General features: G+C 47.4%; 1 protein-coding gene across 1 annotated transcript; it reads right to left on the bottom strand.

The window, feature by feature from the left end:
* Positions 1-29,352: 29,352 nt before the first annotated feature.
* Positions 29,353-111,255, bottom strand: LOC146820986 (E3 SUMO-protein ligase KIAA1586-like). Its single transcript, XM_085609776.1, is given in 6 exon segments — positions 29,353-30,243; positions 35,737-35,742; positions 38,081-39,049; positions 39,052-39,261; positions 107,408-108,323; positions 110,473-111,255. Coding segments are annotated over 6 exon segments (3,726 nt in total). The 3' UTR covers positions 29,353-29,401.
* Between the last annotated feature and the right edge of the window lie 32,924 nt (positions 111,256-144,179).

The following is a 144,179-nucleotide window of genomic DNA, read 5'->3' as shown; positions in this document are numbered from 1 at the left end:
TTGAAAGACATGGGAGAAGTTGCATTGAGAAAAGAGTCACCTCCACTGCAAGGATTATTCTTATCAGTAAACGCCTGATGAAAGCAGTGTGATGGCTAGACCTGGATGCCTGCATGTCTATTCACTTATTTAGGGAACATTTATCGCTTACTCAACACACAACGTCATCCCAAAGAATGTCTATGGTCTTGCGGGGTATACTATTGAAGCATTTCTAGGGATCTCAGCACGCCCCTTGGGCTACAGAAGTGGGGGCTGACATGTAAGGTGTAAGTGTAAGTGGTTGTAGCGTTGTGTGCAACGAACGGTGCAAGGGTGGGCACCACAGCACATGGACACTGGAGTCTTGCATCCACTGGCAAAACTATTCTTGCTTGCTACTGGGCACCATCTACTGCTGATTCCATAAGGCAATTGTCTCATCTAGCCTTATGGGAACATAATCCCGGCGTGCATTTTTACTTGGCTGTGTAGAGTGGTATGACATAGAACTCTTGGATGGAGTCAGTGACGTGGAACAGACACACACACAGGCACACACACAAGCACACACATACATACAAACAGGTGCACACGCACAAGCACACACAGGCACACACACAAGCACACACTGAGATACACACACAAGCACACACAAGCAGACACAGGAACACACACAAGCACACACATGGATACACATACAAGCACATACACAAACACAGGCACACACAAGCGTAGGTACAGACACACACACAGGCGCACACACACACTGGGGTGGGGTAGTGAGCAAAAAAACGATGGGTTTAACCCATGTCTCTTGACTAAGGTGATTCTTTGATTCATTCAGCATTCTGTCCATCATTTGTTACCGCAGCACGTTCCTACACATGGCATAGCAGTGTGCTCTCAGGTTGGCGTATTTGCAGGTGGTGGTGGTGTACAGGATCCGAACAGCAACAGGACTACTGCTAAACCCATCCCTAAGCAGTGCCTTTTGGACATAGTGTCTCGTCCCAAAACAAGAATGATGCAGTATACGTTCCCCCAGTTAGCACTACTTCTGGCGATGCAACAAATTGCAATGGGGAGGGCTGGGTTTAAGGGGCCAGTATTGTATACCGCAGACTGGGCGTTGGCCGAGGAGACCCATATTAGGCTCTCACGTAAAAATGACGAAGGTGCCTGAAGACTTAGAGTAGACTCAAATTGGAAAGCAGGGGCTGTAGGGGAGAAAGGGGGGGACAAATAGTAGATCTACTGACTAAGGGGCATGTGATTTGAACTGAACTATGGCTATGATGTAGTGGGGTGAGCAATGGCAGGGATTAGATGGAATGGAGGAACGTGCTGGGAAGACTAACCAAGATAAAGCAAGCAAGCTGAAGCGGTTTGAAAAGAAATGTTGCAGATGCTTTATTGTTCCGTGTACATGCATGTATGTTACTATGCAAAATCTGAAATAAATAATTTTTTGTTATTGATGTTATCACAGCTGACTGACATAAGTGTTGGTTGCATAAAAATGATACACTCTAGTGGGCCTGCTTCAGGACCCGTGACCACTGAATGTTACCACAGATGACTGTAATCAGTGCAGCCCACATAACCATACAGCTCATCGGGCCTGATATAGCGCCCATACCAGACCAGAACCTCTGTGCTATAGTCTTAGTAAATCTAACATCAATCCACCTTAGCTAGCCTTTCAATACTTGCAGAGCAGGGGATCTAAATGCCACCGTCAGCAGAGAAAGTGGATTCAAAAATGTAAAGAATCTATAAGCATAATAATACGCAACTTACAGAGTAATTATGTCTGCCAGATAACTACAATCATAATTTGTGGTCCATCTCTCATACTTCCTCCCCCTACAACACCCCGCTAAATGCTGAATAGAGTCACTTCCCACATAGGATCACAACACTCTTCAAACCAAAGCAGAGCAGCTTGCCACGCATCCAAGAGGGTTTACAACGCGCAACATGTCCCAGGAGACTAAACTAAACAGTGGCAAACGCATTGTTTTATTTCCAGAGAAATACCAATGTTATCACTCTAAAAAGGCATACAACGTGTGATTCTGTTAAATCAGTAAAGACTTTTAGAGAGAAATGCATACCAAAACAAAGCAAGCCTGTGGTCTCTTTGTTCACGGAATATTGCAGCCTATTAGCAAGCGTAGGCCAATGCGAATGAGGGAGCACAAAGTTTAATGTAGCTCATCCCTGCCCACCAGTTCACCATGACAGGCTATAAAAATAAAACCAGAGGCATAGCTCCCATTGGTTCCGCAGGTTCTGTGGCCCTGGGGGCCGGAGGCCTGAGGGGCCCACTGATCCCTGATTATTGCTGTATTTCAGGGGGGCATGTCCTTCCTTGTGCTATAGTCCATGAACACTGGATACACCACTGTGTAAAACACCCAACTCCGGACAGGAAGGAAGAGCTGGGATTTTAAGCACTGAAAGTGAAGCGCTATTTTGCTGTAAGCCTCGCATGGTAATTGCACCATATCAGATGCTTGGGCATGTAAGAATGTCTTATATTGAAACCGTCTCTGTTTGCCAGCAGGTTCAGAGGGGTACGCAGGGCTCCTGCTCGGCAACAGAACGTCAGAGGAAAGCTAGGTCGAGACATTTCCAACTGCTTTACCAACATTCTCGCAGTAGCCTTGGTTTACGCACTCTACTATAAGAGGGAAAACCAGCGCGTGCCTCACTCCTCAGTTACTGAAAACCGTGACTTGAAGAAACGGTTCACAACATCTCTTTCCTTTTTTCATTTAGTTGCTTCCCTGTGAAATGGATCCAAAAAAGAACCTGCGCTGAAAGTAAAAAAAAAATAATAATAAACGAGATGGGAGAGAAGGAGGCAGCAGGGGGAGGGGAGAGAGGAGGGGGCCTGCATCTGTTTCCCTTGCGGGAGCGAGCAAGAACCATATGTTAAAGCTTGCTCCCGCAAGGGAATAGCCAAACATGCACGCGTTGCATTCAAAACAATGCAATGCGTGCACGTTTTTGAGTGAAAAATTGAATCGATTGCAAAAGGTCTTTTTGCCTAAACAGCACATGCACGCTGCGTAGGCGAGACCTAAAAAGGTGTCCTGAAAATAAACAGCAAGCAAAGGAACAGTTAGCACACATAAGACATGGCAACAGAGAGGGAACCAGAAACAAAAATGAAGTGCACTTACACGGAGGAAGAAGTCGCAGTAAATATTGAGACTTAGGTTGTTGGTGTAATTGAGGAACCTGAGATGGGAAACAGAATTTATAATGCTGGCTTAACCATGCATGCCACTTCCACGCAAACGGAACAACACTTGCCTCAATCACGCATATGCATGATTAAGACAGTCATCGCTCTAGGTGCAGAGTGGATTGGCGGGGAGAGGAACAGGAAGGATTGGGACAGGAAGGACTGGGACACGGGTTGTTCAGGAGGGCTGTGGCCGGGGGGATTTGGGGGCAGGTTTCAATTTTCAGGGCTGTGGGCAAGTTTTAGGGCTTAAGGCGGGGGGGCTGGGGTCGTTTTTTGGGGCTGGGACTTGGTTTTAGGACACAGGGTAGGGAGTTGGGAAGTTATTATAGCTGGGGTGGGTAAATTACAGGGCTGGGTTTTAGGGCTCAGGGCGGTGGCTGGGGTGTGATCTTTACCACACATATACCTTTACCAATCATGCCTTTACAATGTAATTCGCTCTAAATGCATGTGTTGTCACGTGCCAAAGTACATGAACAAATACACATATCTACAATGACAGTGCAACAGCATTTTTTATACTGTTTTTGCATTTTTATAATATGACCTCAGGTTGAAACATGTCACTGTGTTAAAAATGATAACAAGATCAGTGATAATGTCTTAGTAGTCTGTAAAAAACAGCACAAAGCATACTTGTGTACTTATTTCCTTGTTCTGTACAGATACAATTTACTTTTATACTTTTATAGACACAGTTGCACCTGTTCTTTTAACTTTTACACTCATGATTTCTTCATGTTAAGGAAGGTATGTGTTAATAAATGTCAGCCTCTGGTTATCGGTCAGGGCTGCGTTCCATACTATTGTTCTTCACCAACTACGCCACTAGACAGGCCAGATGCATGCAAATCAGTTACAAATCAGTCATTGTCCTGCTTCAATAGGAGCAGTAAAGTCTGGATTGCCAGGCCAGGTCCCCTCTACATTAAAACAAAAGCAACCCTAAAGTGATTTCAGATTTGTTAGGTCTCATCAGTGAGGTATCCCTTAAATCCTATGGAAATATGTCTAGGCATACATACAGCCCCTAGGGCAAAAACAAACCAACAAAGTGATCAAAATAATGCTTGAATTAAATTATTCTCAGTCATTTTGAATTGCTCAGACCACATTCCTGACCATAGTTTTTCAGCCACTGTGCAACTCTTCACTGACATTGGCCTTGCTCCAATAGTAACATTCCAGCATGAATTGCTAGGACTTTTGCCATCCATAGGGGATCACTTTCAACCTAAAATTGATTCCAGCCAACTTATGCCTTGTCAATAAGGTAAATCTTGAGTCCTCTGGCACAGCGAGCACAGGATCCATATCTGGACATCTTCTCATTTGTTGCATTTTTAAAACGGGCAAGCATAAATCCTACAACACTAAATAGGAAGTGTTGCCCTGATTATTTAGACTTTGGTAATAGCAAGCATATGTGTATTTTCCTAGAAAATGTTGTCTGCATAATCAATTACATAATATTAGTGTAGATCACTTAATTGTGAAAGACTCGCTGTTTACAGTGCAGTTTACAATTGTATATATTTGCTAGTTTTGCATGCCCTACGGAATCTATTTATACAAAAATGCTGTTTCTTGCCCTGATTGGCTGGCCACTATCATGACTTTTGTCAGATTTTCAACAAAGCATGGTGATTGTTTTCATTCTTCCTTATGCCGAGGCTCAAAAAACATCTATATTATCCAGGTTTCCTGATAGTGGAAGTACCAAACATGCATGTGTTTTGGATGGCTTTCAGCTGGGATCTACACGCTATACCACAGAAAATGTTTTGATGGTAGCACTTTATAGGGGGTTTCAGCACTGTTTCAGACCATGGACAGCTGGCACCCAGGGAACCTCCAAGTTCAGACATTTCCGAGAATTAGAAACCATGCAGAATTCAGGGTGAAGGGGCTAGTATGTTTCACAGCCTAGTTGATTACTCAGAATGCAAAATATGGTGATAAATATTACTATTTCTTCAGATACCTGCTTCTACTACACCTCCATCAATAATAACATTAGCACCCACAACAACGTTGTTTACTGGTTCCAGAGCAGACAGAGATCCATTCGTCTCTGGTGTGGATATTTTTGCTTTTGAGAGACATACCTACAACATTCAAGAGTGAATTCTTGAAGTTATGAAAGAGGGATTACTCACATTACATGGTGACACGAAGGAAGGAATTGAGTGTCTCAGTTTGACGAAAGCTGTTCCTGATGGTCTTTATTTATTCCTTCATTGCATGTTTCACTTATGGACATGCCTGAGGCTTTGGAGAAAATGGACACAAATTATAACCTAGTGAAACAAATACAATATTTATGTATTCAACTGAATACCACATCCAAGAATCAGTTCAGGCACTCAATGTTCAAAATATCACTATCTTTCTGAAATTGCTTGTCTGTGAATGACTTTAGGAAGGATGTAGAAGACCTGGTTAGATCAAATGCATAATTCTTTCAATACGCACCCTCAATGCCAGTGTAATGGAGGCAAGGCACCCTACACTCTCAGCCGCAGGTCTGTTTTTCATAAAGTCACCTCAACCTGTGCCGACCACATTATCAACAAGGGATTCAAACCAGTAGTAAATTACACCAGCTCAGAGCTGGAGTATTTCCAACACCACTCATAGCCAACCACTGGTACTACAACATTCTCCCATAGAAATAAATGGAAGTAGGTACTGCAACACTCTCCCATGAAAATCACTGAAGGTAATGACTGCAAGTAGAAATCAATAGGAAATAATGTTAAAATAATTTCAATTATTTCAAATATTAACAAATATAAATAAGTATAATTTAATGTAAAAAATATAAAAAATAATACAGATTTGTAATTTAATTATACTTTATTTTAACAACGTTTTTACATAAAAAATTAACATAACATACATTTTTAATAATTTATAATTAAGCCACTTTCAATTATTTCTATGTGCCACTTTTAATAAGTATTAATGCACAATATTAAATATTTTCTTACTTTTGGTGGGAATTTATTAAATATTTTTTTGTATGTCATTGTTAAGTTAATAGTTCCATAGGATTTGTTGTTCTTTTCTGCCATATATTAAAAAATATTAAATAATTTACATGAATGTTTCAATTATTTTTTAACATTTTTCATGTTTCCTTTATTGTATTCTTTTATCAATGTATATATATTAAATTACATTACATGTATTTTAAATGTATTTTCTTAAGTTTAAATTTAAGTAAATACCTACCTAAAGTAAAAATATTATGCATAGTTATTAAAAATATTATACAGACTTATGTAAGAGTAATTTGATTATATTTGTATTAAATATTAAAAAGGTTCTGAAAATATTATATAATTAAATAATAAATATGTACAATCTTTCTTTTTATATTTAATTATAATTATGTATATGTTTAATTCTGGTGTCTCCAACCAGTCGATCACAAGCTACCAGTAGCTCCCAGACAACTTCAAAGTAGCTTGCAGCCTTGAGTTCCTTTTTAAATGAGCACAAAGTCACATGTGTCTTTTAACCCCTTCAGCGCGGCGCAGATTTCCGCGCCACGCTGAAGGTTCTGAGCGCGGGCGAGGCCATGACGGAACGGTTCCGTCATAAGCACAGCCCAACCGACGTGCATGACGGAACCGTTCCGTCATGCGCGTCGAAGGGGTTAATGTTAAGGGAAGGCTGAGTTTCATTTACATTATTATCATCAGATTTCAGATAGCAAAGCATGATAATGAGCAGGACTCAGTCAGATTTATGGACCAGGCTGGGTCAGAGAGGTGAAGAACGGAAGCACTGAAGTATTTAACTCTTAAATATAAGTACTTGTCGACTCAAAACTGGAGGTGAGAACAAAATGATGTTTCTGAATGCTTTTAAATGGGAGAAATTTCAAATGAAAAGATACCTAAATGATTAACTCTTCATTTTAATATTCTCCCATTTCTAAGTGTCTCATTTACAAGCAGCAGGCCTTTTGGTCCCAGTGGTCAGTAGGCACTGTGCAATATTTATAACTGAAAAATAGTTATGTTTTTATAAATTTAAAGTGAAGAAAACTTTTTCAATTAAACATTATAGGCCTGATTACGATGTCAGGCAGACTTGCGTCCACCCAACACCGTCTCTGTCCTGGGACAGACCAACTTCCGGTTGGCGGTCCAGACCGACTAACTACAATACGACGGAACACTTTTCAATCACATACTTCCATTTCTTAATGAGAGCTTGTGTTACGGCCGTAAACCGGCCGTAACACAAGCTCACATTGAGAAATGGGAGGTGTTGTGCACCCTGTGGCAGGCACCTCAAGGCTGCACGCACAAGGGTGCCCTGCTGGGGACCTCCAAACATGCTTTGCGACATGGTTTCCATGTCGGAGAGGCGGGCATGGAAACCATGTCGGTAACCATGCATTGTAATCCCAAGGGCGGAAAGGCCCCCCTTTGGGATTACGAGCCGGCTCCGACTGGCCGACGGGCTCCATGAGCCCGTCAGAAGCCAGCCAGAATGACCAGCCGGTTTACTTTCAGACCACCAGCATTATAATGTGGTGGTCGGATAGTAAACCGAGCGGGTGGTTACGGTGCAGCCCGGAAGGCTCTGACTGTCGTTCAGAGCCTTTACGGGCCTTATCGTAATCAGCCCCTATGTATTAATGTCTTTCTGCACTTTCAATTAAGCTACATACCTCTTAATGTTTAATGAAGTATGTTTATTCACTTTAAAGTCCTTCCATTTAAACAAATGTCTTTTTCAATTTTAAATATGACACCATGTCCACAGGCCACTGGGAGCTAGATGCTTGGAGTTTTTAAATGTGACACTTGGAAATTAGAGAATATTTGAATGAGGAGTTTTATGGAATCCACATTAATAAAAATAACTCTTTAGTTTAAATTTTCAATACAGCACCATATGTATAAGTGCAAAATACACCCATTATTTTAAGATGGAGAAATTTAAAGTGCAGAAAAATGTTCCATTCTCTTAACATGTTTGCAGAACATTTTTCTGCACTTTGAATTTCTACCATTTGTGTCATACTTGTGACGGTGCCACATATGGTGAAAGGTATGTCCTGTGCCACAAGTACATATGGTACCGTCACTCAGTCACCCATACACATATCTCTCAATTATATGCACATATGTTCATACATCCCCAAAGACAATGCTCTCACAGACACACACGGCAGTCCTGTCATAGTGCCCCTAATCAAAGTATTTTGTTCAAACCATAACATCTGGCTCAATGCACATTAGTCATAATGCCAATTAAGCTGGGCGTGGGGGCATCTATTAGCAATGTGCAAGTTCACAATGATTTTACCAATCAGAAGTAGCTCTCAGTATAGAATCGGTTGGAGACCCCTGGAAATTATTTTGAAAAAATGTATTTAAATCCATTTTACCTTTGCAAGTTTTTTGCTAGGCATTTAGGATATTGATTGGCAATGCTCACAGCCGTCTCCCAATTGTATTCTGGCTGTATCAAGATCTAATCTTAACACTATTCAGGATATTACCCCTTGCTCTGGTCCTTTAAGAACAGAGAGTCGGAATATAACAGGTTATGCTGATAGGGCCACAAAGAATCATTGGTTATCTTTTATTGAATCATATGATATCATTGTATTCAGGATACTTGGGAGGTATCCAATATACCACATAACAGTTTTATTCCTATTCTAAGTCAACTCTACTGTCTAGATGTGGGAGAGCGGGGGGTCTTGAAATTTGTCTGAGGCCATCTTTATATGCTTGAGTCACCCTGTAAGTACCACTGGAAATGTGATACAGGCAATTACTGTTAAATGTTGCATCAATTTTAGCTTATGTTTCTTTAATTTTGACAATGAGGATTTTTCTTATTCAAATATTGGCAATGTTAAGAGATTGTTTGAGACAAATTATAGAGTCCCTCTCAGTTTAATGTTTTAATGATATGGGTTGTGGGGATTTTCATACTGTGTTAAATATCAATAGCTGTGATCTTTAATCTTTGATTGACAGTGTGCCATTATCTGTCTCCTCTCCTTCCAACCCTAGAGGTTATAAACTTGCAAGGTTTATTTAACATCTAATTAACATCCATAAATGGCATCAGAACAACTCTCCTGTCATACCCACATATTTCGGCAGAGGCTGTTGTAGCATTTCATTTCAAATCACTTTATTTCGGCTACCAGGGCCATAAAAGTACAATCCATATACAATAAAACCAATATGAAACACAATTAAAAATCCATCATAAAAGAGATCATATAAAATACATCAATTGATAGATAAACTATATATATAAAAATATATTCATGGTTGGTTATCAAATGAAAAGGTATCATTAGAACACAATTCTATTGGCGGCAGTAAAACAAACCAAATGAAATGCACTTAAATAATGGACAGGAAAGGGCTTTACTATGAATCACAAAGTAAAAAGATCCCTTTCCAGTGAAACAGAAAGCAAGCGAAGTCAAAGAATAAATACATTACAGTAATTTCTACAAAAAGGACAACAAAAGTAGATTAAAACAGAAACATTAAAAAAACTTTTTATTTACAGATTGCTGTATTGTGATGCAATGAAACTCAATAAATTCAATATCAAACATATAATCAAATACATCATATTTTATTAAAAACTATTCCTTGAAATACTTTTTTCATATATTGTTAAAGTGCAAATACATATAATAACCAACTTATGTCAAAACAATAGTTTCATTGATACATAAATATCATTCTCTTTGTACACATCATAGAAAAACAATATATATAAAAAATAGATTAAAAAATAAAATACACAGAAAACTGCTGACCCAGCGTTTTGGTGCATTTGATAGATCTTCACCTTCTTCAGGACAAAAATTGCAGTTTTATCTACTTGTATGGAGACCCAAAAGAAAGTTGTCTCATGCTTGGAATAGCGTAGCACTCAGAAGACAATAATTATAACGTTCTTCACAGTCGTAATGGAATTAAAATGAGGTTCTGTATGGTCTCTTATTGATCTAAGAAGACTCGAGCCATAGTTCATAAAGTTCAAATATTCATCATTGATATTTTGAGAAATATGGCCATTAAAAATCTATATTAGAAGGCCAGTGAAACAGCTTTATATATTAGTTTGCTCCACAAAAATGTAACAGTCACTTTCTTCAACTCCAGCATTCCCTAGCAATCCAATCGGTATTGCCGTATTGATATTTTTCTTTTGCATATTGCAATATCTTGGCGTTTAAGAGGGAGCCAGATCGAGTTAGATCAATAAGAGACCATATAGAACCTCATTTTAATTCCATCACATAATTATTGTCTACTTTTGTTGTTTTTTGTAGAAATTACGATTTTCACATGATTCTCATTTCTGACTGGCTTGCACAATTAATTTATTCTTTGACTTCGCTTGCTTTCAGGTTTACTGGAAAGGGATCTTTTACTTTGTGTTGCATATAACAGTCCCTTTTCTAAGTATCAGGGTACCTCCCTCACATTTTGGCGATTTACTATGAATTACCCACCTAGCACCTAGAAATTTTGCAACAGAGATGGCCATTACTGGGTAAGAATCTTATCTAAGGATGCGCTGGACTTCCTGTTAGTTTTATAAGCCTATTAGCCTACAGATGGATACAAGCCAGGTACGCCAAGAAGCTAAATAACCTGAACATGCAAACAAAACATGAGCAACACTTTCGCTTGGGTGGTCACAAATAGGACAAGAAGTGCCTCCTTTCCCAGCCCAACCTGTTGTAAACTCTCTAAGGGGTAAGGTGCCTATGGGAAACAAAAAATAAAGCTTTCTATGGAATGAAACAGACACAACATCCCAGAATAGCTCCAACCCTTGAATAAACTTAAAATCCATGAAATCACCAGTTAACTTAGCAGTGACAGCCTTCAGAGAATTCTCATCTATCACAAGTGACAGTATTTCTTTTTAATCACAGCCTTTGATGGAAAACCAGATGGATCTGGGTGTTCCCACAGATCATGGACCTCTAGCGAAGAACATGGCTGACTTCATGTTTTTAAGCCAAGAGATTTTATTAAATTGGTCAGTCTTCATACCATCCATTAGGCAACGGGCATAGTGGACAAGTTCAGGAATAGTCCACAAGCATCTCCAATACAGCACAGGCCGCAGATGAATTTTATCAGAGACCTTAAAGATGACTAGGTCACTAAACAAGGGATATAACGGGGTAATAACTGGAAGCGATACGAGATTCCTAAGGAATTTATTCTCAATTCTTGTGATATTGTCGTGTTTTGAGGATCACCACAATTCGGCAGATAAGGAATTATGGTCATTGTCAATTGTTTCTAACACTGTCATATCAATGACTATTGGCCAAGATATGGTCTATACAAATTGTATGGAAGTGCGTATTAAAGGTAGGCTTTCCTGTTTTCTGTTTTCATCTTTTGGTAAATTCTGGTATTTTTTTTTGAGTGTGTTCCAGTGTTTCAATACTTTAAAAAAAAATAGTTACACCTTTTCATGCCATTAAAAACAACAGAAAAGTGTTTTTCCAGCCAGTGTTTATGGAACGTTTTGCTTTTTTTATTGCTTTCTGCACTGATAGTGCATAGTATATGGACATTGTGCATACAGTGTATATGAGATCCAAATACATTTTTCCATAGTAAACTTATTGTAGTACACATACAAAACTTCTTCAATGAGTCTTTGGTCATGCATTCACACTCTTTCCTTCCCATGTAAACTTTTATCTGTGAAAAGTCCCTCTCAACATTGGCACTTCAGTCGGAAACACCAAAACAGTCAGTATGCAATTTGCTAACTCTGGCCTCTGACATAGCTTTCCGTGCCAATACTGGTGCACCTGAAGACTGCGATTTTCTGGGACAGGTTCTGCAACATATGCATTGAACTGGGTGCATATGCCCTCAGAGTGATTGAAGCAGTTAAAAATAAAGCAGAACCTTTCAAAGTCAGAGAATATTCCCCTTTATGGAAGGGATCTAAAACTTGTGCAAAGTATCAGAGTACAGTGAGGCTTCATTGACATCAAATGCCATAAACTGGTGAAGGGACATTCTATGCATCATTGCAAGTCATTTCTCATGCATTGTAAAATAAAATTTCCTGGAATGCTCCTCAACTTTGTTTTGGTTACCAAGTGGCAAGCATTCTAACATGGAGCATGTTGCAGTGCCAAAGTCACAAAAATGTCACCCAGCCTACTCTCAAGGAGATATTTCACATCTGCAACAATTACGTTGAGCATTTGGTAGATAAGGGTGTTTTCAAACTCTAGTTTCTTTTATTATGTTCAATACAGCAGTCATGTTTTCCTGCAGTAGAGTGTACTTTTTTCACATCACTATCAATATGCAACCGAAGATCCTCACATTTCTTGCCTTTGTCATCATCACGTAACAAAGATATTGTAAACCTGTCACCACATCGATAATATGGCACTCACAGCCTCCAGGACTGAGAACCACTGGCTAAATGACACAGCTGTGATGACTCCTTCTTTGAGGCCACACAAAGCACAAAATGAGAAATAATTGTGTTGTAGTTCTTGCGCATAACAAAACAGTGCACCAGAATGCACTACAAAGTCAAAAGCGTTGTTCATTAACTCTGAAGATTGTAAAGATGCTTTCTGCATACCATCTAGCAAGTGGCAAAGATTTCTTAAAGGAAAGCATTTCAGCTCAGGAATAACTTTTTCATAGGTCACCACACAACTTTTTCATCTACGTAGCTGAATCTTTGCAAATACAAACAAGATCACTCTTATCTTTGTTGACTTTGGCAAAACCTTTTTGCAGCAGCTTACAAGTGACACTCCATTCCATGTTTTCCAAAAATCTGGTATCATGTTTTCAACATAATCCCAGATGCTTGGTGACAGCACTCTTTTCACATATATCTGTCACTACACCTAGCAATGAATGTTTAAAGCCTGGGTTGTTTGTCAATTCACCTACTATCATTCTGACTCAATAGAAAATGGGGCTGATGTACCAAAGGGTTTCACCCATTCTCTGTCTGTGAGTAAATGTGACGGTACATATTGGGAAAGATTCCTATGAATCCAGCCATTTTCCCTATCGGTGAAAGAATCAAACATAGTCAAAATATAAAATAATGATTTTGATATTTCCTGATTCAATAACGTTTATACAATAATTCAAAAAGACCTAAAACATGCTTCTAAACCCTACGTCTTTAGACAAAAAACCACAAAACTGAAAGAAGCAAAGGGTAGAAGAAAAAATATTTTAAGGGTATCCCTAAACAACAAAACTCAAGTAGAATAATGTTAGTCTGGATTTTCTTGCTGCTACCTTGTATAATAAAGTTACATTATGTTGACCCCATCAGGAAGAAATAAAAATGACTCTTTCATGTTCCTTTTCATTTAGTTTGTGGATCTGCAGGTGTTTTTTCAGTGTTTATATGTTTACACTGGTGAGGGCTATGTCCCTTTTAGTGTGGTTTTATCAGTTATTATAGATTCAAACCTAAAGCAGGATAGCCTAATTATAGGTGTGGGCATCCATGATGTCCGATTTGGGCTGACCATTGAGGGCCCTCAGGCCATGCTCTATAGTAAGTGCCTTTAGATAGATTGCTGACCATAACCAGATGTTAATTGGTTGAATTTCTAAGAGAGGAACTGCCCAAGCAACGTCCTTATCTTCTGTTATGTGGACATCTTGATTATCCAGTGGCTTGAATGTAAGATTGAAATCACCCCCTAAAATAAGAAAGTATTGTTGTGAAAGTGAATCAAGAACATGCTCGAGAGCTTGTATTGTGCTTGAAACTGAGCCCTGTCTGCCACCCCCTTACATAGATATTAAGAATAATTATCTAAATGTGGTTACCGCTGTCCCGTTGGATGGCCAATATATCAGGGAAGTCAATTTTAAGTTGGTGAACAGTACAATTTAAAGAATTTCTAATCCAAATGACCAAACCCCCTGCAGTCCTATCCCTTGAGCTGGAAATGACAGCGACAAAATTATTAAGATACCCTGGGATATGGATAGAATACACAGTCCAGTTTTCTTGCAAAAGACAAATGTCCTAATTATTCATTAGGCCTCTCCAATCTGGGAGATTTTAGATTTAAGTCCCGCTACACTCCACGAAATAATATGCAATTCCGTGGCATCAGTATGTTCTTTAGCCTGATTAGAAATTATAGGTTCAGTCAAAGAAGACGTTAAACTACCTTGTAAGCCATAAAATGTGGTAATATTAAAATTGGATCTAGACTCGTTAGTGGGCAGGCGGTAAGAGGCAGGAATACACAAATTTGGGTCAGGGATGGCAGTGCTCACACTCGTAGACATAGAATGACTCACAAGAGACCTGGGATGGGTTGGATAATTGGACCCACTACTTTCGTCTGAGGAGCTCACTTCATTAGGGGTAGTTATTTGCAGACAAAGAAAAGAGGAGAGAGGGACATGCTCCCTTCTGACTCAATCTATGTCACTAAGCCTTCGACTAGAAGGAGCTGCCGTCCTGAAATGCATTGAATGTGGATATTTAAATTGAATATTTGAAGAACCAATAGGGATGGTTCTAACGTCCAAGGCCACTAGATTACCTACCAAAGCCATTGATGCAAGAATTACAGTATTCCAGCATATCAAATTTAGAAGTGGAAGAAGTGAGTCTATTTACTTTAATGATATCATCACGATTAAAAGAACAACACCCTCTGACGTACTGGACCCAGTGGGTCCGTTGTTCTTTAATGAGTCTTCCCCCTCATTCCACCCTGTTTTAGGTAACTTGGGAACATTGGTCATCAAAATGCAACTTCACCTAGAAGACCTACTTGCCTACCTAGAGTGTTTGGTGTTTTTAAAGGTACAGGTGTGCTCCTTATTAAACATGGGAGGGCTACGACTAAGCTGTGAATTACATAGGGTTTTACCTTGGATATCCCGCAGCTTACCACTCAAGAATGAGAGTTTATTGGGACGGTAAAGAAGTGTAGCGAGCGAGCATAGCGAGCGAGCCTGAACCACCTATGGGTGGTTTGAAAAAAAAGTGGGAAAAGGGTGCATTTTCAAGCAAATTTTATCCGATGCCAGGCAGTGGGTCCTGACCATGCCCCTCTCATGCTCGAATGTTGGCACATATTTGTGCCATCTTTCCGTTGGCATGCAGGGACACATATACATGCCCTGATGCTAGGTGGTGAACACTTTTTCTTTTTTTTTTTCAAAGATATGTTTATTTAGATCATAATCTTTAAACAATACAAAACAATTAGTATAATTTAAAATTAGTTCACATCAACAATCTCATAAACAATTTTAACAATTAAGTATTCAAACCAAATTAAAACCAGATTAAACTCCTCTCGACCTATATGCATGTCAGTTAATAGATAAAACTCACTTCTTTATTGGTGGGTCTACTCCCTACAAAATTATAAAACCGGTTCTAGACAAGATATAAAAATATTTCGTTATAAGATTCTAAAATATCAGTTCTAATTTATTATAAAACTCTGTACAGCCTTTATGAACTTCCCCAAAGCGATTGCAATTTCTATGTTGGGCATTTCTGGGATAATATCGATCGCTTGTGCCCGGTTTCTTATGCCATATTTTACAAATATTGGGCGTAACCAGAGTTTGCGTTGCTCTAGGATAGTTAAACAGTCCAGCAGAATATGCACTGAGTCTGCTTTTGTTCCCAGGTTACATTTACAGCACCCTCTGGGATCGAGCATTTTATTTTTAATTCCTTTATTTATTAGCCATGGGTTAATCCCAGTGCGGAACCTTAAGATCTCCTGTCTATACCATGGGTTTGGTAAGATATCCAAAATAGGGGAACCAATTTTCATTTGCCCAGGAGTTCATCATAAACTTTACTGATTTTTTCTTACTAAGGTATTCCTTGTCTGCCCTTTTTGAGACTTCTTGACCATTGTACTTTAACTCTTTTTTTGTGCATTCTATCTTGAGTGACGCTCGACATAAGACCACTTTTGTATTCTCAGCGGCCTGTACCACTTTCTTACTTCACCTTTTTGCCCAACTTAAATTACTTTGTTGAATCTCGTTACGACACCAATGTGCAATTTTTTGTCCATTATCATTCTCCAGGCGTTTCCAAAATCTAATCGCTGCTACTTGTACTCCCCACGCCATTGTTCCTATTTTTAATCTTAATGCTTGGATCATTGCTGATGGGGGCAGTGACAGAAGATTTTTCAGGCATTTTCCTTCCTCCAGGTCCCAGAAATCTTTACTGCTCAAATAAATGATTTCTGCTCCGTAGAGTACTTGTGATGGTATCATTGCATTGAAGGCCTTTAATAAAGGACGATGGGACATATCCCGATAGTCACGATTAAACATTTTTAGCCCGGCAATTGTTGTAAGTGCCTTCGCTTTTTGGGCTTCTAGGTGTGTGTGCTAGTTTAGTGTTTTATCGAACCACACACCTAGGTAACGGTATTCATTTACAGATTCTAATTTAAGGTCACCTAAAAACCAATTAAACTTAATCGCTTTTTTCCCGAAGCATAACATTTTCGTCTTATCTAGGTTTACCGTTAAAAACTTCTTTTCACAATATTCCTTAAAAAATTTCAGCTTCCTTTGAAGGCCTATTTCCGTCTGATCTACTATTACCAGGTCATCCGCATATAAGAGGCACGGTACCTTTTTGCCATTCATCCTGGGGCTTGCACTGCCCTCCACTTCTAAGCCCTCAGGTAGGTCAGATAGAAATATGGAAAATAGCTGGGGGGCGAGTACACAGCCCTGTCTTAGGCCATTTTCAATTGGTATTTTTGGTGTTAGTGACCCCTCCGTGTCCCTAATTACTTGGGCCCAGGTGCCACTATGTAGTTCTTTTAGTATGGTCAGCAGGTCTTTTGGGATATTTTTATTAATTAGTAGTTCCCAGAGACATTCCCGGTCCACAGAATCAAAGGCGGCGCGGAAGTCAACGAAGCAACTTTCACTTGCCTCTCTGTTCACAGCCAGTGGGTCCTTTTTGTTTTTTTTTTAAAGCTTTATTTAGTTTTGAAAAACAAAACATTACAATGACATCGGCTGTGTGCTCAGTAAATAACCATTGAAAAGACACACTACGACATTCTCGCCCCATATATAAGTAACAGCTCATAAGCAAGACATCAGATCGTAGACCCCCAGTCATCCACCCCACGCTCCCATCCGCCCAAACTCAAAAATGATAATCTCACTCCAAGGGCCCATCATTCAGCCACCACGGGCACCCCCATGTTCAACCCACTCACCCCAGCTGGGCCACGCTCGTAGGGAACCGCTTCTCAAGAGTGACAATAAGTAGGACCTTAACATCATATCCATGGCACAATCACCCCATAAACATAACTCTAGAGCCATACAGACTACCCCACTCCCATAGGCACTATCCCGGAACTGGAGTGTGGTGGGGAATCGTTCTGTAGAGTAGCGATATATGTCTTATACGGGCCCCAGATATCCTTGGGTCACGCAACTGTGGGGAGGAGGCTGGAATAGATTTTGCTATTTGTGCTGCAGAAAGCCATGGAAGTGAGCCACATCCCAGCTGTGGGGGCCGTCTTATCTCCCCAGCGCTTCGCAACCTCCTGTTTGGTGAGTAGTAGGCCTAGAGAGGCAAGCCTTCGAACCTTCTTAGGGAAATTGACCGTGTAGCCCAACAAGGCAACCTCAGGTGTGGGGACCAACGTGAGCCCCAACATAGCGCCCAGGATCTCGTGAACCTGCGTCCAGTATGATTGCAGTCTGGGGCATGTCCATGACATGTGTGCAAAATCAGCGTGTGGTGCAGAGCATTTCCAGCATGTGTGAGGCCACAAGGGATCGATGGAATGGAGTCTATCAGGGGTCATGTAGCAGCGGCGAAGGAATTTGTAATGTAGGAGCTTGTGTCGACTATTGAGTGATACCGTGTTTGTGACTTTGCAACAAACGGTCCATTGTTCGTCCGTAATAGGCCTACCCAAGTCCGTCTCCCAGGCCGCCCGCAATCGGTCATCCGCACATGGAACCAGAGCTGCGCATGACTTATAAAGGGTAGAAACCATATGCGCTCCTGTATCTTTATCAATGAGGAGGGTGAGGGGTTCAAAGGGCTCCGGCTCGAGGGGGAATCTTGCCATTTCCGACCGCGCCGCGCAATAAAGCCGGCGTAGGATAAACTTGTCCATGAAAGTGGCCTCGCTGAATCGCGTCTCCTCTGATAACGAGAATATGTGTCCTCCTGGGTATAAATCTCCGATCTTAGTAAGGTTGAACTTAGTTAAAGTACGCTGCACCAGTAGCTCTCCCGTGCCTGGCAACAGTCCTGGGTTAGGAAGTGGGAGAGAAGAGGAATACAGGAGAGGCCGGGCTAAATAGCGAGAAAGGCGACTCCAGGCCCAGCTGGTGGTGGACACCGTTTGGATGTCCACTGGGCTCCGGGGAACCCCCTTAGGTAACACCTCCGATAAGCGACCCGGAAGAACGAAATCCGCCTCCGGTCGAAAAACCGGGATCCGTGCGTCGGGATGGTACCAGGCGTAGGCGTGCGCACACTGAGCGACCAGGTAGTATAAATACATATCCGGTACGCCGAAGCCGCCTCTATCATGTGGGAGCGTAAGAGTCCTCCAGCGGATCCGGGGGTGTTTCCCGCCCCAAACCAGTCTAATCAAGTGGGACCGCAGGGTGGAGAAAAATGCCCGAGTGAGAGGAACAGGGATATTATTAAAAAGATACAAAAATTTGGGGAGAACGATCATTTTTATGATGGCAATTCTGGCCGACATGGAGAGCGGGAGCCGCAGCCATCCCTCCACCCGTGTCTCCAGCTCGGCAATCGCACGGCCATAATTAAGGCGGATAATTTTGTCCGTGCTCAGATGTATCTGTATGCCCAGGTAACGTACCGAGTCGGAGCACCACTCCAACGGGAACTCACACTGCCATGGGGAGGTGCTGCTAGTCAACGGGAAAATGATGGACTTGTGCCAGTTGATGCCCAATCCAGAATGGGCACCGAAGCGAAGGATTTCCCGTATCAGGGGAGCTAGGTTGACCTGAGGCTCCCTGACATACAGTATAGTGTCGTCCGCGTAGAGGGAAGCTAATAAGGGACCCGTCCGAAACTGGAGACCCCTGTGGAGATGCCGCTCCTGGAAATGCCAGATTAAGGGGTCCATGGCCAAGATGAACAGTAGCGGTGAAAGCGGACAGCCCTGCCGCGTACCTCGCGTTAAAGAGAAAGAGTGGGACAGCGTACCATTGATACGCAGACGGGCCGTGGGGCCGCTGTACAAGAGCCGCGTGGTGGCGATGAAGTTCTCCGGCATGCCCATGCGTTGCATGACCGAAAGAAAGAAAGGCCATTCTAGGGAGTCGAAGGCCTTCTCTGTGTCTAGGAGGATCGCCGTGGCAGGCGTGGCCGGATTAATTCTGTGGAGAACCGTGAACAGCGTCCGCAGATTCAAAGACGTAGAGCGCCGCGGGACGAAACCCGATTGTGCAGGCGAGATAATGAATTCCATCAATTGGGAAAGTCTGTTGGCCACTATTTTGGCCAGGATCTTGTAATCGATGTTCAAGAGGGAGAGAGGCCTATAGGACCCACACAACGTCGGGTCCTTGTTTGGTTTTGGGAGCAGAACTATTACCGCTTCTCGAAGGGTCGACGGAAGAGATCCACGCTCCAGCGCCTCCACATATACTTCGATAAGCTGTGGCGCCAGTAGATCAGCAAAGGCCTTGTAAAAATCCCCTGAGAAGCCATCGAGGCCTGGGGCGGAGGAGCCACGAAGCACCTTAATCGCCCCTCGTACCTCAGCCACCGTTATGGGCTCCGCCATGAACTCCTGCATACCCCTATCTAGGAATACGAGCGCGATTTCGGACAAGTAGGCATCACGAGAGGCCGAGGATTCACTTAGCTTGGTCGTGTATAAGTCTGAGAAGAAGGCCAGGAATTCGTCCCTGATCCCGACGGGTGTCGTGCGGAGCGAACCGTCTGCGCTCCTAACCTCGACTATCAAGGACTTACTATACGGCGGCCTCAGAGCCTGCGCCAGAGTGCGCCCCGGCCTATCCCCTTCCCCATATCTACGCGCCGTCTGGTACTTCCCCAAGTACAGAATCTCTCTGTCCGCCGCGTCCCGAAAATCGGTCAGGAGGCGGAGCCTCCTAGCGGACATGTCGCTAGTGGGCGCAGACTGTGCCTCAGCGTCAAGCGTAACTAGCTGTGCCTCCAATTGCTTAATCGTCGCACGCAGTGCCTTTAGGACCACAGCATGTTTAGCTATACAGATCCCTCTGATATATGCCTTAAACCCCTCCCAAAGCACGGCCCACGAGTCCACCGATCCGGTGTTAATCGTAAAATAGTCCTCGATCGCTTCTGAAATCTCGTGGACAAATAGGTCGTCCAGGAGCGCCCTCCCAGGGAATTGCCACTGCCGCTCAAAACCCTCGGCCCGCGGAACATCCAAGCACAATGACACCGGGGAGTGATCCGAGTAGGTTCTGGGGAAGGTCTGCAGCCCACGGAACCAGGGGGACAGGCCCGGTGACAGGAGCCAGTAGTCAATCCTGGACCAAGTATTATGTTGCCCCGAGAAGTGTGTGTAGTCAGTGTTGTGCGGGTTGTGCCTGCGCCAGATGTCAGTCAGCGAGAACTGGTGGCATAGGTCAAGTAGTGCGCGCCGCGCCCTAGGCTTAGCGTGAGCGGCCCCCGACTCACATCCATCAACAAGTTAAAATTGCCGCCCAGTATGAGGCCGGCCGGTTCAAGAGTTGCAAGCTGGGAAGCAAGCGCATGAAAAAATTCCGGGGAATCAGTGTTAGGCGCATACACACATACCAAAATGATCGCGTGACCCATCAACACCCCCCGCACTATGCAGTAGCGGCCCTCCCTATCCCCCATGAACGCCTTGCAGTGAAACGGGACTCTCCTGTGAATCAGCACCGTGGTGCCTCTGGCGTAATTGCTGAAATTGGAGAAGTATCTATGAGCGCCCCACGAGGCCGCAAAACGTGAGTCCACAGAGGCGTGCAAATGTGTCTCTTGGATAAAGGCAATGTCAACCCTGTGTCGATTTAAATAATGTAGTATCTGTTTACATTCGCGCTGATTGTTCAGACCCCTGACATTCCAAGACATTAGTGATAGGCCCAAGGGGGACTCATTCACGCCCATTTGAGCCATCGGCGCCATGCAACTAACAATGGGGGCAAGAAAGCATCCGTGTCACTGTGGAGCAGCTCAATTAACGCACTACCAGCCATGTCAATAAAATCAAAATAACCAACCCCATCCCCCCTCCCTCCACCCAGCCATACCACGCAAACGTGAGGCAATCCCCAACCTGTGGAAAAAAAACATAGCTCTAAAGAACAATTCCAAATATAAGCAAGTAGAAAAAAACAGAGCATCGGAACTAAGAGTGTTCCCAGCGGTATCAACCAGAGGGGGATGACAACGACCCGCCACCCACCCAGCACTGTTAAATCGTTATACAGCAAAGTGGTCCAAAGTCCCCTGTAGCAAACATTTCAAAAAAGACAAATCTAGGACACGGGCACCGACTCATCCGACCCCTGAGCCAGAAAATAGGTCCTGGCTAATCGCCGATCCACTACGCTGAGGAGAGCGACCATCCTCATCTCCCCCCGAAGGGCCCCTGCGTGGCTTGTATGTCCGGCAGAACTCCTGCACCTCAGTAGGATTGTCAAAGAGTCGAAAACGGCCCTCAATCTCAACCCGCAATCGGGCCGGGTAGAGCATGCCATATTTGAGTCCCAGGTTCCGGAGTGCCGCCTTTGCCCCCATGTATTTACGTCTGGCCTCCTGGACCGCGGCAGTAAAATCTGGGTAGAATGAGAGTCTCGAGCCCTGCCACGTGACCTCACCCTTCTCTCTAGCCAGCCGCAGGGCCGTGTCGCGGTCTCGGAAGTTCATGAGACGGGCAATCAGCGGGCGAGGTGGGCGCCCCGGTTGGGGTCGCGGTCCCAGGGAGCGGTGCGCCCTCTCGACCACAAAGCCCGGTGTGAAGGATTCCCTCCCAAAAATGTCCGACAGTAGCTTTTCCACAAAAACGTCCAGCCTGCCAGTAGCCGTGGATTCCGGAACCCCAGTGATTCGCACGTTGTTGCGCCGACTGCGCGATTCCAAGTCCTCATTCTTGATGGCCACCTCCTTTAATATGCGTTCCATTCTATCCATGCGCTTGGTTTCTTGCCCTGCTCTATCCTCTATGGCCGATATCCGGGCCTCAGCCTCCACCAAGCGCTTGTCATGGGCCTGGATCTTGGCCCCCATAGTTTCTAGCGTTCTGTCCAGGGCATCAAAGCGACCATCGAGGGCCCTAAACCCAGCACGCATCTCCTGAAGCCAGTCTGGGGATGGGGCACAGGTCGCTGGGTCACTGGACGGGCCCCCGGATGGGGTCGGCATGTCTGGGCGACGTTCCGCCGGTTGTTCAGGCAGCTTTTCAAAGGGCAACGTTTTCTGCTTGGGGTCCTTACGACCCATGCCCCCACATGGCTGGGCCGCCACCAGCTTGTCGCAGTCCTAAGGTGGTCACAAGATGGTGAAGATACTGCACAGGAGGACTGTTCAATCAGCGACTGATCGGGCCAGTGCCACGGGCGATGTAGTGTCCCACGTGGAATCCAGCCGGCCCCGGCCCCGTTGAATAGCAGTCCAGGGCACCGCAACGCGATGTATAGCAGTAGGGCGAGGCCTCCACCCTCAGAACCAGGGAGCGCCCTCGCGGGAGTATAGGACCCGAAACAATCAGCGGGGCAGGCCGGTGAGGCTGCAGCCGACGGGGCCAGAAGGTGCAGGGAGGGGGAGAAGGAGAGCCAGTCGCACCGGCCGCAGAACACAGGAACCACCGAAAGAGGGCCAAGGAAACGGGGCAGAGGAAGCCCGGGCGCTTGGCCCGGCGTCCCCCCCCGCCCACCCCCGCCGCCAACCAGCCGACCCGCCACCCCCCCCCAGGCCTCCCGACCGTATTAGCCTGGGGCCCCCCGGGAGGAGACCACGAGGAAGGCCGCGACCGCAGCACCGAGCAAAGTCACAGTGCCCGGCCAGGCCCTGGCCAGCAGCGGCGCGGGTAGCGGAGCAGACCCCCACCAGTCCGCACCACGGCGCTCAATACCCCCACCCCAGCTCCCCCCCGGGTACCTGCTACGCAGCCGGCCGCCACCTCCACACTCCGATTCAGACTGCCATCTTGGGCCTCAGGCCCGGGAGCCCTCGTCGTCCGTCGGTCTTCCTGGGTGAGTTCGGGGCCAGATTTTTAACCAGGAGCGCCCCGGGGCAGCAGGAGAGTCAGCGTCGGGGCCGGGCACCAAGCGCCCGCATCAGGATGTCGGGAACAGCGGCGTAAGTGCTGAGCCTGCGGCGGAGCTTCAACGCCGCGCGGCCATCTCAGCTCGCGGCTTGGCCACGCCCACCACAGCCAGTGGGTCCTTCACAGGCCACTCTTCCTAGTACTACACTGTGGGTCATATAGGTGCCATCTTCTATTCGCAGAAAGTGGTACATACGCATGCCCTTTTTCTTTTCGGAGGCCATGGGCACATATACATGCCATTTTCTGCTCCCCAGCGATGCCACATACACAGCGTGTTTTGCTCTTCTCGCTGATGGAGGCACATACATGCCTCTCTATCTCTGTACGGACTGTCACATTCACCCGCCCCTCTTTCTGCTGCTGGACAGTGCCACATACATGTGCGTGTTTGTCAGACCGCGCGCACGTGCACAAATCCCCTTCCGATCGTACGGCCTATCCTCTGGGTCTCCACAAGCCTTCTTGCCTGCGTGACGTCACAGGACTAAGCTCTGATCACATCTCATCACTGCTGCGATTGTCGCGTGAGGCGTGGTGACCTACACACTCCCTGCTCGCGTTCCTCGCGTGGGGCCTTACTGCTGCTGGGAGGGGGCCGGGAGGTGCCGTGGCTGTGGGACCAACAGAGAGAAACACTGTCACAGTCGGTAGGGGTAGGGGCAGCAGGCAGGACTGGGTGTGCTGCAGCCTGTGCACGCAGAGAACAGCCACCCAACAGGGAACAAATTCAATATTATTATTACCTCCTTTTTCAGCTAGATCTGAGCTTTTCTAGGTGCTGCAAAATAATACAGCCGGCTGAGTGCCAACACTGAGATCTCAGTGTGTAACCGACCGGCAGCGCAGACTCAGTATCTCCCGAGATCCATAAGAAAATGCATCTGTATAAAGCATTTTTTAAAGGCTTGTCGTACCAAAGAGGTAACCTTGGCTTAGGGTTAACTTGGCTAAGCCTCGAGCCTGCCTTCTGGCAGAGGCGGCGAGTGTTGTGCTTGTAACTCACGCTCGAGCAGCAGGCACACGCACAGCACACACAGTCATCGCGCGACACACCCACACATGGCAGGCGACACGGTACTGTGTCCCGACACAGAGTTTGTAAAGCTCTGCTGCAAAGGTTGCTGGTCCTTTACGATCTCAGCTGATATTAAACTATGGTTGCTTAAAGCCTCAGTTGATTCGGCTTGTGCAAGCTTATTATAATCTTTAAATAGACCCAGGATGTTAGTTTGTTTCAAAGAGTGGTCACTAGTTGTGGGTGCTATAGAAGTGGTGGAGGGGGAACGCGCTTCATCAGGAGTGGGTCTAAGAATCACTTGACATTCACCCACTTAATCCTCAATGCGATCTTCCACGCAGTTCTCTGCAGCATGGCTGGTGCTTTTTATGTGTTTTTTTTTTGCCAGACCAGCCCTCCAAACCTCCATGGCCTCACACTTCCCCATTCAGAAAGGAGGAGAGAAAGGGAAAGAAATAGTTACACTGTCAATATTACTTAGTAAAAACCAGAAATTCTGTGGTAAGAGCTTTAAAAGTAAAAAACACAGAACAAAACTCAGCAAGCCACTGGTAACACTGTTAACACTGTTCAATTCGCACGCACTAGCATACATGTGCAAGAGAAGTTTTGCCCTGTAATTTTGTACAGGCTCTTCTGGGCAATGATGGGTGTGGACGGGCCTGCCCATGGACCAGGCTTTGCCCGGGCATGTCCTGCACCATGGGGAAAATCCAGCGCTTTAGTGGTGCAGCAGGATGATGTAAGTGACCCCTCCTACAGGGTCATGGCAGGCAGGGACAGCAGGCGAATCCCCCAGTCCAACAGCGGCCAAAAACGCTAGCGCGTCCCGCGCTGCAGGGAAAGCCCAGAGCTTTGTAGCGCAGCAAGATGATGTAAGTGACCCCTCCTACTGGGTCATGGCGGTCAGGGACAGCAGGTGAATCCCACAGTCCCACAGCGGCCAAACACTTCAGCACGACCCGTGCTACGAGGAAAGTCCAGCACTTTAGTAGCGCAGCAGGATGATGTAAGTGACCTCCAGGCTCAGATGTTGGCCTTGCGCCTTCGATCTTGATTCTGCATAGCGCTTGTTACTGTAATTTCACAGCGCCTTGCATGGCAAGGTGTACTGTTACCCAATGTAATAGAAATCAATGTCTCGCAAGGAGAAACACACGAGAATGCTTCCAGACAGATCTTGTTGTGAGTAATCTGCAGACCACACCAGGCGCGCAACACCCATTGGGCTCACCGGTAGGGTGACCAGATGTCCCCGTTTTCCCAGGACGGTCCCTGTTTTTGGGGAAGTGTCCCCGTGTCCCGACACTTTTCTCCAAGTGACTCAAATGTCCCTGTTTTCAAACAGTGTCCCCGTTAAACACAGAAATGTCCCTGTTTTTCATTGTTCCGGTTGAGCATGCGCGCGCATGCTCTCTTTGCACTGTTTACGGCATGTGTCGTCACTGAGGTGAGCGCTGTAGCAAGAAGGGAAATCCTTTGAAGAGAGACATTTTACATGCATGCTTTGTGTTCTCCTTATCAAAGCTATGACTTGACCTTTTGACTGACCTTTCAGATCACGGCAAACTGTTTAGCTGGAAAGGACTTAAAAGAGCAGGGTTAACGCCTGTGGGAGAGGCGAGCAGCGCTGCTCGAGCTTTTTGCTCAGGTCTTCACACTATTGCACTATGAGATGATACCAATGGCTAGAGTGCACTATACATACCCCAGTAAGGTAACATGACATCTCAGCAGTAACTACGCAAATGTGGGAGGACCGTGTGGTCGGCCAACCTTTGCCACCCTTAAGACCCTAAGGCAGTAATACATGGAGAGAAGTTTTTTTTTGTACATTGGTCCATGGCTGCCATTTGGCAATTTAGCATTCCGCAGTTTACCTCCCATGCTTTTCTGTCATGAGCAACTAAGCAACATTGGTGAGTTGTACTTTATGTGGTGCTGACGTGCAGCTATAGAAACGAGCATTGATAAAGCTAGTAAATCTGGCGTTTGCTAGCCTGTGATGTTTTATTGATTTTTGGCAAATATATGCTATAGTCCTTAAAAGTGTAAATGTAATAAAAAGTACTAATGCTGCTGTGTGAAGGAGAGGGTCACCGGGCTTCAGCCCCCCCCCCCCGTCGTGTGTGACAGCCCGGCTGAGACAGCCTCGCGGGCTGGCGTCCGTCTAATTGCAGCCGCACCAGAGTACTTCATGGGTCTTTAAAAGACCGTTTACTCGTTAATGAGGCTTTTGTTGTGTTTTCACCCCTTCTTACAGCCATTCTGCCTATGGCTGGAAGACTTAGCCCCCCCGAAATCTTTTTCAGCCCCCCCCGAAATTTGGCTCTAGCTGCCTGCCTGGACCACACACAGATGCCGTCGACGAACAGCCTTCTGGGAGGGAAGCCTCTCTAATTAGTCGTGTGTCTGACGACGTGATACACACTCACTCGTGTCTTGTGGGTCTGACACCCTCAAGCTCAGTTTCACTCACATAATGTGGATTTTATACCTTGAAGCACATTCTCACTCGTGCGAGGTTGGTCGGACACCATGAGCGCAGTGTCACTCCTGGGATGTCGGTCACATTGAACGGCAAGCTCACTCATGTGATGTGGGTCTAGTACCCCCAGGGGCACCCCGCTGTCCCCCCTCCCCCATAGTAGGTTACCCAAATGACACACACAAGACAGTTGGTGTTGGGTAACAATGCTGCAGGTTTATTACATAATTCCAGAATATGTAATGGGTGGGTTATCTTACGGGCGATCCAAGGGCACGTAACCAACTGGGTCGCCTGCCCGCCTGATGAGCCGGGCAGTGCGGGAGCGATGCCCGCCGTTGCTGCCATCCAGGTGATTCTTTCTACGATCACGTGCCGTTGGTAACTTCTACTCACGCCCCCCCTCTCGGGGCGGAGCGTCGCTTAGCAAGCCCCCGGTTGTTCAGGCCCACAACCGCCCGCAGGACTAGCGGGGCACCGACACGGCTTCCGGGACTCTCCCCTGAGGCTCCTCGGTTTTGGCTCAGGCACCCCCTATGGTGCCGCGCAGAGGTTCCCTTTGTACCGGCCTGCTTCCAGATCGCCCTGTAACTCCGCCTGCAACGAAAAAAGAAAAATTACAACGCTCAGAACCCCCCCCCACCCAACGCCTACGCCGGGTAAACGGTAGGGAGGGTAATGGCGAGGTGGGTGACAAAGAGGTCGCCAGGAGGGTGGGGGAAGGCTAAATAGCCTCCCCCTCACACCAGGGCCAGGAAGTGACACGCATTGCGCGTCACTTCCGGCCAGCCCGAGGAGGGGGGCTCCGGTCGGCGTCCCCGCCCCCCCCCTGTGGGAGGGGGTGGGGCGGGGTGACCGGTGCCCTGGGGGCACTAAGGCACCGACCGCCAATTGGCCCCCTGTGGGGGCCGCGGTCAGCGGCATAGTACCCCCAGGGGCACCCCGCTGTCCCCCCTCCCCCAAGTAGGTTACCCAAATGACACACACAAGACAGTTGGTGTTGGGTAACAATGCTGCAGGTTTATTACATAATTCCAGAATATGTAATGGGTGGGTTATCTTAAGGGCGATCCAAGGGCAGGCAACCAACTGGGTCGCCTGCCCGCCTGATGAGCCGGGCAGCGCGGGAGCGATGCCCGCCGTTGCTGCCATCCAGGTGATTCTTTCTACGATCACGTGCCGTTGGTAACTTCTACTCACGCCCCCCCTCTCGGGGCGGAGCGTCGCTTAGCAAGCCCCCGGTTGTTCAGGCCCACAACCGCCCGCAGGACTAGCGGGGTGCCGACACGGCTTCCTGGACCCTCCCCTGAGGCTCCTCGGTTTTGGCTCAGGCACCCCCTATGGTGCCGCGCAGAGGTACCCTTTGTACCGGCCTGCTTCCAGATCACCCTGTAACTCCGCCATAGCCCTGGAGGCGGCTCACCGTCGCAGCCAGGGCCCCCCACCAACCCGCTATAGTCTTACCTGCAACCTCTCCTATCTAGGGCTTCCTGCAACTAGCTGGAAGGGAACCATCCTAGCAGAAAGAAGAGTTTGAAATTCTGCCACCTCATGACAGTGTGACAGCGCTAGCGGGACTCAAACCCTGTGATATCCCTTATATCCACAGGCCCAAGACTTACCAGTGAGCTGTAGCTCCTGGTGTTGTAGATGGCCCCATCTATGTCCCCAAAGCCCGAGACGCCATTCCAATCGGATAGGGTCTGCTGAAATAAAGGACCCGTTGGGCCTGCGAAGATGTGCCAAGAACTATTCACCCCCCTGCGGGAAGGTTACACCTCTTCACAATTCTGGGCCTGCCCCAGCGGTGCCAAATACCTGCTCCGTTGAAGTAGAGATTTAGTGCACTCTGGGCGTGACAAATGTTCTCTTGACATAATGTCCCCTTGTGTTTGCCCCGCTGACACCCCAGTTATTGGGACAGCAGCACCATATGTAGGCTGGCAGCACTCCCTGAGCGCGGTAAAAGTATCCGTAAACCAGGATCCCAGTCTCCTGCAGCTGCAGTACGCGACCAGTGATTCCGTTGGGCAGTGCTTTAAGTGGGAAAAAAAAACTGGGGGTGCTCTACAAGGGGCGTGGTTAATGTCTTGAAGGGGCATGGCCTATCCGAGTAGGGGCGTGGTCTAAATCAAAATAACTAGCACTGTGTGCTTAAGAAAATCATGAAGTCGCATCCAGCAAAGGATAATAAAATAGGCAAAAAGGTATATTTATTAAGTATAACCCATAAAAATACCAAACACTTTAAAAAACATGTAAAGAATATTTATATTACTTAGAAATCTATTGCAGGATTCCCCAAAACCCTCGAAGATATTCAGTGTGTTTGTTTTGCTGGGGTTTCTCACAACAATTTTCTTCAGCAGACCTTCTACCTTTTGCAAGCCAACTCTTTACATACAGCTTTGGGTCAAATGTTTCAAATGGAGGACCATTGAGTTTTATCCATAGGCATGAAGAAATGGTCGCTACAAGAAGAGAGGCCCTTGTTGGACAAGCAATTAAGTTCATTGCGCTGAAACCTCTCTCGCAATCCGCATTACTTGCTGGCAGGGTTTCCATGCAAACTACTAACTTTTTTAATGCTTCAGGGGTTTTCTTTCCACCAAAATTTTTGAAAAGTCTAAAAGCTTGTATAGTATCTCTTGCTGGCAGCTGAAATTCTGAACACAGTTTCTGGATATCTGTTTCCCCATAAAGAATGCATTCATCACCAGAAGGCAAGTTGCCTGCATCTAGCACACTGAAGCTGGCTATAAGTTCTTTCTCAGAATCAGGGGCACATCGTTTATTGATATTTACTGAAAGACTTTGGTAAAACTGATTTTGATTAAGGGCAACAGAGTTACTTCTACCATGGGAAAGAGGAACATCCTTGAATTTGCCCTCGTCCACCGCTTTCTGAGCCGCAGAAGCAAACTCCCCTGATGAGTCCTTCATTGCTAGAAATATGCGTACTTGACTAACCAAAAGTCTGTGGGCATTAACAATTGTAATATCCCTCCTCTGTAAGGAGAGTGATAAGTCTTTGAGCTCTTGAAGTGCATCACACATTACCCCCAAATCTCTGATAAAAGAATAGGATGTAAGCTTCTTCAAGAGACCTTCATACTTACTCCGGTCTCCTATGGGTCTGTGTGGAAATTTAGCTTGTAACTGAACATTATCTGCGCCATCTTGCCTCTCCCCAGCGCCACGCACAGCGAACGCACGGCCACCATTTCAGGCACCCCACTCTCTCTCCCCGCTCATTGTCGATCGCCAGCGCGTCCCCCTGGCGCTGCAAGCATCCCCCCGCGCGCCGACCACCCCCGCTCTCTCATACATGGGCCATAAACCCTCTCCTTCTGTGCGACCCTGCCATGGAATCACACCCCGTGCCTGACCAACACCTCCTTTTATCCCATACATGGTCATACATCCTTCCTGATAACCCCCATCCTCCGCGCCCGATTGTCCGAACCGATCCCAGGCCATCACCTAGCCCTACGGATGCAGTTTATCGCCCCTACTATAAGGAAAACACCCCACATCAAAGGGATTACAGCAGATCAAAGCCCCTACCCCCTGAGACCCGACCGGTTGCACACACCCACGGGAATTGGCAGAATGTCCAGCTGTGTGATAGCCATCTCCTACTGTAGGAGGGGTGGGGACTCCCACTGAAGATATGTGTGGGAACGAGCTCGAAGTGGGGATTCCGAGGAAGTTCTTTCTTGTATCAAGACAATCTCAAGAATGTGCCATGTGTGATAAACCTGCAATAAAGTCATAAACCTGTGTATAAGAGGCCAGGCCTCAGAGATGCAGTTAGAGCACCTCGTGACGATACCTTGCTGTCTGATCTGATGTGTTCTGCTCCGACGGAATAAAACTTTGTTTCCTGCCTTCCAGTCTCCGGCGCCTGCCTCTTTATTGGTTTAACATCGAATGGTATAAGAGGCGATTACCGCCGGGCAATACTTGAAAGGTTATCGACTGAAACTGCCGCTACCGTTTAACAATTGGCGTCCCAAGCGTGGGGCCCATCAGCGACACGTGGATCCAGTGGGAGAGGTCCCGACGACAGAGTGAACGACTGCAACGATCGGGAGAGCTCCTGCCCGATAGACCCTCGTCTGGCAGCCGATCATCCGAACTTCATTGGTTCCGAGCAGACCTCTCTCGAGTGATCTACGGTCCTGACTGGGAACCATCAGGAGTGCCGCGGCAAATACGGAGAGTAGAGGACGATCGGGCGCTGGAGGCGGAAGACGAGAAACTGTCCACGCGGTCCGGGTAAGGTCGTGAAACACGACAAATTGCGAAATAATTGATTGATTGACTGAAATACTAGTATTGCTCATTGATTGTTCTCTTTGAGATATTCACTGTCTACAAACGGGGAGGAGTAGAAATACTCTCTCTCTCTCCCTTTGCAGATAGTGAAGGGTAGGTAACGCAGACTTTTGTCCCCGTTGTAACCCGTCGTGCCTATCTTTATCTCCCCACTGATTGATTGTCCGAACATTGATTGTTTTGAAGAATAGTGCTCTTTGAGATATTCTCTGTTTGCAAATAACGTAGAATAGAAATATTCTGTCTAGTCTTTGCAAATAGTGAAGGGTAGGTAACGCAGACTTTTGTCCCCGTTGTAACCCGTCGTGCCTATCTTTATCTCCCCATTGATTGATTGATTGTCCGAACACTAGTTGTTCGATATTGGTTCTTTGGAGGTATTCTCTGCTTACAAATAACGAGGAATAGAGATATTCTGTCTAGTCTTTGCAAGCAGTGAAAAGATAGGTAGTGCTGACTTTTGTCCCCGTTGAAACCCGTCATGCCTATCTTCTCCCCACTGATTGGTAGTTGGTTTTGCCCGGACCGCTTATTAGAGGTGAACCATCCGGCTCCTCTGGAAGGCACCCCTAATAAGGACATGTTCACTAAAATACGAACTAATCGCCGTAGTTTATAGCAAGCTATGGCATAAAATATACAAAGGGGGACCCCGAGAGTCAGTGGCCACTGGTAGGATCCTTTTTGACCCTACAAAACTAAAGAAACGCTAGGAAATAGCCCTTTGTGGGATATATGGAACTAGGGGAAGGAACCAAGCTCACGGTCAAGACGGCCACGAGGTAGCCCGGCTCCATCGCTCTCGCTGCCTAAACATGTCTGCCCTACCACCCACCCCGCCCAGTAGACACGACCGAAAGCCTGTTGATACCCACCATCGACGTCACCGAACTTGACTAGGATCACGCACAATTGGACTATGCCATTTTCCGATTACACTGTAACTAGATTGCAAATATGTACAACACTCCAACAAAGTAGTATGATTAAACATTTTAATAACTTATAGGTATAACAACATTCCGACAAGATGAACAGGTTAAAACACGTTTTAAACAACTATTTACATGACAGTCTGCTGCGACCTGCATCCCAAAGCATTTACGTCCACGTGACACCGTCCTCGCCTCTCCTTCCTCGAAGTTGCAACATTGGCCTGTTTTGGGCGGTCCTTTTAGTCGGCCTTGGGCTATAAAAGCCATGCAAAAATCCATTGACATCAGTGGCGGACAACTGTGCGAATAGTCCGGAAGCCACACGCGGCGCCAAGACCCTGGCAACGCCAAGGTGGGTCTGCCACGTCGTGCGGATCTTCCCATTCTCTTCTTCCTTCAATAACGAAGGGTGCCCTGGCGGGGGGAAGCGACGCGGACGGGCCTCCCCCGCCTCCCCAGGTGGAGGCTCGCCAGCAGATGAGGGCACCCCAACCATTTTACTCGCCGGCCAGCTGAGTTGCACCCAGCCATTTCGCTCGCCGTCCAGCTGAGTTGGCGCCGCCGGACAACCACCCAAGCACGGGTTCACCAAGATTGCCACTAGCGCCCGACGCGAGGAGTGGGCCCCCGCAGCCGAGTGATCGGGGACCCACCCCGGTGGTGATACCATCTGAACTGCTGCTGTCGCTGCTACTGGACCCCCGGGGTGGCGGTTGATCTTTCAGATTCAGGCCCGGCCCGCTGGAACGACGGCTCTGGACTCAGAAGCTTGTCTGCTTGGGCGTGGGCCCCACCCTTGGAAAAACGCCACCACAGCTTTGCAGATTCTGCGGGGGTCATTGGCCCTCGACTCCCGCGGACTTCCGGTAAGGACAAACCGCCGCCATTGTTCTTTGCCCCGGGCGGCAGCCACCTTGCCTCCGCTTGGTGCAGTGAAAAAGACTGAGGCAGGACGTCGGCAGAAAGACCCGCCTACTGTCCCGCCCTAAGAACGGATCACGGCATCACCGTGAGACCGTGGTGACGCCATGCTGACGCAAGCTTCTGTTTGAATTATCAGAAGACACCGCGGCCTATCCGCTCGGATCGGGTCCGGTGGAATCTCAACATGACCCGGTAGGAACCAAAACTGTACCTCCCCATCCCCGAATCACGATTCATGCTGTCTGTTCTTTTCCATCGATGCCAACGAAAGTTCTCGAACTACCGAAAGGAATTCTGGTCCGACAGCTAATTCATGGAAAGACTTAGACTGTACACTGGCCCGACCTCGCCCCAAAATGGCGCCGATGTAGGAGAGGCCTACAACTCCTTGTGGCATTCCAGTCACGTGGCATTTGTGTTAAAAGGATATGTATGTGATGTTTCCAACCATGATGAGCAGAGGGACGGGAAGGGTACTGACCGAGCATACGTACAACCTTACTGATTGCTGACCTACCCATTTTTTATTTAGCGTTTTTATTCTTTTATGCTAAGATAGTGTTGCTCATGATACTCGACGCCTCTCACGCCGTGGCCGGCCTGAACGGTTGTAGGCCCGTATCTGTATACTGACATTGTTTTAAATAAAGGTCTTCTTAAAGGGATTACGGAATCAGTGTCATGACAAATCATCTAGGTTGGTAAAGGTTTTTCTTTTGAATAAACGATTGTTACTCCCAATCAATAGAAAACAGATAATGCAGACCCCATTTACATGAATCTTTTTGATTAACGGAATTTGTGCCCGTCACACCTGTCTTTTCCAAGAGTTGTTAGAAAATGGTCAACCATAGCTTAAGGTATATGCCGGATGCAAGGTATGGTATCTTGCACCATAATACACGACCGATTGAGAAATGCATGTACGACCAGGGAACCCGAATTTAGGAGATGAATGAAATAGAGCATCTTTGTCTCGGGAGAAAAGAATAATAGGTCTGTGGTATTACCCACTCCTGCGGCTAGCCTGGTACGTGGTAAGTAGAACTTTTTCGTGTCTACACGCGCTAAGGTACTTTGAATACTGCACATCCCCTCCCCTCTTTTCCCTCTCTATAGGTCACGACGAAGTTCCGACTGAAGAATGGAGTGGACATGGACCGCACCGTGTTCAATATCGGGAAAAACATAGACAAACGTTGTGGGATAGTGCGTAAAGTGCAGACCACCATTGGGAATATGAAAAACTGTATGGTATGATTGTGCGTGTGTGCTACGATTATACGGTATGAATGTGTATGCATTTCATGCTTGGGTCGCTTGAAGAGAGCGTCATCGTATGATTGAAGTGCTCGTCCATCGATCAAAGGGAGGAGAGTAAAAGGTCCGACACCCCCCCCCAAGATAAACTACAAAATACTGAAAATACGCAGCATGCATAGGAAAGAGGACAGGAAAGGAGAGGTCCCCATACTCAACGTAGCCCTGAGTCTCCGTCTTAAGTTTCTGCGCTTGATGCATGTACTGTCACACCCTATCCGGTATTCGTGTGTGCGTGATCACCAAATTTATGTCTTTCCCCCGCTTGTGTTTTCTTACATAGAACAGACCCATGCTACTCCATGTTGTGTGTGCACCAAGTGGCCTATTATCGTACACATGTCTCTCTCTCTCGTTTTGTGTCGTACATATGCCAAATAGCCTACTTGATGCACACGTCTCCGTCTCTCTCTCTCTCTCTCTCTCTCTCTCACTCTCACTCTCACTCTCTCTCTCTCTCTCTCCCTCTCTCTCTCTCTCTCTCACTCTCTCTCCCTCCCTCACTAAAGGCTTCCTTGCCCTCTTTCTTTTTGAATAAATTAACGACACATACCTCCTCAGTCTGTGTATAATTGGCCTCAAACACGGTGGTGTTCGAACAAATTGACAGAAACAAAAACGACCGTACTTTACCACGTTACTACCTCTCCCTTCTGCAAATGTTGAGCTTAATTGGCTGAGAAAGAAAGGACAGGTAAGACGACTGATGTCTCCCAATTTGGCCCTCATCACGGGGACTATATGTCAGTGGTTTTCGTTTTAGAGCTTTAACAACACCATCTCCACCGCCCAGAATTGCCTCCACCCAATTACCCCAAACTAGAATGTCTAAGCACCCCGTTCTCCCAAAATAACCCCAGCCCTGTACTAGCCGTCTCAGAGTATTTCGGACAAAACAGCTGATGACCTAATTCTCTAAAGGTACATTGACTAAGCTGATGGGGGTTACCTATTGTCTCCAGCAAGAAAAAATGTTTAGCTTATGTCCCTCCCCGAAATAGATACCTGTGAACCCATGGCAGTAGCACCTCGTACTTTTTCCATAAACTTAGCAGTCCTCGGAGGAAAATGTGTATTAACAGAACTTGTGTTAAAATGAACGAGTCTCTACCGGAGAAGCCGGTTCGAATTTTTGATAAACCAGAAAGTCAACAGATGTCAGGCCTCCTGCAACGATTATAGGGCGCAGGAATCGACACCTAGCAGGCCAGACGATGGACAGGGACACCCACAGAAACCTGCACCACAGCAATGATTAATAGATTAGTAACACGCACACTAACATCAGAGTTAATAGACATCAATCATACAGCAACCGATAAAAGCATTTCCCCAACTACTCGGTGGTTGGGAGAGAGGATGAAGTGTGTAAATGTCTTCCCTGCCAACTCTCTAAGATTTTGTTTCTTGTACTCATTTAAAGATAACGTGCAGCCACCGGAAGAGAGGGGTCGGACGTGACGCACAGCCTGGCTACGGACCATGGAACATCTATGACATCGACCAAGGGGGAAGCAACGAAGCAAAAAGGGCGTGAGACGAGGCACCATTATCAGAATGATAAGCGATGGAACGAAGGGCTATCTCGAGGCCCCCTACTCGCTGACCAGCGTGCCTGAAGTCCCAACCCGTCGAGCTCGATTGATGGGCTCAGTGCTGGAAGATTCTGCCCCCCCTTGGTCCGCTTTTTGATCCGACCCCACTCCACCCCCTCTTCCCTCGGCATCCCGAAGCACTTCACACCCTTCTCTCTCTCTCTCTCTCCCTCTTTTATATGGATTTTGAATTTGACTTAACTACCGAAGAACAAAAAGCGGGTACCCCGTCTCAAAGTACCTATGATGAACTGTGTTAGAGAACAGGACTGTGATCGGAGAACAACGAATGGTCACACCCTGCCACGTGAGAAATTGGATTTGAGCTGGACCTTAGCTCCACCGCCGGTGCTCAACAGTGCCAACAAAAGAAGAACAACAACAAGAGCTTACCAGTGATGGCTCTTTATAATGGGACACTGGAAAGAAGAACTCCCTCCCATGACTGTAACTAATGTTAAGTTGAATTCCTCTCCCAACCACCATTTTATATTAACTATCTTCCTATCAAGTTTTCATGATGTTGCGTCAGTCACTTCCGACTGTACACTGAGAAGTTAAGAAAATCTAACTTTGTATAATGACATTCATACAACACCAGCCATGCACACGACTATACTGACTATTTTTGATCAACACGAAGTCTGGGCCTTAAGTAATGTGCGAAATATCCCTTGTTTTGCCAGAAACGTTTCTCTCTTTTTTTTGCTTTACAGTATCATGTTTGTGCTCAAACAAGCTCCCCTCCTCCTATCCCTGGGCCTGACATGCGGCACAGCTGATGTAATTTTGTATGTACTACCTCCTCGCCTACTTTATCAACTGTATGTAACTATGTACAAATGTGTCAGATTACTCCTGCCTGCCCTAAAAACTCTGTATCTTTAAGGAATGCATGAAAAACATTAACGGTATTATAGCTGAAGGGTTAACGAAGGTGAATGTCGGCCAGGCAAGCTGGCGAGATATGTTAAAAGGGAGGACTGTGGAAATTTAGCTTGTAACTGAACATTATCTGCGCCATCTTGCCTCTCCCCAGCGCCACGCACAGCGAACGCACGGCCGCCATTTCAGGCACCCCACTCTCTCTCCCCGCTCATTGTCGATCGCCAGCGCGTCCCCCTGGCGCTGCAAGCATCCCCCCGCGCGCCGACCACCCCCGCTCTCTCATACATGGGCCATAAACCCTCTCCTTCTGCGCGACCCTGCCATGGAATCACACCCTGTGCCTGACCAACACCTCCTTTTATCCCATACATGGTCATACATCCTTCCTGATAACCCCCATCCTCCGCGCCCGATTGTCCGAACCGATCCCAGGCCATCACCTAGCCCTACGGATGCAGTTTATCGCCCCTACTATAAGGAAAACACCCCACATCAAAGGGATTACAGCAGATCAAAGCCCCTACCCCCTGAGACCCGACCGGTTGCACACACCCACGGGAATTGGCGGAATGTTCAGCTGTGTGATAGCCATCTCCTACTGTAGGAGGGGTGGGGACTCCTACTGAAGATATGTGTGGGAACGAGCTCGAAGTGGGGATTCCGAGGAAGTTCTTTCTTGTATCAAGACAATCTCAAGAATGTGCCATGTGTGATAAACCTGCAATAAAGTCATAAACCTGTGTATAAGAGGCCAGGCCTCAGAGATGCAGTTAGAGCACCTCGTGACGATACCTTGCTGTCTGATCTGATGTGTTCTGCTCCGACGGAATAAAACTTTGTTTCCTGCCTTCCAGTCTCCGGCGCCTGCCTCTTTATTGGTTTAACATCGAATGGTATAAGAGGCGATTACCGCCGGGCAATACTTGAAAGGTTATCGACTGAAACTGCCGCTACCGTTTAACATCTGGATGGGTCTTTAGAAGCATTCTCAAAATGTTTGCACAAGGCAGGGAAGCAGTTCCAAACAGCTTTCACAGATCTGTAACTGGATGCTACCCATCTAGTATCAAGCATTTTCCCTATCTTCTGAAGCTGTACACATACCTCGCTGGCGGCCAGATTTAGCTCTCTCTGGTTTTTTGGTGACATGCTGTATGTGGCATACAATGAGTCCATGAAAATCTTAAAGTGATTGACCCCTGCAACCTCATCAACTGTATCTGCCACAGCAAGTTCTAGTCTGTGAGCCAAACAGTGCCATGTCAGTACAAGATTTGGAAATTCTGATTTCAACAATGCTACTACTCCTCCTTTTTTACCAAACATTACTGCTGCTCCATCAGTACATACCGCAATCAAGATATCATGAAGAAGATTTTTTGTGAGTCCAACTTTTTCAAAGTAGCTTAGGAGAGCTGTCTTTACGCCAATAGCATTAGTTTCTGCCAGCTCCAGAAGGCCGAAATAGATGGTCACTGGGGTACTTTCATTTCCAAAAATGCCACGGAGGTAGATGATCAAGGTAGAAGCATTGCTAATAGAAGTGCTCTCATCAATTAATACTGTGATCTTTGGTTTGTGTTGTCTGATATAACAGACCAATCTTTGTTGCATTTCCAATGCAATGTGTTTTATTATTTCTGTTGCAGTCACATTGCTGTGCAAAACACGGCTCATTGCACTGCCACTCTTTGCCTGAAGGAGAATTAGATCAGGGTGGTCAGTGAAAGGGCGATCTTTTTTTGCCAAGTAGTAGGCAGTTTCAAATACCCTGCATGTGCTCTCCATATGTTTTGCATTACATTTGTGTACTGTCACCACAAATGTATTTTTCTGCTGAGCTGTAAGAATGTCCTCAGCTGCCAAGTGACCAGCGCTCACCTTATGCTCCATAATCTTCTTCCTGAGCTGTTTCTGCCTAAAAGCTTTTCCGTCACGGAAGGACCAACCTCGCCATCTGCCCACACTTTAGTTACGCGCATGCCTTGGGTGTTATTGTGCACTGAAAGACCTGTTGATTTAGGCCGTTTACAGGAAGAATATCCAATATTGCCTGACTTAAGGTACAACCATTTATATTCCTCCTGAAAATAATACCACTGTTTAGTGTTCCAGCAGTCAGGGAGTTCGACAGTTTTTTTCTCTGGCACACATTGAAGTCATGTAAAGGTGGACTGTCCCTGTCAGACTCTTGCTGAGTTTGACTAGCCTCATCAATAGTTGGTTGTACTGGACAAGACTCCCCTGTAACTCGCTGGCGCTTCAGTGCCGGTAGGAAGTCAATCATTGAAGACTGCATAGACTTGCGCTTCAGAGCAGAAGCAGATAAGCTACTAGTAGCCATGGTAAAATGTACAACTTCCTTCTTGAAGGCTGGACTGGTATATCTGAAAAAGAAAAGAAAATTTTGCTCTGCTGGTTTCCTCTGCCGATTTTGGTTTCCAGGTGATAAGGCCTTGCGTCACGAAAATAGAATATTGAGCCTCTTATCTGCAACAAAAATTGAATAGTTTACTCCAGTGATCAACAATGTTTAATTGGAGTGCTATTTGGCAGGCAGGTGTTACTCTTCATTTTGTGCTGCTCCTGAAAGGATCTCTCATTGTACAGTGAAGTTGTAAGGTTTTCCTGATCTGGAGATCCCAAAATACGTCTTCCCTGGGTCTCCAAAAGTCTTTAAAATGGCACTGGTACATCTGTATGTACTCTACTCCAGTCTACTTATGTAACACTTACTACCCTTGATGAGGGGTTGCATCGCTTGTTCGGCGAGTAGCATGCTACTATGAAATCCATAAAGGATTAGTGGCAAATTAGTATAGTGATATATGAAAGTAATTTGAGCGGTGGATGTGTTAGTCATTTGGATTGAGAAGGGTAGTGGAGGGATAGAATAGGGAAAAGGTATGCATTTATATAGCACTTGCTACCCCCGAGGTGTTGAATTGCTTTTTCGGCGAGTAGCACGCTACCCCAGAACCCATACAATACTAAACCCACAGAACAAACCCACAAAGCAAGAATAGACTACTGCAACACTGCATGGAATAAATAATATCCAGAGGCACTGCCATCATACTGCGTCACTGCATGGAATAAAGAGTACCCGTAGGCACTGCTCTCTTCCTACCTCACTGCACAGTATAAAGAACACTCCTAGGCATTGCCATCCTTCTACATTTTTATATCACAGCACAGTATAATGAATATCCTGAGGCACTGACATCCATCTGCCACATTGCATCCACCACAGCTCTCTGAATAGGATTAACTCTACCACCTCAGTCAGAACCTAAAGATGTGTCTCAGGTGGTCTGCAGCCAGAACACCTTGGAAGGAGGTGTCGCTTGAAGCAACATCAGCTAATCCATTCCTTTCTTCAGCTCTGATGGTGGAACGCAGCTGTGGGCAGGAGTCTGAACCAGAGCAAAATGCCAGGAATGGGCGCGAGGGAAGGTGCGCCATTAAGAAAACCTATCCAGCACAGATACAGGCCCTCACACAGGCCCTCGCCACCTCTACAGCACAGACACAGGCCCTCACCAACTCTCCAGTACAGAAGCAGGCCCTCACCACCCCCACCCCCCAGCACAGACACAGGCCCCCATCCCCTCTCCTGTACATATCCAGCCCCTCACCAATTCTCCAGCACATATACAGGACCCCATCCCCTCTCCCGCACATATCCAGGCCCCCACCACCTCTCCAGCACAGACGCAGGCCCCCACCACCTCTACAGAACAGATGCAGGCCCCCACCACCTCTCCAGCACAGATACAGCGGGTAATGGAGCTCAATGGTATATCTATTTTTTACTGCGCTACGCATGGAAAATCCTATATCCAGCTACTCTCTGTTCCCTTTCACATGAGTGATAGTCTAGTGATATGACGTCACTTCCCTTGGTATAAGAGCACAAATAACTGCTGGTTACCAAGCGTATTTGCTCCTGGCCTCACAGTATAGGTGGGACGGTCCCTAAAGGCCAATGCCTGGCGCTATTACTCCTTGCCTGACCAGGTCATCTCTGTTCCTGTTACTTATGAATATGATGCAGAGCTTTATTCCGCCCTACCATGCTACATTATTCAGAACTCCGAGTCAAGAATTCAACGTAAATCTTACTGCAATCTGATCTTGCTGACTCGGATGCAAACGTAATATCTAATCTTTCACATCCTTTACAAGGGGCCGGTCCGCTAATATGATGTGCCATCATGCTCACTCCTTTTGCAAACCTCGGTGCTGCTAATCTGTAGTACTTAGTATTCACATAATTAAATTCATTAAACAACGTGCAATCTGCTGTCCCTGACTTACCATGCACACGTTTTACCTTCACCGCCTTAGCAGCAAGACCCAGACCGTGTAATTGATGCACGAGTGCTCTCCCCTCTTACATCATATCACACACGCAGCTTTGAATCTGCTAAAAAACCACATTGCATACATGTCCCCACCGAACCCAGAGCGCTATAAAATTCACTCAATTTCTTCGAAGCGGTGATACAAAACCTCGGCTCCGCCGTGCTCTCTGTTGGGAAAGGCCTAACGCTGTATTTTCCTTTTGAGCATGCATTTTACTACCTGGAAGCTAGGATTACAGGCCTGTGCCTAGGCTCACCACGCGCTGCACTGCCTCGTTGATTGCCCACGTGCTGCCCAGCACAGCTTTAAATTTAAACAGCTGATGCGACAGAGACCAGACCTTCAACCTCGACATCTGATTTAAATCTAATTCAATCAGAGTGGCGACTGTACGTATATTACGAGTGGGATTTCACCTTTATCACCAAGGAGAGTGCATAGAAGCAGCCCAACCACGCTTTGTTAAAAATTGCGTACTCCCTCAGCTGCAGGACAAGCCAATCAATGCCAACAGCTTACACGCAGTTGTTAAAAAATTGCGCACTCCTTAAGCTGCAGGACAAGCCAATCAATGCCAACAGCTACGTAACGCAACACACAATTCTGCGGCGAGAGCGGGAATACTTACAACCGGTCCCGCTCTCCCAACGTTGATAGGGGTGCCCGCTACTCAGCGAAACCTCCGGCTGAAATCCTCCTCCGTTTGTCAGCTGATCCGGTGCTTTGCTCGACGTGCCCCTGCTGCTCCGCTGTCACTCCTCCTTCGCCGCGACCACGTTGCTCCTGGTCCTGGATTTGTCCCGCGCTGGCACCACCACGACGTTGCTCTCCCGCCGGAAAAAGAGATGAGAAGGGAAATCCCAAGAGAAAATGGCTCTCTTAAAGGATTTCCCTTCCTCCAACAAAGCTCACCTGGCATGACGTCATGCCGTCGTGCCGTGGAAGGGAGACGGGGTCAGGTTACCTAACAGTGCAGCAACAGTGGGCAGAGTCTGAGCACCGGCAGTTTTATTTTGGGCCCTCAAAACAGGTCCGAAAAAATAAAAAATAAAGAACGGACTACCTTTAGTAGCCACGAAAATAGAGCCCGATAGAGACCCGTTTCGAGGGCCCCAAAAAAAACCTGCCGGTGCTCAGACCCGGACAGACCCGGCCCACTTAAAGCCCTGCCGTTGGGGGATACCCCCAACCGCAATGGTCCTCTAGACATGAAGAAACCCTATTTTACCTGGGCCTATCTCCAAATGATGGTGGTTTCACCCAGCTATGGAACCTATTTACTTATTTTGCTACTCGGCCCCCCTATGGGTAGGCCTCAGAGTAAGGGCAACGCGCGTGCTCCCAGGGCACGGTGCTGCTGGAGAGCAGATGTCTGTTACCTACACGCTGATACTTTATCTGTTGCTAAATGCCCTACCGCTGGAAGTTTCCCAAGACCGTAGACTTCGTGTTCCCACTTAGATTGATCCCATCGCCTGGGGGGAACCCAGTGGTGGCAGGACCTGCATGGTAACTCCACCCCAGCGTAGCTGTCGCTTATTTGTGACGCCGAAGCAGGAGATGCCCCCTTAGTCTCGAGTTCTAACCCCTAGAGGATAACCTTGGGGTCAGACAAGTCTGTGGGAACCAACCGTAAACTTTGGTGCAACTACCGGCCCTATTCTGAATGTTGCGAATGCTGCATGGTCAATAATGCCCTAACGCCATGAGGCTCTACGTGGTGTTTACCACTACTTTCAGGCTTAGTGCTGGTACAGCATCGCCACGGTGCCAACCGGTGGCGTACCATTTGCAACATGGGCAATCCTGAAACTAGTGTCTGTCATGTGTACTAGGAGCGACACCTTCTAGATTCGACATTCAGTCCGCAAAGCATGCGGACTCGACCCAAAGGTATTGGAGAGCTGTACATGAGAACTGCCTTTACATTGCATACTCAGGCACAGGGGGAGATTAAGTGATTTGCCCAAAATCACAGGACACGACCTTGAGGCTCGAACCCTGGTTTCTTGCGCCAGAGTAGACGGCTGCACATGAGTACCGTATTTATAATACATATGCAGGCACAGGAAGATAAGAGATTTCCCCAGGATCACAGGACGCGACCTCGAGGCCCTAACCCTGGTTCCCTGCACTAAAGTCGGCGACTGCACATGGTCAGTATTTTCATTTCCTATCCAGGCAAGGGGAGATTGAGCGATTTTCTCAAAATCACAGGACGCAACCCCAAGGCTCTACCCTGGTTACCAGCACCAAAGCCGCGCTTGCTAGGCAAAGATGTGGCGGTGGCGCGAATATATAATGAATATATATTTGTTATTTGCTTGGCGCACAATCGGACGGGATATTCCGCATAAGCACCAGTTCAATTACTCCCACATAATTATCTCCCGGCCGCCAAGCATACTCGGGCTCTGCCTGCACATGCCACTCGAGGAGACATGCAGGTGCGCCGCCCCAGGCCTCGAGTCGGCTGAGCGAGGGGGGGGCGAGGGCAAAATAAATAAGCACGAGGCTTAACACATGTGCTTGCTTACTTAGTTTAGAGTGGTGGGCCTCCTGACCTGTATGTCGCTGTTCCTTCCGACCTCCGGATAGAACCAGTAACATGCCTACGCGCTTTTCCCACTACCCCATTAGGCCCCAAACCATAGGGAGCCGGCCGCCTTGCATAATGATGTTTCTGACATTGCATCCAGCCATATGAAAAACGTAACGTCGGACCTACATCAATTAGCACTCTTGGATTGTCAATGATTGTCAATGGTTGCATGAGCTGAAAAGGCAGAAACTATGCATGCACACACTCACCGCGTGCAGTTCCTGTGGTGGGGGGGATCAAGATGCAGGTTACAAAGCGTCACGTGTGGTCAGGATCGACTGCGCGACCATTGCTGTAAATAGCACTTTTATATCGCGCAAACTCGACCCGAAGGTATTGGCGCAAAATTCTTGTGAACAATGCAATCCCTGCATCAGCATCTGCCCATATAGGCAGTCAGCCAATGCATGTTGCATATTATATAGCGCGAAATCGACCCGAAGGTATTGGAGCGCTCTACATGAGCACCGTATATACATTACACATCCAGGCACGGGGAGCTTAGTACAATATTACATGCTAGACTGTCCCAGATCTTGAGCACCGTATTTACATTACACATCAGGCACGAGGAGCTTAAGTACAACATTACATGCTCGAATGTCCCAGATCCCGGGAGCTCTGCACCCGCGAATGCGGACGCGACCTCGCGGGCCGGCACCTGATTCCTCCAAACCCGCGTCCCGCTCGCAGGTTACACCGCCCCGCCCCGTTCCTCTCAGCACCCCCACGACAACGCACTCGCTGCCCCTGAGCACGCAGCCCAATGCATGCCCCCCCAACGCCCTCACTGCATCGAAGCCACCGGAGGGGGGGGGCGACTGATCCCAGGAGCGCCACGGGTTTGCACCGCCCGCGATCCACGGGAACCCAGGCAGCTCCCACCGGGCACCGGGTGTGCGGCTTATTGGCCGGCCGCTCCCATATACACTTACTTGCGCGAAGTAAGCCGCCAAATAAACCCCAGGGGACGAAAGGCCGACGGACACCTGATTGATTTAGTGTGTGCCCGACAGGACCTTAATGGAGCTTTACCCCACACTGAATCACGCTGCGGTGGGCAGGGGATAGCTTAGACCAAGCCCGCGAAACCCCCCGAAGCCCAGATCGATGTGGCAGGGGTGGGATGAAGGGATGGCCCCGGCTGGCAAGAGTTCCATTCCCATAACTTGCAAGCCACCGTAGCTTTGAAGACCCCACATTCAAAACACGCCACAAATTTCGCGCCCTTTCCCACGTGCCAAGGGCCCCCTTAATCGCGCCACGTCCCTACTCAACCGACACTAACGCTCATTACGACAGGACGCAGCGTCCTATCGAGCCACCATGGCCCAACTTACGCCCCCCCCGCCCGTGGCCATCCGAGCCACAGGGCCCTGTCGACCTGGTACTGCCCAGGGACAGGGGCGGGGTGGCTAGGGCAAGACTCACCGTTGTTCCTGAGAACCATAAGTTGACGGTGGGGCCGGGATCGCAGCGACGCGGCAAGGACGATGACCGATGATGCCGGAGCCTGCGACCGATCAAATGGCGAGGTGGTGAGGTGGGCGACAAAGAGTTCGCCAGGAGGGTGGGGGAAGGCTAAATAGCCTCCCCCTCACACCAGGGCCAGGAAGTGACACGCATTGCGCGTCACTTCCAGCCTGCCCGAGGAAGGGGGCTCCGGTCGGTGTCCCCGCCCCCTCCCTGTGGGAGGGGGTAGGGAGGGGGACCGGTGCCCCAGGGGCACTAAGGCGCCGACCGCCAATTGGCCCCCTGCGGGGGCAGCGGTCAGCGGCATTACACCTATACGTACAGCCTCACTGTGGGATGCGGATGCCACACCTTGAAGCGCAGTATCACTTGTGGGATGTGGGTGTCATACCTTGGAGCACAGTCTCACTCGTGGGCTGTGGGTGTGATACCATGAAGAGCAGTCTCACTCGTGGGATGTGGGTGTCACACCTTAAAGCACAGTCTCACTCGTCAGATTTGGATGTCACATCTTCGAACGTACAGTCTCACTCGTGGGATGTGGGTGTCATACCTTGGAGCACAGTCTCACTCGTGGGCTGTGGGTGTGATACCTTGAAGAGCAGTCTCACTTGTGGGATGTGGGTGTCACACACTGGACTGCAGTCTCACTCGTGGGATGTGGGTGTCACACCTTAAAGCACAGTCTCACTCGTCGGATTTGGATGTCACATCTTCGAACGTACAGTCTCACTCGTGGGATGTGGATGTCACACCTTAGAGCAAAGTCTCACTCGTGGGTGTCACACATTAGAGCACAGTCTCCACTCGTGGAATGTGGGTGTGACACCTTCTAACACAGTCTCACTCGTGGGCTGTGGGTATCACAACTTGGAGTGCAGTCTCCCTCGTGGGATGTGGATGTCACACCTGAAGAAAGTCTCACTCTATTCAGCCTCGATTAACTATTTTGCTTTATTTATGTGCCTCTCACCCCAAGCCTCGTCAGCAAGTAAATGGTTTTTTAAAGACCTGTGAAGTACTCGGTGTGTCTGCAGTAAGACGTACACCAGACCAACCAGCCAGCCTACAGCAGTTAAAAAACTGTCTGTATGTGTACCCGGGAAGCTTTCTCAGCCTGGGCTGACACACAAGACAGGGGGGCTTAAGCCATTTGAGCCCTATGGGCATTGCGCACCTGATTATAATGTAATGTTGGTACGCTTGGGGTGAGAGGCACATCCTCAGATCACACATGGGGTCCTTTTCTTCATGCACGATAATCTGAATGGAGTTACTCAATGTTATACAGTTTGCTCTACATTTCTCAAGATATTTATATGGATTAATATTGATGTTTGATGCTCTAGTTATTCACCTTGACAAATTGTTTTACAGTCTTTTTATGCAGATTTTGGGCCCGATGTACGACGGCCAAAATAGCGCTTCGCAAATTGTGGGTCATTTGCAACTCGCAATTTGCGAGGCGCTATTATGGATGTACAACAGTGTGTAACACACTGTTAGCGATTCCCAATGTGGTCGCAAATTGAGAGGCTCATGAATATTTATGAGCCTCTCGCAATTTGCGACTTCATTAGGAATGGCAGGCCCTCCCAGGTATCGTGGCCTGCTGGGCAAAGCAGACCACCATGTCTGGGACTGCTTTTAAATAAAGCATTTTTTTTAAATGCAGCCCGTTTTCCTTAAAGGAAAACAGAATGCATTTAAAAAGAAAAAAATGAAACGCATTTGTTTAATTTTTTAAGGGCAGGCAGTGGTTTAGGGCAGGCAGTGGTACCACTGCCTGCCCTTAAAAAATATTTTCTCCTGCATGTGCAAAGGAGAAGGGGTCTCCCTTTTGCGAGGGCATTACCACCCTCTTGAAGAGGGTGGTAATTTGCAAGTGTTTTGCGACCGCAATTGCGGTCGCAAATCATTTGTACATGGGGTTGCGCTCGCTATTAGGAAGGGAACGCCCCTTCCTAATAGCGACTCGCAGTTCCAAAATAGCGAGTCGCAATTAAATTGCGACTCGCTATTTTGGAATGGTACATACCCCTATAGGTTTTTGCATGGGACAACGGGTTCCCAAACCCGTTTGCGCCTGCAAAAACCGTTGTACATCTGGCCCATAGTGTCTGGTTATTCTTTTCTCATTTTTCTGTTTTCTCATCATCTTTGTTCTGTACCTATATCTGACAATTGATTGGTATTTTCTTCTGTTCCTTTGTGTATAAGCTGTGGTATCTATATGCAGTACATTGTATGCTATTTCCTTTTTTGTTTGCTGAAAATGTAATAAAGAATTTATATATAAAAAATTGACAACAGGGTACCAAACGTACCCAATAATAACAAAATAGAGTGTCAAATCCTTCAAAGTCTCAGCGCCCCTTCCATTAACTTCCCAAGTCCGGTTGTTAAGGCCTTCTGTAGCATACAAAGAACACCCATATAATGAAATATACCTTATATATCTTCCAAACTGAAAAGTCTAAAAAGGATAAGTACATCATCCAGTATACCTCTTAAATTAGTTTAAATACATCGGAATAACATTCTACGATTCCGGAATGTAAAAGCTGGTCACTTTTTTCCTTTCTACATTAGATTTTTAGGTCTTGCGCCTAGCGATGCAGTGCGCAACACTGCTTGCGTAAAGCGATTCCTTTTGTAGAGGGTTCCCAATCGGAGCCTGGAATCGCACACGCTCATGCGTGTGCGATTCCTTTTGGGCCATGCTATTGGCCTTTGCGTGTGTCTTTTAATGAAAGACTGCACGCAATTGGCCAAAGGCGGGCGCATAGCTCTGCCCACGGCCTATTGGTGTCTGTTACGAGCACCGGCCGTCATGTGGTTTCAATTATCGTGCCCAGACACAGGACGCTATGATTGAAAGCACATGTCTGCTGTGGCGCGCGTGCGCACCACTCGTTTTGAAATGTACGCTACACTGCTTGTTTACTTATATTTATTTCAGAAATTATGTTTTAGTTCATAAAAATGAGACTGTGAAACAAGATTAAATATAATAAATAACTTTAAAAGTAAATGACTAAAAAGAAGAAATACACATTTGAAATTGTAGAAAGAACATTTGCAATGCGGTGTTAAAAGTGCGTACTTGCCGAATGTGCACATTCAAAATAGTGAAGAAATTAGTGAGGGAGTTTTGATAGTGGAAATTGCTGTTTGCTGCTGGTGTCTCAGAGAAGTGCATGTCCAGCGCTAGCGCCTGCAGCAGGCAATAAAGCCTGTTTGCTTCTGAGAGGAGGATGGAGCAGTGATGTATGTTCACCTGATGAGCTCTGGCGGGGAGCCTCAGGGGAGTGAGGAAAGCGCAGCGGCGGTGTGAGCTTCTGCCAGGACCCGCAGATGGAGCCCCCCAAGCGGCGGCGGTCTCCGGCCCCCGGCTTCTGAGACGGTGAAAATCCCGCGGCCAGCGCCCCGCTCCTCCTCCCGGACTCACTATGGCCCTAGTGACGCTGCAGCGCTCGCCAACCCCGAGCTCCGCCTCCTTTGCACCAGCGAGGTAAGTCGCGTAGGCGGACAGGATGCTGGTAGGGGAGGCTGGGAAAAGACGAGGACAAGGCTGCCGGGTAGGCCGCGTGATGAATGATGTGGCCGCCAGCTGCAGGGGAGGGGAACTGAACGGCCGCTCCACACTGCCCGGGGATCTGATGCAGATCAAGCCACCTGGAGACACATATTTCACAATATTTATATACAAGTGTCAGGGTATAAAAAACGTATGCAGAAGTCAAATACAGCCCTACCGGGAATAAACAGGATGTTCATGTTTGATGTCTGACACGAAGGTGCATTTCACTGCCTTTAATGCACTTCTTCCCCTTATATTTACAAGGAAGTCCGCATATAGTACATGGTTTTAGTTTCCCGTTGCACCTAAAAATGAAGAGATGTTTGCATACCCTTCCTGCTTCTGTCAGTTGACATGCTTCTACTGTAAATGTAGAAAGAAATAAGTCCTTTCAGCCCTGGCGGAAGGTGAGAGTTGGACAGCCTCAAAAAGAAATTAGCCCCCTGGGCTGCTACCGGGTTGATGTGAGCTTGCCTTTGATGCTTACATCCTAGGCAAATTGTATTTGTCCACCTTTCACTATTGGGTTTTATTTTTTCCAGCATTGATTGTTGATTGCAGTGGAATGGGACCGCACATAAATGTTCTGCATTTAATATATGTATTGGTAAACATCCATCAAGCTCATGACACAACCCTCCTGGAGTTGATCACAAATCTGGTTTATATAACACGCCTTTTGAGATAAAAGCTAGCAGAATTTTCAAATTGCAGCAGTAGAAACAGACTTTGACTCTGCAGTGTGTGTGCACGCACGCACATACTCTCTCTCTTTTCAGTGGGATGAAAAAACTGGGGGTCTCTCAAAGGGGTGTGGCCAGTGTAATTAAGGGCGTGGGTAAAAAAAACGTACGCTAAAAATCTGTGCTTTGCATAGTGTGCCGTCTGACTTCTATTTTGCGGTTTCTGTCATTGCATCTAAATATATAATACAACAAGTAACATCATACCTACAACAAGTCTGGACTATTGACTTTGTCAATGGCTGTTGGTTGCATAAGATAAATAAACAGCAACTATGGCTTGTATGTAATATTGAAAAAGCTTCCACTTGAAGCCCTGGTGACCCCACGACAATGTTGCTGTTCCTGAGTTTCAAAAAGAGAAGGGAAATGACTCTCTTTAAAGGATTTCCCTTCCCCTACAACACTCACCTGGCATGACGTCATGCCGTAACTTCGCCACTAGTGAGAAGTGAGCAGTGTGAGCACGCGCACATCAATGTCATTCCAGTACGGTAAACAAGCATTGAAAATGCAATAGGTCTCGCCTTTTATTAAGTTAAAGCCATTTGCTTTGCTATACAATACCATTAGCAAAGCAAATGGCTTTAACTTAATCAAAGGCGAGACCTATTGCATTTTCAATGCTTGTTTTTTAGGCTGAGCATGAGCCACCGCGCAAGTGCTGTTTGGGGAAGATCTGTGTTAGTTCATTACGGAGCTTGTGTCTTTGTCCTTAGTAAATGCTGGCGTCGTCATTTGTATCCTCCCTTGGTTACTGGCTCCTTTACTTGGTTGTTATACAGAGCATGTACTATTTTCTGTAATGAGTTTCTCCTACTGCAGGCACGACAAAGTGCCCAGCTGGGACTATGGCAGCGCCGATTTTCGAAGCGCCCACTTGAATTTTATGTGCAGCTTCAAAGCTGCATCTGCTCCCCCTCCAGCAACCGACGCTCCTCCCACGTCTTCATCAACGGCAAAAGCCTCTTCCAGCCGTAGTGGTCAGCCGCTGAGATGGGCTCCGACCTGCTACAAAAACCAAAGGGGAAGGTTCATAAAACACCAGGCACGTTAGATCCAGGCGGGCAACTAGAGCCAAATTTCGGGGGGGGGCTAAAAAAGATTTCGGGGGGGGGCTGAAAAAGATTTCGCGGGGGGCTAAGTCTTCCAGCCATAGGCAGAGTGGCTGTAAGAAGGGGCGAAAACGCAACAAAAGCCTCATTAACGTGTAAATGGTCTTTTAAAGACCCGTGAAGTACTCTGGTGCGGCTGCAATTAGATGGACGCCAGCCCGCGAGGCTGTCTCAGCCGGGCTGACACATATGACGGGGGGGAGCTGAAGCCCGGTGAGCCCAATGGGTGTTGCGCGCCTGGTTAGATCCTTTGTACGAGGCATGCAGGCAGCAAGACACCGTGCTCCTGTTCGTGCCTTGAGGGATTCCACTCTGAAATCATTAAAGTTTGTGCTTGAGTGATGAGAACACGTGTAAACTCGGGCAGGATAGCTTCAAGCTGTCTACAAATAAACCACACTGCCCCGTTATCCTACGGTGTCCTACCCACCAACACTGCAGGGTATAAACCAATTTAAATAGGACCCACCCCTCCATGGAATAGCCGTAGCAAAAGGCAATAGGTTTGGCTTTCATTACTTTCAACATTTGGTTTGACTGCGACCGTCGAGTTTTGGGCACAAAAAGGTGAAGGCTTCCCTCAATGGCTTGCCACTTGACTCGGCTGTTTTAAAACATCCATCAGGCATTCAAATATTTGTAAACAACAGTTCATAAACTAACCAAACAACGAATACAAGGAGAAACATGAAAATGAGTCCGAGATCTGATATTTCGGGTAGTATGCATTATGCCACTTTCAGTGATGTCATTGAAATAAAAGGTTGTGTGATGTTAATCCTTGTGAGGCACCGAATTATGCAAATTCATAGTTCAAACTATTGTGAAAACTTGAACGCTCTGCCTAAACCTCAAAGTGAAAGGTACATGTAAACAGTTAATATTATACTGTTTTTCTAATAATTCTTGACCTTTTAGTTTTACTATCCAATGCATAAGGGCAGTAACCCATTTCAAACAATAAACCAGGACTGGAGTTTCCGCATTGCACCAGTTTCCTTAATCAACAGCTCATAATAAAGTGTCACTCACATAAGGGCACGTAGATACCACTCTGCAAACATAAATGTGTCACACTGATCCGTGACTGTTGTCTGTAATTAAACGTGGGAGAGAGAGAGATCTCCTTGGGCTTCGCCACCCTTTTACAGGCGGTGTGAGGATTTATAAGGCTTGAATTCAAACATTTAACTCTGCTTCCTGGCAATACTATAATAAAAATAAATAAAACAATAAATAAAATAAATAAATAAAAATAAAAAAATAAAAAATCGCTCTGCTTTGTAAATTTGTATTGTTTCCTGTACATTCCTCTCCCCTATGTGCTGTGTTGGATTTTGTGTTTGTGTACCCTTCATGTTCAGTCTGTGTAATGTTATATTCTGTACCACTTTTCTCTTGTAACGTAACTAGCTCTATTGTACAGCGCTCTGACACCTTTGGGTAATGTCCGCGCTTTATAAAAATGCACTAAATAAATAAAAAATAAAAAAATACTCCAGTGTTTGCTGTGGAGATGGTTTACGTTTCCAAACCAAGCTTCCTTGCTCACTTCTGGGCCTGTCCATATCACAGCGGGGAAGAAAGGCCTCACAGTTGAATTACCCATGATTCCATGCACCACCGAGCCTCTCACTCCACTCCCGGGCTTTCCTTGTTTTTGAAGGTTAATTGGTTCTGACTGCAGTGCGGAGCTCAAAGACTTCAACTCCCACAATGCCCGAAGTTAATAAAAGCCCAGGCAGATTGTTTCTATTTCGTTAGCGACCGGAGCTAGTTGGCATCTCTAGGCACCTGCATTAAGTGCTCAAAAACACCGTATCCCTAGTACAGCAGTCTGCAGTAAAAGGAGCATGAAGGGTTCCTTTCTGCAGTTTTGCATAACTCGAAAGATTGTTTTTCTAAAAGTGTAAATCTACTTAAACTGCAAGCACATTCTCTACAGACTTCAGTACGAGCAACACATGAACTGCAGGAGAATCCCAGTAAGTCCAAGAGCTGTTCCATTAATGTAACAAGATACTTTTTCTGTTTCTTAACCTCAGTGCTTTAAATGGGAAAAAATAAGTGCAGGTACTCATTAGAATAGAGGCGTGGCAAGTGGGCGGGGCGAAGAGCAATATATGATCGTACCTAATGACTTCTGTAGCAGTTGCAGCCCATGTCAAAACACACGAGAAATGCGTTTATGGCACTAAAACAGATTAACCCAATACACATAATTACATGCTCCTCGGAAGCAGAGTGGAATCTGCCTTGGAGGAGAAACCTAACCTGCGCCTGCCGTGCTATGGATCAGGGTACCGGTACTCTCCCTGGCTACAGAGAAGTGCCGGTACTGAGTGCAGAAAAAATCGGAAGTGCCGGTACTCAGTACCGGTGAGCTCCGGCCCATTTAAAGCACTGCTTAACCTTGAACAAATGCCCCACCCTACATATTGAGTGCAGGAAGCTTGCAACAACACATCTGTGTTACATGTCATCTGTACTAAAGGCACCTGACCTGTTGTTTTCAAAAGCGTGTTTTATTAACAACACCACCACCACCACCACCACCACCAATACCATCACCATCCATACCAACACCTCCAACAATACCACCACCACCACCAATAATACCACCACCGCCACCAATACCACCACCACCAATACCACCACCTCATCGCCTCTCGCTCACTAGTAATAGCAGGGGCGCTGTACGAGGTCAGAGCTGCACCTCTCCCTCCCTCCATGCCTGCCATAAAGCACAGCCCGCCCTGCACCAGGAGGTGAAGCCAGGGCCCTACTACAGCTGGAGTATTTTTATTAGGCCAAAGATATCAATGACATTACGCAGTACTACACTGCACACTCAAATCATGGAGAGGGCAGGAACTAGCTCCCCCTCCCGAACTTCCTCCTGAGCCGTGACAGTGTAATCACAAAGAGAAAGGTGTTGGAGCGGTTTGTTAGTGTTTATACCTCGGATCATTTGTATTGTATTGTATTGTATTTGCATTTATATAGCGCTTACTACCCCTGACGAGGCTTCGAAGCACTTTTTCAGCGAGTAGCACGATTATTAGTGTTGAATTAGTATAGGGAAATAGGAAAATAATTTAAGTGGTGGATAGGTTAGTCAATTATTTGGATTCGAAAGGATAGCAGAAGGATAGAAGAGGAAAAAAGGTTTGTATTTATATAGCGCTTGTTACCCCTGATGGGGTGTTGAAGCGCTTTTTATGGCAAGTAGCATGCTACTCCGGAAACCCATAAAGGATTAGTGGTGAATTAGTATGGTGAAATATGAAAGTGATTTGAGTGGTGGATATTAGTCAGTTATTTGGAGTGAGAAGAATAGGGGAGGGATAGAAGGGGAAGAAAGGTTTGCATTCATATAGCACCTGTTACCCCTGATGGGTGTTGAAGCGCTTTTCTGGCAAGTAGCACGCTACTTCGAAACCCATAAAGGATTAGTGTTGAAAATTAGCATAGTGAAATATGAAGTAATTTGAGTGGTGGATATGTTATTCAGTTATTTGGCTAGAGAGGGTAGGCGGCAAGATAAAAGAGGGAAAGAGGTTTGTATTTATATAGCGCTTGCTACCCCTGATGGGGTTTTGAAGCACTTGTGTGGCAAGTAGCACGCTACTCTGGAACCCATAAGGATTATATAAGGAGTATAGTGAAGTATGAAAGTAATTTGAATAGTGGATATGTTAGTCAGTTATTTGAATTGAGAAGGGTTGAGGAAGGGTAGAAAAGGGAAAAAGGTTTGCATTTATATAGCGCTTTATTGGCGAGTAGCACGCTACTCTGGAACCCATAAAGGATTAGTGGTGAATTAGTATAGTGGAATATGAAATTTGAGAAGTGAACTCTGTTATTTTGATTGAAAATGATAGTTGAGGGATAGAAGAGTAAAGGATTTAGTTTTTTTTTTGGGGAGGTCATAGCAGTAGAAGGCTTTTGGATGAGTAAAACGGGGTTGTGGAGGGGAAGAGTCAAAGGGAAGAGTTTAGAAAGGTTTGTTTTGGGGGATTGGTATAGTAAAATAGGTGTCAGATGATGCAAGGAGGGTTAGTGTAGGGGAGAGTCTAGAAAGGGTTATTTTGGGGATCATAGTAGTGGTATGGGGTTTGAGATGAATGAGAGATTGGATGTAGAGGATATATTGATAGATGTATAGGGTGAGAAATAGAGTAGTGCATTGGAAAGAGTAGTAGAAAGAATTTTGAGATGAGTCAGAAAGTTGGGCTACAAGATATATTGAGAGAAGTATAGGCTGAGAAATAGGAAAGTGCATTGGAAATGCTAAATTAGAAGAAAGTGATATATATATAGATCCATAAGTACATTGAAAGTATATAGATGCATAAAGGAGGTACGTATATGTAGATTAAAGATATTGATAGAGGTACGGGATGAGAAATAGGGTAGTGCATTGGATATGCTTTTTCAGGACAAAAGTAACAAACACACAGATCCAAGTACATGGAAGATACATAGATGCACAATGGAAGCAAGTACATGTAGACCAAAGATGCACCAGATAAACTCTGGTCTTCAAGTGTTATTGTACTTAATTAAAAGAAATGTTATTTTTACAACATAATTATTCTACATGTTTATACAAAGCAATACACAAAGATCGGTACAGATCTTTAGTGAAAATAAATGCTTATACACAGTGGGAATGGATATGCTGTTAATTTCTATTTGCGTATGGTGCTTATGTGGGGAAGCACCAATTCTTGAGTAGTTTTCTGAAGATAAGGTGGTTGTCCGTGGATCTTATGTTGGGGGGTAAAGATTTCCATAGTTTGGCTGCCTGAACAGAGAAGGATGTGCCACCCATGTTTTTGTCTTGTATCTTGGGATTTTGAGGCGAGGTGCCCCTTTAGAGCGGAGGTTCCTCTGTTGAATGTGTTTGTTGATTATATTCCTGATGAAGAGCGGTTCCATTCCATGTATTGCTTTGTCGGTGATACAAAGCAGCTTGAACGTGGATCTTCTGGCAACCGGTAACCAATGCAGGGCTTTCAAGGCAGGTGAGATGTGGTCTCGCGGTTTGATATGCAAGAGTAGTGTGGCAGCCGAGTTCTGAATCTGTTGCAGTCTTTTCATGGTTGTTATAGGTGATCCATATTAGAAGCTATTGGCGTAATCGAGTTTGGACAGAACAAGGGAGATGGTAGCTTGGACCTTGTGTGGAAATCCCAAATGAGGGAAAATTCATCTCAGTATTTTTATAGTGACAAAGCTTGATCTTACTAGTTTGTCCACTTGGGCATTCATCAATAGCTTGGAGTCCATCATCATTCTGAGGTTTCTTACTTCCTTCGATACTTTAGGCGGTGATCCCAGTTCATCAGTCCAGGCGGCAAGCGGGTCATAATGTTTCCTATCGCCACACATGAGTATTTCCGTTTCCAAGTCATCCACTGATCCAACTGAAAATTTGCGATTTTCCAATGTCTTTGGGGCATTCCAGGTGAAGGAGTATTTGCGTGTCATCTGCATAGTTAGAGCACGTGAGGTGAAATTGATTGATCAGTATCGGTAATGACTTCAAGTAGATGTTGAAATGCATGGGCGAGATGATAGAGCCTTGAGGGACCCCTGCTTTTGTGGAGTATGGTTTGGATGAGAAAGGTGGGGTATGAATGACATTAGTTCTGTTTCGAAGGTAGGACCCGATCCAGTCTAGAGCAGTCCCCTCTATGCGGGCTTCATTGAGTCTTTGTTTCAGAGTGTCATGGTCAACCATGTCAAAGGCAGCCGAGAGGTCCAAGAGGAATAGCACAGCAACCCAGTTGCGGTCTACTGTATTCTTTAGGCCATCCCAGATGGCAAGGAGGGCAGATTCAGTGCCTCTTCCCGGACAGAAATCCTGTTTGAAAGTCTGAAAGTATGTCATTCTCTACAATGAATTGTGACATCCGGGCAAACGCTGCTCTTTCTATCGGTTTGCCCAGGAAAGGTCCATTTGTAATGGGTCTGTAGTTGTCAGGGTTTAGCGGGTCCAAGTTTGTTTTCTTCAGTAAAGGGCGTATGTGTGACTTTTTGAGTTCTTTTAGAAATTTTCCGGTAGTTAAGGAATAGTTGATGATTCTTTTTACTGGAGTGGCAGCAGAGGTTGTTAAAAGAATTGTCTTGAAAGTTTGTGGTGGACACGGGTCAGAAGGGCTGCCGGCAGGCCTACTTGCTTTGACCAGTTCCATAAATTCATCGTGGGAGATGTGTTGGAAGGAACGGAGAAGCTGGGTTAGAGTATTCTTAGATTGTTGTTTTTTACAAGGGTTAGTGCTGGTGCTTTGTTTCTGTTTTAAGCATGAGTCCAATGTGTCTGCTTTGTCTGTGTAATGATTTGCCAGTTTGTCTGTGAAATCTTGAGTAACAGGATGAGTTCCTTCTAGGCAATTTGGTTTGCAACATTAATTTAGTATTTTATAGAATTCTTTATTTGCACATTTAGCATTTTGAATTCTGTCTGAATAGTATATTTTCTTAGTTTTTTTGATAGCTGACTTGTATAATCTGTTAATTTTCTGTAGGTGAAGTTTGTCCTGTTTGGCGTTTGTTTTGAGCCAGGTAGGTTGCAGATTTCTAATTTGTTGTTTGATTTCTTTTATCTCTATGTTTCTCTAAGGCGCTTTTTTCTTTTGTTCTGTTGTGTGGTTTTGAGTGGTATCAGGATATCAAAAGCTTCCTGTAGCCACTCATATAGTTTTTTAACAGAATTTATTTTTTCCAGATTTGTACTGGATGTTGGTTGTGTTTCTAAGTGTTCCAAATTGAGTTTGTTCCAAGGCCGATAGGTGGATGGATGTAAGGTGGTTTTAGGGGAGTTGCTTAGTGTTGTTTTATGTTGGAAAGCAAGCAGGTGGTAGTCTGACCATGTGACTGGAGTTATAGTTTGATAGGTAACTAGTTCCGTATTAGCAAAAATGACATCTAGGATATGTCCAGCGATGTGTGTGGGTTTGTGGACAATTTGATGCAGGTTCAGTGCGTCTAGGCCAGTGATTATTGTTTTTGGAAGCGTCATATTGGGTTTGTCAAACCATTTGCTGAGGTCACCCAGAACACATAGGTTGGAGTGTAGTTATCAAGTTTGAAACTGTGTCTAGAAGGGCATCTGGGAATGTCGCCTTGCTAGGTAGAGGTCTGTAAAGGAGGAGGAAGTTACAGGAGGAAGACAGTGTAGGATTGCATCTGGTGAGAAGAGCTTCACAATTCTATATGGTGATGTTGTCAACTTTAGTGATATGTAATGTTTGCCTGAACACAACAACTAGACCACCTCCTTTTTTGCCTATACGATTTTGGGTGATCGTTTGATAGCTTAGAGGACTGGAGCCATCTCATCTCCCAACCATGATTCAGTCATGAAAAGTATGTCTGGATTTGCATCGGTGAGTAGGTCATAGATGTGATGTTTGTTTTTAGAGCGGGATTGAACATTTATTAGTAGACAGTTTAGAGAATGGGCTTTGGTGATAGTGACACTTTGTTTCGTAGAAGAGAAATCAGTATTGTGTGGGTTTATAGCAGGTGTGTTTTTAGTGCTGGTGTTAGCTGTATTTGTTTAGCAGTCATGTAGATGTTTTGTATCATGTTCCTCATCTAGCATGTTAAGAGGGCATTTTGATGGGTCTACATATGTATGTGGTGGAGATGGTGTTTGAGAGTGAGTTGGTGTGCTGTGTTCTTTTCGTGGTGTAACATTGTTGTGCAGTAGACATGGGGAAGCGAAGTTGTGAGGTTTGGCACATTGCTTATATTGTTTGCATGTGTTTAGGGTGGACGGTGTATGAGTCATAGGTTGTTGGTGCAGCATATGGGTCATGTAGTAAGGTTCTAAATTGTCCAATGGATGAGAGGCGTTTGAAGGAGAGTTGCTGTGTTTCAGTATCTGTGTTAGGTGTGGTGGAAGAGAGGAAGCTTGGCATTGGAGTTTGTTCCTTTGTGTGGTTTGAAAGTTGGGTGTATGTTTGTATTTTGTGATGTTAAGTATTATGAGGTGTAGCGCTTTGAAGATCTTGTTGTACTGGTGTGTGTGATATGTTTTGTTTTTGAGGAGTAGTTAAAAGGGGTGCTGGTGTAGTTGTTTCATGCAATGGATTTGTTTGTATAGTATTGTTTGTGAGAGGAGGATAGTATTGAAGCAGTGCTGAGACTTTACTCTTCAAGTTAAAGAAGTGCAGGTACTCAGTAGCAAACAGTACCTGACCATTTAAAGCCCTGGTATTTTTCATGCTTACCGTTAAACTTGGCAAGCCTCCTCCACAACTCTGAATCACCTTATATTCCATCCAAGAATGTTGTCTCTCCTTTGAAAAAAATGTGCCTGCTTCACATGCAAAATTAACTTAGGCTGCCACGAGGACCCAGGTCATGTGTGACTCTTTAATTCTGGTCTAGATGTTTTTATGGAAGCATTTTGCATTCTGGAACTTGTAGATATTGTTTCTTACATTAGAACAATCTGTATGCAAATACTTGCGCTCAGAGGTCACTCCACCCACCTTAACCCCGCCCCACCCCAAAACTTTTTGTCCAACATCAAACTGCACATTTTTTGGCACATACACCGCTGGCTTTTTAAAGCTTTTATCTGTTCACATGACACAAGGCGAAATGCCACGTAATCAACCAGCAAAAACCCCACTGCCTGAAAAGCACTAGGAAAAAATTCTGACCGTCACCGACACAAAACAAAAACAGCAATGTCTCACCACCCCCAAGGTAGCAGAAAGTGTGCTAAAGGCCAGAATGGCCACACAATTGTTAAAACATCATCAGACTCCAAACACGTCTTTTGAAAACAGCACTATCAAATCCATTGCAACAAATCTAAAAGAAAACACAAAAAACACATGATACATACAATAACATTCAACAATATACAACACAGTACAAGAAGAACCCAGGTGCACCACTCACACCAAAAACCACTCATTCTCTCAAACTAATTCACACCCATTCATTTGCACATCCATAACAATCATACATGTGCTACACACTCTGTAGGAAGCTGTCTCTGTACACACTATACCAAAGTGAGGTAAAGTGTGCACAGATTCCAGTGGCACCCCAAAGGTAGGCAGAGGTACAGTTAGATAGCACCTCACTCTCTATTTGTGGTAGTGTGGTCGAGCAGTAAGGCAGTATCAGAGGACAGTGTTAAGCATTTGTTGTACACACTCAGTCAGCAAATGAATTCACACACTCAAAGACTGAACTTCAGACCAATTGTTTTTTATCAAAAATATTCTTTTAGGTATTTTATTTCCTAGAACCAAGCAAGCCTGGCACAGGTAAGTGATAAGTACTTTGCAGTATATATACAGATGGTAACATAGTTTGGTTTGCAATTGTAAATGTACTTTGATTTTATTACAGTAGTGTTACTGGTAATGCAATGCTTTTCAGAATACAGTACATATACTTTGAATGGGATTTTCAGTAAGTATACAGGTAAGTTAATTTGGATTACTTCTCTTACTCAGAGTAGTATACCTGGACACTACTCTGGGACATTTCCTGTAAACAGGTAAGTAAAATCCTTTTTGTTAAACAGTACAATTTTAAAGAATGGCAAACTCCACACTAAGAAACTTTACACAGAAAAACAGTCAATGTTATCCAATGAAGGAAAATAGTGTTTTCGGTTTTGATTTTGAAGTACGTATTTGGTAGTGAGAGTTGAGGTTCTGGGGGTAGACTCAGGGGTCCCCCAGGGTCAATGATGCACTCTAGTTACACCCTCAGCGGCACTAGAGCGCTGGATGCAGAGTGCTGAGGCCCAATGTTGTCCAATGGGGGATAGGGGGCCTCCGGTTGGTGGCTGCTGGCAAGCAGGCCAGTTGGTTGTGGGACCAGAGCTCCTGGACTTTAGCTCAGGGCAAATGGGGAAACAAAGTAGCACAAAAGGTGCACCCTCAGCAGCACTAGGGCGGCTGGGTGCAGGGTGCTGTTTCGACGTCGGGGGCCCTATTGTTTTCAATGGGGAACCTCCTGTAGGAAAGTAGTATCTGCTTCTTATGGTTACCCCCTCTTTTTGCTGATGTCTCACTGTTTTTGGGACTAGTCTGACTGGGATCCTGCTATCCAGGACCCCTGTCTATCTGCTTTCTCCCTTAAATTGCTATGAATGTACTCTAGGTACACTCCAGATTGGATACTGGGGTACCCTTATCAGTCCCTAGTATATGGTACACCATGTACTCAGGGCATAGGTACCCCAGAGGCCTCCCATGGGCTGAAGCCTGTATTATGCCACTCATGAGAGGCCATTCAAAATGACACAACAGGTCTACTACAGCAGCCTGTGTAAGCTTGTGCTTGCACCACTTACTTAGATATAGGTTCACTATATCTATCTAAATCACTGCACTTAAAAACCTATCAGTCACCCCATGGCAGGGCTTATCAATCCTGAAGGCAGGGTGCTGGGTTTTATGTGAGAATGCTTGTTTGATAAAGCTCTTAGTGAAATGAGAGTGGCAAGAAAAACTGACACCATCATAGCAGACCCTACTCAGGGCTCCCAGACCCAACAACCAAGCCAAAAGTGCATTTGGAGCGTGTCACACCCTAACACCCCCCCCCCCCCGAAACTACGCCCCTGCCTGTCCCACCTTGGCCTTGTAGTTCTCTGTGGTAACTCGCGGCTAAGGTCATGTGCAACAACTGCCTGGAGCTCCTGCCCCGCATCACTTATTTTAAATGTATTTCACTACACGCACCCTTCTTCCTCTCTTCTACAAAAAGCTTTGATGGTAGAGTTTTTAAATTGTGCAAATAGGCAGGGCTCCACGTTTACTGTCCTACTGACCTTCACCGAATGATCGAGGGAGTGATTTAGGGGCAAAAGGGGCACCTTAAGTTCAGGCGGGGTGCCTGGGAACCCTCGCACTAAAAATGAAGGAAACAGATATGTGAGTCATGGAAACTAAGCTAAAAGATTTAACAGATTTATTTAGAGGGTGCAAGTTCAAGAAACTTCAAGAAAAATGCATAAAAATACAAATATAGTGACCTCGCATTCAAAGAGAGTCATATGAATCAGAAGGCATTTCTACATGGAAGCATTGAACTCGTTTGGAGAGAGACACTTCAGAAAACCTCAAAGACACATTTATCAATGCATTATGAAAAACATAAGTTAAATCAAGGAAAATGTTCTCAGAATGCAAAACACACTTGATCTAAAATACTGAGAATACTCACGCACCTACCTAAAAGAAAACAGCCTTGCAAGTGTAATATAAGCATTAAATTCTCAATAGGAAAACACCAATTTAGAGACAAAAATAGCATACATAGCATATACAGCATATATATTGGCAAGTTAAATTGTATCTTAAAAACAAAAAAACAAGAGCTCTTGGGGAAAACCCACACCCGCCTGCCATCTACTAACAGATGAGTGGGGTAGTCCGCCGAGAACTGTGTGGGCTTCCCTTTTATACTTTTTAAGGCTATGGGAAGCGCCTACAGTAACGTCATCTCACGCCACTTCTACCTACATCACTTATAGCATGGTTCGCACATTTATCAGACGTGTCGTGTCTATCCTACTAAATGCGGAACGTAGACTAGGTGAAAGGTTATATTCTCAGGCCAAGCGCTCGTCATAAATTGCATAGGGCAAGCAGAAAAAATGTAATGCAAAGGAATAAAATATATATATATCTATGGATATATGTCTTGGTTGCCACATTCATCACCCCAGCTTGACGCGGCTGCAGTGGGAACTTCTCTATTCTCATGCACAGACCCTGGATGTGATGTGCTATGATGACAGAATAGAGAAACAGTGGACTCTGCCCCAGTGAACGTTGTGCACACGGGTAGGGTGGGGGCTATCCAGGCTGGAGCAGAAGAGCCTCGCTGAGAGAAGCTGGCTGTGATTTTTGGTCAGACAAGCCTAGAGCCTGCTGTTCAGTAAAGATGGGTGCAGAACTCTGGTCAATTTCACAAAAGGCCTACAGATCAAGCTGGCAGGGCCTACGTAGTGGTTCATACTTCAGATGTGGGAGAACGGGCCTGGGGTACCCTATAATAAAAAATAGACCCTCCCTCAAACTAATGACCCTATGTACTAAGCCCAAGTTGCAAACAGAGGTGGGCTCGTCAGCAAATAAATAGTACAAGCTGAGCCAGATCTGAGAGCTGAGTCAAGGGTCTGGCTTTGACTCTCAGGTCCAGATTACTAGTCTGGCGGGCCTCGGACTGCCAGACTTGTGGTGGCACAGCGGTGGCGGATCCAGCCACTGCCGCACCCTCGGCCCGACTTCCCGATTTTGGCTCGGGCAGTCGGACCGCACTAGGACCGCTGGCTCTGCCAGGGAACCACCGTTCCCTGGCGTTCAGAGCAGCGGTCAGAAGCCGCAAAATGCTTGGCGGGGCGGCCACAGTCTCGCTAAGCATCGTATGAGTTTCCTCTCTGACAGGCTTTTCATGGCAGTTCCACTGCCATAAAAAGCCTGGCGACGAGAGGAAACAAAGGGGGCCCTAGAGGGCCCAACTGTGCTTCAGACATATGTGGATGCTGACGGGGGAAATAGCATCAGAGGACCACCAGACTTGTTCTGGCCCTAAGAGTCCAGTCACAAACCAAGTCATTAAACCACTTGGCATTTATATCGTTTAACACACATAATGCAAATTATGATGCAGTCTCTTCAAAATTCAAAAAAGTGTGGAAGTCTTTCACCTTAGTACATCAGATTATATCACTGCTTAGAGAGACATTTATTAAAAGTGATAGTTTTTAAACTTGAAATTAAAAACATTAAGGGCTCACCCCTTTACCCCAATAACAATACCATACGTAAACTAAGAAGCAAGTCTCTAGTCATACAAACCCTAATAATGGCCTATATTCTTATCATAGATGGATCAACATTATAGATTATGAAATTAGACATAAGAGGTGCTTGTAGAACTCACATACTGAACTCAAATATTTAAAAGTGCTCTCATATGTGAGAATAACGAAAAAGGGGGCGATGTGAAACAAAATATGTGCCTAGGATCACACAATTTGGAAAAGTAGAAAAGCCACTATTGATTCCACGTTATCCGAATTCACATTTTGAAATACCAACACCAGATGGTTATCTCTGTTATTCTCTCTCTCCTGTGCTACATCAAAGGTCACTGTTTGGACTTTTATTCTTGGCCTACGACAAGACAAACTGACACAAACACAGCAGACCCAACTCAGCCTCCCCAGACCAAATACCAAGCCAATAATGCATTTATTTGGGGTACTTCACACCCCAACCATCCCCCGGAGCTACACCCTGTCTACTCTATGATAAAGTTTAAGAAGGATTGTATACAAGAGCAGCAGAAATTGATTATTATTTACAAGTTTACTGATTTGGTGGTCAAAGAAGAGATCTGTGTTGGACATGAGCCCTCGGTTTACCTTCTGAAAAGTGTTCAAAGGTAAACCAAGACTTTGTGGCCATTCAAATGGACAGCACTCAAGAATGGAACCACCAACTCTGAGGATTTTATATGTAACTCCATCCCAGTAGAATAAGGTATCTCACATTCGAACTGATGAGAATTTGGAAGTCATTTGGGTAGCATCTGTCTGCATTTGGAAATGGACCTGTTAAGTCCTCAGGTCTTATGTGAATGGAAGCATGTATACATTGAATAGTTGTTGAGAGAAACATCATCCATGAGGTGTGGCAAAAGGCATGTTCAAGGTCAATGAAACTAAAGAGCCCATCTGCACCTGTTGCATAAGATTGATGATGAGGGAATGGATCAATTTCAAAACTGTTTAGGCAATTCATGACCATTTTTTATGGGGTCTGTTCATAAAGGTATTTATGAGTATTTGAAGTAGTACTCTTCTAGTGCTGCTTCACATACTCATAAATGGCTTTATGAATCAGCCCCTAAATGTCCAACTCCTCAACAGTAAAAGCGCAAAGAGGGCACAGTCCTTTTAATATATACTAATTATATATGAATATTGCCTATATAATCCCATGTTACTCCAATATTATTCCAATTTCAGATGCGCTGAGTCCAGTTCACAAAGGCATTTGCAAACATGTGAAGTATCAGGAATACTACCTCGTACTCATAAAGAACTTTGTGAATTGGCCTGCTAACTCTTTGGAGAAGAAAAGCATGATACTCTCTATGCATAACACTGAGACGTCAGGAAACATTAGGGTAATTTGCTTGCCTTATTTCAAGGTGGTTGGGAATTCTTATCAAAAAGGACACTGTTCCTAAAGCAGGGTGCAAAAAGTCACTCATGCATCGGGGTGCAAAAAGTCACTGTGAGTTAAAAAAGGAAATAAAGAAAAGAGACAGAATTCCTAGGTAAAGGGACCCACAAGTGAGAGGGAAAACCAGTTTGTGTCCTCTGTTGCCCTCACACACCCCGAAGGATGTCATAGTTCATCAGCGGGCAGTTGCTCCTCGTAGGGCTGGCGCTGCAATTCTCTACGGGTCCCCCCAAGGATCACTTTATCGGAGATCTTTTATAGGACTGCCGGATGGTGCATGTGGGTGTGTGGGGTCCAATGAGGGTGCTAAAAAGTGCATGCAAGTGTGATGAGAAATTCATAAAGGGTAAACATGCAGTGAATGTCCGAATCGTGTACCCTAAGCAGACTCAACTGCTAAATAAAATCTAGCCCCAATGGCATACTATGCCCGGGTATAGAAAGACATAGGTCAACATGTTTTGCCCCTGCGTCACCTTAAGGGTCGTTGGCACTTCTTCAGGACCAGAACTATAAAATGTAAAGTGCACGTGAAAAACAAATTAAAATACCCTCAGAATCGATCAGGGCGGGCAGTAACCTGTATTACCCAAAATTTGGCTACAGCTGCATGATGTAACCGCTCCTGATCAGTATCTAGGAAAGAAAAACAAAACAGAGTAGAACACAAATTTAAGCATCAGGAACACCTTGATGCCATATGATGTGCCACCGCTGTGTGCACATCCAGTACATAAAAACATAAAAGTAAACACAAAAGTAAACAGGCGCATGAGACATAGATCCACACCAGGTAATCCATCTGGACACTGTGTCCAGAGGTCTCAACCACTATTAGTGTAATACACATGACGCACCATCAATATTAGGTGCCCTTAAGGTGTTGGTTCTTAATAAGTGCTTACCTCGCACTGCTGAGGAAAACCCACCGCTGGCGCAAGCAATGGATGCCCGCAATTTACCGGGCTGTGAAAACAGCAAGAGATCACCAGGAGTTTACACAAACAGACACGGAATGCAGTATATTAAGCACACAATGATCGTAATGCGCGTGTCCCTTCGAAAACAGGCTACTCACATTTTTACTCGGATGCTGCCTCTTTCACACCTACCCCATCATTGTGTCTGCCAGGAAACAACGAAGCAGTACACGGCACATTTTTAACAGATCAGTGGGGTCAGGTGTGCCTGGGCATATACCCTTTCCAGGAAATCCTGTTTGTTCAAAAACTTTGCGCGCATGCTCGGGTGCTTGAAATTAACGCGCATGTGCATTGGAAAGGGCGAACTACTCCCCAACAAATGCGCCAATCATACGCTATCAATACCAGTGTAATCTCATGAAAAATCACATACTGGCAGTGTACTGATAGATACTATTCAAGCTCAACACGGTAATGCAAACAATGCCTTCGGATAAAAGTACCCGCTTAAACTTGCAGACTCAACTCATGCTCAAAAAACCAATTACTGCGATCGCAAGAACTACTCAAGTAAGTGCAGTTCCCACATTGCTATTCCTAGACCCAGTGAATACAGAGGGGGTCTAAATTGCTAGTGCCTGCACATGGGCGATTAACAAATAAATTAAATTTGACTACATATTGTCAAATGAAAGAGTTACATGGGGCTACGGTAACGTATTACTAGGGGTGTGACCTACCTCGTAACTCTTCCCGGATGCCGGGAATTAGACTCCACTTATCATTCTGTGACCTGACTTCACTGGTTTTAATCATATGGGTAAGGTAGGAGTTACGAGGGAGGTCGCACCCCTAGTTATACTTTACTGTAGCCCTGCGTAACTCTACCATTCTGAGGGTATTTTAATTTGTTTTTCACGTGCACCTTACATTTTATAGTTCTGGTCCTGAAGAAACGCCAACGACCCTTAAGGCGACGCAGGCGCGAAACATGTTGACCTATGTCTTTCTATACCCGGGCATAGTATGCCATTGGGGCTAGATTTTATTTAGCAGTTGAGTCTGCTTAGGGTACACGATTCGGACATTCGCTGCATGTTTACCCTTTATGAATTTCTCATCACACTTGCACTCACTTTTTATCACCCTCATTGGACCCCCCCACCCCACACACCAACATGCACCATCCAGCAGTCCTATAAAAGATCTCCGATAAAGAGACCCTTCGGGGGACCGGTAGGGATTTGCAGCGCCAGCCCTACGAGGAGCATCTGCCCGATGATGAAGCATGACATCCTTCGGGGTGTGTGAGGGCAACAGAGGACACAAAGTTGTTTTCCCTCTCACTTGTGGGTCCCTTTACCCAGGAATCATGTCTCTTTTCTTTATTTCCTTTTTAGGTCTCGCCTAGACAGCGCTTGCGCTGTCTCTCCGAGCCATGCAGTATACACTTTAGTGTGGAAGATTCATGGAAGCTCCGCCCACTCTCTATGCTGCCTTCCAATTGGTTTAAGACTTGTTAGTCCCTTCTCATGACGATTATGTCGTCATTTGTATCCTTTCAAGGCTACTCACCGCACTTTCTTCTGGCGCAGGGGCTAACCACAACCACATGCACACGATGACGTGGTCTCTTCCTGGCCGGCTTCACCGAAGGCAGCATCACGTGATCCGCGTTCACCAGCACCCGCAGCAGCTTTCTTCCTGTGCCTCCCCCCTCCCTCCGCGCTTCTCTCCCGTGTTACGTCTTTTCCTTGTTTTAGAACCACACAGGCTGCCGTACCCAGGCATACGTCATTGCCACGGCGCTTCCTGTGCCCCGCCTCCCTCCGCGCTTGTCTCCCGTGTCACGTCTTTTCCTTGTTTTCGAACAACGCAGGCTGCCGTACCCAGGCATATGTCATCTCCACGGCGGGGCGATTGGGCCATTTCAATAGTCACAGGCTACTTGAATTCAGAATGCAGCTGCCCTGCATAGGAAGAAGGAGAAATTGCAGGAGCAGCTAAAAGTAGCGATCAAAGCCGGAGGAGTTCGCCCGCATAGAAACCTGACACAAGCATTGAGCAGTGCACCGAAATAAGCGAGCCGGCTGCATGGGATCCCCGCATCGAACCGATCCCAGGCGGTCCGTTTTAATAGTCATAGGCTACTTGAATTCAGAATGCAGCTGCCATGCATTGGAAGAAGAAGAAAATGCAGGAGCAGCTAAAAGTAGCAATCGAAGCCGGAGGAGTTAGCGCGCATAGAACCCCGACACAAGCATTGAGCAGCGTCCGGAAAAGGGTGAGCTGGCTGCAGGGAAGCCCCGCACCATACTGATCCCAGACTCACGCTGCTCTGGGAAGTGGCTACTCTGCACAACCGTCATCCACAGCACCTGATCCTCCAAAACCTATGCTTAAACAATAATTACAACCTTAAATCAGAGATTTTGTGTTTATATAGCAGTGGATTATATTTTAACAAGAGTTTCAGAAAGTGGTTCTAGCTCTAGTCTTCTGTAGTTCATGCGGATTTCAGCGTACTTCCGCCTACCTCAAGATGGCCGTCATGTTACTTTTGGGTTTCGAACATTCGTGTCCTTTGTTTGTTTTCAATGAAAGTTCTCTGACAGAAACGGAAGATTGGATTCTTTGGTGTCAGTGAGCAGGGCGCGTGCTGGGTGGCGTGCGTGTGACGTTTCCTGGCAGAATTTGGCACAGCTGTCTGCACTATGCTAAAGTGCCGGTGTCTCTGTTGAGAAAGTTGCGGGGGCCGCAGACAAAGTCTCGCAAAGGCCACAGAATTCCAGAAGTTTTTATAAATCCGTTGCTGTAGCAGACTGGGCTCTGCCTACATCGAAGCTTCGTCACCTCAGAGCCGCATTATTTGTGTCAAGTACCCGGTAGTGAACCAGGGCCACTGATCGGGTCCCTCCCGCTGGGCCATCACCGCACAGAGCAAGGACAGGCTGGGGGTTGTAGCTGCCCTTTGCGAGGTTCCGCAATATCACCCCTTTTTCTGCCCCCTTCTGCACTTTTGCCCTAAAAATCTGCCCCCACTCCTTTTCATGCCAGCCCCTACCTGCCCTGCCAGGCTCCCTGCACCATTGTCCAGATCACTCTCCTCCTGCACTGCCCCCGTCAGCGCCCTCCTCTACTGCCCGTCCAGACCTCCTCTTTAGGAGCTCCCTTTTGCACTTGCCGTCGTAGCCTCCACCCTCTCTGAAGGTGCAAGCGATAGAGGAATGACAGGTCCAGATTAATAACCGGGGCTAGTCTAGAAGTCTTCTGAAAAGGATCAGGAGATAAGTGCTCAGGTCTTTCATTTTTTGCAGCTATAAAGGTGCTCTCCATTACTAATCAATTTCATCTTAAGCGCTTCAACCTCTCGCCAAATGTAGTAGGCGCTATAAAATGAGATACTGTGTTGACAAAGGATTTTCTCTTTCATTGTTGAAACTGTGATCTTAGAACACCGTGGAGTGCTCGCTGTCAGCCCTGTAATCGCCCACCAAGAGATTTCAAAAGCAGGTTTATAATAATTTAGGCCAAGCAAAGGGATGAAATGCAGTGAGAATGGAAGTTAACTTGATGTGTGTAACTTGTATAGCGCACACCAAACGTGCATTTCTCTCAACGATTAATAATCGTTTTCAACGTGCATGTTAGTGGTATACTTGTAACCTGCGCTCCTTCTGCCGTATGAACTCAACCCCCTGAACTGTTTTATCAGTGGGGAATGTGAGTGTGCTTTACAAATCGAAAGATGGAGGAAAACTGTTATAAATATTTTTAAATCCTTAGAGAGCTGTTGTATGCCACCTCCTTTATTCAATATATTAATGTAATAATATTGCCCTTTTACTTTAAAAAAAAACAACATATATCTGTGGTATTACCGTGAAAGGTTACTATTTCGTTCACGACCCTACAGTAAAGGAGCACTTCAGTTATTGAACAAGAGCCTCCAAGAAGAGATTTCAAACCTTGATGTAAAGGGGGGAAAGTGCAATAGGTCTCGCATATCCGTGGGTTCAGCTATTGGCATTGTGAATGACAATGCGTTTTATTTGTTTAAAAAAACAAAACATAAATAAAATGCATTATCATTTACGTTGCCAACAGCTCAAGCTTGTTATATGTAACGCTTGGGGGTAGTTTTGCGACTTGACAACGTTGTAAGTAACAAAGATCTATTACTAATACAATTGTACTCTTATTATTGACCTTTTAAAGGATGGAAATGCTGCAAAAGGGTTATTAGCCTTCACAGCTATTTCGGCAGGCTAAATTACTATTCTCTGTCACAGACAGACAGCTGGTAAATGCAGGTCCAAGAGTGTAGATATGTTATCCTTCTTATATACTGTTTTTTAACAGTACTAGGATATTTGGCTGGGCTATCGTAAAGATTATAGTCACGACACATGCTTTAGAACACCTTCAGAAAGATGTTTAACCATTTTGCAAAATTACATTATGACCCGAAATTCTCTCTTCAGTTTTCCCTCCTTAAAAATTTGAATGCTGCACCCACTAAACTACTGTGACTACAAATTAATTATAATTAATTCTTTGCTTTTGTCTAAAGTTTGCAACTTGACACTTGGCATGCTTTCTTAATTATTTAATGAACTGTTTACTTTTAGTTATTACCATGGCTCTCCAACTTGAAAGGCAGCACAATGCAATAATAGTCATGTAATTAGCTCATGAATGAGATTGGTTTATGTTGCAAAATTTGTTTAGGACACAATACCCTTTTTAAAAAACTACTGGGCCACAAACAATGCCTACCTTTATATTGTAAGACATAAAAGGAACACAGTGATGTATGCAAAGTGCTGTAGTTTCCCAATTCCATGTGTGAGTAGGCCGTCTGGTCTACGCTTTAGCTTTGCATTCTGGGACTTGTGGTCCAGATTTTCTTATGGGTTGAACAGAACTACAAATCTTAGAATCCAAAATAGAAATTCCACTACACAAATCCTCTCCAAACCACACAATTCCACAACGCACAAGTCTACATCTTACAATTCCAATCCAACCCACATAAATCCACTCCACATCACAGACATCCACCCCACTCCAATCCAATCCAAAACACATGGGTAAAAGATATTGTCATTTACAATGCCAATAGCTCTAACTCTCACAAATGCGACACCAATTTGCATTGCAAATGCTTGTTTAACACACGGTGACTTTTTGCACCCCGATGCATGGGTGACTTTTTTCACCCTGCTTTAGGAACAGGGTCTTTTTTTATATTAATGTAGATATAAGGAGCATGGACCCTGGACCTTATAAAAGCTCCTTGGTCCCCCCTCCTTTGTATAGTAATTTAAGTACTGCGGTTCAGCCGTGGGACCATACTATCCCCTCTTTTTTCTTGTTTCTTTTTCTTTACAGGCGCATGAGACAATACTTTTCTGACAGTGGTAATTTTCTCTGGATTCCGCCCGGCGTGATTGCTCTAGCGGCATCCAGGAATTTGACTCCACTTATCATTCTGTGACTTGACTTCACTGGTTTTAATCATATGGGTAAGGTAGGAGTTACGAGGGAGGTCGCACCCCTAGTTATACTTTACCGTAGCCCCGCGTAACTCTACCATTTGACAATATGTAGTCAAATTTAGTTTATTTGTTAATCCCCCATGTGCAGGCACTAGCAATGTAGACCCCCTCTGTATTCACTGGGTCTAGGAATAGCAATGTGGGAACTGCACTTACTTGAGTAGTTCTTGCGATCGCAGTAATTGGTTTTTTGAGCACGAGTTGAGTCTACAAGTGTAAGCGGGTACTTTTATCCGAAGGCATTGTTTGCATTACTGTGTTGAGCTTGAATAGTATCTATCAGTATACTGCCAGTATGTGATTTTTCATGAGAGTACACTGGTATTGATAGCGTATGATTAGCGCATGTGTTGGGGAGTAGTTCGCCCTACCAATACACATGCACGTTAATTTCAAGCACCCAAGCATGCGCGCGAAGTTTTTGAACAACCAGGATTTCCCAGAAAGGGTATACGCCCGGCACACCTGAGCCCAGTGATCTTTTAAAAATGTGCCGTGTACTGCTTTGTTGTTTCCTGGCAGACGCAATGATGGGGTAGGTGTGAAGGAGGCAGCATCCGAGTAAAAATGAGAGTAGCCTGTTTTCGAAGGGACACGGGCATTACGATCATTGTGCGCTTAATATACTACGTTCCGTGTCTGTTTGTGTAAACTCCTGGTGATCTATTAATGTTTTCACAGCCCGGTAAATTGCGGGCATCCATTGCTTGTGCCAGCGGTGGGTTTTCCTCAGCAGTGTGAGGTAAGCACTTATTAAGAACCAACACCTTAAGGGCACCTAATATTGATGGTGCGCCATGTGTATTACACTAATAGTGGTTGAGACCTCTGGACACAGTGTCCTGATGGATTACCTGGTGTGGATCTTTGTCTCATGTGCCTGTTTACTTTTGTGTTTTCTTTTATGTTTTTATGTACTGGATGTGCACACAACGGTGGCACATCATGTGGCATCAAGGTGTTCCTGATGCTTAAATGTGTGTTCTACTCTGTTTTGTTTTTCTTTCCTAGGCACTGATCAGGAGCGGTTACATCATGCAGCTGTAGCCAGATTTTGGGTAATACAGGTTACTGCCTGCCCTGATCAATTCTGAGGGTATTTTAATTTATTTTTCACGTGCACCTTACATTTTATAGTTCTGGTCCTGAAGAAGCGCCAACGACCCTTAAGGCAACGCAGGCGCGAAACATGTTGGCCTATGTCTTTCTATACCCGGGCATAGTAGGCCATTGGGGCTAGATTTTATTTAGCAGTTGAGTCTGCTTAGTGTACATGATTCGGACATTCGCTGCATGTTTACCCTTTATGAATTTCTCATCACACTTGCACGCACTTTTTATCACCCTCATTGGGCCCCCTCACCCCACACACCCACATGCACCATCCGGCAGTCCTATAAAAGATCTCCGATAAAGAAACCCTTCGGGGGACCGGTAGGGAATTGGAGCACCTGCCCTACGAGGAGCAACTGCCCGATGATGAAGCATGACATCCTTCGGGGTGTATGAGGGCAACAGAGGACACAAAGTGGTTTTCCCTCTCACTTGTGGGTCCCTTTACCTAGGAATTCTGTCTCTTTTCTTTATTTCCTTTTTTAACACATGGTGACTTTTTGCACCCCGATGAATGGGTGACTTTTTGCACCCTGCTTTAGGAACAGTGTCCTTTTTGATATTAATGTAGATATAAGGAGCATGGACACTGGACCTTATAAAAGCTCCTTGATCCCCCCTCCTTTGTATGGGAATTCTTATCAGCAACAGTGGTTTAGGTCCCCATTTTTGGTCTGAACTACTGATCAAGTAGAACACAATTGTGTTCCCGGTATTATTAGAATTATCTTGTTGGTTCTGTTAGCCAAACAATTAGCCAAGATTTGAGGGTCTAACGTTGGTTTCTACATACATGGAGTGATGATATCATAATTTACTGGGTTCAGGAGCAACCATTTCCTAACAATCGAAAATGAAGATTTTCAATTCTATTAAGGACATGAAGGAGGGGATTATGCTTTACCTTTCTTACCAATAACTCTGCAGCAATGTACCAAAACTAGTAACACATTACCCATCCCAGAATCAGGAAGTTTAGTATAGAGAACTGAAGGGGCAATTAACCCACAAAACACCCCAAAAAATCCTTGTGCTGCCACAAAGTGTCCCCGCCGCTCTCTCTGAGGGGTATATTCACAACAACGTGTGATAACTACCGCAAGAGTAGCGTAACACAACTTTCAATATCACAGCCCATCGCAGGAAAATAACCCAGTGACAACGTGGGATTCACAACAAGGCGGTAGCATGCGATAGTCACCAGATAACGTACCAAATGTCCGCGACGAAATCAACGCCACAATGCATAAATGCGATACGCAAACGCAAAAAAGCCTGAGATGAGGTCAACCACGGTACAAAAAGTAGCGAAAACCAGCCACCGGCCTGCAAATCCCACGCGTCTGGCGGAACTATGCACTATAAAAAGCACAGAAAAATACACCAAAAACAATCCAAAGTGCGTAGGAACATGGATGCACCCTGACACAGCGCAGGGGCCAACCCGAACCCCACAACCCCCACAGACTACCAGCAAGGAACAACAGGGTCGGGGAAGGGCAAGGAGAATAGGGAGAGGAAGAGGGGGGTGCAGAACGCAGGAAAACAAGACCATCGTCACGGAGGTGACAGAACACTACCAGCAACTGACCTACAAGCAGACCACCTGGATTGAGTTCGGAGTGCCCAGGAGGCCAATCCAGGAGGCCAATAGGTGCCGACATGACGTGACTACCTAAACCAGGCACAAACCCGCTGCCAACAGGAAGGCAGCAACGGCGACAGGAGGTGGCAATCCAGCGTCACTGGAGGAGCTGAAGGAAACCCAGACCACAGTCATCAGTGTGGAGACGGTGCAAGGAGTAGGGAGTACAGACATAGCTCAAGAGGACCTGACATAACATCATCAGGGAGTGCAACGAAGAGGGACTGGGGGTATGGGGAGAGTGGGCACAATGGCATACATGCACAACGAGGTGTAGCACACTGCACACCCACAATCCCCCAGGTCCATGGGCCCGATCCCCTTGGCACACTGCAGCACACACACATAGCACGAACAGCACACCCACATGGACGACAACGAGGAACAATGCGTATAGCCAACACTGCAGAACAGAGGACACAACTGGCTACGCACATGCACAGAAACATGACTACTACATCTGACGGAGCCGGAAACTGTGAAATGGAAATGTACGCGTATGACATCACATCCGTCATGTAGAACAAATCTACACTGTCCCGCAGAAGAATCCAACACCCCCAAACAGTCACAATGTACATTGCCATACAGTCTGCATGCAAACCTGCACAATGCGCCAACATATATGTCAACGCAAAGTCAATACGCACCTCCCCTTCACATAGCAGAGGGGCACACAACACCTTCAGCAGAGCACAGAATACAACACATCAGTGATGCCGGAGAGGACCACCACACCATCAACACCGATGCCCTACAACAACACATGGATATCCCACGCAACCCCCACCAGGACCCGGACAGCCAAGCTACTCAGAGGAGAACACCCAGCCTACAACAGACCACACAGCAGGAAGCACCCGCAAGCACAGCTGTCTCACGACACTTTCACCACCGACCCATCGTACCCCAATGCCATGTTCCTGCACGCCACAAGGAGGTGGCCCAACAGGTGTGGGTGGGGGCTGAACCCATGGAATGCGAACCAGGACACATACGTAGGTGTCCATCACCCTTCAGGGACCACCAACACCCCACTAAGGAGACCCACACTGCCATAGAGACAAATGAAGTTGCACATTTACAGTACAGAAACACGGGCAGGGGTGCTCAAATTCCAGTCACACACTCATGTTGGCTCTGCGTGCAATGGCCCTGGCCACTCCCCTTACGAATTGAGTGGGTGACGACAAAGCTACATGTCCAAGCTCCAACCCGCTGCCCGCTGTGACACGTCTGCATCCGATGTACCAAGCACAATATAATGGCGTTGGGCCCAGGGCCCTCAGGCATACAACAAGACCACAGGGACACACGCAGATACCATGTTGAACTGGCTATGGGCACATGCGCCCGGCACCTTTATTGGCAGGGCCACATGTACAGTGACACCTGTGCTGGATGTGTGTGGGGTGAGTGTAAGACAGTCCGCAAGGAATGTCTGGTGCTGGCAACCACTTGAACATTAGACACCAGTGCAATGGAAACAGAAAACACATGCATAAAAGATTCAACTGCTGAGCAACATGGAGGGAGCTGGAGAAAGTCCAGAGGACAGCCAACGTGCAAACAGAAGTGTCTGTGAGTTGCAGTGCACTTGGGATGGGACACTAGAGATGAGCACGCCCATGTGAAGAAAAAGTCTCAGATCGTGTCCCTCCGATAGACACCTGATGCAGATGCAGTGGGGGTGTCATACCTGCATCATCTTCCCCGTCAACGTCTCATTGCCCCCACATTGTTTGAGGTGACATAGCTGCGCAACCTCTCCACAGCTCATAACTCAATCAGTAACGGACAATGGTTTGCGGTGCACAGAGTCACTGGCACCTGGGGTGCTGAGCAGGGTATCAGGCCGATGAGGGCATCCACGACAGGTCTGAGCAACTCCGCAAGACTGTCAGGACCACCGTTTCGACTCTGGCAGATGGCTGTTGAAGGTGGTCCTTGCGGTGGTGGTGTGTGCCTCCTGTGGTGATGCCACGTCCGGGCCGATCAGAACTCGATTTGGTGTGTGAGCCCTGGTGGGACGCTGTTGGGCACGGAGGCTATGTACATCGCAGGGCCACAGAGAAATGGCGTTGATGACCCCAAGGCCAATGCTTCAGGGGCCATCCAATATCTCAAAAGAAGGAGTCCTGGACCTCACCAGCACAGAGTTAGTGGCCCCGGATGCACAGCGGCCCGCACAGGCACCCAGCCACGGGACGGTGACTTGCGGTGCAGTCAGATGGGCCATGCATCCGGAGAGGGTCACCATCAATGTCCAAGGTGTATGTTGCAGAGGGTATCGGGGGATAGTGGAAGGTGTCCTCCAAGGCATGACTCCGAAAGGTTTAATTTTATCCGGAAGCAGCAAATGGAGGAGTGGAATACGACAGCCTTGTTGCCACCACCAAGTAGGTATCAGCTACATGAGGATGAAAACTGCCCCCTAGTCCATAGACTCAGAGGCCACTAAAGTATGACCAGAGAGTGTCCAGGATTGTCGGGGAACAGACTTAGTGACACAGGGGCTGAGAGGGGATGCTGTCTGCGATACTGCCGGTACGCTGATATGATCTCGGCCATTGCAAAATGAAGAGTCTGTGACCTACTGGAGCACAGTGTAGGCCGGAGGCAGCGGTCAGCAGTGGCCCACAGCCACGTGTCATTGGCTGGCGAGGCACAGAGTTAGTGACACAAGCGCAGTTGTCGGCAGTGTCCGATCACCTCCGTAACAATGATCTTGTTCCCTCTGGACTGCAACGCGTCATCCTCTTATGCTTCTCTGTGCATGCGATGACAGGTATTCTGCCTTTTGAATAACCGATGTTCAGTTCTAAATCTGTGACCTACTTGATCGTGGTGTAGGCCTGAGGCAGCGGTCAGCACGGCCCATTCACAGAGTGTCGCCGGCATAGGTTGGATGGCCCCACCGGCCTGCGTAGTTCAGGTTCAGTGGCACCACGTGTTGGGACACCTCTGTGTATGTGACCCGGGTTTCGTCCGGACTGAGGTGCATCTTCCCCTTACTCCTCTCCGTGTGGCCACTGGTGTGCCATTCGTGATTTGCACCTAGGTGCTGGATGTGGGATCTACTGGTCCACAGTGTAGTCCTGGTCCCTCATCCAGGTGTCACCGGTTGGCGTTGAACAGGGTTAGTGGCACCACGTGTCTCTGGCTGGCATTGAACAGGGTTAGTGGCACCATGTGTCGCCGGCTGGCGTTGAACAGGGTTAGTGGCACCACGTGTCGCCGGTTGGCTTTGAACAGGGTTAGTGTCACCACGTGTCACAAGAAGCCGATATGGAACTATGCCTCACTGATCGAAGAGAGTCTGGTGCTGTTGCCGGTGGCCCAGATTTGGGGTCACTGCCATTCATGACTCAGGACACAGTTTCACACATGGGACCTACTGGGCCGAGGAGTAGGCCCTGAGGCGGCAGCAGAGTACGTCAACGAAAAAGGGCTCAAGCGGGCCCGTGTCGTGGAGGCCGTGATGGTCTGAGGAGGCTGCCAAGGTCGCAGGACTCGGGCCTGGAGCTGGAGCCGGATGTGGTGGGCCCTCCTTGACACACGCCGGTGTCGGCAGGTGATCAGTGAGGCCTGGCTGTGCAGGGGCGGGCCTGACGGGTTTGTGGTCCGGCAGGCGCACTGTGTGACAGGCAACTCCACTCTAGAGGATGGCGTCGGCCTCGGGCGGGGTGAGAGGCGCCGCCCTGGCAGAGATGTTGGGCTTTCCGGAAGAGGCCCATGCCCAGGGCTACGTGCTACTTATTCACACCCCTACGCTGGCGTGGCGTACTGCGGGCCATCCCACTCCGGTCACGCTTGGGAGGGGCGTAACAGGCAAGATTTCCTTGAGGTCCCCCACTGGCTGTGGTGACATGGTTGCGTCCACTGTCCACTACACTCTATGCACCAGAGGTGTACGTCACCATGGATATGGGTGTGTGCTGCATACTGCGGTCTGTCCAGCACATCTCCGCCACTCTTGGCATTGTGTACTTTCCCAATCATGGTACTACTGCATCCTTCACACATGCCTGTTTGCCACCTCTTCCCACATTCAGCTGTTGTGTGGCTGAGGTGCCATGCCGTTGACGGCTCATGTTCATGGATTGGCCTGGTAACCATTGTGAGTTGCTCTGTCATGTCTGGTGGGTGGGCATGTTGTTGTGCATGTTGGTTGTGATTTTGTGACGTGTGCATTGCCAGAGTTGTGATTTGCATGGTAGTAGAGTTAAGGTGAGTGGGGTGTTCATTTGGAACTTGCCAAGGGGCTGTGCATTTCCCTTGGTGCCATCCTGGAGACGCTGGTTGCTGATGGACTGTCGGAGGATGGAGAAATCATGCACACTGGCTGTGTATTTGGAGGCGACATTGTTGGAGGTTCCACGGTGTTCTGTTGTTGCTTGCACATTGGGATGGGACGTGTGCTTTCTGTTGCGGTGATTGTGTGCTGTGTCACCAGGGGGCACAGGTGGGACATGTGTGCTGTGGATTGCCCCCAACACGTGCATGCATCCTGCTATGGCGTATGATCCTTGCTTGGTCTCCAGCGTGACCTACGCATTGTGTTGGACGTATGGGAACTGGGGTACCAGGGTGATGGTGATGTCCAGGATAGGTGTGAGGGACTTGGATGTGGCTAGCAGTGAGACTCCGCCGACTCTGGCGGGTGTTGGTTGGGGGGTGCCAGGGGTCAACAAGTGCAGCCAATCCCGCAGCGTGATGTGGGGTGGGATGTTGTTTGTCCGCTGTGTTGATGCTGTAGGCCTGTTGGGCGATGATGGTCGGGATGCGTGGGGTGGTTGTCCCTTTCAGCCTGTGGTGGACGGTGACATTGTCAGAGGTTGGGTCTGTGCAGCTGGTACGCTTCCTGGGGGTCCGCTGTCTTTGTCTGCGCTGCCTCTGTGGTTGTCCGGGGGGGGGTGTTCCGGGTGTGGGGTGGGGCCCTGGGGTGGTGTCGGTGGATGTTGTGACCCTCTTGGGTGTCCGGGCACAATGATAAGTGGCTCCTTGACATCTGTTGCACTTCCGATGTGGCCCTGTGCTGGTCTCCCTTTTGTGGTGCTGGCTGCCGTCCGACTTAACACCAGGTCAGAGCAGGTGTAGATTTCCTGGTGCTAACGCCCCTTATCGCCTGTTTTGTGTTTTTATCGCCGATCTGTCTGGTCGTTGAGAATGGTGAGGAGTGGAGTGGTCACAGCTTTTGGCACGGGAATGCCCACTCCTCATCTCATTAGTGATAGTTGCGGGGGGCCTCTGTGGCGATGTTTTTTGCGGCTGCTAACGGGGTAAACTGGTGCTGTGGGCTGTTAGCACCAGCTTGTGAATGGGGAGGTAAATTTATCACGACTTTGGCTGCGATAAAGTCCCATTAATTCGGTGATAGCTCCTTGTGAATATGGCACTGAGTCTGATAAGTAGATTTCTCTTTACTATAAGGATGAGGTTAGGCAAGTTTGTCATCCACGTCCTTTGTGAGATGCTAGTGACATGAGGATACTGGTGGACATATTTTAAGGGGTTGTTGTTTTGTCAGTATTAATGACAACCCCGTTCCTCTAATGTTTTTCGGATCTCAGCGTGCTGCCTTGTTAGCAGTTGTTTTGTGTGTTATGTCCTTAACCCTGGTTTTGTTCGTGTCAAAAAAAATATCGACTGATCAGAAATATCATGATACATGTAATGTGCGCTTAGCAGCGGCTACCAATTACTTATTGTCCACTGTTGCAATATTTTGCGATTTAAAATTGGAGGCATTGGGTAGTGGCTCATTTTTTACCTAGTGAATGAATGATTTTACTCAATTATTTAAAGCATTTTATGTATATCGAACGTGGGACTTCAAAGTAAACCAGCAATACGAGGTGGGTCTCTATCGTGGATGTATGTATGTATTTGTACTTTGATGCACAAACCTTGATGGGAGCCACAGGCCGCTCGCTGATCGATATTCGCGCCTTTTTGTTATTTCAATTCCGTCCATTCTGCCATTTGGAGATTTGTTACTAAGAAAGGTGCACAGAGGGGTCACAGAGCCCTTGGTGGAAGAAGGGATGAGAGGCACAGAGCCAGCTTTTCTTCTAGCAGATCATTAAATGACCTTCAAAGACATATACATCTGAAGACTCCAAGACGTCTACCGTCCTGCTATGTGCTAGAAAAAGCCCATGAAGAAGAAAGCATCGATAACAATTCAATGAAAAATTGTTCCAGACCGCAAAGAATTGAGTCCCTACATCTATCTTTGTATGAGTAACATTGGCAAAGTCACGTCCCTCCTGCGCGTGGGACTGTGCTTTTTAGTTTGTGTTTATACATGCCTTTGCTTTGCTTATCCTGTGAATTATTTAAGGACAGGTATTGCTTGTCTAGCTTGTTGATGCGTTCTGGCGATGATGTATTTAATTTCAAGTCTGTGGTAGTCCTCATTACACCGAAGCGGAATCTACGATCGAACTGACTATCTTTACACATTGTGTCAGACCCGTTGTTGTCCGTCAGGCATTTGATGCTTGGCACAGCAGTCAAAATGCAGCAGAGGATAAAATGTCTTTCTTGGAAAAAATAAAACTCCAGGTATATAAACATCACTGCCATATAAGTAAGATATATAACAATCATTTGCAATTCAATTGGTCTCGCCTTTGGGACCTTATTTGTATTTAGCTATGCAGCCCATCAGCCTGGGTGCTGAAATATCTGCTGTTCTTTAACATGGAGGGAAAGTGAGCACCAAACTGCGTGACACGCCAGGTATGGGAACACATGGAGAGAAATATTGCCTTTCAGCGGGAAATGGGATAGTCCAAAGGTCTGTTTTTAATATAAAATCAGGGCCTTCAGTGGTCGTATCACGGAAAATACAAGATTTGAAAAAAATATTATTGTCTACGAGTGCTCGTGGAAGACAATTTCTATGGACTGGAATCTAGAGAATGCTAAAGTGATTCTGGTATTTTACTGATCTCTGCTGGTCGTTTTCTATCAAGAAAGTTAAATAGAGGCAGTTGAACAGAAAAAAAGCCCCTAAGCGGAAGCAGACAAGTCTTAGGGCTGATCTCCAGAGACCACAAAGTACATACACATATAAGTATATAATAATATATAAGTATATACTAATATATATGCAAGAGGTCTTGAATGCTCGACCTAAAACGGACGGTCTATGCGTTTCGGCTCCCCTGCCTTCTACTGGACCACATATATATATATATACATATATACATACATACACACAAACACACACACATATACATATATGGGCAGCATAACACTACCACTTTCTCTACAGGATTACATTACGCAGGGCTTTTCCATGCATAAACATCACTGCAGATTTCAGAATACCTCGCTAGAACCATTTTGAGCATGAAAGGATATATGGAACAAATGGTCACAAAAGTCATGAGTTTCACGCTGACATTTTGGCATGGAACACTTTGTAAACTATGTTAAGCTGCAAAAGTTTCCGAAAGACGTTCACAATGGGCTTAAAAAAAAAAGACACTTTCACTTTGTCTAAAGGTGTACCACGCAAATATGGTCGAGGAAGGCACGCACGTGACTGGGGAGCTGTGGGCACAGGGAAGACTGTAGGATGGGAGCACCGTGCTCAGGATTGCTCTGGAGTTTGATGCTGCAGGGGTAATGAAGTGCGCCAAGGCTGCTGCCTGGGTGAGCTGGTCCCAGCACTGCAGGGTGGATGGAGGCTTTGAGATTCTGGCCTCCAAGGATGGCTTCTCAGAACACGTGGCTCGAGCCGCAGTGGAAGATGCCGGTGTCATCTCAGACTAGCCATGTGCTGCACCCGGTGCACTGTGGGCGTGCACCGGCCTCTGGAGGATGGATTGTACCACTGCTGCCCTTCACCATTTGACCGGGTCTGACTGCTCGTGCATGGCCTGGGTCACTGCATACCCCCTCCTCCCAGCCACTGCAGTGCACTGTGTGAGCTGTGCATCAGGGGTGTGGCACATGCACCTGCAAGGTAGGGCGGCCCCAACCCTTCAAGGGCTCCCAATCTGCCAGCCCCCCCCCCCCCCTTCAGACCAAGGCTTATGTATATCTGTGAGACATGGGTGTCTCAGGGGCCTTTCATCTCTTTCTAGGGTGGCATCAATGTTGGTTTCGCCACTGCTGTGCACAGGGTTACCACCTTAAACACAGACCATATGACCTATGCACAAGAATAGTACAGCCAGGGAGTGTCCTACACTGCACCACCCTACAGTGCATTAGTGTGGCTGTGCGCAAGGGCAGCACTGCTTCGGTACGGTGCACTTCGGCGCACTACAGATTGGATTGCTGGTGCACAAGGACGGATTAGTCGATGCGTTCCTCCCATCACCCCCCCACCCCGAATCCTCCACTGACTGCATGGTCTGTGAAAAGACAGCACAGCCAGTACATACGACCGGCGCAGGACAAACCCTTTGTGTGGAGCCTCATGCGTGACTTTTGAGCCTTTTCTAAGATATTCTGTCACCTTCTAGCAATGTTTCCGGCAAAAGCCGCAGTTGTTGCTGGGAGGCAGGTGAGTAGGGAGCATCGAGTAAGGAGGGGTAGTGGGCACCGCCGGGAAGCTCAATAGGCAAAACCACTTTAAGAGTAACCAGGGCTATCAGTAACGCCGTTCCTTCAAGGACAAGTAACCGCCAGAGGAGGATGAAGAGAGCATGCAGTGCTGCGAGGTGGAGAGAAGGATCGGCGCTACAAGAGGACAAAACAGAGGTGAGCATATTCCTGCGGCCGAGGGTTACTCAGCCGAACTCAAAGCAGAGGGGCACCTCGGAACTCTACTGACCCCCCGCAGAGATAGATGAAGGGGGTCACAAGGAGCCTACACCAACAGAGCATACGTGGGCACAGGGCAACCCTGCCTACCAAGAGAGAGAGACGGGCTCCTTAAAGACGGGGCGGAAAAAATACTCATGGGGACTTCACCGACCCCGGCACAAAGCAGAATAGGCACATTTAAAAAAAAACACCAAAAAAACCCCAAAAACCACAGAACACACAAAGAATTTAAGTACACCAGAAGCGATTGACACACTGAAGCGGCAGAGAAACCAGCCCCTCCGACCACTAGTGACGGGTGCACTAGAAAAGAAACAAGCATTTGCAATGCAATAGGACTCGCATTTACACGAGACCTATTGCATTGGAAACGGGAGTGCGGGCAGAGCAGAAGGCACAAACGGGAATTGGGAGGGGTGAGGGGGTGCCGAGAAGTCACGGACTGCGGGAGGGGGTGGGGGGCGACAGGGAAGAAAATAGTGTCCGGAGTAAAGGTGCCAGTAGCTATGGAAGGATATAAATGACAACATGGCCGTCATGAGGAGGGACTAACAAGCCTAAAACCAATCGGAAGGCAGTATTTAGGACCTAAGCCAATTAAAAAGATGAGCGGAGAGTTGGCAGAGCTTCCACGAAGCTTCCACGCTATACTGAATACTGCATGCCTCGCAAAGCGAGCAGCGCATGCACTGCAACGCTAGGCTCGACCTAAAAAACGAAGTACTTTCACCTGTCAAAGCATTGAGGATCTTTCGGCGCACAATTGCTCATTGCAGGCTGATATTGCTGAGTATATTAGAGCTGTGTTCAATAGTAAATGAGACAGAAAATAAGGTGTCCTTCCAATTTTCAATGCATTTATATATTCATTTAATTAGTTATGTGTCCGAATCTTTCTAACAATCTCACCTAAAGAACAAATACGATGTCAAGGTACAGTGAAGGCACTGACAGTTTCATAACGAGCATAAGACACTGGATGAAATATTTAAACTGGCTTTAGACATTCAATAGTTTTGTTTATTATTATTTTGCACACACCAATTCATTCTAGGTGCAGAAACAAAAAGTTTGAATGCGTAGCTGTGAAAAATTGGGTTATTGGTTGAGCGGGGTGTAAACCCTGCACAAAGCACAGCCACAATTCCTGTCATGGTGAACCACTAAAAGCCACTAAATTAACCTGTTCTCAACTCTCTGGTAGCTTGGCACAAAAGCAGTCAGGCTTAACTCTGAGGCAATATGGACACCAATTTAGGAAAATAGAGAAAATTGTAATAAAGTATTTGACACCAAACTGATAAAAATCCAATTAGTAGAACCGGAGACATACAATTTTAAATATTTAGACAAAATTGTACTTAGAGGCACAATCCCCAACTGTGGTTTTCTGGTGTCGCCGGACCAGGACAAAGTCACAAGTTCATTCCAGCTGCGATGGAATGTAGACTGGATACAAGGCCAACCTAAATCCTGGTTGTGGAGTGTTGCGAGATCCTGCGTCAAGGATCTGTCACACAGTGGTTCCGAGGCACTGCAGACTGCAATGCGAGTTGCTGCATCAAGGATGCATGGTGCAGTGGCTGTTCCTAGGAGCTGCGGGCTGCAATGCGCAGACCTAAATTCAGGGATGCATTGCACAGCAGTGGTTCCGAAGCGAAACTGTGAGGCAATGCATTGCTCTGAGTAGGTTCTGCTAGGACCACAGCTGGGTTGGCAGAGCACTTTAAGACCCACTTCCAAGAGTTTAGGACTGGGGTGGCATCACTTGGGGGGTTAGAACTCACAGCAGGCAGAGTCCAGGTGAAGGGTTGGCACCTTTTCTGTCTTTGAGGTTCTGATCAGGAGGCCAACCAACAAACCCTTGGAGTCACTGTGGGAGTCCTGGGTTCAATATGCAGGCCCAGTTCTTTCTCACTCAGGCAGCAGGGCAGCAGAGTATCAGTCAATATGGCAGCAGAGCAGCACAACAGTCCTTCTTCTTAGTCTTCCACAGGTCCAGATGTGTACTGAAGACTGTGTCTGAGGGCTCTATTTTTTTACTTGGTGCCTTCTTTGAAGTAGGAGAAGTTTCTAGAAATTTCCTTTGAAGTGCTTGGAATTTCCTGCCTCCCTGACCTGGTATACCACTATACTATGGACTTATATGTAAATTAAATATGCCAATCAGGCGTAGGCCAATTTTCCCATGTTTTAGGGAGTGAGCACAAGCACTTTAGCACTTGTTAGCAGTGGTAAACTGCACAGAGTACTAATGCCAGCAAGAACTTATTCAGAAAAACAGGATGGTAAAGGCAAAACCTTTGGGGGAGACCACCCTAAGGTTGACAGGTCTAACAATAGCTCAATGGCAATGCATACAGTAAGTGATACTTGTTTTTGTAAGAGAAGGATTTTCTGACATTGGTCAAGTAGTTTAGGGCCATGCGCATAGTTATTGAGATTTAAAGACATATACCAGAAACTCTCCCTAGTAGGAGATTTTAATCTCTGAGTGGACAATCCCAATATAAAATTACCCAAAAAATTAATCAACAACTGCAGGCCTTCTGTTTCAACCAGATACTGAATTGTTTAACTGATTTAGTTTCCCATGACTTCAGTCAAGTGTTTTCCACATCAATACATCCACTAAACTCTCAGCGCAACGGAAAGTTTAATCAGACCACACCCTAGCAACTCTTCTGCTGATTAGCCTGCTATATCACTTTCCACCTAACAAACAATCCTGTTCAAAGCCTATTCAAACTCGACAACTAGTGAACTGAACAAATCCATCAAATCCAAAGACCTTCACACCTCAAACCCTGGGATGTTGTTAGAAAATGTTAATTTCAGCATAATATGCTGGAGATTCTAGCATCCCTCAGACTAACACTGAAGATTCAAACATGTCTGGAGGTTAAAAAAAGTGATGTGATAGGGAATTTGAAGAAATTAAAAGTCACCTTCAAATTTGAACAATAGCTCAGGTCACAGTCAAAAACTGACAATACTAAACAAAATACGCAGTGGCAATTTTTCTACAGATGTTGCAGTGATGGGCACGAGCAATCATTTTTGGGAATTACGGACCATTTTTCGTCATCAGACTTTGACACAGTCAAAAGAAAGAGAAAGGAGCAAGAGGAACAAAGAGAAAACTGTAACAATGGGCTAAAGGTGAGATGTGAAAGAACCTGCAAAATTGAAATAAAATGACGGGAAGTGTAGGGTTGTGGAAGAAATTTGGAAGCCCAAAACATCACATTGGAGCATCTCGCAAAAGACATGGATCACAACTCAGCCTAACCTCCTTAAGTAATCTTGTATTGACCACCGAGCAAAGATCTTTTCCTGAAAGATTTTTGTGTCTATCTCAAATATGCTCAAATCATGTGAACTTCAATGCTGGTAAGCAAAGACTTCAAGCATAGGCAGAAGAGGTTCTACAAAGAACCCCACTGGGAACTCGTCACACAACTGGTCTCCCTTCAACTCATTGAGCAGGCCACCCATGTCACCATGTTCATTTTCTCAGATATAACACTCACTATTTAGCTTTGGTCTGAACTCCACACCCTAAAGAAAAATATCTGTTTACTATTTACCCATACAATTGAATAAAGTGTATTTGAATTGGACACATTATAGTTTAGTTTTTTTAATCTTTTTTATTAAGTTTCTAAACAAAAAAGACATACACACAAACATAGCAGATGGTAATGATTGATAAAGTGTACAAAAGAGTGCTCCTGGGCTAGTTATCATGATAGTACAGATAATATCAGTGCTTTAGAAAACAATTGCATCAGGTTCGTTCTATTATTATGGTACACTCACCTCTAAGAGAAAAAAACTGGTTTCTCCCTCATTCCCCCAAAACAGCCCAACAAAATTAGCAGGTGAGATTTTCAATAGTTTATTTAGCCGATGCAATTGGCATCCTGAATGATCACCACTGACTGTCGGGCCGTACAGCTCGTGGCAGCCCTTGGAATCCCGCCCGCTGCCTCTGAAGGAGGCCCCGCCTGCCTTCTCCGGCCAGCTGGTGGGGGTGGCACGTGAGGTCTTCAAAAGGAGGGGTCTGCATCAGAAACGCGCTTAGCGTTCCTGATCAGACCCCACCAGGCCTCCCGTGTATTTTCCATTTTTCCTTCTCCTTACCTGTTGTATTTTCAATTGGGCGTCAGAGAGGAGTCTTGCTTCTGTGTGCCTCTCCGTCTGCTTTCGGTATTTCTTGGAGGCCTAGCATTGCAGCACAGTTAACTCTTTGCTGCCTTGTGTTCTGTCCCTGTACAAAAGGAAAAAAGAGGTATTTTAAAAGAATCTTTATTTTAGGGGGTGATAGGTTACTCTATATTTCACTCCCTGTAAATTTCACCCCATACTTATCGATTGTTTGGCTCCTTGTTGTTTGGAGGAGTGCTTTGCTCCGCTCGGTTGTGGCTTCCTTTTTGGTTTCCTCTTTGGGCATCTCATATTCATACCTGTAAGAATTATTAAGAGATCATGAGTATTAGTTTCTTTGACGGACCCAGCAGTATTTTTTTTGTTTCAGATATTTTTGTATTCTGTTTTCTCCTGATCAGGTAAATGAGTTTTTTGGGGTTTACCTGGTTCAGGCAAACAAGAATGCCATGTTTTGGGTCTATTGATAGTTGATGATGGTTTATGGAGGGTGGTATATTTCCTTTTCATCCTTGTTTTTGGTTAAACTCCTGCAGGCCTTATGAATAATACGTGTGCCTTTATTGTCTAGATTCCTTATGTGAATCCTACGTCCTAGTGCTATATGTTTATGTATTTGATTATGACGAATCCTTCTAAGGTATAAAGGCAGAAATAAGTAACAGTTCTACTACCGCTTGCTAGTGTATAGTATATACTTACCTTTGTGTCTTCTCCTTAGGGTGCCCTGGTGACACATCATCGGACGAGCCAGTGGATTCATCCCCTTCTCCCTTTCCTTGTTTTGTCTCCCCTTCTTCCCCACCTTCCCTCTTTTGCTTTGACTGTATTGGGCGAAGGAGATGGGTGAGGGAGGTTGGGATCTAGCATCTGTTCCATCCATTTCACTCCTGCAGAACACCCAGGTGAGCCCCACAGAATGCGAAGCCCACGTATAATATTCTGCTTTGATGCTTAGAGTAGATGCCTTTCAACACGCCTCTCGAGTCTCCCCTCCACCCGACCCGGTGTCGGGAACCCAGGGTACATCCTTCACCTCGCACTCCCCTTCCTCTGATAGTGCGTCTCCTATATACCATATTACAACCCCCTCCTCAATACCTTTAGCACCCTAGAAAGGTTTTTGGGTGACTCAGCTAAGTTTGCTACATTCATTAATCAGTGTCAATTGCATTTTATGTGCTAAGTCTCTTTCTTACCCACAGAACAATCCAAAGTGGCGTTTGTCTTGTCATATTTGGGTGGTACAGCAGCTACATGGTCAATCCCTTTAGTTGATAGACACAACCCCTTCTTGTATGACTATAGGGCCTTTAAGGAAGAGTTGCAACGTCTATTTGACTGACATTCATTCATGCAATCTGTGGAAACTGAGCTCCCCAATCTTAGGCAAGGATCGAAGGATATTATGACGTATACTTCATGTTTAAACAGGTTAGTGGCTGAAGCTGAATGGCCTGAAGCTAAACGTAGTGCTCTTTTTTATAAGCTTCTAAGTGCAGGTCTTTCAGGTGGGCAGTGATGTGGGTGTGGTGGGGGATTCCGAGGACGAGGTGCACGGAGGCGTTCTGTATGCATTAAAGTCTTTTCTGGAGTTAGGTCTACTCATTGTAGAACTAATTGTCGGACAAACAAGGCCCCATTGCAACACATAGCTGGAGTTAGTGATTCCAGCCCCTCAGTATTACCCGAATGTTATGATTCCTTATGGGAAGTGTTTGATAAGGAAAAGGCTTCTACCCTGCCCCCCCTTCGTCCCTACGACTGCCGCATTGACTTGCTTTCTAGAGCACAAATCCTGTGCAGTCGCATTTACGCATTGACCGAAAAAGACAATATCTATTTACGAGAATATTTGGACGATATTTTACAGAAAGGATTCATGCAGCCCTCAGGATTGGCCGCATCGTCTCCCTTTTTTTATACCAAAAAGGGAGGGTGTGCATAGACTATAGAGCCCTTAATGGTATGACAATAACGAACAGATACCCTCTGATTTAAGACAATCTCTGCTCGATCAAGTAAAAAAGGCTATCCTATTCACCAAATTTGATCTAAGAGGCGCCTATCATTTGGTTAGAGAAGAGAGGGGGATGAATGGAAAACTGCTTTCCGTACGAAGTTTGGGCTTTATGAGTATCTGGTGATGCCCTTTGGGCTGTGTAATGCCCCGCAGTGTTCCAATTTTTTATTGATGATGTATTAAGAGAGATATTGGACGTTAACACTATAGCATATATAGATGACATCCTAATCTATTCTTTATCTATTGAAGAACACATTGGACACGTGAAGAGTGTGCTGACACGCCTGAAAGAGAACAACCTATATGTGAAACTGGATAAATGTGAGTTTCACGTTTCTGAAGTTACCTTTTAGGTTTTGTGCTGTCAGCAAAAGGAGTGACCATGGATCCCCAAAAAGTTGCTGCCAGCACTCAGTGGCCATCTCCTTGCTCTGTGAAGGAAGCACAGAGTTTTTTGGGGCTCACAAATTTTCACAGACGATTCACAAACGGGTTTGCAACTTTGGCCTCTCGTATCGCCATACTACTCAAAAAGGGGACAACTTTTGTGTGGACACTGGCAGCTGAAAACGCCTTTACCTGCCTAAAGAACTCTTTTATCACTGCCCCTGTTTTGAGACACCCCGATTCCTCTCAACCATTCATAGTAGAAGTGGATGCATCCCAAGTGGCGGTTGGAGGAGTTTTATCCCAGAGAGACAAACAAACAGGTCACCTACACCCAGTTGCCTTCTATTCTCCTAAGCTCATTCTGCCTGAAATCGATTATTCAGTGGGAGACAGAGATTTACTCGCAATAAAAAAAAGTATTTGAAGAATGGTGCCAATACCTTTTGGGAGCCATACACATGGTTACAGTTATCACAGATCAAAGGAATCTACAGTTTTTGAAGGCAGCCAGAGCCCTGTCTATGAGGCAGCTACGGTGGGCTCAATATTTCAGTAACTATGACTATATAATTCAATTTCAGGCAGGCACCAAACATGGCAAAGCAGTTGCACTATCTAGATATGGCTATGATCTGTCTGAAGACCTGAGTTCACTTGATCAGCCCTATATTCTTAGTCCTGAATGCATCTTGGGAGTTTTTTCAGAAGAAACATTCCTGAAATAGGTATGTCAGGCACAGGACAGTGACGAAGTCATAGATCTTGAGTCCAAACATCAAGGAGGGAGAAATCAGAACTTACTGTACATACAAGGAGGTTTAGTTCTCCCAATGAAGGAATTACAATCACAAGCTTTAGAGTGGTGTCATGTGCATGCATTAGCAGGACATCCAGCTCATAAAAAAAACTTTTTCTCTCCTTAAAAGACATTTTTGGTGGCCATCTATGAATCATGACACTTATTTATATGTCCAGCAATGCCCTGTTTAGGCACAAAGCAAGAGCTTCCACCAGGTTCCTGTGGGACTATTGACACCTATGCCTACACCTCCTTTACCATAGCATTCAATTTCTATGTTTTTATTGTAGAACTGCCTCCTACTAAACAAGTGCATTCAGTTATATTTGTAGTTGTTGACATGTTGTCGAAAAAGTCCCTTTTCATACCCTTAAAAAACATACTGAATTCTAAAGAACTTGCATTAATTTTTCTACAACATGTGGTGCGCTTTCATGGTCTGCCTTCTGTTATTGTGTCAGATAGAGATCCCCAATTTGTGTCTAAGTTCTAGAAAGGGTTCAACACCTTGTTACAATTAGACGTCAGGCTCTCTTCTGCTCATTACCCCCAAACAGATGACCAAACTGAAAGGGTCAATCAGTGCCTAGAACAATACCTCAGGTGTCAGCAACTGCAAGCAGATCATGATTGGGACTCTTTTCTTTTGACTGCGGAGTTTGCTTATAACAATGGTGATCATGCTTCCATAGGGGTTTCTGCCTTTTACTGTAACTACACTTTTCACCCCCGTTGTGGCCTCCTGTCTCTGCAGGTTCCTACTGATACCCCTGCTGCAGTAGATCTTGTTACTCGACTCCATGATATTATTGTTGCAGCTAAACAAATTTTGGAGGAGGCCAAACGTAGTTACAAGGAGGGGGCTGATCAGCATAGAAGACCACCTCCAAATTATGTAGTGGGTGACAAGGTTTGGTTATCTACTCGAAATATCAAGGTTAAGGGGACCAATAAATTCAAACCCCGCTTTAATGGTCCTTGCTTTGTTATTAAGGTGGTAAACCCGGTTGCCTTGAGGCTCAAACTGCATGATTCTTTACGAATCCTCCTGTGTTTCACTTGTCTCCGTTGAAGCCTGCCACCCCTGGTACTGTTGTGCCTGATCATCCTCCCCCTGTTTTGATTGATGATGAACCTGAGTATGAAGTGGCCTATATTGCGGACTCTCGCAGGGTACGTGGTAGGCTCTAGTATTTGATTCACTGTAAGGGTTATGGTACCGATGAACGGTCCTGGGAGCCTGCTTGTAATGTTCATGCTCCCCGCTTGGTGCGGTTATTTCATCGGCGTTACGCCAATAAGCCGCAACCTGTTCCGGGGTGTTGTACTGTCAGGCCGCGCAGCTCGTGGCAGCACTTGGAATCCCGCCTGCTGCCTCTGACGGAGGCCCTGCCTGACTTAACCCGCCAGCTGGTGGGGGCGGCGTGTGAGGTCTTCAAAAGGAGCGGTCTGCATCAGAAACGCGCTTCGCATTCCTGATCGGACCCTGCCAGGCCTCCCGTGTATTTCCCATTTCCCCTTCTCCTTGCCTGTATTCCTGATTACCGCCAGAGAGGAGTCTTGCTTCTGTGTGCCTCTCCGTCTGCTTCTAGTATTTCTTTGAGTTCTCTTCCAGGCGAAGAGATTCTAGGTGCCGCTGAGATAGCTCGCAACATTGTTGCTTCCTAGCATTGCAGGTCACTTAACTGCTGCCTCGTGTTCTGTCCCTGTACAAGATGAAAAAAGAGGTATTTTAAAAGAACTTTTGTTTTAGGGGGTAATAGGTTACTCTACATTTCACTCCCTGTAAATTCCACCCCGTACTTATCTGATTGTTTGGCTCCTTGTTGTTTGGAGGAGTGCTTTGTTCCGCTCGGTTGTGACTTCCTTTTTGTTTTCCTCTTTGGGCATGCCTTTATTTTCTAGATGCCTTATGTGAATCCTACGTCCTAGTGCTATATGTTTATGTATTTGATCATGACGAATCCTTCCTCAGGTATAAAAGCAGAAATAAGTAACAGTTCTACTACCGCTTGCTAGTGTACAGAATACCCAGGTGAGCCCCACACTGACAAGGGATCAGCATCAGTCTATTTCTTTCCTGCCATATAGTTCTGAAAAGATAATTGATTTGGCCCCATGGGTGATTCTGTATTTTGATTAAGCCTGGGCAAAGCACTACGCTACGCTTGCGAAGTTTGCAAAGTTTGTGCTACTTCGCACTACGCAAATTGCACGTAGCACAGTGCAAATACGCGTAGCGTAGCAGTCATTTTTTGCTTGCTCGCGGTCCTCAACGTCAAGTTGGCGACCGCGAGTAGGCAAAATGACATCCCGGCGAGACTTTTTCCTCCTTAGTGATCAGCAACATCAAGTTGCCGATCACGAGTGTGGAAAATAAACCTCCCGGCGAGCTTCTCAATGTGGGGAGATCAGGTTTCTCATTGCGAGTGGTCGCGTATGCTCGCGACCACTCGCGATGAGAAACTACCAGTCCGCGTTGAGAAAGCTGCTGCTCGAGTAGAAATCTACTCGAGCGGCAGGAAACGACCGCTTGCACTGTGCAAGATGCAGTTTGCACTGATTGCACAGTGCGGACAAGCATCTGGCACTGTGCAATCAGTGCGAACAGCATCTTACACAGTGCACTACGCAGTTTGCGAAGCTACGCGTAGCTCGCGTAGTGCGAAGAGCACTTCGCGTAGCTACGCGTAGCGCTACTTCGCAAACTACGCCAAGGGTTAATTTTGATGGACTTATGAAGAAGAAAGGTAATGAGAGGTATCTTAGATGTTGTCGTAAGGTAAGGAAACCTTTCCTGCAGGTTATCGTGCCATTGCAATAGTCATGTGCTATGTTGTTTGTGCAGCTGTTCTATTGTGTATGCTTTTTTTTCCTCATCCATGCCAGAATTATCTCTATGGTGCGGTCGCGGAGAGTGCGGAAGGTCATTGATCTCAGAGCACAATAAGAGTTCAGGGAGGGTTGAGATTGTTTTCCTGATGTAGTTCTGTGGGCTCTTTTAATCTCAAATTATTTGTCAAATTTAAGATTGAGAACCTTCTGTAACCAGAAATTCTGTGCCAGAGAGAACATCTCGCTCCGAGTCTTCCGGTAGGCCAAAGATTAGCAGATTGCTGTCACAGTTTCAATCCTCCAGCTTACAAACAACCTCAGACAGTTTGGCAATTTCTGTAGCCACATCTGAGGAGCACTTTTGTAGGGACGAGATGTGGTCTTCTAGGTCACTTATTCTATTTTCAGCGAGTGTCATCTTGCTTTTTATCTCTTTCATATAATTCCTGCATTTATATTGCCTTGCATCACTTCTGTGATGGTTTTGGTTTCTTTGACCAGTATATGCAGAGAGCTGAGAAGTTGGAGAATGAGGTTCATGTTCTTTGAAGCATCTGGATTAATTTTAATCAGAGACTCAGGAACTGGAGGCTTCTCCTTGTAGCGTTTTTGTCTGACGTTAGTCTCTTTAGTGTCTCTCAATTCTTTGTTTTCCTTATGTCTGGCGTCAACCCTACTTGTGTTTCTTTTAGTTTAGTAGTTATGATAGTTTGCACAGTTGTTTGCTCCACGTGCTGTTAACTATTATCTTTGTAGCAGTGCTTGTGTGTGGGCCGCTTAGTAACAATAATGGCTGGAGGTGGTGCACGCTGCAATCACCCTTTGTGAGGGTGCTAGTTGAGTTCATAAGTAGATTGGAAGTAGAAATTAGATTGCTCTTCATAAAGGCGTGCTTTGCCTACCGACATGTTGTTTCCTTTGCTAGCTATTGAAGGCGATAGATGCTCCCATACTAGTCTTTAAATGCTACCTTCAAATCAAGTATCTGCAGCGTAGCAATCTCCAAGAATTGTATGATGCACAGCAGCAGAGGCATACCATTAGGATGAGTTTGCCTCAAATGAAGGCTAAGATTGCTTGATATTGAACATGTTTTTTTATTGCGTAAGTGCCACCATTTTAGCAGTCCCTGATGTGAGGGTGGGCCCTTAATATTCAAATTATACCCACACAGTATTTATTACTCAAATTGTGCCTTCATAGATTTTGAAGTTTAGTTGCAAGCAGAATTACAAGTGCTTAACTTGTAGGATAGTTACAACCCCCACAATGAGTTTGTGGGAGATTAGTAGAATGAGTCAGCAGTTCCCTTCGTGTTTAGTATGAGGGCAAGTGTGCAGGTTTCTAGTCTGCTGCACTTGGGCACAATTTACTGATTTGAAGGCTTTCCACAATCAACTTAAGTGGTAAGCCTCTTTGGTGGATTAGATTAGCTGTTTGGTCATGTGGCTCTCGTTGTCTCAAATAGATGGTTGAGCGGAGGCTACGATCGTTTTGAGAGCGCGCACTCTTTGGATTTTATCTGCTCTTCATCCTGGTAGCCGGGGGTAATTGCACCAGCCTAGGAGCAGAATTAACGCGTTTTTGTCAAGTTCAAATGGTTGTGGTGCAATTTATCATTTGCTGTCAGATTAGTACGGGCATACAACTGCGGACCATACGTGGGCCATATGCGCTTTCTTGGGTTTTCCCGGTGAGATCTTGTACAGAGAGATTGATGATCAGGACATTGCGAAAGTAACAAGATCACAGCAGAAAAAACCTTGACTTAATGAAGGCTGTGGACATTAATCCTTGTAGTGTAGGAGGCAAGGTATTTATTTGTCCATGAGGATAGGATTGTTGTTGTCTTTCTCCTGCTCAATCAGTGTGCTTCGGTGGCCATTCTGTAAGGCAAACACGTGGTCGCCGGGCACTGAAGTATGTTATGGCATCAAACTACATTGTTATCCCTTCTTGGTGCTTGAACTGTCGCTGCTTGTCGCACATTGTGGTCACATTCTCTTGCCTTTCGAGCAATATACAATATATATATACCTAAAGCCTAGATTCTGAGGAACACTGGGTCTACCCCATGTGTTATTATAAATGGGGTACTATATATTTACAAACACCAAGGCCCGTGTTGAAATAATGCCAAGGTTGATACTTCCTTTCGTCCAAAAGAACATTGAACTGGATAATATTAGTTTTGGTACTAGAATATTATGGCACACAGATCCATCCGAGAAAACAAAGTGATGGAGGATTTAGGCACTCACCATTAAGCTTCTATACCCTGAGGGCCAGATATAGAGACCAACCTTTGGTTGGTGTCCAAGTGTACTCTTTTTGTCTAAACCCAATAACCTGTACTTAAAAATGTTTGGGCGATCTTGTTAAAGAGGACCAACATAGTACCGGGACCCACCTGCCAGCCAAACTGCAGAGGGTGTATTGTCGATGGGACGTGACTCCTGCAGCTCCTGCTACATTCTTCATTGGGACCGATGTCAAAGCTGCATCTGATGTCATTGAGCCCTTTGCCAGCTCCAACCTGCACCCTTGCTCCGCTGAGGAAATCTTGACCTCCAAAAAAGCATCTAAGAATGTCTGCCGATGGCTTAATCAGAACCGACACCGATTGACACCTGATCGACATAAAGGCAATTTCTGGTGTGAATTGTGAACTTCTCTCAATCAGAGCCTTCCCGTCTTCATCAACGACTGCATCAGTACCCCATCTTCCTGCAACCTGTTATCATCGAGTTCTGCTTCCACTTCAGCCTGCTGACTTTGACCAGGTAGATCCTAGTCCCTCTATCCCACTCATAATCGATCGCTGTCGGCCTTAACTTTTGACTTTGCTTCAGTCTAGTGCGACCATTTGACAGCAGTTTGTGCATTGAGCTTTTTTGTACTATTTTTATTTAAAGCTTTTAAAATGTATATCTCTTTTTCCCTTAATGGATTTTGTCGTTCTGGTGTCATCTTATCAATTATAATATTCTCTATTTTTATAAATTTAAGTGGGATTTCTATTGTGTTGTGTTTTCATCTTTTTAACTTGTTTGGTACTTCTAAATGCTTTACACATCACCTTAAGTTAATCCTGTCTGCTCTGTGCCATAATTCTCAGGTTGAAATTACTGAAACCTTTACTGGAACTAACAAGGAATAGTGCTATTATTATTTGTGACGGGCTGTCACCCTTGCACCCTTGCATTTAAAAATACACTTTCTCAGAGAGGGCAACAGAGATAGCCAGGGTCGATACAGAACCTGCTTTTCACCTGCTACCAGTGCACCCAGATAGTTTTAAACTCCTTGGTTTCCAATTTGAAGAACAATTTTAGGTTTAAATCTTTTTATTGATTCAGTAAACAAGACACAACAAAATGCTTTGGCGAAGAAGCCCAGACTGTGGGTGATGCTCAATGAAACGCTACTTAGTGCATTTACAACGATATCAACAAATAGAAAAGAAACAGCCCACCGCCCCCTCCCTCTGGACCCGCCCCTCTCCTCTCCTCCCAACCCGCCTCCCACCCCTGTTACATCCAAAAAAGTGTCTAGGGCCTACAGTGGGAAAATTAGGGGCCCTGCGGTTGTGTCAGATCGTGTGAGAGCGCAGAAAGTCGGAGGAGGCGCATGTACCTAGGACAGGTGAGTTTGCAGAATTCGAAGCATAGGACGCCACAATTCCGAAAAGGAAGCTCCGTCACCTTGGAGGGAAAAGGAAATGTGCTCCATCCCCAGCACATACCACAGCCTATGCAACCATCTCTGTATCCCTGTATCGAGGGTGTCCTGTCTGACCCCCATGCTGCCAGGATATTCTGTAGAGCCGTAGGGCCGGACTGGCTACTGGGCGTTTTAGCATGCTGCCAAGCTGGGGGCTGATTTCGTTGATGGGGAACTGCGCGTGCTGAACGAAATTCGTTTTGCTTTGTTTATTTCGAAGCACACACAGGTCTCCATCAACGAAATTATCCCCCACTGCAGTGACATCAGCACCCAGCTCGGCAGCATGCCAAAACACCCGGTAGCCAGTCCGGCCCTGTAGAGCCGCCCCTAGAGCTATACTCATCTGCTTTCCTTTAGGTGATTTGAGGGGTGAGGTAAGTCTGTCTGAGACGCCGAGTATGAGATATTCCAGAAATCGTAGTGTCGAAGTGGCAGTCTATTTCATCTAGGACCTGAGTCCAGTATAATTGAAGCTTAGGACATTCCCATAGGATGTGCAATAGGGTTCCGGTCGCTCCACATCCCCTCCAGCAGCTCGGCCATCGGTTGGGGCACTCCAGTGCAATCTGTGCATGGAAAGCTACCAGTATGTCGCTATCTTAGTAGCAGACACTATGCTAGAGATGTTCGAAGAACAATTTTAGTATGGCAGGTATCGCCTGATGGGCTGTTCAGTTTCTTGTTCATACAATGTTTAGTACATATATCGATTGGGCAGTGCATAAACACACCCATAAGGGGACAAGCTCTACTACCTGGATGAGTTCCTATTTATAGGTAGAAGGTGCCTAACCACTGCAGACCACTGTTAGAAGCATTCACGAGAGTGACAGGAGAGGTAGGGGTGCAACTGGCCATTGATAAAACAGAAAGTTCTGTCAGTAATCACCTTTCTGGGGATCAAAACAAACTCAGAATAAGGGATGTGAAAGCTACCAAAAGACAACCTGGAGGACCTGAAAGATGCAGTGGCGAATATGGTGAGATGGGCTAAAGTAATGAAAGGGAGGGTCAATGACTGCTGGTCAAATTGAACTATGCAAGCTGCATAAACCTACGAGACATATCATTAGGTGTGGGTGATAAGAGGTGTGAAGGCAAAGCACCACTACATAAGAATGAGTGCGGGACTGAAATCTGACTTACACATGTGAGAGGAACTCCTCACTATCTCCAAAGGAAGAATGATTTGGAGGGATCTCTATGTGTCTTCTAAACAGCTAGAGCTGTACACGGAAGCAGCAGGCAGCCGGGGTTTCGACTTCAAAAAGGGCACAGCAGGGTGGCCAACAAGTTGGTTGGCCCAAGGGCTCACAAAGAACATAGCCCTACTAGAGATGTTCCTAATGGTGGTTGCGGTGCATATGTGGTTGGACAAATTAAGAAACAAGAAATTCATATTTTGGTTGGACAACAAAGAGGTGTTACAGCTTATGGTGTTGCAGTTCAGCAAACTGGCCCAGGCAGGTACTAGGCTTTTTGAGGCAGCATGTTCAATGCCAGAGCAGGAAGGCATAGGGCGCGTTTAAATCAGTGGCTGATACTCTTTCTCAATTACAGTGGGCAAACTTCTTGGAGCTGGCAACTCAGCAGATGAGAAGATGACACCCACCCAGCGAGTAGATCTGACAGCTCTCATTCACAACTCTCTGACATCATAGATTGTTGCTCAGTATCGTAGCCATTTGGACATGTCTTTGGAGATAGCAGGAGCAGGTAACTTGCAAAATGCAGAGCAGGTGCATAGAGGGATCTGTAGAGCTTCATTAAATGGGCGTTTGAAAAAAGGCAAAAGCAGGACCAAGGCACAGGCACACATAGTGGCAGTCACGCACTTCCCAAACTTAGAGGGACGCAAGGATGTCTGATAGAGTCAGGGCAGCAGTGAAGGGGTGGGGGAGAATTCTGGCAAAGAAAACAGATGAACAGTGGCCCATTGATTTTCACAATCTGGGCTCTAGAAACAGTGTGCCACTCATTCAGAGACAATCATGTTCCGTGCAGAGTTCGTAGGAGGCTTGTTCTGGGCTTACAGAGCCAGCAAAGTGCCCCCATCTCCATAACCTGGGTCGGTAACTCCAGCATCAGCATAAAAGAAGTGTGTCTACAGGAAAAACACAAGTTGCCAAGGCTTAGGAAATCAAAAACAGACCAATGAGACAAGGACTTTATGCTACTTCACTGCACAGGGAACCCTCAAGCCTGCCCTGTATTCCTGCTGCTGGAATACCTAAATATACCACCAAGCAGCAAGGGCCACATTGTATAAGCACCAGAGCGGGGTGTATTTGAGCATTTTCTGGCTAAGACAATAATGAAGAAGGCTTTAGGGGACTACTGGCAGAAGATTACGTTAAACATTTGTTCAGGATCATGGCAGCCAACACCATGAAGGGCTGCAGATCTAACATTGAAGAGATCAAAAACATAAGAAGATGGCAATCTGGGGCATTTAGAAGGAAGTAAATAAAAAAAACTGTCACCACTGTCACGCATTGAACAGGCACAGATCGTGGGACACTCCTACATCTGGTGGAGCCCAACAGTGGGTCAGTAGAAGAAATACATATTTAGAAGTATTGCTAGGAAACACAGAGGTGCAATGGTTCGGGTACCCAGGAATGATGTGGGCCCAGCTCATATCTGAAATCAGAAAGCTCATAAGAGAACAGCCCCCAAACCCCTGGGCACAATGGTGATCCACCTCAGAGGCAAGGACCTAGCAGCCATAGGAAGAAAAAGTCTCCTGGACGCCGTAATTAGGACCCTCGTCGCAATAACAAGGATGATGGGGATGACCCTGACCCTAAGGTGAGAGCTAGCCTAGGTTCAAATGAAGGGGAGTGGAGAATCATAGAGCAGTAAAAAGGTCAAGATGGAAGCTGAACATAACAATGAGCACCATTTGCAAGAGTAGGGGTTTGAGACGATAAGACAGCCTTATAAACCTGAAGATGTCTGAATAATACTCGGAGATGTGGGCATACACATGTTTGTCTAAACTCCACAGGGATTTTAGAGCCTGTGGGCTGCAGAGCATGCTAGACAAGGGTGGCCTGGAGGTGTGTGGGAGCCAGAAAGGTACACAAGCGCCTTAGCGGCATGGGGGAAGAATAATGGTTTGCCCACAACAAAATAATGGACAAGGGCGCAAGGCAGACGAATAATTAAGTCATCCCTTAACCACACGTCTAGGATACCGAACGGCAGGGTACACAGAGGGAGACGAGACCCCAAAGAAATTCAAAGTGATCAGGTCTTCAAGTTGAATGAAAAAACTGGGGGGTCTCTCAAAGGGGTGTCGCCGATGTAATCAAGGGCATGGCTTAAAAACACCTAAGCTAAAAATCTGTGCTTAGCATAGTGGGTCGCTGGACTGGTATTTTGCTCCTTCTGTCATTGCATCCAGATATATAAAACAGCAAGTAACATTACACCTACAACAAGCCAGGACTATTGGCTTTGTCAATGGTTGTTAGTTGCATACGATAAATAAATATAGTTAAGATGCACTTTTTCTCACCCTGATGGTGAGGGCAAAACGGAGAGCTCGATAGGGACCCGTCTCTGCACCTGCTTTTTAAAACTGCCGGTGCCGTGCTTAAAGCCCTAAGAGTGGTCATGGTGTGCACCAAGCCCCCCCCTTTACCCCTGCAACCAGACTCTCCTAGGAAAAAACAAGGAATAATTGATGCAGTCACCGATGTCCTGGGTTGTTTTTACACCGCTTAATGGACATCGGCTGCTTACAGCCTTTGAAAACTAGCTGGAAATCCACTGTTTACAGCGGGTCTCAGCTCATTTTCCCTACCACCATGTGATTTCATCTCCTCACTGTGTGCCCTTATGAAGTGAGCCAAAATCATGTGACACACTGTGGCCCCTTGGTGAGCAGACAAAAGTCTAATGAAACAGTGGCATGTAGTCCAAGCAACGTCTCTGTGATTTAATGCATACCTGCCAATTTACAAATTTTTGCCACGGTGTGAGGAGGGGGCGGGGCCTTGGATGGGACGAGGCCTCATACCAAGAGCTACCAAAGAAGCACTCTGCTGCTGCACCAAAGCTCCTCAATTCCCCCCTGTAGGAAACTAGTATCTGCTTCTTATGGTTACTCCCACTATTTTGCTTGATGTCTCACTGTTTTTGACTAGTCTGACTGGGATCTTGCTTATCAGGTCCCCAGTCAATCTGATTTCTCCCTTAAATTGACATACATGTACTTTGGTACACTCCAGATTGGATACTGGTGTACCCTTATATTAGACCTGGCCCATTGGCGTGAGTCTCCCTTCCATTATTTACTGATTGCCTCCTCTGTTTTTGATATGTTTTGCTGGTTTAGATGCTTTGGGCACTGTGTCACTGCTATTCAGTGCCACAGTGCAAGTGCTCCCTATGTTATACTGATGTATTGAATAGTGGCTCCATAATTGGGTTATTTGATTTACTTGTCAGACCCTAGTACAGTGCACCATGTGTGCCTAGGGCTTGTAAATCAAATGCTGCTAGTGGGCTTGCAGCACTGGTTGTGCCACCCACAGAAGCAGCTTGTAAAGAAAGTCTCAGGCCTGCCATTGCAGAGCCTGTGTGCAGTCCAGTACTGCCATGCTGACTGGGTGCACCCACTCACCAGTCCTTAAACCTTCCCTTTTCTTCATATCAGACACCCCTAAGGTAGGCCCAAGGGCAGGGTGCATTGTAAGTAAAAGGTAGGACATGCCCTGGTGTGTGTGGCATGTCCTAATAGTGAATTACAGCTCTTTTCGTTTTTCACTATTGCAAGGCTACCAGTCCCCATAAGCCAGAATGGGCAGTTTGATTATAACACCTTATAATCCTAACTGACCCAGGGAACATGGTAGAAATTCGAGTTTAGTATGCCCGAACTCAGACTGATAAAATACATATTTTAGTAAAGTTGGTTTTAACATTCTGTGTTTGAAAATACCACTTTTAGAAAGTAGGTATTTTCTTACCTAACCATCCAGCCTGCCTCTGCTAGATAGTGTATTGCGTGTCTGGCTTTGTGAGTGACAGGGGCTGGGGGATTCCAGGAGACAGGGTGAGTCAGCACAGGGCTGAATAGACCCATCTGCATGTAGAGTGGTGGGAGGAGTCAGCACCTGGGTCTGAATAGGGCTGTGCCTATCTTCCACAATGCTCGCTCCACCTCCAACTGTTGCCGTCGTTTTGCCAGAGAAAGCGTGTCGCCGCCGCAGATGTCGCCGCCGCATCACCAGAGAAGCGTGCCTTCGTCAAAGCTGTTATCCGACGCATCACCGGAGAAGTGTGTCACTGCTGCAGAGGTCGCCATCGCATCACTGTAGAAGAGTGTCGCAGGGCCTGTCGTGGCTCCAAAGTTACACATCATCGCATCAAGTGCGCCATCTTATTGCATCGCACTGGATTGTCGCATCGCATCGAGGCGCCATCTTGTCGCATCGTAACTGGAACGCAGTACGAGAACCAACGCATCACCTTCCCTTCGGTAAGGACCAAGATGCATCCCCTACTCTGTGCAAGCATTGAGGCACGACGCATCGTCTCCCCAGAAGTAAGGAACTGACGCATCTCCATCCCTGAGAACCTTTTGTTTGTTTTGCGTTACGCATCCAGGTACTTCTGTGAGAACTTTGTCGCATTTATCATCAACTTGAACTAAGTGACTTCTACCATCTTTAAGTCTATTTTGAGTACAGTATTGTCGATTTTTGTTTGTGGTCCTGTGCTAAGTCTATATAAAAAATACTTATTTTTATTAAACCTGTGCGATGTCCATCTGTAATGTTTTCACTGTATTACTGTATGTGTTCACAAATGCTTAACACACTGCCTCTGAGATAAGCCTGTCTGCTCGTGCCAAGCTACCAAGGGGGTGAGCAGGGGTTATCCAGTAGTGTAATCCCCTTTGCCTGACTTAGAAGCAAGGGTTCCTATTTGGTCAAAGGTACCTACCTCTGCCAACTAGAGACCCCCAGTTCTAACATTGGTGGCCAGCGGTGAGGATTTGTGACTCATATACAGTGATTGGTGTACACTACTAGTGAGTGCAGACCAAACGCGACCATATACTTTTTGGTAGAATTCTTTTTTCCGTGGATGGTTATTTTCCCTGAGAACTGCCAATTCTTACTGCCATGAGCAGACCAGCTCTGTTGCATCTATGGCTCTATATTTTGAGGAAGAGAAGTTGGAAACCTACAATTTGAAACAGCTCAAGCATCTCTGCAGAAAATTGAAAGTTGCTACACCAGGCATTTCCAAAAAGGATGACTACCAAAAGGCGCTGAGGGCCTGGGTAGAAGCAAGAAATGCCCCAGCGCTGGTGGTGGAGCCAGCTGGGGATGCAGATGGACAACTGGATAGGCCAGTGTTTACAGCCACAGGAGGAGCACCGTCCCCACCTGGCAGTAGTGTCTCTTCCAAAGACCTGTCCCCAAGAGAGCTGGAAGACAGGGAGAGAAATAGGGTGCACACGCTGGTGATGGCTAAGCTTAAGATGGAGGGTCAGAGGGAAATAGAGAATAACAGGTTGTCCTTTGAGAGAGGGAGAATCAGAATGGAGCTTGAGAGGATGTTGAGGGAGTTAGAGATCAAGGCAAAGGGCTTAGAGATCAATCCCTCTGGTGGCAGCTTACCATCTGTGCCTTCAGAAGGCAGGGTATATATCCCCAAGGATGTCATCAAAGATATCCATAAGCATGAAGATATTGGGCAGTGGTTTGCAGCCTATGAAATAGCAAAGTTGGCCCACCGGGTCCCTGAGAAGGATTGGGGAGCTAGGATGTGGGGCCGCTTTGTGAGTGAAAAGAGGGATACTTTGATAGACCTACCCAGTGAGAATAGGATGTCTTATGCCCACATAAAGGAAGCCCTGATGACAAGGTTTGTTTTGACCGCAGAACTCTATGGACAGAGGTTCATGAATTGTAAGAAGCTGGAGGCAACCACTTGGGTAGAATATGTATCTTTCTTTTGCAGAGCTGTGGATGGTTGGGTGAAGGGTAGCAAAGTGGATATTTTTGAAGCGCTCTATGATTTGTTTGCATGGGAGCACTTGTCTGCTAATTGTTTTCCAGAGCTATGCCAGCACCTTACTGATAGCAATTTAACTAACCCAAGGAAGCTTGCTGAGGAGGCGGACTGCTGGGTCAGTACCAGGGTCCACAAGGGTCATGTGGGAGACTCTACCAAATTTGGGAAGGGTCCCCAGCAGAAGAGTGGGGGGGACAAGGGTAAACAGAGGGAGTTCCAAAAAGGGCCCCAAAGTAATTCCCAAGGGAACCAAGGGAAGAGTTCCCAGCCTCGCCCTGAGAAGAAGCAAGAGGCCCGACAGGCAAACCTGTTCAGAGGGGCCCCTACAAGTGCTTTACTTGTGATCAAGTGGGCCACCATTGGTATGATGAATAATGTCCCATGAAGGATTCCAAAGCATCACCACATGCACCACCCCGTCAGATGGCGAGTGTAGCCCTGGGAGGGGAGGAGATGGGTGCCCAAGGTGGGTGGGGTCCTGCAGAAATGTCCCTTGTCTCTTTAGGAGACTTTGAGTTGGTCCCTAAGACCCAGGTGCTTGATAACACTAAGAAGTACAGGCAGTGGGTGACCATCAATGGCCATAGGGTGGAGGCTCTGAGGGACACCGGGGCTAGTGTGACAGCTGTCAATTGCCGGTTGGTGTCCAAGGAGCAGGTTATCCCTCATGCATTCTTTTATTTTTTTTTTATTTTTTTTTTTGAAACTTTAGAGCAAAACATACAGCTGTATTCCAAAGAGTGACAATGAGTACACAAAATTATCATTATTGATACATAGAAGGCGTGGAGGAGGAACAGGTAATACATTTCAGGCAGTGCAGGCGAGAACAGCATTATAGAACCAGTGCAAAGCAACATCCAGGTACCTACCCACAGAAGTCAACGCATGGCTTACATATCCCAGGGGGGGCCCCTGATACAACACACCCCACAATAAAATCACACCATGCCAGTCGGATTTGCGACCCACATCCTCAGCGCCCACAGTACTATCCCACCATGTCAGCAGCCCCGGGCAGCCACTCCCCCAAGCACCCGAGGTCACCAGCCCGAGATCACCCAGCTGACAGCACGTCGTCCGTGGCAGTCACCCCAGCTAGGAGATAGCATCGCAGCGGAGCCCAAATGTCCGTGGGCTTTGACGTTGGCGGCATAAGCTCAGAGTACGTACATATCTTTTCTTGACAGTATACAAGATCCCGCATCCATTCCTTGAATTTTGGGGCCCTGCCTCTGCCCCAACGACACGCCACCCTTCTCTTAGCAAGCAAAAAAGCAAGCGCAATGAATTTGCGGTGCGTCGCCTGTATAGGCTCTACATAGCCCAGTAGGGCCAGGAGAGGGGAGGGCACCAACACTGTGTTGATCATCTTTGAGAGCGCGTCAAACACCTGGCACCAATAGTGGTGCACTGCTGCACACGACCACGCCAGGTGAAGAAAGTCCGCACCGGGAGCCCGGCATCGTTCACATCTATCATCATCGCGGAGCTGATAGCTGTGAAGTCTGGCCGGTGTGTAATAAAGTCTGTGAATGTATTTGTAATGGATAATTCTGAGGCGGCTACTGGAGGAAACGCGATCCGTCTGCATTAAGCAGAATTGCCACTGCTTATCCGTCACCGGGGCCGGCAACTCTCGGTCCCATTTCTCCCTGGCTGCCAACTGCGGCGCCGGCGTTGAGGAATGCACCGATCGGTATATTTTGGAAACGAGCTTAGCTGGAGTGTCATCATTCAATATGCATTGCAGCGGAGCCATATGCGGGGGTTCCTGTCGGAAGCTGGGCGTGAGTGCCCTCAACCCCTGTCGGAGGTGGAGGTATAGAAAAACATCGAGGGGAGAAGGCTGTATGTTGTCATACAAGTGCTCCATGGACCGGAAGGTGCCATTGTGGAATTAGTCCCCCCACGTCTCCACATGTATAGTGTGAAGTAGTTTCCGGAAACCCGCCTCCTGCAACAGGGGCATACTCGGGTGGTAAGCAAGGGGCAATAGCGGCACGTACACCAGGTCCAGCCCGAGAGTGGCAGCCAACTGATTCCACGCAGTCACCGTGCTAATCAACGTCGTGGGCGTCTTGTCTCTTCCCTGCACTGGGATGTACAACGCGCCCTCTATAGGAATGGGGTGCGCCAGCCAGTGTTCGGCCGCAAGCTGCGGCATATATCTAGGCTGCCGTATCCAGAAGTAGGCGTAATGCGCCTGGGCTGCCTGGTAATAGAGCTCAAAGTTGGGAATGCCAAACCCACCTTGGTCGTAGGGCTTAATAAGGATCTCCCACTTGAGCCGGGGTGACTTACCGCCCCACACTAGTCTGATGAGTTCCGAGCGGAGTTGCCTAAAGAAAAAAGCACCGGGATAAAAGGGAATATTCAGAAAGAGGTACAACAGCTGCGGTAATATTACCATTTTAATCAATGATGACCTGCCAGCCATGGAGAGGGGCAAAGCGATCCAACGAGTAATGCAATCCGTAATGCGGGACATCGCTGTACCATAGTTAGCCCTCAGGAGCTCTTCCCTGTTTTTTTCTATACGGATGCCCAGGTATTTAAAATCCCCCTCACACCAGGCAAGGGGGAAGTCCAGCCCGAATCGCTCAGTGGAGGCTGTCAGGGGGAACAAACAAGACTTGTTCCAGTTGATCTGGATACCAGAAATCATGCCAAACCGAATAAATTCCCGAAGGATCGGGTTGAGATTATCCTTAGGGTCGCGGACGTAGAGGGTGATATCATCAGCGTACATGGATATCAATATCTGCCTCTGGAAACACCGCAGCGCCTTGTCACGATGGTGTTGCCGCAATTTGGCCACCAAAGGCTCCATGGCCAAAGCAAACAGCAGGGGCGAGAGGGGGCACCCCTGTCTGGTGCCTCTGGTAATAGGGAACGCAGAGGAAAGCTGGCCGTTCACCAGTACTTTGGCCGTAGGAGCAGTGTAAAATAACTTGATCCACGAGATAAATATGCTCGGGAATCCCATGCGCCCCTTAACACTTGGAACAGGTAGTCCCACTCAAGGGAGTCAAAAGCCTTCGTGGCATCAAGGAACACGGCGGCCATGGGCAGGTCATCATGCACAGAGTTGAGGATCGAGAAGAAAGTGCGCAGATTATGGGACGTAGCCCTACCTGGCACAAACCCGGCCTGATCGGGCAGTATCAGGTTAGGGAGGAGCAGGTTAATGCGAGTGGCTATGATCATGGCTAGGATTTTCACATCGCAATTAAGCAGGGAGAGAGGCCGGTAGGAGTCACAGTCATTCGCCTCCCTCCCCGGTTTAAGGAGCGACGTGATGTGGGCCATGCGCATCGAAGGGGGCAGGTGGCCCACCTCCAGCGCATCTTCATACACCTCTCTCAAGACTGGTGCCATAAAATCAATGTATGTTTTGTAGAATTCAATTGGTATCCCATCCAGTCCGGCGGTCTTGCCTGACCTCATGTGCATGATGGCCTCCCGCACCTCATCCAGTTCAAAGGGGGAACTCAGAAACTCTCTTTGCGCATCACTAAGCCACCCCAGGGAAACATCTGCCAGGTAGTCGTGCAATTGTAGCTCCCCAGCCCTAGTCGACGCGTACAGCACGCGATAGTGTGCCACAAATGCGTTGAGAATTTGCGCAGTATCTCTGTACAATGTGCCGTCCGCCCCCACAATCTCCATGATAGTATTAGACGGTCGCACTAGCCTCATTGTCGCTGCCAGGGCTTTCCCCGGCCTCTCGCCCTCACCATAACTCCGGGCGACCCAGTATTTGCCTCTAAATTTTGTTTCCCTAGCGGCCTCAGCAGTATACTCTGTGACTTTGTCCCGAATACCTGCCAACGTGGCATCATCAGGATTTGCAGCCAGCGATGTCTCCAGCGCCCGAAGATCAGTTTCCAAGGTGCACAGGCATGCCACTATACTCTTCAGTACACCCGACCCCTTGGCAATGCACAGACCACGCAAGGTCAGCTTGAACGCATCCCAAATAGTCTCAACACCCTTCACGGAGTCCTTGTTGCGCCTAAAGAAGTCCAAGCAGTCCTCCCGAAGCTCCTTCTGGAAAGGGGCATCGAGGAGCATCATGGGCTGCAGACGCCAGGCCGCCAGTGGGGGGCCGAGGTCCGCAGCCCGCAAGGTAACGCGTACTGGCGCATGATCCGAGAAGGTTCTCGGGAGATGTTGCGCCGCAACCAGCGCCGCATGAAACTGTTGGGCCAGGAAGACATAGTCGAGCCGAGCCCAGGTGCGCGCCTGCGCCGTGAAATGAGTACCCTCATGGACCTCCGCGTGGAGGTGTCTCCATGTGTCAATTAGTCTATGCTCTTCTACGATCTCAAAAAGTGCCCCCCGGGATTGGGTATAATGATGTGGGGCCGGGTGGGACCTGTCCATCGTCGGATTGAGCGTGACATTGAAATCTCCCCCCCATATGAGGTGTTGCGTGCCCACACCCACTATGTCTGCGCCAAGGTCCACAAAGAAGGTAGGGTCGTCCACATTGGGACCATAGCAGCATGCCAGGGTAACCACCCTATGTCCTAGTCTACCCCACATCAGGCTGTACCGGCCTTGGGCATCACCTTTTGTACCCGACAGAATGAAGGGGGTTCCCTTTTTGACCAATATTGCAACACCTCGAGAGTATGATGAGTAGGAAGAAAAGGCAGTGTACTTCGCCCACCTACCAGCAAAGGTAGGAGCAGACTGCGCCCTGAAGTGGGTCTCTTGAAGAAACGCGATGTGTATTGTATGGCGATCTAAATAGGACAGGATTTGTCTCCGTTTTCTAGGGTCACCCAGGCCTCTGACGTTCCACGTAAGTATGTTCAAGTCAGTGTCCCCCATAGACGGGTCAATACAAAACAGGAATATAATGCATTGGTATAGGGCTCCCGCCCACACATCCCCCACCAGCCATGCACGCCATCCACTCTACTCATCTCGCGCGGAGGCACCGTCATTCCGCAGCCCTCATCAGCCGTCAAGCCATAATAGTATACATCTCCAACAATTGTGTGCACTCCACGCCCCTCAAGGGGACCTCTTCGCGACCACACAGCAAAAACCTTTGTCACCTTTGTGGACAGTAACACCCTGAACACAGCTGCGCCCAACAATGGAACAACATTAAGAAACACTCCTGACCTCCCACCCATCCCCGCTGACTGTACCAACATGCGCCCCATGCAAAGCTCAATTGCGAATCGATCAGAAGGCATGTGACAACCAATCCCACAAAGCCCCGAACTGGGTACTCTCCCCTCCACCCAGGAACCAGCCCCGCAGTGCAGCCTCCCCAGTCCGGTGGGCAGAGCCTGAATCCCAGGGGAAGGAGCCCACCCTGCGCCCCCAGCACATAGCCCCGGACCATATGAGATCAGCACTCCACCACCCCCACCGCTATACGCCCCTCTGTCATGGCCGGCAGAATAGGCCATAGGAACTTGGGGCTTTGAGTCTAACCTAGGGGCAGCAGTGGGTTCTCCCACCTGAAGGGCAACGAAGCTTAGTAAGGCTGTCAAATCCTGCGCAGTGCCAAGGGGCCTAGCAGCAAGCCAAATGGGCTCCCACCATCTTCGACGTAGTCCAGCCTTAGGTATACACATCAGAGTCCCCAGGGAGAGCCTCGCACCCCTTATGAGCACCAACCCATCAGCTCTTAGGAAGGGAAATGAGGAAACCGGCAAGGCCTCGAAACCCTCAACCCCACCCCCCACCCACTGAAGCAGCCCCAACTCGCCAGAAAAAACTACCCACCCCCCACCCTTCATTGCCATCAAAGAGCTTAACAGGAGCAACCAAGTCAGTTTAGTCAATGGGGTACACCCTACAGGGGTCATCCAGGGGGCACACATATCCACCCTCTACGGCCCGCTCCCCATCTGAGACACAGGAAGAGGGGGAAGGGTGGTGCCTGACATACATTACCGATCACCGACCAGCACACGACCAGGACAGTCTTGATCAGTCTTGACGCCGCCCATCAAGAAGGGCTCGCGTGACGGGTCACCAGGAAAAGGCAGAGGAGCCGTAGACTAGTTCAGGGGCAAGGCCCCAGTGACCAGCAGGTTAGCAGTTAATGTTCATTCCCCTGAGCAGCATCGTCCTCTTCAAGTCTTGCGTCCCGCACTCTCCGCAGAGATTTCAGGAAGTCCTCCACTTGTTGCGGGTTCGTGAAGAAATGTTGCTTCGCTTGATGGGTGACTCGCAGCTTCGCCAGATAAAGCAACGCGTAGTCAATTTGGAGTGCACGGAGCTTTTTCTTGACATCAACGAATTTGCGCCGCTGTTCTTGAACAACAGGCGTGAAGTCTGGGTAAATGGTGAAGCTGACACCTTCGCATGAAAGGTTTAGGTTCATACGCGCGGCCCGCAGCGCAGCATCACGATCTCGGTAGTTTAGGAGCCGCGCGATGATGGGCCTAGGTGGGGCACCAGGACGGGGTCGTGGCCCAAGTGAGCGGTGTGCCCTCTCCACGATGAACTGTTTAGAGAAAGTCTCCGCGCCAATAGAGGCCAGTAGTATCTTTTCCACGTAGTCTTCCATGCGCCCCGTATTGGTGGACTCTGGCACACCCACCACGCGAATATTATTACGCCAGCTGCAGGCCTCCAACTCCTCATTCTTAGCAGCGATGACCCTCAGAACATTGTCCATTTTTGTAAGCTGCGTAGAATGGGCAGCAGTTGTATCATCATTATCAGATATCCGCCGCTCGACCTCAGTGATACGTTCCTCGTGGGCATCGATTTTCTGGGCAAACGCATCCACGCGTGAAGAAAGGCGGTCCACCTTGTCCACTACGGTGGCAAAGCCCTGCCTCATCTCCCGTATCATCTGTTGGAGGTCCGATGGCGGAGAGGCCATGTCCGCGTCTGTCGCCGGAGGGCCCTGTGCACCTCCATCATCTGGCGCACTCCGCAGCCCCGTCTTAGCAACCGGGGCAGCAAATGACAGCTTCGATTGTTTATTGTCATGTTTGCCCATCGTGGGCTCGACGAAGGGGGTCGCCGCCCACCCCAAGAGAGCGGAGGTCGCCCTCGCCACCGGTATGACAGAACCAGAGGACCCCAGGAGCTGCCCAGCCCCCGCCGGCGGTCGCACAGATGATGGCCCAGTCCGTCACCGTGGGAGGAATCCAGGAAGGGAGCTCGGCGTCAATCCTCGCCGCCACCGGGACTGCGCCAGTCAGCACACCTCGTCGAACAATCGCCACCCTCACATTAGAAGGATGTAGCCACGTGGCAAAGTCACCCCAGGCACGGAGGCCCACGGGCCAACGATCTCAACCCCCGGACACAAGAGTGGGGGGGAGCGGGGGGGGGCCGGAGCCAGCCAACGGGGTCCGCAGTAGTGGTCAGGCCGCGCTCGGCGCAGCCGCTGCAGGCGCCGAACCCAGATCTACGCTGTCGCACCGCGACTCCGGCCGCCAGCGCCACAAGGTCCAACAGCTACGAGGCAATGGCGGTGCAGTGCCACCCACGACAGGCCTCCGTGCACCACAGAAGCGAACACAGCAGGAGGGCCTCCCCTCAGCCGGGGCTCCAAATCACCGGAAGCAGGAGACTCGGACCGGCCTCAGCGCGACATCAGGCAGCAGCCAGCAGGCACGTGAACATCGTCGGGGGGGGCCTCCATCAGCACCCCAATCAGCACGATCCGACCAGAGGGGGGGGCGGCGGCTCACTCCTCGTGTTTTCCCAAGAGCCTCCACCGGCCTCCAGCCCAATCCGATAAGGTATCACAGGCGCCCTCGCTCCACAATCCGTCCCAAGTCAAACGCCCGCCGGGGATGGGGGGCACTCCAGGCAAAAGCCGAGTCTCGTGCCACTTCGCCACCCTCCGCCTCCCGCCGACGAGCAGACACCGCGATCTGCGCTCCCGAGGGCTCTGCTGCAACACCGGACACTTCGGGGCCCACCTGCCTCGTGGCACGCACCGGGGTCGCGTAACTCCAGAGCCCGGCCGCACACTCCACCATGCAGCAGCCAGGGGCACGGTCCGATTTGCGGTGCCTCTATCTCCGTCCCCGGAGATCGCACAGCTCCCAAACTTTAGGCGGAGCCGCAGGGGGACAGCAGCAACATCCACACCCGGTCGTGGTTCGGAAGGCGGTCAGATAACCAGGATAAATACAGGATTGTGCGTCCAGGCTGCAGGAGCCTCACATGTGTGCGGCCATACTGCTTGTGCGCCCTCTAGCGCCCCCCAGGTTATCCCTCATGCATTCTTCCCTGTAGTTGCCGCGGATAACTCGCAGAGCCAGTGTGAGGTGGCTCAAGTTCCCTTTGAGTGGGGGGGTCTCAGGTACTTTCCAAGTTGCTGTGAGGCCAGCCATGCCTGTGGATTGTCTGTTGGGCAATGATTTACAGAGCTCCTCTTAGGCTAAGGTGGAGAAGAAGGCTCATTTAGAGATGCTGGGTCTGCCTGAGTGGATGTGTGTGACCACTCAGTCTATGGCAGCCAGTAGGGGTGTTCAGGAGATCCTGGAGCCTGAAAGTATGGCCCAGGTACCTGCCTTAAAGAAAAGAGGTAGGGGGCACATGAAACCATCCCCCATTGTTCCCACGGTCCAGGAGGAGGCAGACCTTGAGGAGGATGCCCTGGAACCTACAGGGGAGCAATTGCTGAACTGGGGAGACCTGCCTGAGCTGACCCATTGGCAGCAAGAAGGAGGACCATCCAGGGAGGAATTTTGTGCAGAGCCGAAGAAATGCCCTTCTCTTGAGGGTTTGCAGCAACAGGCCACAAACCAGGCAGCAGGTGATCAGTCTGGATCACATTGGATCGCATGGGAGAACGGCCTCCTGTATAGCGAGCCTAAGGTTGCTGAGCCTGGGTCAGCGGTGTGCTGGTGGTACCCCAGTGCTTCAGAGCCTTCCTACTGGGGTTGGCTCATGATGTACCTTTAGCTGGACATCTGGGGCAGGACAAGACCCTTGAAACGCTTGTCACCCACTTTTATTGGCCCCAGATGCGGACGAGTTCAGACACTCATTGTAGGACATGTCAAACTTGCCAGGCAAGTGGGAAAAGTGGAAGGAATCAAAAGGCTCCTCTCCAACCTTTTCCTGTAGTCAGTACCCCATTTGAATGGGTAGGCATTGACATTGTGGGGCCACTGGACCCCAAGACAGCCATGGGCAACAGGTTTAACCTGGTCTTGGTGGACCATGCTACCCGGTGCCCGGAAGCCATCCCGCTCAGGATAGTGATGGCCCCCGGGATGGGACGTGCACTGATGGGGATTTTCTCCCGTGTGGGAATCCCCAGAGAGGTGGTGTCAGACCGTGATACCAGCTTCATATATAATTATATGAAGTCCCTGTGGCAGGAGAGCGGTGTGACATATAAGTTTACCACTCCTTACCACCCCAAGGTAATGGGCTGGTTGAGAGATTCAACCGGACCCTTAAAGGCATGATTATGGGTCTTGAGGAACCTATGAGGCATAAGTGGGACGACCTCTTGCCATGCCTTCTTTTGCTTACTGTGAGGTGGTGAACTTGCGGTCTCCAAGGAACCCTTTGCGGTTCCTGCATGTTAACCTGCTGAAGCCCCACTTAGAAAGGTCCGAAGTGGGCATGCTCCTAGCGACAAATGATGGAATGGAGGAGGAGACTGAGCCTCTTCCTGACCTCCTGTCTGCAACAGAGAAAGACGGGTCAGTGGATGTTGTCAGCCTCTCTGCCACACTGGCCCCTGAGCAGCGGCAAGATTGTCGCCAACTGTTGGGACAATTCTCTGATTTGTTTTCCCTGGTTCCCGGTGTCACTGAGTGGTGCGTCCATGATGTGGACACTGGGGACAATCCTCCTGTGAAGCACAAGGCTTACAGAGTGACTGACAGGGTCAGAGCTTACATCAAGGAGGAAGTCTCCAAGATGTTTGCCTTAGGGGTGATTGAGTCCTCTAACTGTCCTTGGGCCAGCCCAGTGGTTTTGGTCCCAAAGGCTGCCTCGCCTGGTGCCACACCCGAACTCTGGTTCTGTGTGGACTACCGAGGACTCAATTCAGTCACCAGGACTGACGTGCACCCCATCCCCAGAGATGATGAGCTCATTGATCGGTTAGGGGCTGCACGGTACCTGAGCACATTTGATTTGACGTCTGGGTACTGGCAGATCGCTTTAACTGATGGGGCCAAAGAGAGGTCAGCATTCTCCACACCTGACGGGCGCTACCAATTCTGGGTTATGCCCTTTGGGATGAAGAATGCCCCTGCCACCTTTCAGAGGTTGGTCAATCTGGTGTTGGCTAGACTGGAGGATTTCAGTGTCGCCTACCTGGATGACATTGCAGTGTTCAGCGCCAGTTGGGAAGAACATCTGCGCCACCTCTGGGAAGTGTTGATGGCACTGCGAAAGGCAGGCCTGACGTTCAAGGCGAGTAAGTGCCAGATCAGGCAGGATTCCGTGGTGTACTTTGGGCACCAGGTGGGGAGCGGTCAGGTGGCACCCCTACAACCCAAGATTGATACCATCCTGGCATGGGAACCCCCTAAGACTCAGACACAGGTGAGAGCCTTTTTAGGACTCACGGGGTACTACAGGAGGTTTGTCAAGGGGTATGGCAACATTGTTGCACCCTTGACTGAGCTGACTTCCAGGAAGCAGCCCAAGAAAGTGAATTGGACTGACACCTGTCAGAAGGCTTTTGACGCCCTGAAGACTGCCATGTGCACAGCACCCGTGCTTCAGGCGCCCAACTTCTCAAAGGAGTTAATTGTTCAAACAGACGCTTCAGAGCATGGTGTGGGGGCTGTTCTATCACGGATTAATGAGGAGGGCCTAGACCAACCTGCAGCCTTTATCAGTAGGAGGTTACTTCCACGGGAACAGAGGTGGAGTGCGATTCAGCGTGAGGCATTTTCTGTGGTCTGGGCACTGAAGAAGTTGAGATCATACCTGTTTGGGACTCACTTCCAGGTTCAGACAGACCACAGGCCCTTCAGATGGTTGATTTAGATGAGGGGTGAGAACCCAAAGTTGTTGAGGTTGTCTATTTCCCTACAGGGGACAGACTTTACGGTGGAACACCGCCCTGGTATAGAACATGCCAATGCTGATGGTCTGTCCAGATTTTTCCACCTAAGAGAAGAGAACTCCCAAGGGGAAGGGTAGTTCTCCCCACATTTTAGCTGGAGGGGACACGTGTTAGACCTGGTCGTGAGTCTTCCTGCCATTTTTTACTGATTGCCTCCTGTGTTTTTGATATGTTTTGCTGGTTTAGATGCTTTGGGCACTGTGCCACTGCTATTCAGTGCCACAGTGCAGGTGCTCCCTATGTTAAATTGATGTATTGATTAGTGACTCCATGATTGGGTTATTTGATTTACTTGTCAGACCCTAATACAGTGCACCATGTGTGCCAGGGCTTGTAAATCAAATGCTGCTGGTGGGCTTGTGGTACAAAAGGGGGTGGTGATGTACGGAGCATCAGAACCAATCAAACACTCACACCCAGTCAACAGATCTGGGTTTGATCCATCACCGTTCTTTAGCCCACTCTGCCACCCCAGTTCAGACATGGCCATATGCAAATCAGTCTGACCCTGTGCCTCATGGGAACAGTCCAGCACGAACTGCCAAGCCATGCCTTCCCTGGACCGGAAACAAGCTTCCTAGGACCGGTTTCTGGTATTTCAGCCGTTTTCAGCCAGGCTTGCTTGAATCCAGTGGTAAAGTGAGCAAGGGACTCACGTCTGAGCATACCCTGCCAACTTATGGCGAACAATGCGGTACAAAAGGGGGTGGTGATGGACGGAGCATCAGAACCAATCAAACACTCACACCCAGTCAACAGATCTGGGTTTGATCCATCACCATTCTTTAGCCCACTTTGCCACCCCAGTTCAGACATGGCCATATACAAATCAGTCTAACCCTGTGCCTCATGGGAACAGTCCAGCACGAACTGCCAAGCCATGCCTTCCCTGGACCGGAAACAAGCTTCCTAGGACCGGTTTCTGGCATTTCAGCCGTTTTCAGCCAGGCTTGCTTGAATCCAGTGGTAAAGTGAGCAAGGGACTCACGTCTGAGCATACCCTGCCAACTTATGGCGAACAAAGCGGTACAAAAGGGGGTGGTGATGGACGGAGCATCAGAACCAATCAAACACTCACACCCAGTCAACAGATCTGGGTTTGATTCATCACCGTTCTTTAGCCCACTCTGCCACCCCAGTTCAGACATGGCCATATGCAAATCAGTCTGACCCTGTGCCTCATGGGAACAGTCCAGCACGAACTGCCAAGCCATGCCTTCCCTGGACCGGAAACAAGCTTCCTAGGACCGGTTTTGGCATTTCAGCCGTTTTAGCCAGGCTTGCTTGAATCCAGTGGTAAAGTGAGCAAGGGACTCACGTCTGAGCATACCCTGCCAACTTATGGCGGACAAAGCGGTACAAAAGGGGGTGGTGATGGACGGAGCATCAGAACCAATCAAACACTCACACCCAGTCAACAGATCTGGGTTTGATCCATCACCGTTCTTTAGCCCACTCTGCCACCCCAGTTCAGACATGGCCATATGCAAATCAGTCTGACCCTGTGCCTCATGGGAACAGCCCAGCACGAACTGCCAAGCCATGCCTTCCCTGGACCAGAAACAAGCTTCCTAGGACCGGTTTCTGGCATTTTAGCCGTTTTCAGCCAGGCTTGCTTGAATCCAGTGGTAAAGTGAGCAAGGGACTCACGTCTGAGCATACCCTGCCAACTTATGGCGAACAAAGCGGTACAAAAGGGGGTGGTGATGGACGGAGCATCAGAACCAATCAAACACTCACACCCAATCAACAGATCTGGGTTTGATCCATCACCGTTCTTTAGCCCACTCTGCCACCCCAGTTCAGACATGGCCATATGCAAATCAGTCTGACCCTGTGCCTCATGGGAACAGTCCAGCACGAACTGCCAAGCCATGCCTTCCCTGGACCGGAAACAAGCTTCCTAGGACCGGTTTCTGGTATTTCAGCCGTTTTCAGCCAGGCTTGCTTGAATCCAGTGGTAAAGTGAGCAAGGGACTCACGTCTGAGCATACCCTGCCAACTTATGGCGAACAAAGCGGTACAAAAGGGGGTGGTGATGGACGGAGCATCAGAACCAATCAAACACTCACACCCAGTCAACAGATCTGGGTTTGATCCATCACCGTTCTTTAGCCCACTCTGCCACCCCAGTTCAGACATGGCCATATGCAAATCAGTCTGACCCTGTGCCTCATGGGAACAGTCCAGCACGAACTGCCAAGCCATGCCTTCCCTGGACCGGAAACAAGCTTCCTAGGACCGGTTTCTGGCATTTCAGCCGTTTTCAGCCAGGCTTGCTTGAATCCAGTGGTAAAGTGAGCAAGGGACTCACGTCTGAGCATACCCTGCCAACTGGTGGGCTTGCAGCACTGGTTGTGCCACCAACAGAAGCAGCTTGTAAAGTGTGTCTCAGGCCTGCCATTGCAGAGCCTGTGTGCAGTCTAGTACTGCCATGCTGAGGGGGTAAGTGCACCCACTTACCAGTCCCTAAACCTTTCCTTTTCTTCATATCAGACACCCCTAAGGTAGGCCCAAGGGCAGGGTGCATTGTAAGTATAAGGTAGGACATGCCCGGGAGTGTGGCATGTCGTAATAGTAAATTACAGGCCAGAATGGGCATTTTGATTATAACACCTTATAATCCTAACTGACCCAGAGAACATGGTAGAAATTCCAGTTTAGTGTGCCTGAACTCAGAATGATAAAATACATCTTTTAGTAAAGTTGGTTTTAACATTCTGTGTTTGAAAAAACCACTTTTAGAAAGTAGGTATTTTCTTACCTAACCATCCAGCCTGCCTCTGCTAGCTTGTGTATTGTGTGTCTGGTTTTGTGAGTGACAGGGGATGGGGGATTCCAGGAGATAGGGTGAGTCAGCACAGGGCTGAATAGATCCATCTGCATGTAGAGTGGTGGGAGGAGTCAGCACCTGGGTCTGAATAGGGCTGTGCCTGCCTTCCACAATGCTGGCTCCACCTCCTGTGGTGCGCCTGATGTCTCTGGCCCACCCTGCCAAAGGAAAGAAGGGGTCCTGTAAACTAAGTGCTCCAGGACTGCACAGAACTGATTTGGACTAGGTATAGGCCCCTCTGCCTTCAGAGGACAAAGGATTTAGTAGTATAAATATGGAGACCCAGACCCCAAGACTTTAGATCACTTCTGGAACAACAAGACGAACCTCTGCCAAGGAGAAGAATCAAGGAAGCTGTAGGAGTTGGACTGCCACCCTGCCAGTGTGCTGTGTTGCTGCGTTGGCCTACAGTGGTGTCTTCAGTGCCAAGGAGAGGAGAAGGGACTTTCAAAGAACTTTCATCATCTTGCAGAATATTACTACAAGGGCTTGAACTTATGATTGCCTTCTGCTGAAGTCTCAGGGACAAAGGCTTCACCACCAGCTCCCCTCTGAATTTCCTTGCTGGGAATTCTGTCTGCAGAAGCCTGCGTGTCGCTGGGAACTGGAAGCGCGACTGAACGAAGAAAAAGCGTGTCGCAGTAGCAGCTGTTGCCGTCGCATCGCCAGAGAAGCGTGTCGCCGCCGCATCACCAGAGAAGCGTGCCTTCGTCAAAGCTGTTACCCAACGCATCACCGGAGCAGCGTGTTGCTGCCGCATAGGTCGCCATTGCATCACTGGAGAAGCGCGTCGCAGGGCCTGTCACGGCTCCAAAGTTACAGAGTTTGCCGCACGGCCGCCGGGTGTGCACGCATCGTCTTCACATCGTCGCATCAAGGGTACCATCTTATTACATCGCACCGGATTGTCACATCACATCGAGGCGCCATCTTGTTGCATCGTAACCGGAACGCAGTACGAGAATCAACGCAACACCTCCCCTCCTGTAAGGACCAAGACGCATCCCCTACTCTGTGCAAACATTGAGGCGCGACGCATCGTCTCCCCTGAAGTAAGGAACCGAAGCATCTTCATCCCTGTGAACCTTTTGTTTGTTTTGCGTTACACATCCAGGTACGTTTGTGAGAACTTTGTCGCATTTATCATCAACTTGAACTAAGTGACTTCTACCATCTTTAAGTCTATTTTGAGTACAGTATTGTGGATTTTTGTCGTTTGTGGTCTTGTGTTAAGTCTTTATAAAGAATACTTATTTTTATAAAACCTGTGTGGTGTCCATCTGTAGTGTTTTCACTGTATGTGTTCACAAATGCTTAACACACTGCCTCTGAGATAAGCCTATCTGCTCGTGCCAAGCTACCAAGGGGGTGAGCAGGGGTCATCCAGTAGTGTAATCCCCTTTCCCTGAATTAGAAGCAAGGGTCCCTATTTGGTCAAAGGTACCTACCCCTGCCAACTAGAGACCCCCAGTTCCAACACCTTATTAGTCCAAAAATGCTACTGGCCCATTTCTTTAATTGATTGTTCCTGCAAGTTTATGGGCCGTGTGATATTAGAGAGGTTGGAGACCTGGGTAACAGAAAATGGGAAGTTTTTGATATCCAATATGGCTTCAGGAGAGGCCTGGGAACTGCAGAACAGTGCCTTAATTTGCACCTGGTCATAGGCAAGTACACCAAAGCCAAGCCTGGATCCCTCTATCTTGGGTTCATGGACTTGACATCTGCTTTTGACTGGGTGCAGAGAGGAAGGCTCTGGGAGAAGATGTTGACCTTGGGCGTTGAACCGCCTATTGAGCACTTTTTAGCAGCAATGCCTCAGGGAGTGACGAGGAGAGTCCCCTATGGAGCTGGTGGTGAACTCACTGCCCCAATAAAGATGGATTGTGGGCTGCGTTCTTGCCCTTTTTTAGGTCTCGCCTGATCCAGCGCTTGCGCTGGTCTGGCGAGACTTAAAGTAAGGGCTTCAAAAAATGCTACCGCCGGCCACAGCTTGCAGTGCATGTGCACGGGCACGCGCTTGAGCAGAGGTGCCATATGGCGTGATTACTGCTGCTCGCGCACCACTCGCGCACATTCACTGCAAGCTGTGGCCGGCGGTAGCATCTGTCTTTGCACAGGTAAAGTGGGGATAGCTTCAGCGCCATCTGTCTTTGCACAGGTAAAGTAGGGATAGCAATGTAAAGGTGATGTGCCCCCGGGGCACTTAACCGGGTTCAGTTCAGTTCCCAGGGGTGCCGGTGTGAGTATTTTGTTGACCATTAGAGGTAAATACTTAAGAGCTCTGTGTCGAATCCTAGAGGTGAACACTGCTTTCCCGCGCTTTAACGAGTCACGTTTAAGCCAAGATTAGAAAGGGTTACGTGACAATCTCAACCATGTCCTGTCTACGTAACTGCATTACTAACCAAAAGATAATACGTAAATATCATCCCCAAAAAGTTTTCTGACCGGAGTCTCCCTTTCCCTCCTAACACCCAATTCCAGTTTGCCACTGACGTGCTCGTTGGTTCCATTTTGCCAGATTTTCATTGGCTGATAGCTTTGAGGCTTAAAAAGATGATGTCACGTTTCGCCTTTGCAGGGACCGTTAGCAATACCCATGACAGTCACAGCCCTATCTGTGATTGGCTAATGAAATTTTTTCAAAAGTGGTTTTCCAGTGGGCCGTCTGGTAAAAATGTAAATGTAAAGACGGCGGCCATCTCAAAACGGTAATCCATATTTTACAGTTTAACCACCACCAATAGCAACTAAAAACGTCCATAAATTTAGCATTAACTTTTTATAGTGTCTTCATTGTTAGAATACTGTATATACTCCCTGCTGGCTTCACGTGTGCAAAATGTAATCGGGCAGTTTTTCAGGCAAATTTTTTAAAATCAAGCATCAATTGACAGAATGAATCAATTCCACGCGCAAAAGGCTGCGGCTTTTGCCACAGTATCGATTATTTCCATTCAAAGCGTGGTCACTTGTCTACTTTGTTGTTCTTTTTTCTTCCTTTCTTCAGGTAGTCAGTCCTCTGTCTTTGTTTAACGATTTGCTTATGTTTTGACAAACGGCTCGAAGGGTAACTGGGAATTGGTAAGAAAGAAATCGGTGGAATGATCTAAATTTGAGCCTGACACTGAGTAACTGCTTTATTGGCGTTATTTAATCAACTAAGGATGCATCTATGAAAGCCCCGCCCCCTTGTTAATTTCCGTATGTGCATTATTATTAATACTGAAAAGCATGACCTGAACGCACTTGCTAAGCTTGGAGTCAGCAATACGGTAAAAATTGGGAATAACTCATGAGAACACTTGTTCTATTTAGAGAGTTATTTATAATGCACCATAATAGACGAATAATCGTTTGCAGCATTTATCTAGCGCTAACCCGCACGAGTAGCATGCTACCGGGGCTTGTGGATGGACGTTTGTTATCTTTGTTTTGAACTTATGTGGGTAGCGTTTTAAGGTCTTGCTGAGTCAGCATGCATGCGCTGCTTGGAGAGACTTTAGTAGGTGAATTTTCAAAATGCTGCTGGCTGGCGACAAGCTTGCGTGCACGCGAGCGTGCACGCGCGAACTGCCAGCCTTCAGTGCCATCTTTCTTTCCTCTTGCTTGCTCCCTGCCTCCGCCCCTCCCCCCGCCTTCGCGTTTACAAGCGTTCGGGATTTTATCAGTGGGTGCTTCTCCGTCAGGCAATGTCACGCCCACCTTAAATGTATCTTCCATCTCTGCCTCAACGTGCTTTCTCTTTCCACAAACTCAATGTTTGTGTTCCTTTATTTTGTGATGCTTTTAGTATTACTGTTTTGTGATTTAAGGAACATTAAGAAAATGTTACCGTGAAACTGGACAACTTTCACACTGTTTATTTCTGATCGCAGCGGCTGCTTCATGTCCGTTGCACCATAAAGGGAGACCTTTCGTTGGCGCTTTCATGAGGACATGATGAGGAAGCTGGAAACTTTTGGCACATTCTCTTTAAAAGCACAACATGTTGGCGTCTGCTTAGTCGATTAGACCTATGTAGCGCTTTAGATCTCAAAGCGCTATGGTGGGTGCAGCAGTTATAACTCATGAAATATGGGGTGCAACTCACAAGGAGGGGGCAGGTTTGAGTGCACATTGGTTGCAATTGAACTCTTAGGATGATGGGCTGTGTGTATCCATTATCAGCACTCAGTCTTCGCTAAGTGATCTTGTTTTGTTTTTGTTGTTGTGTAAATGCTTTGCTGCGCCCGTTTGACTTACATCGTGCTTTCTCTTTCTCCATTCTCGATGTTTGTGTTCCTTTATTTTGAGATGCTTTTAGTATTACTGTCACACACACAACCACACACAACCACACAACCACACACACAACCACACACACAACCACACACACAACCACAACCACACACACAACCACACCCACACCCACACACACAACCACAACCACACACACACAACCACACACACAACCACACACACAACCACACATACAACCACACATACACACCCACCCACAACCACACCCAACCACAACACAACCACACACACACACAGCCACACACACAACCACACACACACAACCACACATAACCACACACACACACACACAAACACACACACAAACACACAACCACAAACAAAACACACACACAACCACACACACAACCACATACACACAGAACCACACACAACCACACACATACAACCACAAGCACACACACACAACCACAAGCACACACAACCACACACACAACCACACACACAACCACACACACACACACAACCACACAGCCACACACACACACACCACACAACCACACACAAAACCACACACACAGCCACATGCACAACCACACACACACAACCACACACACAACCACACACACACACAACGACACACACATAAACACGCAACCACACACTCAACCACACACACACTCAACCACACACACACAACCACACACACAACCACACACACTCACACACACACAACACATACACACACAACCACACAGACAACCACACACACAACCACACACAACCACACACAACCCCCCACACACACAACCACACATACAGACACACAACCACACACACAACCACACACACACAACCACAACCACACACACAACCAAACACAACCAACCACACAACCACACACACAACCACACACACAACCACACCCACAACCACACCCACAACCACACACACACACACAACCACACACACAACCACAACCACACACACAACCACAACAACACACACAAAGGGAGGAGACAACTGCAGCAAGACCATCAGCTCGATCAGGACAGCAGAACCATCGGAAAAGGAACCCCTCGGCACGACCTGGGCAGCTAGAAGTTGTCACTGGAGACATCGTGATCCTATGACCAATAGTGTCATCAATGATCTCATCCAAACTGTAAACTGTGACAAATAACATCCCTATATATTGCAGTACCACAAAAACAGCAAAAAGCATTGGCATAGCCAATAGGTTTCGCCTTTGGGACCTTTTAAGTGTTTTGCCATGCAACAGTTGTTTTTGCACCAAGGATATTGTGCTGCATAACTAAATACTTATAAGGTCCCAAAAGCGAGACCTATTGGCTATGCCAATGCTTGTCTATTTTGCCTGTATATAAATGATCTAGAAAGTCACATTAAAAATGGGAATGTCAATGATCCTCTAAACTAATGTAGCGAAATCACACATTATGGTGATAGGTAAATCTCCCAAGACCCTAAAGACCTGTTTTGTAAACAACGAAAAATTGTCCTACGTGCCCCCTTTTTCTTATTTAGGTATTCTCTTCTACCAAAATAGTTCTTGGGCCCATTTAGTAGAGGCAAGTACCAGGGGATTTAACCAAAATGTGGAAGCTATCTTTAGATTCACAAAAAAGCTATGCTCCCGGCCCATAAAAGCCATTGTAGACATCTGTAAAGCCCGTACGTGTACTGTCACTTTGTATGGAGCTGGAGTCTAGGGCTCGTGTAATATCATGGGCCTACAGAGAGCTAAGAACAGGTTTACGAAACGCCTGTTGAAAGTCCCTAAAAGCACTGCTGCTACCATTTGTCATAGTGAACTCAGTGTTATTCCGCTATTCTTTTGTATACAATTGGCACCGTTATTACTATGGCGCAACATTTGGGCAAAAGAAGAAGCAGTTCTGAACCGTGCCACTATTTTAGATTGTCTAAAATTGGACTGTGCAAAACAAAATCCCCTGGATTACCTATATAAATGATCAGCTGGAGAAACTGGGACTGTCGGATTGTCCTGACAGCCCCAGAAATATAGCTAAAATAACAAGAGCGAAGCTGAAAAGAGAATTTTTAACATAGTCCTGTTTGATCAGAGATAGTCAGGAGTTGGTAAAGACAAGGGTTGTTGACCATACATTGCTAATCTGTACCTTAGGCACTGAGCCCTACCTTTCTTTTTATTTTACCCATGTCAAAATGTTTTATCTGATAAGGTTTAGGATGGGAATTTCCCACTTACTGGTTTCATATCCTTGTGATGTGTACTGTGATGCTAAACTGGAACTGTGCCCATGTGATTCAGAATCAGCCCAAAGCACTTTGCATTTTATGTTCTTTTGTAAACTTTATATTAACCCAAGATGTGCTTTTTTAAAACCACTGCTAAGAGTTTTAAATATCAGAGAGTGTCGGGCTGCATTACATTATCTTTTGCTTTTAAAAGATGAATTTATTTGCCTTATAGTCTATAAGTATATCTCCTCCGCTGTCCGGAATATTGTTGAAAAATGAATATTACGAAAATGTGCCTAGGCCTCAAGATTTTCATATGTTGACGTAAGATATTACAATGATTAATCCTGAAATTTGAAAGAGATAACTACCCGTATGGAAACCGTACATAGATGTTCCTCTCTTTATCCACCAATTAATTTCTGTACCCAGGCATTATGCCTCACTGCCTGTGGATAAATTGTTTTAATAGATTGATATCTGAATATTTGCAATTGTCATTGTCATGGAATCATCATCATTGCTTGTATTTTATTAATTTTATTGCAGTATTCTCTTTGAAATGTTTTTTATGATGCATTATTTTATGGCTGGTATACTGCCGAATAAAGATTTTGACTGACTGACTGACATACATGTACTTTGGTACATTCCAGATTGGATACTGGTGTACCCTTATAAGTCCCTAGTATATGGTACACCATGTTACCCAGGGCAGAAGTACCCCAGAGGCCTCCCATGGGATGAAGCATGTATTATGCCACCCATGAGTGGCCATACAAAATGGAACTTGAGATCCGCTACTGCAGCCTGTGTAAGATGGTGCTAGCACCACTTACATTAGATATAGGTTCACTATATCTAATTGTCACTACACTTAAAACTTATAAGACACCCCTATAGCAGGCATTAACAATCCTGAAGGCAGGGTGCTGGATTTTATGTGAGAGTGTGCCCCTGCATGATCAGAGCCCCTCTACAGCCTTCGTAGACCATTCTCCCGGGTTGTCTGTGACTCAGCTGGACATATAGGTAGAGGTGCATTATAACCTCGCGGTAAATGCTACCTCGAAAACGGCTGTTAGAAACATATCGAGTTTGGTATAAAACACCTTGGAATCATACCTCCACACCAGTAACTGGTGTGGGAGGTATGATTCCATTCTTCTGAAGCGAGCTTTGTGTGGTCACTGGTCTTAACGGTGCCAGCCTTCTCGACCCGGACAGCACAAAATGGATGCTGCCGACCAGAGACACACTTCTGCCCTCCTACTGCTGAGCCAAGCTCGAGCAGAGGAAGGCAGCACAATAGGCATCCTGTCACAGGGAGGTGTGTCCACCTCCCAGACAGAATTTAGTCTATTGGGGCTGGGTGGGTGCACTCTGAGAGTGCCTGAAAGTCTGCACTTGGGCCACATTTGATGTCCTTGTGCATAGTCCAACTCAAACCAGTTCTGGTAGCCATTGGCTCCTGCTCTGGCACAAAACTGGACAAAGGACATGGGTGTAGCCACCCCTCTGTCCTGCCCCTCCCCTAGGAGGGTCCCCTGATTCTGTCCAACACTCTCTCGTGGGTACAAAATGGCTTATCTGGCTGTAAGACTTTAGATTTTAGGTGGACAAGATTCTACAAGAAGACCTTCGACCGCCTCGACACCTTGGACTTCACTGGAGCTCGACTGGGCTCGACTGGGCTCGACTTCGTCCCCCTTTCCGTCCGAAGCTTAGTTTGTGCCTTTGCTCCATACAGGCTCCGGGCAGGACCTGTGGTGCACTTAAGACAACCAAAGAATCTCCCTTGGAGTGAAGGAGTCACTCCCCTACTTCGCAGGCACCTAAAGCGCAACTGACCAGTCTGCTGCTTCTGAGCTCCTGCGAACTCCAAAGATTTCAGCAACACAGGAGGTGGGTTCCTGTAGGTCCCTGAGGTTTATCTGCCCTCTCACCGAGTTTGGGGCCAGTATCCCACGTGGGGGCTGCGTAACTCAAACTCCTGTGCCCTGCGTCCATTTGCAAGTGCATATGCTTGTTGGCGATTACCGAGCTTGTGCATTGGACTCCATGCAGTCCTTCCCTGAGCCGTATTTGCACCAAATAACTCCGACCTCCTCACACCATTTGCTCCGTGGGCTGTTGCTTTGCAATATTGCTCGAGGTCCCCTCGCGACTCCTGGTCATTCGGCCTGTGAGTCCTCCTGAGGGTCATCTTGATTGTTCTTGGGCTTTCCTGGTTGCTCCAGATGTGCCCTAACTCCCCACTGCTTGGTGAGTCCCCTGGACCTTGCTGGTCCACACCGTAACCTGCTTGACCTTCCTGCGTGGGTTGCTTTTGCCAAGGCTTGTTGGTGCTCCCGTCGGACACCGACCCCTCAACACTCAACATCCTTCATGGGACAGCTCTTCTCTGGCTCCTGGTCATCCTTGACATCTCCTGGTCCTCGTGGCTGCGGAGTCAAGCATCCCTTCCTCGCACCTGAAGCACCCAACATCAGTGGGCATTCGTCTCCCGAGCCCTTGGTCACTCTGAAGTGACCCAGACTCTGTCCCCTTTGTTTTCAGGTTCCTTCCATCTAGAATCCAGGCTTGTATTCCACCGGATCCTTTTCACCTTCACAGCAGCAGTACTTCTTCACAGCCTTCCATTGAGAACAACAAGAGTTTCCGACGCCACTTCAGACCTATGCACCCGGCTCCCCTGGGATAGGTAACTTGGGTACTACTGTATCCACGGGTGGGCTGGCCCTTCAAACTCTTAAGTTCCAAAGGGTTTCATTCCTAGAAGGGTTCTTAAACCTGAAAAGTGTAACCGCAACTTTCCCGTAGAATTGTACGGAGCCAGTGGTCGTGTTCCCACACTGCACCCGTCCTCCGTGGGGTCCCTATCTACTCACCTTGGGTGGTTCCTTGGGGTCCCAGTGATTCTACGTGCTCCAGACCTTGTCTTGATCTCAGTCGTGACTGTTATACCACTATTTTAGTATATGGTTCGGTCTCCCCCTGGAGCCCATTGTGTATTGTGCTACTTACAACTGTTCTATTGATCGTTTATCGTGTGCTTTGTGTTCTATCCTCGTGTAGAGGGTAGTAGAGTGTTATATTAATAAATACATATTTTTATATAACTACTGTGTGGTTCTCCTTCATTTAGTCATTCAGCAGGTGATATTCCGGTAAAAGCTTTACATTCCTTCAAGATTAACCTGAAGGCTGCTCTCCACAGCTACCACTAGGATAGCTTTCAACAAGGTTATCCTTGACGTCATACATCATAAGGGTCGTGTGGATTGGTACAAGGTGCCCACTTTAACTAGTGGACAGCATATACCAAGCCACCTTCTCACCCTCCCCCCTTCAGCTTATTTTCCAGTTGGCAGGTATGTTATTGTCAGGCAAAATGGACGGAAAATCGAATTTGTTTACAGTTCCTTCTACAGTAAAATCACGCTGGAGTCGGAACAACCTGATTAGCACAAGATATTTCCCCTTACATATAGGGTAATGATGCCAGCATTGCTCTGTGGTCTTGTTCCTTACACCTGTGCTCAGAATGCATGCAGTGCCCTCTTTGAATGGTGAGCAGCATCTGTCGTCGAATGATGTTCTGAGTAATGAAAAGCTCATGCCAGAGCAGCAGTGTGACTGACGGACACATCAGGGGGCCTTCGTCCTCCTCTATTGATCTAGGAGCAGCCCATGGAGTCGCCTGCTAGGAGCTCCGACTCCGAATGGATGAAAAGTTACCGACTGCCGTGCCTGCTGCTTTATGGAAGGCAAAGGTCAACAGCAAAAATCCATGTAGACATTATTGTATCGCTTCTTCCTTCAGGTTGTTCGCAATATGACGTACATTGGAGTTTGAAAGGCAGGCGCAGACACCTACAGATGTCTTCAGGAGTCTCAGATTTTTAACCCTGCACTCGCTGTCTTCTGCTCCTTGTTGAACCTAGGAATGCTCCATTGTACATTAAAACTAGAATCTGGCTCACTGTGATAAAAGGCTTGCTTTAAATGCGTGAATAAGTGCCCATGACAGCTCCTCCTTGGGTATGTAGCATTAGCGCCATTTTTCTTGATAAAGCAACACGTCATCAAAACTGTCTGATAGAACCTACGTAAAACAGAGCGTTCCTTAATAGTGTTTGGACTTCAAATATAGAGCAATAAGCAAAAAAAGAAATGTAATTACATTTTGTGGATGATGAGGAAATCATAACAGAAAATAAGCTAATTACGTTTCCACCAACACATCATTTTTTCTGCAGCTCTAAATTTAACACAGTTTAAGAGGTCGAAGGTTTGTTTGGGCTTTTAATGTCACTGTTCCTCGGACAGACGCGGCTTAGTTTACCATCGCTGCTGGTGGCGGAAGCTCCTGGTAGTGTTTTTCATATTAAACAAATATATTAATCTGCAGTACCCATAAATAATACATTGTGTGATATCCACATTAAAGGTGACCATAGTTAATGTCAGCCTAAATTGAGAGTTGCAGTGCTTTTCTATTTATTTCTATTCTATTTGGTAAAATTGTATTCTCTTGTTCAATTTTCATGTGAATGTTTATCTGTGTATTTTCCTTGGAGAACTGAGTAATGAGCCCTGCGCCCGCAGTACTGAACATCCTGGCCCAATGGTGCCATGCTGATGCAGATACCCAGCTGAAGGTCATGCAGAAGAGATTTCGCTGTGTGTAGCTGAGAAGAAGACTGAACTCTTACTATAGTAACATGCTCAATCCTGATTGGTTCTCTTTATGGGAATCATAGGGAGTGAAGTTGAGTGTAGAAGATATTATTTTAATTATGCTTTGCAGAAAGAGTTGGATCATATGCCCTTTGCACTCTTATTCGATGAAACTCTTACCTTGCCCCCTTTAAAGCTTCTGTCCTTTGTTACTGCCTGAAAGAGTTAGACTTCACGGCAAACTTCTTCCCAACTTTCCCGACTTCTCTAGCTGAGCACATTAGGGATTTATCCTTCATGGAAAACTGTGCCTGCTCTGACTTGCTTTATGACCACTTTAACAGTTTGTCTTTGTATTTACAGTTTTGAATTGATTTGAATCATATTGAGGAATACAATTGTGTACTGATTACTGATTAACAATTCATTTCAATGATTTGAGTTTGTAATTTTGCTAATCTATTAATAAACCTTTACATTATGCAAATCTATCACTCTCCATCATTCCCGTGGATCCAATTGTGCTTCACAACAGTTAATTGTATTGGATTTGTAGTGTTACACCTCAGTCCAGGTCTAAAGGTCTATCTGCTTGAATGCAGCTTGTACTTGAGTTTGCACCAGAGCTCTGCATGGTGTAATTCCACTCCATCAAATCAGGTAGCAGGGGATGGTTTACAGTGATGCTTAGGGAGTTAGAATGTGACTGTGAGAAATTGGGCTATTTGTTTGGTGGGGGGGAGGGTGAACCCCTAGTTCAGCAGTAAACACAATGTTTGCCAGGGTGAAACACAACCAACCCCCAAATTAACCTGTTGAACCCTCTGGTAGCTTGGCACAAAAACAGGCTTAACTTAGGGGCAATGTGTAAAGATGTCGTGCAGCACACAAACAGCAATAAAGTGAAAACACAACACAAGAAAAATTCCACACCAATTTAGAACAAGCATTGGCAAAGCCAATATGTCTAGCATATGCAAGAGCTATTGACTTTGGCAAAAAAATGTTTTAGCCATGTTGTCCACCAGTGTTGCTCCTGTTTAGCATTGCTAAAAGTTAGTGGTGTGGAGTGGGGTGTGGTAGATTGGAGCGAGGTAGATTGGGGTAGAGTTAAATGGCATATATTGGGGTAGAGTGAAGTGAGCTAGATTGGCATAGAGTGGACTGGGGGTGAGACGAGTAGAATGGAATGGGGCGGATTGGGGTACAGTGGAGTGGTTTGGAGTGGGGTGGATTGAGGGGGTAGATGCGAGTGGGGGAGTTGGGTATACTAGCATGGTAGATTACAGTGGGGTAGATAGGAGTAGGGTAGATCGGTGTAGATTGGGGAAAAGTGGAGTGGGATATAGTGTGGTAGATTAGAGGTACCTGAGGGGTCCCTGGAATCTGTTCTTTCCCTTTCAAAGAGCTCTATCAGGTGGCACACTGACTGTACCTTCTGTTCTATGTGGCACCTTGCCAGTGTACATTCCTGATGGCCTTTTTGCCTCTGCACCCTGCTCCATAATATGCCATGGGAGGAGTAAATTGTTCCCTTACCTGCATGGGGCCATGGCCCCATGAAAATGATGGATGCCCCCTTGAGATCTCGCCATTGCTCATTTAGCCAGAGCGATAAGTATTACAGAAGGGGTTGCCCATGCATCTGTCACCCTTTATGTAATACCAAACTTCCCCAGCTACACCAAGAGTGTACAGAAATTCCCGTTGCACCCGTGCACTTGCTTTAATACATCCCTATTGTTTTGACTGAGACAAAAATCTTTTTACATGGCTAAAGCAACCGTCATCTTAGTTGTTCACCTCTGATGGTGAAAGACGTCCACAGTTATGCTACTGATGAAGATTTTGTGGTTTTGTAAACACCCAGTAGTTTGGTTGTCACACCAGTAGTAACTGTGGTGTTGTGATGTTATCCACAGCACTGATATCCACACTAGACACAGTATTTGTGGTTGTTCTGGTAACATTTGTCAAAATGGCGGTCGTATCCTTGGTAGCGTCATTGACACTAGTATCCACAAGATATACAAGACTACAACTCCTATGAGGTATTCCATTATGTCAAGCAAAAACTATAGCCGTAGGGATAATCGCTGATCACAAGAACAATGGTCACACCCGTTTCTGGGTGCAGTAATGTGACATGGCAACAACATTGATGTATTCAGCAGTAGCACATGGATGTATGACGTTACAACGCATGCTGTTACAACGCATGCTGTTACAACGAAAGTTTTACAACGCGAGTGCATTGACAACGCAGGACATTACAACGCAAGTCTTTACATCGACTTGCACTAGATGGCGTGCTAACATTAAAAAAGTGTAATTTACTATTCCAACTCCAGTCCACGTAACAGTAGGGAAGGTGTTGGGATAGTAAACTACACTATTTTTAATGTTAGCACGCCATCTAGTGCAAGTCGATGTAAAGACTTGCGTTGTAATGTCCTGCGATGTCAATGCACTCGCGTTGTAACAGTTTCGTTGTAATGGTAGTGCGTTGTAAAAGTTGCGTTGTAAAGGTTGTTCCCCGTAGCACATGTAGTAGCAGCAGTGGCACAGAGTTTCATCAGGAGTCTTCTGCCATCACAATGCTGAATGGTTGTCACGAAGGGTTCACATATTATCCTTTAAGTATGCCCTCGTCTTAGTATGTTGTATTTCTTGATGGTAACATCATCTACTAGTAGCATGTTGCAGTCACTTTGGAGCGTCTTGTTTGAGGTCATCAGCTTCTCTTTGTGTATTCCTTTCCCAGGTCTGCACTTTTCACTCCAATAGTGAAAACATCACTTTCCTTATTGTCTCACTGGCAGATTCTGAGCTGCAGCTCTCAGGTGCATGCCTATTTTACCAGGTTTAAGAGGGAGAGCACACGCACTTTACCACTGATTAGCAGGGGAAGAGTGCGCAGAGTTCTAGAGCCAACAAAAATGGGTTCAGCAAACGACGGCAAAAAACTGGGGGTGGCCCTGCAGAATGGGCCCAGTCCAACACATATCTTGTTCAAAATTAGGCAATGGCTACATCTATCCACATCGTTTATATTACACATATTGTGTATTGTCTTCAAATCCACAATTGAACAAACAGGAAGTAGGGGCTTACTAGACCAATAATACCAATAGAATAAAATAATCACCAGCTTTATTTGGGGCATTGTTTCAGTGTCGAGCATAGGATAGGGGCTTAGGAGTCAAAGCCAAAGGGCGATGAGATGTCTGACGTATTTCTGGCAGGCTGTGACCCGAGCACATGACCCTTCAAGTCAATCGTTGCATATCTGATTTTCAAACAGGGCTTTAAAAAAGTTAAAACCCGTTTCGGGCTCTGAAACATAAACATATCCAACACCGAAGAGACTCGCAGTCAAAACGTAAGGTGTTCAAATGTGTTGCGTGACTAACTGCTCCCTAGCTAGTTTATCTGGGCCAACTAAGCTCGCCATACCAAAAATAGTGCAATAATTTCAACCTGGCTACGTGGACGATGACCTGATTGTTTGTTTGAGTGGCTTTCTGTGCTTGGATGCTGTCACTGGAAGACATAAAACCTGGAAAAGGCCTGTTTAGCCTATGGAGAGTTTATTTTGCCAGCAGTGCTGCCACGCGCTGCCCTGCCAACATAGGGTGCCGCTGTTGTGTTTGGAGACAGAAAGGCTGCTTATTGTTAACACAGCGCGATCATCAGCAGACACACCCGTGACAGCCCGTATGATGTCTGTTACATTACTTCAGACAAGGGGACCCATTCACACCCGCATTCTATTTCGATGCACAACCAAGTGTTTCACCTTTGCAACAAAGAACCCATGGCCTGTATTACATAATCTGGAGAGCCCGCGGAAACGGCAGTCGGTGAGATGCTTGCCTACGGGGCCTGCAATCTTTTACAGCAGAAAGACCAAAGGCCCCTTCAGTAACGCAGGCCCCTGGACCCCCATGCGTCCCAAAGGGAAGGGCAACCCCTTCAGAGGACCCCCAACCTTTTAGTTGCCACTCAGGCAGCCCAAAGCCAATGAATAACTATGGGACATGGGGGGCTCAGAGGCCTCCGATCACATTCTGCAGGGAGGGGGCTCATCATTTTGTTTTACACCACTCAAAAAAGTGCCTTATACTGAAAGGTTTCAGTCCTACAAAAAAATACCCTTAAAAAACATCACCTCTGAATTGTTTGTCCTGTTTGTGTTACAATGAATTGATCACCTTGTAAGGGGGATGCAGACACCCCACAGTCCAAGTCTGCCACTACCTTCTTCCCCTCCACCTGTTACTACTACTTCACCATCTCTATGCACACCAGCAACAGCATGGAACCCCTGGCCTAAAAACTTCACATCACTGACAACTACTCCCTGAGTGGCACCTTCAACTGCAGAACTCACGTACTGCACACCAACTTCGGCTACCACAATTGTGTACTTAGTTGCCCCTATGGCACTTGACTCCTTTTCCTTCTTCCTCATTTGTGACCTCAACTACCAGCTGGAGAATCTCCAACTCAAAACAGGATGCACAAGAGTTAGTATACAGAGGAATTCAGACCCACCAAAAGCCATAGGGCGCAACCAGGACGCAGATGGGAGCAGAGCCACAATGACACCTCATAAAACACCTACAGGTCAGGCCTCAGATTCTACCACAAACAAATCTGACCGGCGAGAACAGCAACAGTGCCAAGGAAATCTTCACAATCGTGAAGGATTTCTCCACTTCCACAGGGACTATAACTAGCATCAACCCCTAACAAGACCGCTGCACACAGCTTTCCCTTTTATTCCAGCAGCAAGATCAGCAGCATCTACAACAACTTTGGTCCCAAGCCGGACCCATCTACCCTTGCAGCCCTCCTAGCCATTGACTCAAACTCCTTGAAATCCACCATAACCATTTAAAGCACCATCACCACGCAGGAAACTGCAACAACAATGTGGTCCATAAATTCTACAGCACCTTTGGACGCTTGCCCTCACCACAATGTTGACGAAGAACTGGACCACGTGAGCTCAGCCCTAACCTCGATACTGAACAACACCATCCTCACAGCCATTTTCATGAGTGCCTGGAAGCATGCTACAATACTCCTTTCTCCTAAAGAAACTCTCAGCAGACCCAAATACGCTGGCCAACTACTGCCGATCACCCTTCTACCCTGCCAGGTGAATGTCCTGGAGAAAATCATCAACAAGTGACTAGTCACCCACCTCAACAACAACCACCTCCTCAACACCACTCATGACATCTGAATAATCATGGAAAAAGGTGACTCTGCAACCCTCAGCCTACTTGACCCATCCTCTGCTTTCAACAGCATCTCCTACCCCATCCTCATTCAACGTCTCCACAAAGCTGGCATACAGGAACGTGCACTCCTGTGAATCTGCTCCTTCCTCGCAAATTGCACTCAGTCAGCCTAGCTCTCTACACCTCGGCTGCCAACAACCTCATCTGCAGAGTACCCCAAGGATCATCTTGCAGATCTTCACGTTTTCAATGCCTGCATCATGAACACCAACTGCCTAAAGCTCAACATATACAAGAACCTTGAAATAATGGTAGACAACCAGCTCACAATGACCAGCCAAGTCAACACAGATGCCATCTCCTGCTTCCACACTCTCAAAATCCCACAGAAAGTCTTCAAATGACTCCTGGTCAACTGGGACAGAACCATCACCCAGGCCCTCATCACCAGCAGGATGAACTACAGCAACCCACTCTATGTCAGCATCACTGCCCAACTGACCAGAAGACTTCAGACCATTCAAAACAAAGCAGCCAGACTCATACTGATCCTCCCACCTTACACTCACATCACCCTGCACCTCAAAGACCTCAACATAACATACATGACATGATATGATATAAATTAACACAACGTAACATACCATAACATAACGCAAAAGGCCAACAGCAAGTGCCTGTCTTTAGGGACAGTGTAACTGTAAAGCAGGGAAGCATAAGGCTGTAATATCTTGTATTCCCTTTCACCTTTCCCTTTCCCCCCGCCCTTCTGTCCCCATTGGTATTTACCATTGTTAAAATCTTGAGGTGAAGCTCACCTTAGAATGTTCTGTGTAGCTTCACTATAGTTGGTGCATAAGGATCTCAATGAATACACTTGTTCTCTTCACCTTGGAGTCTTCATTTTTAACAAATTAGCGACGATTGCTGCGCTGGGGGCAGCTTGAGATCCTCTCCCCTGGTCTGTACTTCACCAACTGCCAGCAACGTTACTGATCAATTTTGGATTTACATATTTACTAGTTGCTGTGATTTTTGTCACACCTAGTACCTGGGTGAGTCTCTACTACATTGGGCTACTCCTTGCCTGTTTGGAAGTTTTCTGATACCGTCTTTGTGCAGTTTCCCCTCAGTTGCGGCACCCTCTTTGTTCGCTTGACGTTCCCTCACTGCCCATCTTTGAGATCTTACCACTGGTTGGCTTTGGTTGCAGTGGTTGTGGTGTTTGGGGCAGTTAAGGAACTGTGGATACCTGTGGTGTCTATCTGCGTCTCTGCCAATAGTCTTTGGGGCCGTTGTGGAGCTGCAGAGAGCCGTGGCGTGTGTCTCCTCACCGCCTCTCGAGGTCTGCTCTCTCTCTTCAGTCAAGTGCCTGCCACCGATCATCATTGGGGCCATTCAAGAGCTGCGGAGAGCTGCATGGTGTGTCTCCTCACTGTTTGTTGAGGGCTGTTCCCTCACACCCGTCATCAAGCGCCTGCTGCCAATCATCTTTGGGGCCATAGTGGAGCTGCTGAGAGCCGGGGTGGGTGTCTCCTAATTACCAGTTGTCAGGCACCTGCCAGCAGTTTTTTACGCTGATAGGCACAGTCAATCAATCAATCAATCAATCATTCGCATTTATAAAGCGCGCTACTCACCCATAAAGGGTCTCAAGGCGCTGGGGAGGGGGGGGTCAGTGCTCGAAGAGCCAGGTCTTGAGCTGCCTTCTGAAGGAGAGGTGTTCAGGTATGGCGCGAAGGTGGCTGGGCAGAGAGTTCCAGGTCTTTGCTGCCAGGAAAGAGAAGGATCTTCCTCCGGCGGTGGCTCTGCGGATGCGGGGTACGGCTGCCAGGGCCTGTCCGGCGGATCGTAGAGTGCGCGGAGGAGTGTAGAAAGAGACGCGGTTGTTGATGAGTTTGGGTCCGAGGTTGTGAAGGGCTTTCTGTGCGTGGGTGAGGAGTCGGAAGGTGATCCTCTTGTTGACGGGGAGCCAATGGAGTTTTTTCAGGTGTCCTGAGATGTGGTGGTGGCGAGGGATGTCCAGGATGAGTCTTGCGGCAGCGTTCTGGATCCGTTGGAGTTTCCTCAGCAGCTTGGTGGTGATGCCCGCGTACAAGGTGTTCCCGTAGTCCAAGCGACTGGTGACGAGGGCGTGGGTGACGGTCTTTCTGGTGTCTGTGGGGATCCAGCGGAAGATCTTGCGGAGCATGCGGAGGGTGTTGAAGCATGCTGAGGTCACCGAGTTCACCTGTCTGGTCATGGTGAGGGATGAGTCCAGGATGAAGCCGAGGTTGCGTGCGTGGTCGGTGGGTTGGGGAGTGCTGCCTAGGGCGGGGGGCCACCAGGAGTCGTCCCATGCGGTGGGGGTGGGGCCGAGGATGAGGACCTCCGTCTTGTCGGCGTTCAGTTTCAGGCGGCTGTCTGTCATCCAGTTCGCCACTTCCTTCATTCCTTCATGAAGTCTGGTCCTAGCTGAGGTGGGGTTGTTTGTGAGTGATAAGATGAGCTGGGTGTCGTCGGCGTATGATATAAGGTCCAGTCCGTGTTTGCGTGCGATGTTCGCCAGGGGGGTCATGTAGATGTTGAAGAGAGTGGGGCTGAGGGAGGATCCTTGAGGTACGCCGCAGATGATCTCCGTGGCTGTGGATCTGAAGGGGGGCAGGCGGACTCTCTGAGTCCTTCCGGAGAGGAAGGAGATGATCCATTCGAGGGCCTTGCCTCTGATGCCGGCGTTGCTGAGGCGTCGTATCAGGGTGCGGTGGCAGACCGTGTCGAAGGCTGCGGAGAGGTCCAGGAGTATGAGGGCCACGGTCTCACCCTTGTCGGTCAGGGCTCTGATGTCGTCCGTGGCTGCGATGAGGGCAGTTTCGGTGCTGTGGTTGGTCCTGAAACCGAACTGTGTGGGGTCGAGGGAGTCGTAGGTTTCCAGGGCGTTGGAGAGTTGAGTGTTGACAATTTTCTCAATCACTTTGGCGGGGAACGGCAGGAGAGAGATGGGCCGGAAGTTTTTGAGATCGGTGGGGTCTGCTGTGGGTTTCTTTAAGAGGGCGTTGAGCTCTGCGTGTTTCCAGCTCTCCGGGAAGGTGGCGGTGATGAGGGAGGCGTTGATGACATCTCGGAGGTGCGGTGCGATGATGTCGTCGGCTTTGTTGTAGATGTGGTGCGGGCAGGGGTCCGATGGGGATCCGGAGTGGATCGAGTTCATGACGCGGGTGGTCTCCTCGGTGGTGGTTGGGCTCCAGGTGAGGATGGTGGTGATGTCGGTAGCGGGTTCCGGGGGGGGGTTCGTGTCGGTGGTCGGGAAGCTGTTGTATATGTCGGTGATCTTGTGGTGGAAGAAGGTCGCGAGGGAGTCGCAGAGGTCCTGTGATGGGGGGATGGAGTTGTTTACTGCGTCCGGGTTGGAGAGCTCTTTGACGATGCCAAATAGTTCCTTGCTGTTGTGGGCGTTGTTGTCAAGTCTGTTCCGGTAGGCTGTTTTTCGTGCGGCGCGGAGGTGTTGGTGGTGTTGGCGGGTGGCGTCCTTGAGAGCTGACATGTTCTCTTCGGTCTGGTTGAGGCGCCACGTCTTCTCGCGGGCGCGGCATTCTTTCTTGGAGTCCTTGAGGTCGGGGGTGAACCAGGAGTTTTTCTTGTGGTTGTTGGTGCTGGCTTGAGTTTTCAGGGGGGCCAGGAGGTCGGCGCAGTCGGAGATCCAGTTGGTGAGGTTGTTGGCGGCTTCGTTTGGGTCGGTGGTGCTGGTGAGTCGGTTCTGGGAGAGGGTTGATGCGAGCTGATCGGTGGTGATACGAGTCCAGTGTCTTCTTGGTGGTTGCTGGGTGTGGTGGTGCACAGTGGTCTTCTTGAAGATGAAGTGGACGCAGCTGTGGTCCGACCAGGTAAGTTCGGTGGTGTGGCTGAAGGTGATGTGTTTGCTGGAGGAGAAGATGGGGTCGAGCGTGTGTCTGGCGTAGTGGGTGGGTGTGTTGACTAGCTGATTCAGTCCCAGGTTGGTGAGGTTGTCCAGTAAGGCGGTGGTGTTGTTGTCGGTGAGGTTCTCCAGGTGAAAGTTGAAGTCTCCTAGGAGGATGTAGTCGGTGGACGAGAGTGCGTGAGGGTTGACGAAGTCTGCGATGTCTTCGCTGAACTTGGTGCGGGGTCCTGGTGGTCTGTACATGAGGGTGCCTCTGAGGGTGGTCTTGGGGTCGCTGTGGATCGTGAAGTGGAGATGTTCGGCGTCGGGGAGTGAGTTGTCGGTGTTGGTTGAGATGCGGATGGAGTTTTTGTGTGCGATGGCGATGCCTCCTCCGATGCGGTTGGTGCGGTCTTTCCGGATGATTTTGTAGCCGTCGGGGATGGCTATGGCGATGTCGGGTGCCGAGGAGGTATTCATCCAGGTCTCGGTGAGGAAGGCGATGTCCGGGTTCGTAGAGTTGATGAGGTTCCACAGTTCGATGGCGTGCCTGTGGATGGATCGGGTGTTGACCAGGATGCAGTGGAGATTGCTTCCGGGGGAGTTGTTCTTGACGGGAGCGGTGTTGGTCCGTGAGCAGGTGAAGTGACAGTTGTTGCAGGTGAAGGGTCCGTGGGTCCGTTTAGGGTGGGCGCGGTAGCAGCCCGGAGTGCGGCCGGGGTTGAGGTTGACGAGGGTGGCGGAGTCGTAGGTCAGGTGGGGGGCGCGGGGGCCAGGGGTTCGGGCGCTGAGCACGGGCCAGGCGCGGACGGGCGCAGACGGGCTTGCCTTAGGCGCGCCTTTGGCGCGCCCGCTGCGCGCGTCCGCTGCGCGGCCTCGCAGCGGCCGCCATTTAAGGGGGCGCGATCACACAACACAGGCACTCGGGGATACAGAAGGAAAAAAAAGGGGAGCGCGAACGCAGACAAGCGGCAACACAGGCACTCGGGGCACAGGCAGCGATGCAGGCAAAAGGAGAAGGCAGAACAGGGGATCTGGTGGCGCTGTGAGGACAGGGGAGCGACCTACCCTGGGGTCAAGGGTCGCTACCACTGCCTCGCAGCGGCCGCCATTAAAGGGGTAGCCGGGGAGGCGGGGTCAGCTGTGAGGCGGGAGGAGGGCGGGTAGGGGAAAAAAACGGCAAAAAAGCGGCGGCGGGAAAAGGCTCCGAAGGCGAGGAGGCCTAGAAAAATGAAAAAGGCGCAGAAAAACAGGAAAAACGAGGGGGAGACGGTGGGAGGGCAAGGGGGACGGCACTCAGGAGATGCAGGCACTCGGGGATACAGAAGGAAACCAGGGGAGCGCGATCACACAACACAGGCACTCGGGGATACAGAAGGAAAACCAGGGGAGCGCGATCACACAACACGGGCACTCGGGGATACAGAAGGAAAAAAAGGGGAGCGCGAACGCAGACAAGCGGCAACACAGGCACTCGGGGCACAGGCAGCGATGCAGGCAAAAGGAGAAGGCAGAACAGGGGATCTGGTGGCGCTGTGAGGACAGGGGAGCGACCTACCCTGGGGTCAAGGGTCGCTACCACTGCCTCGCAGCGGCCGCCATTTAAGGGGTAGCCGGGGAGGCGGGGTCAGCTGGGAGGCGGGAGGAGGGCGGGTAGGGGAAAAAAGCGGCAAAAAAGCGGCGGCGGGAAAAGGCTCCGAAGGCGAGGAGGCCTAGAAAAATGAAAAAGGCACAGAAAAACAGGAAAAACGAGGGGGAGACGGCGGGAGGGCAAGGGGGACGGCACTCAGGAGATGCAGGCACTCGGGGATACAGAAGGAAACCAGGGGAGCGCGATCACACAACACAGGCACTCGGGGATACAGAAGGAAAACCAAGGGAGCGCGATCACACAACACAGGCACTCCGGGATACAGAAGGAAAAAAAAGGGGAGCGCGAACGCAGACAAGCGGCAACACAGGCACTCGGGGCACAGGCAGCGATGCAGGCAAAAGGAGAAGGCAGAACAGGGGATCTGGTGGCGCTGTGAGGACAGGGGAGCGACCTACCCTGGGGTCAAGGGTCGCTACCACTGCCTCGCAGCGGCCGCCATTTAAGGGGTAGCCGGGGAGGCGGGGTCAGCTGGGAGGCGGGAGGAGGGCGGGTAGGGGAAAAAAGCGGCAAAAAAGCGGCGGCGGGAAAAGGCTCCGAAGGCGAGGAGGCCTAGAAAAATGAAAAAGGCGCAGAAAAACAGGAAAAACGAGGGGGAGACGGCGGGAGGGCAAGGGGGACGGCACTCAGGAGATGCAGGCACTCGGGGATACAGAAGGAAACCAGGGGAGCGCGATCACACAACACAGGCACTCGGGGATACAGAAGGAAAACCAGGGGAGCGCCATCACACAACACAGGCACTCGGGGATACAGAAGGAAAAAAAGGGGAGCGCGAACGCAGACAAGCGGCAACACAGGCACTCGGGGCACAGGCAGCGATGCAGGCAAAAGGAGAAGGCAGAACAGGGGATCTGGTGGCGCTGTGAGGACAGGGGAGCGACCTACCCTGGGGTCAAGGGCCGCTACCACTGCCTCGCAGCGGCCGCCATTTAAGGGGTAGCCGGGGAGGCGGGGTCAGCTGGGAGGCGGGAGGAGGGCGGGTAGGGGAAAAAAGCGGCAAAAAAGGGGCGGCGGGAAAAGGCTCCGAAGGCGAGGAGGCCTAGAAAAATGAAAAAGGCGCAGAAAAACAGGAAAAACGAGGGGGAGACGGCGGGAGGGCAAGGGGGACGGCACTCAGGAGATGCAGGCACTCGGGGATACAGAAGGAAACCAGGGGAGCGCGATCACACAACACAGGCACTCGGGGATACAGAAGGAAAACCAGGGGAGCGCGATCACACAACACAGGCACTCGGGGATACAGAAGGAAAAAAAAGGGGAGCGCGAACGCAGACAAGCGGCAACACAGGCACTCGTGGCAGAGCTGATTGTTGATTGTTTAGCAGGAAACCTGTTCTGAGGAGAGCACTTCCCAGACGTCTCCGTGTTTCGGCCCCAGCTGATTTCCTGCCCCCGTGCTGTTTTCCGGCCCTGGGTCTCCCCGCCCCGTTACCGCCCTGCTGCAAGGAAATGTTGTTTACCTCAGCTGTTACCAGGTAACGAAGTGCGCTGTGCTCTTTGATCCTCTGAGCTCTGAAAGGGGCTAGGAGCACCGCCTCGCTTAGTTTTCTCAGCTGTTGCTGAGCAATGCTGCATGCCAGTTACTCCTTTGCCCTAAGCGCCGAGTACTACATGAAATTTTTCAAAAGTAGGCGCTGTCAATGTACTCAGCCTGCCAGCTTGCATCACCATGACAGGCACAGCGTACCGTTTAATATCCAGTGAATTACCTTCAAGTGCCTTTCTACATTAAATTTTCCTGTAAGCCCCACCTTTTTTTTCGTTGTTGAACACCTACTGAGAGACAATTCCTTCTGAAATAACTTTTAAGAAAACAATTGTCATTCATGTAATTAGGGATTGTACTTGTGATACCATATAGAAGTATAGTATCTGTTTAATGTTATTCAAAACACCTATAATTCCAGTTTTCGCCTGTTCTTTTTCTCTTCTTGTTCCCCTTCTATACTCTTTACATTTTCTTGAATCTTTTGTCTTCTATTCTCACATTCTCCTTTTCTCCCATCATCATGGCTTCTTTTGCTATGTCACAACCACTGTCGTTTTTAGGTCTCGCTTACGCAGCGCGCATGCGCTGCATAGGAGGAGACCTTTAGTAATCGATTCCCTTTTTCTGCCAAAAACGTGCACGCTTTGCATTGCTTTCAATGGCAACGCGTGCACGTTTGGCAAATCCCTTGCGGGAGCGAGCTTTCAAAACCATCTGTCTGTAATTAACAGATGGTTCCAGCTCGCTCCCGCAAGGGAAACAGGCGTAGGCCCCCTCCTCTCTCCCCTCCCCCTGGTCCATCCTCCTCTCCTCGTCTTTTTTTTTACTTTCAGCATGAGGCACGCGCGCTTGTTATTAACTCGCAAGTGTTACTTTGACATCAGGTCAGAAAGCTTCCTAGAAGGAATGCCGTGACTGGAGGAGCGCTCACATAATGTTACATAATGTTTTCTTTTTTTTTTTTTGCTGCTTCTGCTCCCGGGAAATATTTTTTGTAGGGAGTTCCTTGAGGCTGGGATCTGTGCACAAGAGATATGGCGCCCGATAGGTCCGCCTGTGCAGATACGAGGAGCGCGCGCCCCGCCTCAGCCCCACTGGTTTATTCAGGTGAAAGGACCATCCTCATTCAGCTCCCGTTGGTACAGAGTTTGCCCCGAAGGGCCCACAGATCTGCAAACGTCCGCTACAACATGCACCGTTATGGCAGTGTGGGGTCCGTTCTGGCAGAGCAAATGGCGATTGTTGTATGTTAGCATTGATATCGGGGCCCACTGCTCTTTGCTTATATACTGCAGGGCTGCACTGGCCACTTGGGTCTTTTGGCGTTTTCCAGTAAGCTGCAAGATGAGCAGCAGCTTTTTCGGGCTGAGTAACCTGTCATGGTCACATCCTTTGAACAACTGTCACTCGATTCATGGATGGAATATAGCACTGTGCTCACTCCCACGTTTAATGTTGGAATGGTTTTGATTCCTCACGCTAAGGCAACTGCAAGCTTTCGTTCGTTATTGACTTCAGCGTTCTGCCTTCCAACTCCTTCCCAAACCTTTTTCATGTTTGTAAAAGGAAATGAAGATCAGCATTTCACCCCAAAGCCCAGCGACAAGCGCCCTGTCATAGGACCGTCGGTCTACCCACGAGGCGACATATGGCGCACTTTCGGCGCCGGAAGAGGAGAGTTCACTGAAAAAAAACAGAATGCGTAGTTCTGAACCCAGTCTCACGTTGACATCAAGGGCTAGGCGAATACATGCAAAGCAGCAGCTGTAGTGGAACTAACTCACAGTTGTTTGCTGTGCTTGTAGTTTACATTAAATAAATCATTTGCTTTCTCTTCATCTCTCTTTTCAGTCCCACACAGTTGGCCCTAATAAACGTGATAGGTCCTGACAGCTGTAAACTGATTTCTTTTGTGTGCCATGCATGTCTCTCGGAGATCACAGCTGTTTCCTTTCTCCCTCACAGCTGTACTCTTGGCTGTTTTTCAGCTTTTCCTTGACCTAATTTGGTGCACATTTCTCTCGCGCATTCTACTGTACATGGGCCAAGCACAGAACCCAGTTTAAAGGTCACTCTTCGATTTCAACAATATTGAAGGGGAAAAAAATCAGAATTTTTCTGCTGAATTATTTCTGATTGACAGGAATAGCTGGATACGTGATTTGTCCCTGGAAAACAAACACTCAGTCGACCCAGCACGCACACTCACACACATACCTGCCACTCCGATAGCACGTAGACTGAATCAACCACATTACCCATGTTCCACTGACCTCGAGTGGGTGTTTCTAAACATCATTTCACCCTTCATCCATACGAAACACGGTTCCACACGATCCACATATTGTATCGTATTTTTGTCAATTCTTTTCACTGGCTAATATCGCAATGGGGCATTGCCAGACAAGTTCTTTCCCAGAGAGTTTATCCAACAACATGTGAAACAAGCATTGGCATAGCCAATCGGTCTCGCCTATGGGACCTTATAGGTGTTCAGCAAGAGCTTTTGGCTTTGCCAATGTCTTTAAGCTATGTTGTAGAGCGGCGTGACTGCTGTGAAGCATGTTGAAAACTTGTAATAAAAAAGT

This window comes from Triturus cristatus, chromosome 6 (genome assembly GCF_964204655.1).
Source record: "Triturus cristatus chromosome 6, aTriCri1.1, whole genome shotgun sequence".
NCBI lineage: Eukaryota > Metazoa > Chordata > Amphibia > Caudata > Salamandridae > Triturus > Triturus cristatus.
This window is presented reverse-complemented; position numbering and strand designations above follow the sequence as displayed.